This window comes from Grampus griseus (assembly GCF_964374135.1).
Source record: "Grampus griseus genome assembly, chromosome: 10".
Classification (NCBI taxonomy): domain Eukaryota; kingdom Metazoa; phylum Chordata; class Mammalia; order Artiodactyla; family Delphinidae; genus Grampus; species Grampus griseus.
Window position 1 is genome coordinate 93,136,809 of NC_139004.1, and position 144,179 is coordinate 93,280,987.

Below are 144,179 nucleotides of genomic sequence, written 5' to 3' on the forward strand. Positions count from 1 at the left end.
TTCAAAGTATTTACACCAATCAGAGGCTACTTCTAGTATATATATATTATGTAAATTATTTTATAAAAATACCTCTCATGTCAAAATGTATTTCCCCAAGTGCCTTTATCTTCTCTTACAAGCAACCAGTGCAATAACAATGAACCCTTTTTTAAAAAATCTGAAAGGTCGGTTCAAGTGTTTCTGTTCCACAGCATATTTTTGGCCCCAGAGCAGTATGTGGAACCCCATGTTATTAACAGAGTTTTCTTTGGATGCCCTGAGTCAGTCTTCCCTCAGCACATCCGCAGGGCAGACCACCTGCCTGGGTCTGGTCAACGCCGGGGGCGTTTTGGACGGACGTGTCTATCCTGAAAGCTTCCAGGCCGCCTTTGAACTTGTCTTGGCAGCCAATGAAAATCTCCCGGAGCATCCCTGACGATCCCGCTGCGCGTGGGAGCAGTGGTCCCTCCTCTCGCAGCCAGGAGGAGCCCTGCAGTGCGCCCGGCAGCCGCCAGCTGGAGCTCAAAGGCAGCGGCGCCTCTCCGAGACCGCGGGGAGCCTCGCAGCGGGGGGCGCGTCTGCTCCGCCCGCCCCTCTGCCTGTGTGCATCCCGCCTGCCCGAATCAGAGGCATCCTTTCCGAAGCTGGACGAAGTTCACCTCCATCTCCCTTTTCTACGCTTGTCTCTTTATTCCATTACCAAAGGTTGCTTTAGGACTTTAATAAAACCAAACTGAAACGTTGTCAGAGAAGAGGGATCTGAACGTGGAGAGGACTGGAAACTGGCGTTCATTCATTGGGAAACATTTACAGATCCCCCTACCAGGGGTCAGACCCGCAGCTGGAGGCTTGGGACGCCAAGTTGAGTAAGACAATCCCTGCCTTCAGAGGGCCTCAGGCTTGTAAATAATAGTAGGGTAAAAGACGGTTTCAGGGAAACCATCTGGTTCTGCTTTTGACTGAAGCACCAAATAATAGATGTCACATGTCAAGGAGAGGCGTCAGGTCGCCGTGCAGGACGTGCAGAAAGGGATGGCTTGGAGGTGCTGGACTCCTCCCACTGAGGGTAGGAAAGGGACCCAGAGGGGGAAATTAAAGGAAAAAGTGTTTGGAGAGAGAACCCTGGATGAGTTGAGTCCTTTCGTTCTCATTAACTTAAACCTAGGGAAAGGGGCTTTAAAGGGACCCCTTGGAGAGGCCGCCTGGGAAATCTAAAACGTGTGGCACTGGGTTGACTAGCTGTTCCGACTGAAGAGAAAAAGGTGTTACCACACTGGGGGCAATCTTATCCCCACAGTTTGTGAAGGCAAATTTCAGTGAGTGTTCTCAGGGGACCAGATGTGGATCCCCTGTGGAGAGAACCGCAGTGGGGCTGTCTTAGGTCTTGTCTGTGGAGACCTCCTGGTGGAGTGAGGAGATCTCAGCAGAAAAAAGGCTCCTGGGTGCTCTGATTCTAAAAGAAGGCAGCCTTAAGCCACCTGCTGAAATAGAGATGCACTTGCCTGAATCCAGTGAACTGCAGGTGAGATATTTCCAGTGCTCCGTGAGGGAAACCGTCAGCCTGAAATATCTACCGCACCCAGAGAGCGCCAGCACCTACTATGGCCTTGTGTGTCAGGTCAACACTTTCCAGCCCCCCACACCCGGCTCCCTGCGTCCAGAGAGGCCTGGAACAGACTCTCCCTCACATCCCTCAGGAAGAACCAGCCCAGCTGACACCTTGATCTCAGACTTCCAGCCTCCAGGCTGTAAAACAAAACATTTCTGTTGTTTAAGCCACCCAGTCTGTGATCCTTTTTCACAGCAGCCCTGGGAAGCGAATACACCGGGAAACAGAAGCAGGCAATCTTGTCCTATATCCCTTCCCAAAGGTCCAGTCTGCAGCTGGCTCAAACTAGGCAGCAGGAGAAATTTTACCGGAAATAATTTTTTTGTCAGTTTCTTAAAACTGAATATATTTGTTACTGAACCTGAAGTGTGTGCAGCCATTTAAAGTGACAGCAGGTTGTTTTTTATGGTGTAAGAATAACGGGTGCAGGGGAAGAACCACTGCACAGAGCAATGGCCTAGCAAGGGGGCGGGATGCTGGGTGCCGCAATAAAGGGGTGCATTTCCTGGTGAGAAGATAAACCCGATAACAGACCAACAGTAATTTATTTGCTTTTTAGTACTGCTGTGCTGCGGTATTGAAAATGTCAGTGATAAAATACTCCTCCTACCTGGGGGGCCACTCCTGCCACTCCCACCATTGCCCCAGATTGGATTTGAAGGACAGGACAGTGAGAAATAGGAAAAAAACAAAAGAACTAATGTCGAATCTGGTGGTTTTTCAGCTGGGGGCAATCTTGTCCCTGAGGAATATCTGGCTGTGTCTGGAGCTGTTTTTGATTGTCATAATGGGGCGAGGGTGTGCTACCAGTGCCTAGTAGATGGAGTCCAGGGATGCCTTTAAAGATCCTACAGCACACAGAAAAGCTGCCCATGCACAGAATTACGAGGCCCCAAATGCCAGTAGTGCTGTGGTTGAGAAACCCCGGCTCCAACACTGAAACCACTGTATGTATCCTAAGTGCTCCTAAAGTGGCTGTGAGGATAGCCGAGAGAGAGGACCCCCAGGGCGTGTGGTTGTAGAATGGGAATGCTTAGGAGGGGACTGGGTCAGTCACTTACTGGGCGGCGTGCCTGTCACAGGAACACGCAAGAGGGAATTTCCACGTTAGGCTTCGGGATCCCAGATGTGAGAAGTAACGACAGTGGGATTAAAGGAGCACTTTCTGTGGGCAGAGCCCTGTGCTGAGGCGTCGTTGTGTTGTTTCATTTGACTCTCGTGACAGCCCTGAGAAGCAGGTATTATTTCCATCTAGGCTCAGAGAGGTGAAGTAATTTGCCAGGAGTCGGAAGGGAGAAAATTGGGATGCAAACCTGCTCCCGCTTGACTCCAAAGGGCAGGCTTTTGTTACCCCCAAACTGGACTCACCTCTTGGTGGGTGTTGAGCCCCAAAGCACAACTAAGCCAAAGATGGGGAGAAGGAAGGATTTATCACTTGCAACAAGTAAGGAGGACACTGGGGATCTTTTCCCATAGCAGCGTCTCCCTAAACAGCAAAGGGGGACATTTGAAATTGAGTACATGCATATTCATGAAGGGGCTTGAGCAGAAGGGAATGCAGGATAGAATTGGGGCAGAGGTGGCCAGCATCCAGTCTTCGGTTGATTAAAGTCAGGAGGGTTGGAAAAGGTCAACATCATCATTCCTTGGGTTCTGACCAGTCTGGGATCTCAGCATGTTGTTACCCTCCTCCACCGCGGTGGGGCCTTAGTTTCTGCAAAACTTGGAGATCTGTGTCAGGTTGTTAGGTATATCCCTTGAGGAGGAACTAGGACTCTGTTTTGTTGCTGAACTATTGCTTTCTTGACTGCTTTTCTTTTGTTCCTGTCTTCCCTTGTTTTCTTCAGATCATTAGTTACTGAGACCTGCTCAAAGATCAACATTGTGGCCAGGCTTAGATCACGAAATGGCTTAGACCAAAAATGGCTTCTCTTATGTCAAGAAAGCCAGGCCTAGTTCTCTTTCTCCAGGACCGCCACCCCCTTCCCTATCTGCTTACAATTTTACCCCCGAAACCATAACACTGACCGGTAATCAAATCCACCAAAAAGCACAGATGACCTGGATGGAGAGATCTATTTGAAAAAAGTTAATGCTTCTATCCAGTACCTGTATTCTTTTCTTTTTCTATTGTTTCTTCTACTTTGTTGCATTTTATTTCATTTCTTTACCTCACTTGGTTCCTTTCAGAGACAGTTGAAACTAAAGCCCAGAGGAGGGAAGTGACTTGCCCAAGGTCACTGTTTAGGTTTTAAAGCCAGAATAAGAACTTTTTATTCAAGGTAAGGCTTTTCCTTGCCAGCAGAGTGCTCTTTGCATCACCCCGAGTGTCTGTTTAGTATCTGTTTTCCACCCTTGGAATTCTCAAATCATTGACTTTTCTTACAACGGGGTGGACGAGTTCAGTTTTAGAATAATGAGGAGTGTTCCTTCTAAAGAGAATTCCCTAACTGGTTCTTGCTTCCCTTTTCCTGAGGTTGATGCTCTTTTTAAAAGACAAAGCTGGCATTCTGCCCCTTGTCAATTTTGAAGGGCTCTCTCTATGACCTGGGCTGATGTCCATGGCTAAGGAAAGATTCTGGCTCTTTGACTGACTTGGCCAAGATGCGGCCATGTCCTGTGGAGAAGGCTCAGGTGCTGTCATTTTAAAATGCTGTGAAACTGATAATTAGGCCAGTGGGAACATATGGAATGTGTCACACCCGTCTTATTCCTTGTCCAAAACTATTATCTCATTAGACAAATATGAGGCTGACAAAACAGACAGCTAAGAGATGAGACCTTAACCACTCATTTTCTCAGAATGACTTTATTAGTTTAAGTAGAAATGGTGCCTGTTCTTAAGATTACAACTGAAAATCATGTCGCTAGCTGTGATATTTCCTCCTCCGTGCCTCAGTTTTCTTCTCTCTCTCTTTCTTTTTTTGAGATCGACACAGCACAAGCTTTATTCAGTGGCCAAAGAATGGAGGATCTGGAACTAAGTTCACAGATCAACTTCTCACCCACCTGCGGAGAGTTATTTATTTTATTGTATTTATTTATTTTCTAATTTTTTAAACTTTTTATTTTATATTAGAGTATAGTTGATTAACAATGTTGTGTTAGTTTCAAGTGTACAGCAAAGTGATTCAGCTATACATATACATGTATCTATTCTTTTTCAAATTCTTTTTCTGATAGCCAAAACTAGAATGGTCTTCAAGGATGCGTCCAGGTCTGATGCCATAGAGTTTTCCATTTCTTATACAACAGCCATGTAGCAAACAAATGGGTTATTCTGATCACTTGCCTTGTCCTCTTCATCCACATTCCCAGGACAATGGGATTCCTGACCTTTACGCATGACTTGGGAATATATCTGAGCACATGATCCTGCATTCCCATTTTTATTATTTATTTATTTACATATTTTTTAACATCTTTATTGGAGTATAATTGCCTTACATTGTTGTTTTAGTTTCTGCTGTATAACAAAGTGAATCAGCTGTACGTATACATATATCCCCATATCCCCTCCCTCTTGCATCTCCCTCCCACCCTCCCTATCCCACCCGTCTTAGGTGGTCACAAAGCACGGAGCTGATCTCCCTGTGCTATGTGGCTGCTTCCCACTAGCCATCTATTTTACATTTGGTAGTGTATATATGTCCATGCCACTCCCTCACTTCGTCCCAGCTTACCCTTCCCCCTCCCGGTGTCCTCAAGTCCATTCTCTACATCTGCGTCTTTATTCCTGTCCTGCCCCTAGGTTCTTCAGAACCTTTTTTTTTTCTCTTTTTAGATTCCGTATATATGTGTTAGCATACGGTATTTTTTTGTCTCTTTCTGACTTACTTCACTCTGTATGACAGATTCTGGGTCCATCCACCTCACTACAAATAACTCAACTTCGTTTCTTTTTATGGCTGAGTAATATTCCATTGTATATATGTGCCACATCTTTATCCATTCATCTGTCGATGGACACTTAGGTTGCTTCCATGTCCTGGGTATTGTGAATAAAGCTGCAATGAACATTGTGGTACGTGACTCTTTTTGAATTATGGTTTTCTCAGGGTATATGCCCAGTAGTGGGGTTGCTGGGCCATATGGTAGTTCTACTTTTAGTTTTTTAAGGAACCTCCATACTGTTCTCCATAGTGGCTGTATCAATTTGCATTCCCACCAACAGTGTAGAAGGGTTCTTTTTTCTCCACATCCTCTCCAGCATTTATTGTTTGTAGATTTTTTTGATGATGGCCATTCTGACTGGTGTGAAGTGATACCTCGTTGTAGTTTTGATTTGCATTTCTCTAATGATTAGTGATGTTGAGCATCCTTTGATGTGTCTGTTGGCAATCTGTATATCTTCTTTGGAGAAATGTCTATTTAGGTCTTCTGCCCATTTTTGGATTGGGTTGTTTGTTTTTTTGATATTGAGCTGCATGAGCTGCTTGTATATTTTGGAGATTAATCCTTTGTCAGTTGCTTCATTGGCAAATATTTTCTCCCATTCTGAGGGTTGTCTTTTCGTCTTGTGTATGGTTTGCTTTGCTTTGCAAAAGATTTTAAGTTTCATTAGGTCCCATTTGTTTATTTTTGTTTCCATTTCTCTAGGAGGTGGGTCGAAAAGGATCTTGCTGTGATTTATGTCTTAGAGTATTCTGCCTATGTTTTCCTCTAAGAGTTTTACAGTGTCTGACCTTACATTTAGGTCTTTAATCCATTTTGAGTTTATTTTTGTGTATGGTGTTAGGGAGTGTTCTAATTTCATTCTTTTAAATGCAGCTGTCCAGTTTTCCCAGCACCACTGATTGAAGAGGCTGTCTTTTCTCCACTCTATATTCTTGCCTCCTTTATCAAAGATAAGGTGACCATAGATGTGTGGGTTTATCTCTGGGCTTTCTATCCTGTTCCATTGATCTGTCTTTCTGTTTTTGTGCCAGTACCATACTGTCTTGATTACTGTAGCTTTGTAGTATAGTCTGAAGTCAGGGAGCCTGATTCCTCCAGCTGCGTTTCTCTTTCTCAAGATTGCTTTGGCTATTCGGGGTCCTTTGTGTTTCCATACAAATTGTGAAATTTTTTGTTCTAGTTCTGTGAAAAATGCCATTGGTAGTTTGATAAGGATTGCATTGAATCTGTAGATTGCTTTGGGTAGTATAGTCATTTTCACAATGTTGATTCTTCCAATCCAAGAACATGGTATATCTCTCCATCTGTTTGTATAATTTTAATTTCTTTCATCAGTGTCTTATAGTTTTCTGTGTACAGGTCTTTCTTCTCCTTAGGTATGTTTATTCCTAGGTATTTTATCCTTTTTGTTGCAGTGGTAAATGGGAGTGTTTCCTTAATTTCTCTTACAGATTTTTCAACTTTAATGTATAGGAAAAATTCCCATTTTTAAAACTTAACTCTAGATAAAGTTCAAAGGGAAGAGTACCCACAGGACTTTGTACATGATGGACTGACTCCAGAAGAAAATGCCTCTTCAGTTAAAATATCAAATAAGGGTCGTATCCTTACCCCTATTTTACAAATGAGAAACTGAGCGCCTGAATTGCTAACCAAATGTCCTGAGTCGCTATGTTCCAGAAATAATAACTAACATTTAGTGAATGTGAATGCTGCACCGGGTGCTATAATAAGAGTTTCATGTGAATTCATTTACTCTTCACAATAACCTTTTGAGGCTGATAGCAATATTACCTCCCTTTACAGTAATTAGAGGCACAGAGAGGTTAGACAGCTTGCACAGTTCACACAGCTGATAGGTAGAGGAGCTGTGATCAGAAGGTTCATTCTATACTATGAACACTATACACAAAAAGTGTATCATCTTGCCTTTCATTATCTTACTTAATATAATTTACTATTATTTTATTTAATTCTCACTTTAGTGCTATGAATTAGGTACTATCAGTAGTGTGCCAGTAAATGTCTAACAACTGGCTCTCCAGGGAAGGGTAAGTTGTAGCCTAAATTGTAGTGTTTGCCAATTTCCATGGTGCAAATACTCCCAGAGTGGTTAATTTCAAGCTACCAATGAGAATCGATGAACTCGGAGTTGGGAAGAAATGTTCTCCATTATATGGTATTTCCATCCTATGGATACACTACTTGTAAATAGCTTCAAGAATATAGCCAAGGGCTTCCCTGGTGGCACAGTGGTTAGGAATCTGCCTGCCAATGTAGGGAACACGGGTTCGAGCCCTGGTGTGGGAAGGTCCCACATGCCGCGGAGCGGCTACGCCCGTGAGCCACAACTACTGAGGCTGCGCGTCTGGAGCCTGTGCTCTGCAACGGGAGAGGCCGCGACAGTGAGAGGCCCGCGCACCACGATGAAGTGTGGCCCCCGCTCACCACAACTGGAGAAAGCCCTCGCACAGAAACGAAGACTCAACACAGCAAAATAAATAAATAAATAAATTTATTTTAAAAAGAAAAGAATATAGCTAATAGTAAACTGTATTAAAGTGATTAGGAAACGATGTTTTGAATATCTATTTGAATATTTATGCCTTTCTTTTTCATGAAATGTATTTAACTATAACTGAACAAAGGAAGCTCTAGAATAATACCTACAACATGTTCCCATTTTTGTGCATAAGAGAAAATTCTCTACCCCGTATATGTGTATAAATGTTTGTTTGATCAAAAAAGAGTAAACTCTTAAAATGGGTTACTTCAGAGATGGGGACTTGAGGATGCCAATAGACAGATTTCCTTTTTCTTATCATACGTCTCTACTAGTTGATGGTTTTACAACCATCATATTGTGCTTTTATGATAAAAAATAATTTATAAAGTTTTCTTTTCTTTTTTTCTTTTTTTTTGGCCCTGCTGCGTGGCTTGCGGAATCTCAGTTCCCCAACCAGGGATTGAACTCGATTGAACTTGGGCAGTGGAAGTGCTGAGTCCTCACCACTGGGAACAACTGATAAAAGGGGTTTTGTGTTTTTTTACTGTGAAACTAGAATCAGGAGATAAGAAGTGACTTTTCTATTAAATGGTTTTAGAGGTGAAGGAAATTATGATAATTGTAAAGGTTGAGGAATGTTCAACTTTTCATTTTGAAATTAGTTTGTTGACTTGTTCACTGTCTTTCTCTCTAGAACGGAAGGTCCGTGGCAGCCGACACCTAAGTGTGTCCAAAGTCTTGGGCCCAGCCACCAGCATCACTCCCTTACACTAGTATAAGAGCTTCTGAACCCATCTCACTGCTTCTGCTCTTTCCCTCTGTATTAATTTGCTAGGGCTGCCATACCAAAGGACCACAAACTGGGTGGCTCAAAACCACAGAAATGTATTGCCTCACAGTTCTGGAGGCCAGAAGTCCAAGATCAAGGTATTGGCAAGGTTGGGTCCTTCTGAGGCTGTGAGAGAGAATCTGTTCCAGTTCCTGGCGGTTTGCTGGCAATTCCTTGGTGTTCCCTGGCTTGCAGCTGCAACACTTCAGTCTCTGCTTCTGTTGTCCCATGGGTCTCTCCCCTCCTGTGTCTGTGTATCTTCTAGTCTTCTTGAGGAGAAGAAGTCATTTTGGATTAAGGGTCCACCATACTCCACTAAGACCATCTTAACTGATTACATTGGCAATGGCCCTGTTTCCAAAGAAGGCCATTATCTGAGGTACTGGGGGTTAGGACTCCAATGTATCTTTCGTGGGGACACACTTCAACCCATAATGCCTTCCTACAGTCAGTTCTGCATGGAGCTGCCAGAGAAAACTTTTAAAAATATAAACTGGTTCACTCTCTGAGTTCCCCATCATATCAAGACCTGAACTAGGGTGACCATACCCTACTTCCTCTGGTCCCTGCATCTTTCTCCATCCATATCTCTTAGTATTAGGATTCTGAGCTAACCACAATGACTGTCTTTCTATTCCTAGAGCATTCCATGTGCCTTTCCCCTTCAGAGTCTTTGCTGTTCCTTCTGTCTGAAACGTGCTTCCACCAGATGTGTGCCTGGCTCTCATTCTCATGTCCTCCAGGTCTTCCCATCCAGGGCCAACTCCTTTGAGAGGTCTACTCTGACCCTAACCCCTAGAACAGGGACCACTCCTGTGTCTTCTTGTTCAGTTTTCTTTATAATGCTCAGTACTACATGGCATTATGTCTTATATTTATTTGTTTATTATGTTACGTATCTCCCCCCTGGAATGTAAGCTCCTCAGGGGAAGGTATTTTTTAAAATTTGAAAACCTTGCAGATATTTTAGTGTACTTTTTAGTTAAATTAAACTTTTGAACAGGTGACTTATTTACATGGTTGAAAGTGAAAATGATATAAAAAGATATCCAGAGAAGGCTCGTTCCCATTTCTGGGAACTATCCAGTTTCTGACTATCCAGTTTCCCTGACCCCCATAGAAAACCATTTTTACTAGTCTCCCAGTATCTCTTTATGCAACTACAATACGTATTTGTATATATGTACATATATATTCTTGTTTTCCCATCTTATACTGAAGATGTCATTTAATACATAGTTGGCCTCTTGCATTTATGTTCCTTCAAAATATTTCCTGGACATCATTCCATATCAGTTTATATAGAACTTTCTCATTCTTTTTTAAACAGCTCTATAATATTCCCTTTCGGGAACATACTGGAGTTATCACTTCTCTACTGATAAATACATGTGGCTTCCATCTTTTATTATATACGACAGGGATTTCCATGCTGTATTCCCAGAGTTTTGAAGTCTTTCTGCACAGAGCGGACTGTCAATAAACAATTGTAAAGAGGATGAAAGATGAATGAACCAATGTGAATAAGCCAAGGAGGGTAGTAGGAAAGGAGCCCAAGGGCGGCTCGCAGGTACGCGGTGCTGCACGGAGGCCCCAACAGGTGGCGCTGTAGGCGGCGGGCGCGCCTGGCCGGGGGGGTGGGGGTGGGGGCCCGCCGCTCTTGCCGTGGGCGCAGACGGCAGCGCGGGGACAAGCGTGCGGGGTAGGGCAAGTCATATGACCCGTTCGGCTTCCTGGCTTCGGCCGCTGCCGCCGCCAGCCCGTGCCCGCCAGCGTCGAGCCGGGGTCCCGAGGAACCGTTGGGGGGTTCGGGCCGAGGCCCACTTGTGTGGAGGTTGTCGTCACCGCTGCCTGCCCGCTCGCCCGTCCGTCCTTCCTCCCGGCCGCCATCATGCTGGCTCTCATCTCCCGCCTGCTGGACTGGTTCCGCTCGCTCTTCTGGAAGGAGGAGATGGAGCTGACGCTCGTAGGGCTGCAGTACTCGGGCAAGACCACCTTCGTCAATGTCATCGCGGTGAGTGCCCTCCCGCTCACCCGCCCGGGGCGCCGCAGCCCGCGCGTCCGGCGCGGGGTCCGCGGGCAGGCCTGGCTTGGGGGTCCCCTCTGCGCGGCGGGGCTCTTGGGAGTGTGTGTGTGTTGGGGGAGGGAGTAGCCGTGCTTGTCACCTCCCCTAGGGTCAGGACTCGGAGCTTCGCGTGTGTTGGTGGCTGAAGTGTAGCGCTGAGATCGGCAGCTGAAGGGTTAATTCCATTTAGTTGTTTTCTTCCAAGCGCCGTGTTCTTAACGCGGCCGGGGTTTGGAAAGGGTGGAATTGGGCTTATCACATTTTTAAGGCGCTTGGGGGATTGGGGTTTCCTTCGGGTTTGGACTGTGAGGGCAGCGGAAGGGTTAACTCCAGCTTGTCACTTTCCTGAAGGGTGGGATTTGGCGACTCCGTGTGTCCCGTGAGAAAGCATAAAAATTGAGATCCTCTCAACTAACCACTCGGGACGAAGAGCCCCGATGTAGGAAAGCAGGGGACCGGTGGGGACTCATTCCTGAATTCTGTGGGCAGCTTCTCCGCTGTAATTCAGTTACTGGTTTTCACCCGTTCCCCGAGGGGCCAAGATCAAGTTGATTGTGCTGCGCTCACCGGTAAAGCTGGGGAGGGACATTTCCAGCCAGTCCAGAGTAGTGCACAGCTTTTATTTTACTTTATTCTGTACTTTACATATCTAATTGAAGTATAATTGACTTATAAATGCACAGCTTTTATTAAGCCGAGCAATTAGGGGATCTTTGCATTTCTAGAGCTAAATGTCCTCATCTGGGGGTAAGATTTGCAGCCAGCGTAAAGTTAACTACGTTGAAAAAGCGGGGGTGGTCTTGTGATGGTGCTTCTTAAATGAAGGGAGGGGAAGGGTCTGGGCAGGAACGTAGCTTATTCCGCGCCCAGGGAATGGGTGTCTGGGAGGGAAATTGCCCTGGGAACCTATATATAATGTGGTGTTTATTCAGCAGTGATTGAGGGGAAGGAGGATGATTCAATATTGCTTGTTTGGTTGGCTGGGGAAGAAATAAGAGCGAAAGATTCTCGTCAATCTTTATTTACAGCCCAGGAGTTGCTGTGCCTCAGTCTTAGCTGATAGGGGCTTGTGCTTGCCCAGCTACTCCAAAGAGAGGTGGCAGCAGTTCCTCCACCGTTTAGATGATGGGTGAAAAAATAGGCGACTAGCTGTCCAACTGGTTGGGTTACTGGAATTATTCAAACACGACTTCCTTGTTAGGGAACACAACTTGTGTAACTCGTGACTCTCAGTCCTTGCAGTTATAGAGCAACAGGAATGAGTAAGACTTGGAGAAATAGAGATCAGCAGAACTCCAAACTTCCTTTGAGGAATGTTGCATGGCCTACTTTTTGGGCTCTTTTTGTATAATATGATTGGGGGGGTGCTTGAGGTGACTTTTTTCAACAGTCATAGAAAAGTGGCATGTGTGTCTAGTACCACTAAAATTAGTAAGGAAAGACTTTGCGCTAAGTATCCATATTCGAACTTTTGTGTGATGTGGAAAAGCTCAGCCTGAGTGCAGCTGAGCTCATTTAACTGTACATTTTCTGATATTCCTTTCAGATAAGAATTGGTGTCTCCTCCTAAATTCTATCTTTTTGACAAGACTGAATTATTTTATAGGGTATATAGGTATATTACTACAGTCAGTCTTGTTTGTTGCAGAGAAGTAGTTATTCTTGGGAAACCTAAAAAAAGTTTAGTAAATCTTTGAGGAACTTCTAAAAATACAAGCTCTATTTTCATGCTTATGTTTCCAGTAGACAGTGTAGTTTAATACAATGAGCATGAACTTTGAAGTCAAGCATCCCTGGGTTTGCAGTCTGGCTCTGCCACTTAGCAGCCTTGTATCCTCTTTCAGTCCTTGATTTCCCATCTATTAAGAGGAGATAATAATGGGTTTCTTACAGAGTTGCTGTGAGTACATGAATTGACAGATGTTAAGTGACTCGCGTCATGCCTGCCTATAGAAGGGGTTAGATAAATGGTAACTGATGTTATTATTTGTAGTGGGTATACTCGTTTAATGCAGAAACGATATTTTGAAAAATATTCAGAAAGGAATTAGCTGGGGTCATTTCCGTCTTTGAATTTGTGTATGTATCCAAATGTGGACTGCTGTAGTGGATTCCTAGATTGTGGCAAGTAATCACATCATGTCCTCTCTGTTCCCCCCTTTTTTGCATTAGATTATTTTAACATCTGGAAAGCTGTTGAACTCAAAGTGAGCTATTATTTTAATGTTAGACTCTTCATTGCGTTTTGTTTTGGCTGCGCGGTGCGAGTTGGGGAATCTTAGTTCCCCGACCAGGGATTGAACCTGGATCTATGGCAGTGAGAGCTCTGAGTCCTAACCCCTGGACCGCCAGGGAATTCCCTATACCATTCTTTTTGAATGATATGATGTGGGTAGGTTCTGTTAAGAAAAAATCGTGACGGTAATTGCCCGTGGCCTTTAAGATGCTGGAAAAAAAGAGACCTCAGTAAATTTCATGCCTTTTTTTAAACCTCAGACTTTAATCTAATCTGTGGTTCCTATAGAATATATTGAGGGTGAGGAAAAAGTTAGTAATTAAAAGTGAATTTACAGAGTTTTAGATAGAAACAGTGTGTCCAAAATAGTAAATTTAGCTTTATCTTAAAAAAAATCAACTGCATTATTCTTTGTATAAAGTGTTTGATTTATAGACTCAGAAATTCAGACGCGTTGACTCCTACGTGTTACTTTAGAAAGCTGGCCGTTTATTTCTCAAATTCAACAAGTAACTTTCCAGGTAGGAAAAGCTTCAGGTGAAGCCAATTTTCTTAGGTAGACATCAACTTTTTGTAAACGTCAAATTAAAATGTGTCTTTATTTTCTGCCTTAAAAGTTAAGAAAACTTTGAGTGATGTCATTTAACTTACTCAAAAGGTTTGTGAAGCTGAATTACTTATATGCAGGGTTTGGTCCATTCTGAAATTAGGCAGTTTGCTTACAGAGAGTTTCAGTCCTCAAATTCATATTCTTATGGTTTCAAACCCCAAATGATACTCCATGTTATCTAATGTTTTATGTAGAGACACTTAATATACGTAGTGTTCTCTTTGTTTTGAATATTAAAAAACAGAAAAGAAACACATCTAGTCTTTAATTTTTTTGATTAGTGTTAGGAAATGAAATACTGCCCATTGCTAAGTATTATGGCAGTTATGACGTAATAAAGCATGTGTCTTGTATGTGTAATGTATGTTGAGTAATCTTTATTTTTAACTGAGACCCTTAGATGGGTTATAGGATACTTATGAAGAAATGTTTAATAGGATTTACCAAAATGTTATGGGATAAGTTTTATAGACATTGTGTATTTTTGAAATTAGTAGTATTATAAAAATTTGTCTACATTTTTGTGAAGTATCGAGAGCTCAAAGGTTAATCCAAGGAAAAGTTTATTACTGCTGAGAATTAGAAAAAGGAGATATTTGGAAAAATGGTAGAAATCTGCACCTAGAATAATTTTTTTAAGAGTTTGTAAAAACCTTAATTAAGTGGTCTAATTTTACCCTCGTTTTATAGTTGTAGGTAGGAGATCCAGAAAGGTTAAGTGAAATTCCTAAGGCTAATTAGTAGCAGAGATAAAATTAGAACCCATGGCCAGTGCACTTTCTGCGTCTGTAGATTTACCTGAGGTTAGAACCATAGAGCTGTGAATTGGGAGCTCTTAATCCTTTAAACATCTTTTTTGAATATAAATATACTCCTCTTGCAAATCTGGGTAGCTTTCTAGATCCAACCTTCTTAAGCATATTGACTAACATTTGAGGAATATACACACACACAGACGCACACACAGTGTTTGTGTATTTGAGGACATCAATTAGAGGAAAGAATGATAATCTATGGAAAGTAGCAATAGTGGAATATTATACTACTGTGTTTGGACATTTAAATAACTGGCTAACAGGCATTGTTGGGTTATTGAACTATGTTTAATATCTTTTAAGAGCAGAAATAGTTCTGTGATCACAGTGCTTCTTATTGAATTACTTTGGGGTAAGAAGGGCAAAAATAGTTTTTAAAGAAAACATGCTCACCTGTAAAGTTTAGCAAATCTGAAACTTGACTGTAGGAGCTGGCCTTCCAGTGAGGTCATCTTCAGATACAGATTCAGAGTTGTGGAACAGGAGGCATCCTGCCAAGGAGCATTTCTTCAAAGTTCTTTACCCCCTTCCCCTTTCCCATTGTGTTTTCCATGCAGGCTTAGAATCTCAAAACAAAATGTTCTCCTTAAGAAGCTGTTAAGAGTGCATTAAGGCACTTTAAATTACTAACTTAGAGGATATTTCACAACTTAAAGCACTGTGTTTCTCAGAGATAAAGTGGAATGTCAGTGAACATGGATACAAAATGCATTGCACCTATTAAAGAATAGTTATTTACATATTATTTTTAGAAGATCTTTTTTTCCCCTAATTATCAAAATAGCACAGGGTCATTAGTAGAAATTTGAAAAGAATACTATAAAATAGAAGAAACCGCTTGTTATCTCCACCATCCAAAGTTAACTACTCTCAGCATACCAGAGTATTTCCTTTTCATCTTTTTTTTTTTTTAAAAAGTATATATCTAAACGGCTAAAAAAGTCTTGAGATAACGTTTATAATGTTTGTATCCTGGTTTGTTTTCTTTTAATTACGGTGTACACATTTTTCTGTATCTAAAACCATCTTTAATTCCTTCATAATTTATCCTGTTATAGCATATCTTGTGGATATACCACGTATATTTGATCATTTCCTCATTATTGGACAGTTGAGTGGTTTGCAGGGTTTTGCTGTTGTACATCAGTTTGATCTGCATTTCCTGAGGATGGGTTCCAGAGTTGGCGTCACTGGGTCAAGGGTGTGAACATATTTCATGTCAAATGGCCAAATTGCTTTCCAGAAAGTATGCACTCCTACTGAGAAGGTCTTCTGAACAAAACTTGGACTTCATTTTAGCACTTTGTCCTGTGGTATTTTTAGGGCATACTTAGTTTTGTTGGTAAGGTAAAGTTAACCAGCAGTATTTTAAAACTATCCTATCAGATAATTGCTCTGTTTCTTTGTTTAATGTTTTAAGAAGTACCTATTTATGCTTCAGCAACCGCTAAGACTGAGACTATAGAGAACATAATTCCTTTTTCAATTTTCTTTTTTACTAAACTTTGCAGGCAAGCCATATAAATACAGCTCATCCCCTTTAGCTATCACAGCCTAATTTGTTTTAAACTTCCTGGTGGATTGTCTGAGGGGTTTGTATTCCAGAATTATGGCATGTTTCCGTGCAGTCCTTACCTAGTCTTGCCTATTATAGTGGGATGCTGCTCACTTTTTTTGCGGGGGGTGTATTAAAAGCAGTTTTTCCTAAACCAGAGTCTAAGAAAGTTTGCCAGGTAGACCACTTTTTGAAGCTATAGCATATGAAATTTTTAAGTTTATAACTTGAGTATCATTTATACTTGTAAAAGTTGATTTATGTCTTTTGAACTCTTGTACGAAAAAAACAAAGGAAAGAAATATTAACCTGTCTGCTGAATAGGTCAAAATCAAACGATAATTTAAGGCATTTAGTTTTTCTGAGACAGGACAAACCAAAATTGAAATCTGTAATGGAGTGATTTGAGTTAATTTCTTTCTTCAAAGTAAAAACCACAAGTCTTACATTCTATTGTGCTATTTTTTTTAAAGGTTACATTGTTTTTTGTTTTTAATAAATTTATTTATTTTATTTATTTATTTTTGATTGTGTTGGGTCTTCGTTGCTGCGTACAGGCTTTCTCTAGTTGTGGTGAGCAGGGGCTACTCTTCATTGCAGTGCAGGGGCTTCGCAGTGCAGGGGCTTCTCATTGCGGTGCTTCTCTTGTTGCGGAGCGCAGGCTCTTGGCGTGCGGGCTTCAGTAGTTGTGGCTCGCAGGCTCTAGAGCACAGGCTCAGTAGTTGTGGCGCACGGACTCAGTTACTCTGTGGCATGTGGGATCTTGCCAGACCAGGGCTCGAACCTGTGTCCCTTGCATTGGCAGGCGGATTCTTAAGCACTCTCCCACCAGGGAAGTCCCGTTATATTGTTTCCTAAATTAGATATTGGATCTTGTATTTGGATCTGATTTCATAGTTTTCCCAGTTTTATATAATAGAATAAGATTCTTATTTCATATCCGGACAAACTTTTTTAAAAAATTAAAATATTAATAAAGCTTTAGGGTTCATTTAGAAATTATCTCTAAGAATACTGTATTTTTAAAAAATTATAATACTGGCAAAATAATTTTAGGATTCAGGTACCTAAGTAGTGACACTTTTCTTGAAAATTGAGGCCTTTCCTCTTAAACTGGGCTAGAAAAGTAATCATTTGTTGTTAAAAAAAAATTGTATGATGATTGGGAAAATGCTTCTAAAAATGTCTTTTGTATCAATTTACGTGATGACAGTTACTTAAGCATCTACCAAAATAGTGTTACTATAAGAATATATTTTGAGCCTAAATTTGTTGGTATATGAATGTGGTATGGTTGAGTTTATTTGGAATATGTATAAGTGGCTACATGAATTAGAATGCATGGAGGTTGGGAGTTGAAAGCCAGATTATTTAGGTCCAGATCCTGACTCTTAACACCTGTACTATTTTTGGCAAGTTATTTAACCGCTCAGTATCTGCTTCCTTACTTGTAAAATAGGAATAATAGTAGTTTCTACCTCATGGAGTTATTACGGGTTTATACTTCTAAAACACTGAACAGTGATCAAAATAAGGCATGTGTTAGCTGCTAGGTTACTATATGATCTCCTGGAGAGCAGGGAATTCTCTCTTTTTTGTTCACTGATGTGTTCCAAGTGTCTTAAACAGTTTCTGGCATACACTGGGTGCTAACATGTATTTTGCAATGGACAAATATTACATTTAAAATATAAAATTAAGAACAAGTGTCTTTATGAACCCATATTCATATTTCAGTATGCAAAGTGTAGCATAATGTTAGGAATGAGAGTTTTGGAATCTGATAGATTTGGATTTGAATATTGACTTGGCTATATATCACTTGTATTAGCATCTGTGTGTTTCATTTTTTCCTCCTCTGTAAAATGTAGATGGTCAAAGAACTGCCTCCTGGAGTGGTTTTCAGAATTAAATGAATGTATGTAAAGTGCTTAGCACTGTGCCTGGCACATAGCGCTCTAAATGGTAACTGTTATGTGTCAGGGGTAACATTTGATGTAATCATCAGCCTTTATGCTCAATTATTTTTTAGATTTCTCTTAATTATATTTAAATATTTGTAGCTTTTGTTTAGGAAGTAAGGTTTGGTTTTGTTTAATTCTTGGAAAAGTTTTGAGCACGTTATATTTTATCATGTTGAATTTTTTTGATAGCTGAGATGGGCTGGTAGAAAAAATGTTTTAGCCTCCTGGATAGGCTAGTTATTTTTGATGGACCTACTCATATAATTCTTCCTTTTAGAAAATGAGGTTAATAGATCTATATACTTCTCCTTGGACTGTGTGTGTGTGTCTGTGTGTCTGTGTGTGTGTATATATAATTGTATTATTTGTTATGGAAAGAATTTACAGGGAATTGGAAATATGAATTGTTCTTTTGTTTGTCCCACCACTGACTAATGGCAGGACTGTGGACAAGTCATTTAACTTCTCTGTTCTTCGGTTTTGATGCTTGTGAAGAGTGAATAAGCACTGACAACCTTATTGTTTGAGAATTTAGTGGTGCTTTCCTATATCTGGAATTGGAACTCTTACCCACAGATCAGAGAATAAAATAAAAGTGTAAAGGCTCCAATATAAAATGCTGGTTATAAGATCCCAGCCTCTTGCCAGAAGAAAAACTGAGATGGTTTGCTGCTTTATTTAAGGGGTGGAAAGGTAGACGGATCCCAACAGGAAGAAAAGAGTGAACCTTTTGAGTAGTACCTGCCCTCTAGAATTCAGGTGTCCTGTACAAATATATGCTTAGATGAACTTTTTAAATTTGTATTAAACCATAGTAGTGCTTTTTGTGTATGTTTGTTGTAATTTTTAAACCAGGATTTAAGATCCAAGTGGATTTTAGTCACTGTTGACAGCTGTAAATTTGCAAGCCCCAGCAGGCAGTGTGCTGTGTCTGTGTTGGCCTGTTCCCCTAGATGAGAACTGGGCTCTGCAGACTGCATGCAGGCTGGGCCAGAAAGGGCTTTTGGCAGAGTTTCCTTTCTTAAGGTGGCTTAAGGTCTGGTTTAGACACACATCACTAGGCTACCTTTTCTTTACTTTTTTCTTGAAAGCTCATTTTGTCTGGAGAATGGTTTAACACAAATATATAGATTTGATCATTCTGAATAGTTTCTTTCAGAGGAAAAACTGGGAAATGGAGGAAATTCACTTTTTTCTCCCTCTATAATCTACCTGTTTCTCTCCACTAGCTGTTGGTTTCCTTATTTTGATCTTATTATTTCTTCATTCAGTGGCTGAATTAAAAAACTTAAAACGTTTAAAAAAATACACAAAATCCATATTGTTTAAAAAAGTAGTGTGGATATACAGATTGGAAAAAATAATCTTTAATACCATTAAGATTTAATCACTATTAACATTAAGCTGTATATCCTTCAGATTTTTTCTTCTCCCTTTATATATACAAATATCAGCTTTTAAAAAATTGATGTATTTGACATGTAATATATTAATTTTAGTTGTATAATGTAACGATTCTATGTTTGTATATACTGTGAAATAATCACTACAGTAAGTCCAGTTAACATCACTACCATACATAGTTAGAATTTTTTTTCTTGTGATGATTACTCTCGTAGTAACTGCAAGTATACAATACGGTATTCTTAACTATAGTCACTTTTCTGTACATTACATCTCATGACTTCTGTATGTATTTTGTAACTGGAAGTTTGTACCTTTTGATCTCCTTTCACCTATTCCAGCCCCAATCTGTTCTCCGTCTATGAGTTGGGATATTTTGTGTTTTGTTTTAGATTCCATATATGTGTCTTTCTCTGTCTCAGTTATTTCACTTAGCATAATGCCCAGTATATGCTTTCTTGACAACATTGATGGGATCATGCTGTACATGCTGAGTGGTCTCGAGTAGTCTACTTGATTTACCTACTTTGACGGCTAATAGGCAACTCACATTCAGTCAGTTCAAGACGGAATTCCTGATCCCTTCCTCTCTCAATCCAAGGAACCAACATCTACCCTTATCTTAAAAATATTTTTTTAAAAAAGAAAAAAAGGATGTTACAGGCTTTAAATAACCCTTATGTGTACATTTTGGTTACAGGCATGATTTTCCACTGTTGAGTGATTGAAATGTTGGCGCCTAAAACTTTCATTTTGTAGTTTTCTTTGGAGTTCCAGGAAGTGGGCCAAATGATTTGACCAGCTTTAACCTTTACATTTTCCTGTCATCCTGTGTATGGCAGGTATCTTCCCCAGTCAGGATTGATCATGTCACCTCCATTGTAATTTTCACCACACTTACCACCATCAGAGATTATCTTGCTTATTGTCTTCATCTGTCTTCTGAATATAAATTCCATAGGGGCAGGGCTTTTTCCTTTTTTCATTGGTGCATCCCAGTGCAAAGAACAGTGCCTGGCACATAGTAAGCTCTCTAAATGTTGAGTGAATGAATGAATATAACAGCAAAGTAGTGTATCTATTCTTTTATACTCAAACTGTGTGCAAGGCATCATGGTAGGAGATGATTCATAAATGTATCAGGCCGGGTTATTTGTGGTAGAGTATTTGCCTCATAATAGCCATGTATAGGATAGAAATATTAAGTGCCTTAAAATTGGCACATAATGTTATGGGAATCTCCCCACCCTCACGGAAGACATAAGGGGAGTTTTAGAAAGGCAGTTTGCTGGCTTTGGGTGGGACTGTGTTGAGAATGGCCATGGAGCTGAGCTTTGAGTAGGGTGGTTTTCATTCATTCAGTGGATAGTTGAATCAGTGTTCTAGGCAACATATGCATAATGAAGAACAAAAGAGATATGGTTCCTTCTGTTGTGGAGCTTCCAGTGCCACGAAGGAACAGTAGGAGAAGCAAAGACACAATTGAGGGCAAGAACTTTTGTCAGATTGAGTGTAACCTGCATGAAGGGAAAAAAACCCAAAAGCCTAGAAAAATGGGTTGAATCAGTTAACACAAAGCCTTGAGTAAATTTGAATCTGTAGGCATGGGGAGCCATTGAAGATTTTGTTCATGGGAATGAAGACCTGTGTTTCCAAAGGATTAATTTAGTAGCAATATAGAGAGCATCAAGAAGGAAATTGGTTGCAAGATTATTACAGAAGTCTAGTTGAGAGATAATTAAGTGGGGTGGGGAGTAAGAGAAAGTAGTGAGCTTTATTATGGAAGTGGAGTGGGTACAGTTGAGCAGTTGAATCAGATGAACAGGGCAAAGGGGAATTTGTAGTCAAAGACCTTTTTAAGGATTTAAGTGGAAGATGGTGGAAGAGTGAGACGCGGAGATCACCTTCCTCCCCACAGATACACCAGAAATACATCTACATGTGGAACAACTCCTACAGAACACCTACTGAACGCTGGCAGAAGACCTCAGACCTCCCAAAAGGCAAGAAACTCACCACGTACCTGGGTAGGGTGAAAGAAAAAAGAATAAACAGACAAAAGAATAGGGACGGGACTTTCACTAGTGGGAGGGAGCTGTGAGGGAGGAAAGGTTTCCACACACTAGGAAGCCCCTTCGCGGGCGGAGACTGCGGGTGGCGGAGGGGGAAGCTTCGGAGCCAGAACCGCGGAGGAGAGCGCAGCAACAGGGGTGTGGAGGGCAAAGCAGAGAGATTCCAGCACAGAGGATCGGTGCCAATTGGCACTCACCAGCCCGAGAGGCTTGTCTGCTCACCCGCCGGGGCGGGCGGGGCTGGGAGCTGAGGCTCGGGCTTCGGTAGATCGCAGGGAGAGGGCTGGGGTTGGCGGCGTGAGCACAGCCTGCAGGGGGTTAGTGCACCACGGCTAGCCGGGAGGGAGTCCAGGGAAAAGTCTGGAGCTGCCGAAGAGGCAAGAGACTTTTTCTACCCTCTTTGTTTCCTGGTGCGCGAGGAGAGGGGATAAGAGTGCTGCTTAAAGGAGCTCCAGAAACGGGCAAGAGCTGCGGCTAAAAGCGCGGACCCCAGAGACGGGCATGAGATGCTAAGGCTGCTGCTGCCGCCACTAAGAAGCCTGTGTGCGAGCACAGGTCACTATCCATACCCCCTTTCTGGAGAGCCTGTGCAGCCCCCCACTGCCAGGGTATCGGGATCTAGGGACAACTTCCCCGGGAGAACACAAGGCGCACCTGAGGCTGCTGCAATGTCCCACTGGCCTCTGCCACCGCAGGCTCACCCCGCACTCTGTGCCCCTCCCTCCCCCCAGCCTGAGTGAGCCAGAGCCCCCGAATCAGCGGCTCTTTTAACCCCGTCCTGTCTGAGCGAAGAACAGATGCCCTCCGGCGACCTACACGCAGAGGCGGGGCCAAATCCAAAGCAGAGCCACGGGAGCTGTGAGAACAAAGAAGAGAAAGGGAAATCTCTCCCAGCAGCCTCAGAAGCACTGGATTAAAGCTCCACAATCAACTTGATGTACCCTGCATCTGTGGAATACCTGAATAGACAACGAGTCATCCCAAATTGAGGAGGTGGACTTTGGAGAGCAAGATTTATTATTTTTTCCCCTTTTCCTCTTTTTGTAAGTATGTGTATGCTTCTGTGTCAGATTTTGTCTGTATAGCTTTGCTTCCACCATTTGTCCTAGGGTTCTATCCTTCCTTTTTTTTTTAAAATCTTTTTCTTAATAATTATTTTTTATTTTAATTTAATTTTATTTTATCTTTATTTTATTTTATCTTCTTTCTTTCTTTCCTTCCTTCCCACCCTCCCTCCCTCCCTCGCTCCTTTCTTTCTTTTTCTTTCTTTCTCCTTCCTTCCTTTCTTCCTTCCTCCCTTCCTCCCTTCCTCTCTCCCTTCCTCCCTCCCTCCCTCCCTCCCTTCCATTCCTTCCTTCCTTCCTTCTCTCCCTTTTATTCTGAGCTGTGTGGATGAAAGGCACTTGGTGCTTCAGCCAGGAGTCAGTGCTGTGCCTCTGAGGTGGGAGAGCCAACTTCATGACACTGGTCCACAAGAGACCTCCCAGCTCCACACAATATCAAATGGCAAAAATCTCCCAGAGATCTCCATCTCTACACCAGCACCCAGCTTCACTCAACAACCAGCAAGCTACAGTGCTGGACACCCTATGCCAAACAACTAGCAAGACAGGAACAGAACCCCACCCATTAGCAGAGAAGCTGCCTAAAATCATAAGTCCACAGACACCCCAAAACACACCACCAGATGTGGACCTGCCCACCAGAAAGACAAGATCCAGCCTCATCCACCAGAACACAGGCACTAGTCCCCTCCACCAGGAAGCCTACACAACCCACTGAACCAACCTTAGCCACTGGGGACAGACACCAAAAACAATGGGAACTACGAACCTGCAGCCTGCAAAAAGGAGACCCCAAATACAGTAAGATAAGCAAAATGAGAAGACAGAGAAACACACAGCAGATGTAGGAGCAAGATAAAAACCCACCAGACCTAACAAATGAAGAGGAAATAGGCAGTCTACCTGAAAAAGAATTCAGAATAATGATAGTAAAGATGATCCAAAATCTTGGAAACAGAATAGACAAAATTCAAGAAACATTTAACAAGGACCTAGAAGAACTAAAGATGAAACAAGCAGCAATGAACAACACAATAAATGAAATTAAAAATACTCTAGATGGGATCCATAGCAGAATAACTGAGGCAGAAGAATGGATAAGTGACCTGTAAGATAAAATAGTGGAAATAACTACTGCAGAGCAGAATAAAGAAAAAAGAATGAAAAGAACTAAGGACAGCCTCAGAGGCCTCTGGGACAACATTAAATGCACCAACATTAGAATTATAGGGGTTCCAGAAGAAGAAGACAAAAATAAAGGGACTGGGAAAATATTTAAAGAGATTATAGTTGAAAACTTCCCTAATATGGGAAAGGAAATAGTTAATCAAGTCCAGGAAGCACAGAGAGTCCCATACAGGATAAATCCAAGGAGAAACATGCCAAGACACATATTAATCAAACTGTCAAAAATTAAATACAAAGAAACCATATTAAAAGCAGCAAGGGAAAAACAACAAATAACACACAAGGGAATCCACATAAGGTTAACAGCTGATCTTTCAGCAGAAACTCTGCAAGCCAGAAGGGACTGGCAGGACATATTTAAAGTGATGGAGGAGAAAAACCTGCAACCAAGATTACTCTACCCAGCAAGGATCTCATTCAGATTTGATGGAGAAATTAAAACCTTTACAGACAAGCAAAAGCTGACAGAGTTCAGCACCACCAAACCAGCTTTACAACAAATGCTAAAGGAACTTCTCTAGGCAAGAAACACAGAGAAGGAAAAGACCTACAATAACGAACCCAAAACAGTTAAGCAAATGGGAATAGGAACATATATATCGATAATTACCTTAAATGTAAATGGACTAAATGATTCCACCAAAAGACACAGATTGACTGAATGGATACAAAAACAAGACCCATATATATGCTGTCTATAAGAGACCCACTTCAAACCTAGAGACACATACAGACTAAAAGTAAGGGGATGGAAAAAGATATTCCATGGAAATGGAAACCAAAAGAAAGCTGGAGTAGCAATTCTCATATCAGACAAAATAGACTTTAAAATAAAGACTATTAGAAGAGACAAAGAAGGACACTACATAATGATCAAGGGATCGATCCAAGAAGAAGATATAACAATTGTAAATATTTATGCACCCAACATAGGAGCACCTCAATACATAAGGCAAATACTAACAGCCATAAAAGGGGAAGTTGACAGTAACACATTCATAGTAGGGGACTTTAACACCCCACTTTCACCAACGGACAGATCATCCAAAATGAAAATAAATAAACACAAGCTTTAAATGATACATTAAACAAGATGGACTTAATTGATATTTATAGGACATTCCATCCAAAAACAGAATACACATTCTTCTCAAGTGCTCATGGAACATTCTCCAGGATAGATCATATCTTGGGTCACAAATCAAGCCTTGGTAAATTTAAGAAAATTGAAATCGTATCAAGTATCTTTTCTGACCACAACTCTGTGAGACTAGATATCAATTACATGAAAAGATCTGTAAAAAATACAAACATATGGAGACTAAACAATACTTAATAACGAAGTGATCATGGAAGAAATCAAAGAGGAAATAAAAAAATACCTAGAAACAAATGACAATGGAGACACGATGACCCAAAACCTATGGGATGCAGCAAAAGCAGTTCTAAGAGGGAAGTTTATAGCAATACAATCCTACGTTAAGAAACAGGAAACATCTCAAATACATGACCTAACCTTACACCTAAAGCAATTAGAGAAAGAAGAACAAATAAACCCCAAAGTTAGCAGAAGGAAAGAAATCATAAAAATCAGATCAGAAATAAATGAAAAAGAAATGAAGGAAATGATAGCAAAGATCAATAAAACTAAAAGCTGGTTCTTTGAGAAGATAAACAAAATTGATAAACCATTAGCCAGACTCATCAAGAAAAAAAGGGAGAAGACTCAAATCAATAGAATTAGAAATGAAAAAGGAGAGGTAACAACTGACACTGCAGAAATACAAAAGATCATGAGAGATTACTACAAGCAACTCTATGCCAATAAAATGGACAACCTGGAAGAAATGGACAAATTCTTAGAAATGCACAACCTACCAAGACTGAATAAGGAAGAAATGGAAAATATGAACAGACCAATCACAAGCACTGAAATTGAAACTGTGATTAAAAATCTTACAACAAACAAAAGCCCAGGACCAGATGGCTTCACAGGCGAATTCTATCAAACATTTAGAGAAGAGCTAACACCTATCCTTCTCAGACTCTTCCAAAATACAGCAGAGGGAGGAACACTCCCAAGCTCATTCTGTGAGGCCACCATCACCCTGATACCAAAACCAGAAAATGATGTCACAAAGAAAGAAAATTACAGGCCAATATCACTGATGAACATAGATGCAAAAATCCTCAACAAAATACTAGCAAACAGAATCCAACAGCACATTAAAAGGATCATACACCATGATCAAGTGGAGTTTATTCCAGGAATGCAAGGATTCTTCAATATATGCAAATTAATCAATGTGATACACCATATTAACAAATTGAAGGAGAAAAACCATATGATCATCTCAATAGATGCAGAGAAAGCTTTTGACAAAATTCAACACCCATTTATGATAAAAACCGTGCAGAAAGTAGGCAAAGAGGGAACTTTCCTCAACATAATAAAGGCCATATATGACAAACCCACAGCCAACTTCATCCTCAATGGTGAAAACTGAAAGCATTTCCACTAAGATCAGGAACAAGACAAGGTTGCCCACTCTCACCACTCTTATTCAACATAGTTTTGGAAGTTTTAGCCACAGCAATCAGAGAAGGAAAGGAAATAAAAGGAATCCAAATCGAAAAAGAAGTAAAGTTTTCACTGTTTGCAAATGACATGATACTGTACATAGAGAATCTTAAAGATGCTACCAGAAAACTACTAGAGCTAATCAATGAATTTGGTAAAGTAGCAGGATACAAAATTAATGCACAGAAATCTCTTGCATTTCTATACACTAATGATGAAGACTCTGAAATTGAAATCAAGAAAACACTCCCATTTACATTGCAACAAAAAGAATAAAATATCTAGGAATAAACCTACCTAAGGAGACAAAAGACCTGTATGCAGAAAGTTATAAGACACTGATGAAAGAAATTAAAGATGATACAAATGGATGGAGAGATATACCATGTTCTTGGATTGGAAGAATCAACACTGTGAAAATGACTATACTACCCAAAGCAATCTACAGATTCAATGCAATCCCTATCAAACTACCACTGGCATTTTTCACAGAACTAGAAGAAAAAATTTCACAATTTGTATGGAAACACAGAAGACCCTGAATAGTCATAGCAATCTTGAGAAAGAGAAATGGAGCTGGCGGAATCAGGCTCCCTGACTTCAGACTATATTACAAAGCTACAGTAATCAAGACAGTGTGGTACTGGCACAAAAACAGAAAGATCAATGGAACAGGACAGAAAGTCCAGACATAAACCCACACACCTATGGTCACCTTATCTTTGATAAAGGAGGCAAGAATATACAATGGAGAAAAGACAGCCTCTTCAATAAGTGGTGCTGGGAAAACTGGACAGCTACATGTAAAAGAATGAAATTAGAACACTCCCTAACACCATACACAAAAATAAACTCAAAATGGATTAAAGACCTAAATGTAAGGCCAGGCACTGTAAAACTCTTAGAGGAAAACATAGGCAGAACACTCTGACATAAATCACAGCAAGATCCTTTTTGACCCACCTCCTAGGGAAATGGAAATAGAAACAAAAATAAACAAATGGGACCTAATGAAACTTAAAAGCTTTTGCAGTGCAAAGAAAACCATAAACAAGATGAAAAGACAGCCCTCAGAATGGGAGAAAATATTTGCAAATGAAGCAACTGACAAAGGATTAATCTCCAAAATTTGTAAGCATCTCATTCAGCTTAATGTGAAAAAAACAAACAACCCAATCCAAAAATGGGCAGAAGACCTAAATAGACATTTCTCCAAAGAAGACATACAGATTGCCAACAAACACATGAAAGAATGCTCAACATCATTAATCATTAGAGAAATGCAAATCAAAACTACAATGAGATATTATCTCATATCAGTCAGAATTTCCATCATCAAAAAATCTAGAAACAATAAATGCTGGAGACTGTGGAGAAAAGGGAACACTTTTGCACTGCTGGTGGGACTATGAATTGGTACAGCCACTATGGAGAACAGTATGGAGGTTCCTTAAAGAACTACAAATAGAACTACCATATGACCCAGCAACCCCACTACTGGGCATATACCCTGAGAAAACCATAATTCAAAAAGAGTCATGTACCAAAATGTTCATTGCAGCTCTATTTACAATAGCCAGGAAATGGAAACAACATAAGTGTCCATCATTGGATGAATGGATAAATAAGATGTGGCACATATACACAATGGAATATTACTCAGCCATAAAAAGAAACGAAATTGAGCTATTTGTAATGAGGTGGATAGACCTAGAGTCTGTCATACAGCGTGAAGTAAGTCAGAAAGAGACAAAAAAATACCGTATGCTAACACATATATATGGATTTAAGGGAAAAAAAATGTCATGAAGAACCTAGGGATAAGACAGGAATAAAGACACAGACCTACTGGAGAATGGACTTGAGGATATGGGGAGGGGGAAGGGTACGCTTTGACAAAGCCAGAGAGTGGCGTGGACATATATACACTACCAAATGTAAAATAGATAACTAGTGGGAAGCAGCCACATAGCACAGGGAGATCAGCTCGGTGCTTTGTGACCACCTAGAGGGGTGGGATAGGGAGGGTGGGAGGCAAGGAGACCTAAGAGGGAAGAGATATGGGAACATATGTATATGTATAACTGATTCACTTTGTTATAAAGCAGAAACTGACACCCCATTGTAAAGCAGTTACACTCCAATAAAGATGTAAAAAACGTTTTTTTAAAAAGGATTTAAGTGAATCGTGGGAAATGTGATTGTGTGATCAACAAGTAGCACATATTGGGGTAGAGAAGGTGGAATGGGTGAAGAGAAGGGGATAAGTTGAGTACAGAATGTATTATATAATTAATGATATAAAGGGAATGCTGTTTGGGAAGGGAATTAGTACTATATTTACGTACAGTGGCACTAAAACTGAGAATTGAAATTTCCTCCAAAATCTTGCCAGTGTTTAGTATGCAAGGACCAAGCAGAATATCTCCACTTCTTCAGAATTGCAGTTGGACTATCTTTTTTTTTTTTTTAATAAATTTATTTATTTTAGTTTTGGCTGAGTTGGGTCTTCGTTGCTGCACGTGGGCTTTCTCTACTTATGGCGAGTGGGGGCCACTCTTCGTTGTGGTGTGTGGGCTTCTCATTGCGGTGGCTTCTCTTTGTTGTGGAGCACAGGCTTTAGGCATGCGGGCTCGGTAGTTGTGGCTCACGGGCTCTAGAGCGCAGGCTCAGTAGTTGTGATGCATGGGCTTAGTTGCTCCGCGGCATTTGGGATCTTCCTGGACCAAGGATCAAACCTGTGTTCCCTGCATTGGCAGGCGGATTCTTAACCACTATGCCACCAGGGAAGCCCCAGTTGGACTATCTTGATTTATTTTTGGTGCTTAGGTGCATTAATCTGTGCCCAGAATGCAGGCCTTCCATAACAGGTCCTTTCCGCTGCTGAATGAAGGCTGTGTGTTCAGAGTGACTCATACTCTTTTATAGTCTTGGAAGCCCTTGCTACTTTGAAGAGGAATGTTTCCATCCCTGGAACATGTCTGGTTTAGTGTCTTTCTACTGAAGAGAAAAGTTGTTATGTGTCATTTATTTTCTTTAAACATAAAGAGTATCCGATTTGTTGGGATTTTTTTCTTAGGTGCTGGGTAAGCTTGTAGATAGTATTAGGTTCAGAATATCATTTTTTCTTTCTTGTCAGGTTACATTACTGATTATTTTACTGTGTGGTTGTGAAAACAAAGTGTGATCCTCAGTTCTCATGTCAGGCAGTTTGATGTCTGCTTAGAGCCTCACTTAGTGCAGTCTGTCGTGGATTTATAGTGCTCAAAGTGCTCAAAGACATCAGTTCATCTTCGAATGTGGACATTACCATAAAACAAGACAGGAAGTGGCTGTGCCACCTACACTATGTCGTTCTCAAGGGTGATTAACACAAAGAATGTTCCTAGACCTCCTATTTCTTTTAATTTCTTTTATTTATTTATTTTTGGCTGCATTGGGTCTTCATTGCTGTGCGTGGGCTTTCTCTAGTTGCGGCGAGCGGGGGCCACTCTTCGTTGCGGTGGGCGGGCTTCTCATTGCGGTGGCTTCTCTTGTGGCAGAGCACGGGCTCTAGGCGCACGGGCTTCAGTAGTTGTGGCACGTGGGCTCGGTAGTTGTGGCTCGCAGGCTCTAGAGTGCAGGCTCAGTAGATGTGGTGCACGGGCTTAGTTGCTCCAAGGCATGTGGGATCTTCCTGGACCAGGGCTCAAACCTGTGTCCCCTGAATTGGCAGGTGGATTCTTAACCACTCTGCCACCAGAGAAGCCCCATCCTACTATTTCTTAATCCTCCTTTTCCTTTATTTCCATCACACAGGGCATTCAAGAAAAATCTTTTCATTCATTTAGTTAATGAAACAGTTGACTGTTTTATGAAGTGCTTTCGCACACAATGCATTGTATGATTTTTTGTGGCTCCTTTGTTAAGTGGATATTCATTATATAGGGTAAAGAAAGGTTTAAGTGACACAGTTTTTAGATAGATCTGGAATTCAACTCCAGTGCTCAGCCTGAATGTTGTATTCCATAAAGAAGGCGAACTATGATGAATCCATGGTGACCGACAAATCCTTTAGGGTTGTACTTTGCCACCTGATAAGTACAGTTCTTCCAAGTCCTGTTACAGACTAGTTTGGAAATTGGACATGACCTTGTGTTGTTCCATATGCGATTTTAGCTTTCTTTGGCTGTTTGTTGCCAAATACTTTGTCTCCTTTACTGGTTGTTTAAATAGCCTCTATTTTATCGTTTCTAGGAGCATTTCTAAATCTTAGTGTTTTGTTGTGTTTTTGTGAGACTTAGGAGGGGGTCTTAAATTTGCCAGTGTGGGTGTGGGGAGAAGGATAGAGGAAGCAGGCCTTTGGAATCCATGTTAGACTGTGGTAATGAAGGAGAATGAGACACCCAAGATATCAACACCCACCCCCCCCCCCCCCCGCTTTTATTTTGGCCTACAATACAGTTTTTATCTCCCGGTGTTCCTTTTCCCTTAGATGACACTGTCTTACACATTGTTTAGGTCCCAGATCTGTGAAACCTTGCCCCAGCTCTTCTCCCAGGCAAAGTTAATTGTCCCTTGCTCTGTTGTCATAATACTTTGTTCAGAATTGTATTTGAGCCAGTTATCTGTTCATCTGTCCCTACTTCCAGACTGTAAACTTACTTATTATTATTTATGCCCCCTAAGTGTAGCTCTGGGCCTGACTCAGTAGGTGCTTCGTAATTATTGACTTAATAGAGTGAAGCAGAGTCAGGTCATGTTTAAGTATGTTGGGTCAGACAGGCCTAAATTTGAATTCTAGATCTGTCAAAGCTCTGTGATGCCCTCAGAATTTTAGTTTGCTCATTGGTGATATGGGAGTGAGACTAGGTACCCCAGGGACGCATGGTATGAGGTAAGGTAATCAGCACAATCCCTGGCATATAGTGAATTCTCCATAGTTAGTAATTATCATTGTGGTTGATGTGATGTTTGGGAATTAGGGCAGGGGCATGTGCTCCATTCAGATGGTAGGTGAAATGGAAACCCCTCACTCCTCAAGTGAGCACTGAGTAGGGATTCAGTTTCAGCGGGGGATAAAAGGCTCCTGAGAGTCAGGGTAGAGGTGTAATGGGTGCTAGGGACCAATTTCTGATTCTTGGTGAAGGTTTTCCATTATTGTGAGAGAGAAACTAAAATAACAGACTGTCCTTTGCCATAATCCACTGTAGATGTGCTAGGATGTTTAGAGCAACCGTTTGAAAACTTTGCTGGTTTATTTGGTTTGTCTTCCTGTTTGTACATTTAGTTGTGGTTACTGGTTTTGGCTTGGTGGGAGAGATTCTGATTGCTCTAAGTTGGTATTTTACTGCACATGCTACTAGAATACTAGCATAGTATCTATTTACAGCCTCTCAATTGACCATTGAGTGTGTATTTTGTTGTTGTTGCTTTTGAGCATCCTAACGTTGCCTTCAAGCTTCTGGACAGATGATGACCCTTGCTTATTTATCAACAAATAACCCTCAAATGCCTGAAGTAGTATATTCAAGTAGTGAATAACATTAGGGCTTTGAAGTTTAGACTTGGATTCAAATCCCGGTTTTGCCACTATTTATAGCTGAGTGTGTGACCTTGACACCTTGACCTCTAACTTCCATTTCTGTAAAGTGAGGCCAGTAAATCAAATGGTGTTGTGCTGCTGTTGTTATTTTTATTGTTATTAATAGGGTAAGCCAGCAACATGTACCCTAGCTAATAACTAATGTGTTCTTGATGCAGTAATCACATAAAACTGGAAAATATTCTTGTTACTTCAGCCTCTTTCTGCACTTTCAGTTCCCTGCCAAGCTCCCCACCCGGATGGTAGTAAGTGGGGTTGTAGACAGCTACTGAATTAATAATGATGTTAGCATCTTAGAAGGCTCTGCAGTTTGGAACCTGAGCAGTGTACAGTGACTCAGTGTTTCATGACTGTCCATCATTTAAGAGCTGAGTTTCAGTATGAAGCAATTCTGATAACACTGACTGGGCTAATGGAGTAACTTTACAGTGTTTAATGTTTCTTTGGGGACACCCAGAGAGCCAGAGGGTGAAAAATAGCCATTGAGAGAGAACGTATTCAGATCATTTTGTGCAGCCATGCCACTGTACTGCCAAACTGATAAACATTGAATAAGAGATGCCTCCGCTGATACACAAATAAATAGATAGCTAAAAGAATTGATGTGTTTTAGTTTAATATGTTTTTAGGGAATTATTAACTTTAATATTTAAAAAAGTAAACAGCGCTACTAAACATTTTACAGTGGGGAAGACGAAGCAACCCACATGATGTTATTAGTGGAGGAGATAAGTTTGTAAATCCACAAGGCCAGAAAATGTTACAAGTAGGCAGTAAAGGACTAATAAATTAAAATCCATGTTTTAATGTATCCTAATGATAGGTCCCACAGTTTGCTTTCTCCAGAGTCTGACATCAGAATTGTGTGTATAAACATTTTCTTGCCTCCACTAGTTCTGTCAAGAATGCCTAGGCTAGGGCTTCCCTGCTGGCGCATTGGTTAAGGATCCGCCTGCCAATGCAGGGGACGTGGGTTCAAGCCCTGGTCCGGGAAGATCCCACATGCTGCGGAGCAACTAAACCCTTGCACCACAACTACTGAGCCTGCACTCTAGAGCCCATGAGCCACAACTGCTGAGCCCGTGTGCCACAGCTACTGAGCCTGTGCTCTAGAGCCCGTGCTCCGCAACAAGAGAAACACTGCAATGAGAAGCCCGCGCACTGCAACAAAAAGTAGCCCCTGCTCTCCGCAACTAGAGAAAGCACATGTACAGCAACGAAGACCCAATGCAGCCAAAAATAAATAAATAAAATAAGTTAAAAAAAAAAAAAAGAATGCCTAGGCTAGTCTTTAAAAGATAAGGGAGGATTGCCTATCGGTTTTATGAAATAATTGTGGAGCATGGTTTTAGTAGCTTCATTTATCTTCCAGATGGAAACAAGAACTGATAAGAGATCACGCATATACTGTCATCAGGCAAGATATGGTGTAATCCTAGGTTACATTTAGAGGATTTTTCATTCTAACATTTAAGGGTTTCAAGTAGCAATAGTAGTCATGGATTCAGTTCTAAACTAGGAGATGGTTTCTTGGTACCTTCTAAGTAATGTCTTTGACATTTGTTTGATTGCAGATCTAAAAAGCCACTAATGGATATTACAGTTTCAGTGAGCAGTGAAATTTGTTTGCCTGGAAATAGATTGAGGCATACTCAGACAATTGTGTAAAACGTTGCCAACAGTTAGATTTCTTCATGGCCTAGAAAAACTCCTGTATAACTTCCCTTAAAGAAGTGGAGCTGGGCTTCCCTGGTGGCGCAGTGGTTGAGAGTCCGCTTGCCGATGCAAGGGACACGGGTTCGTGCCCCGGTCTGGGAGGATCCCACATGCCGCGGAGTGGCTGGGCCCGTGAGCCATGGCCGCTGAGCCTGCGCGTCCAGAGCCTGTGCTCCACAATGGGAGAGGCCACAACAGTGAGAGGCCAGCATACCGCAAAAAAAAAAAAAAGAAAAAAAAAGAAATGGAGCTGAACAGGAAGCAAAAGTAGTTAATGGATGATATTGGACCTGGGAGTTCTGAATGTATCAGTTCAGTTCCTACAGGGTGTCCTGTCTAAGAGAAGTTAGGGGAATATGCGATACAGAGCTTGCGGGGCTCCTAGTGACCTTCTTACTCATACTCTTTCAGAGGTGGCAATGGTCATGGCATCATCTTCCTATACAGGATGTGATAGCTTGTTTTCTTCACTTTGGGGACCATGTGTGGCAGTTTTAAATTTGATGCTCTTTTGGTGCCTCAGGAACTAAGCTTCATGGATAAATTCCAACACAGATTAATCTTGTCTTTATTTCTCTATTTAGAGAATATTGGAGCAGGTTTTCACACTGCTTAAAACTGAAATGTGGGTACAGTCAGAAGAGAAAAGACACCCTCGGGGAAGCAGCTGTATGTGTGGAACTGATTTGTTGTATTCTGAAAATTAGAATAAATGGTTCCTGGGATACCAGGAACCATCGAGGAGTTATCACCAGTAACCTCCTGGCAGGGGAGCTTGGCATGCTCCCACTCCGCTACCCTTCCCCACCAATCTCTGTCTGGGCCTAGAGATTTCTATTTAAGAAGATTTAAAATTACTTATTCCATTTCTTTAATAAATAGAGGACTGTTAAAGTTTTTCTTCCTTGGTAAGTTTTGATAGATTGTAACTTTTAAGGAATTGGTCCATTGCACTGGAGTTGTTGAATTTGTGTGCATAGAGTTCATAGTATTTCCTTATTATCCCTTTAATGTCTGTAGGGTTTAGTGATATCTCTTCCTTCATTGTTGGTATCCATAATTTTTGTCTCCTCTTTTTTCATTTGTTAGTTTATCAGTTTTATCTATCTTTAGAGAACCAGCTCTTGGTTCCATTGATTTACTTCTATGGATTTTCTGTTCAGTGTTATTAATTACTGCTCTTACTATTTTCTTCTGCTTATTTTGGATGTATTTTGCTCTCCCTCCCCCCCTCCCCAGTTTTATTGAGATATAATTGACATAAGCACTGGGTAAGTTTAAAGTATACAGCATAATGATTTGACTTTCATATATTGTGATGAAATGATTGTCACAAGTTTAGTTAATACTCATCACCTCTAGATACAAAAAAAGAGGAAAAATTTTTTTTTCTTGTGGTGATAACTCTTCGTATTTTCCTCTCTTAACAACCTGCAAATATACCGTACAGTAGTGTTAACTATAGTCATCATGTTGTACATATCTTTTCTTTTTCTAATTTAAGTTGTTAATTTGATACCGTTCTTCTTTAATATAAACATTTGAGTCTTTGAATTTCCTTCTAAGCATTGCTTTAGCTGCATCCCACAAATTTGGATGTGTTTTTGATTTAGTTCCTTGAGACTTCCTCCTTGCCCCATAGATTATATATAATCAAGTATTTGGTTATTTGCAGATACTTTTGTAGTAATTATTTCTAGTTTAATTCCATTGCAATCAGAGAACATATTTTGTATGACTTGAACCTTTTAAAATTGCTTAAGTGTTGTTTGATGGCCAGCATATGGTTTATCTTGAATGTTTCATGTTTACTTGAAAATAGTGTATATTCTGCCCTTTTTGAGTGGAGTGTTCTATAAATGTCAATTAGACCTAGTTGATTGTTGGTGATGTTAACTTCTGCACCCTTGCTTGTTTTCTTGCTATTTGTTCTGTCAATTAAGAGAGGAATCCTGAAGTCTCTATAATTGTGGGTTTATTTCTCTTTTTAGTTCCATCAGTTTTAAATTTATTTTGAAGCTTTGTTGTTAGGTGCATACATGTTTAGGATGTTATATGCTCTTGGTGAATTGATTTATCATTATTTAGGGTCCCTCTTTATCCTTGGTAATTTTTCTTGCTCTGAAGTCTGTTTTGATATTAATATAGCTACTCCAGCTTTCTTTTGGTTAGTCGTTGCATGGTGATACTCTTTCTAGCTTTTTCCTTTTAACCTACCTCTGTCATTATATTTGAAGTGGATTTCTTTTTTTTTTTTTTTTTTTTTTTTGCATTACGCAAGCCTCTCACTGTTGTGGCCTCTCCCGTTGCGGAGCACAGGCTCTGGACGTGCAGGCTCAGCGGCCATGGCTCACGGGCCCAGTCGCTCCGCGGCATGTGGGATCTTCCCAGACCGGGGCACGAACCCGTGTCCCCTGCATCGGCAGGCGGACTCTCAACCACAGTGCCACCAGGGAAGCCCTGGATTTCTTGAAGATAGCATATAGTTGGTTCTTTTTAAAAATATGTATATTCCAACAGTCTGTCTTTTAGTTGGTGTGTTTAGACTGCTTACTTTTACTGTAATTATTGGTATGTTTAGATTTAGTTCTACCATTTTGTTTTGTTTGTCTCCTTTGATTTTTGTTCCCTTTTTCCTCTTCTGTTTTCTATTCATTCTTCAGTATTTTAGTTTATTGAGGTTTTGACTGTTACCTTTGTATGGCTCCTTTAGTGGTTATTCTTGGGATTAAAATATACATACTTTACCTAGTTTATCTGAAATTAGTACATTATCACTTCATGTGGAATGTAGAAACCTTACCACCATATAGGTTCGTTTACCTTTTTCCCTTTATGTTGTGCTTGTCATATCATATCTACATACATTGAAAACCATACCAGACAATGTTGTAATTTTTACTTTCAACCATCAAACATTTTATAGTAAAGAGAAAGTAAATACTTTATTACATTTACCCAGATATTATCATTTCTTTTGCTTTCCTTTAATTACTGAAGCTCTAGGTTAGTTTCTTTTATGGCTGAAGAATTTCATTTAGTATTTCTTTTAGAGCATATCTGCCAGTTGCAAATTCTTTTAGTCTTCTTTCCTTTGAGGATGTCTTTATTATCTTCATTCCTAAAGGATGTTTTCCCTGGATATAGTGTTCTAGGTTGACAGTCCTTTTTTTTCACCCAGCACTTTTGAATAAGCATTTATTATTTATGATGAGAAATTCATAATCATTCAAATTGTTATTCTCATGTCATATATCATTTCTCTCTGGCTACTTTCAAGATGTTTTTCTTTGTCTTTGGTCTCAGCAGTTCAATTATGATGTATCTGGGTGTGGATTTCTCTGCGCTTACCCCGCTTTGGGTTTGTTGCATTTCTTGAATCTGTAAGTTTGTCTTTCGGCAAATTTTGAACATTTTCAGCCATTTTTTCTCTTTTTCTTTATTGTATAATTGACATCGAACATTATGTTAGTTTCAGGTGTGAAGTAAAATGATTCAATATTTGTATACATTGCAAAATGATTACCACAATAAGTGTAGTTAACCTCTGTCACCTTACATAGTTGCCAAGGAACTTTTTTTCTTGTGATGAGAACTTGAAAGGTTTACTCTTAGCAACTTTCAGATATTTAATACAGTATTGTTAACTTTTGTCACCATGCTGTACATTATATCCCCATGACTTACTTATTTTATAACTGGAAGTTTGTAACTTTTGACCCTTTCACTCATTTCTCTTACCCCCCATCACGCATTTCTGGCAACCAGCTGTTTGTTCTCTATCTATAAGCTTAGTTTTTTTGCTGTTTTGTTTTGTTTTTAGATTCCACATATAAGTGAGAGCTTTTAATATTTGTCTTTCTTTGTCTGACTTTTTTCACTTAGCATAATACCCTTGAGGTCCATCTGTGTTGTTCCAAACGGCAAGATCTCATTCTTTTTAAAGACTGAATAATGTTCCATTGTGTGTGTGTTTGTATGGGTGTGCACATGTGTATATGTCTATTAATCTGTCACATTTAAAAAATCTTTTCATTCGACACTGGACACTTAGGTTGTTTCCATATTTTGGCTGTTGTAAATAATGTTGCACTGAACATAAGGATGCATATATCTTCTTGGGTTAGAGTCTTCATTTGCTTCAGATAAATACCCAGAAGTGGAATTACTCGATCATATGGTAGTTCTGTTTTTAATTTTTTGAGGAACCTCCAGACTATTTTCCAAAGTGGCCAAAAGTGCCAATTTACATTACCACCAAGAATGCACAGGGGTTTCCTTTTCTCCACATGCTTGCCAAAACTTGTTATTTCTTGTCTTTTTGATAATAGCCATTCTAACAGGTGTGAGGTGATATTTTCTTGTAGTTTTAATTTGCATTTCCGTGATGATTAGTGATGCTGAGCACTGTTTCATGTACCTGTTGGCTATCTGTATGTCTTCTTCGGAAAAATGTGTTTTCAGATCTTCTGACCAGATTTTAACCAATTGCTTGTTTTGCTAGCTTTTGAGTTGTATGAGTTCTTACATTTTGGATATGGGCCCTTTATCAGATACATGATTTACACATATTTTTCCTATTTGGTAAGTTGCTTTTTCATTTTGTTGATGGTTTCCTTTGCTGTGTAGAAGCTTTTTAGTTTGATGTAGTTTCACTTGTTTATTTTTGCTTTTGTTGCTTTTGGTGTTAGATTAAAAAAATTGTCACCAAGACCTGTGGCAAGGAGCTTAGTGCCTATGTCTTCTTCCAGGAGCGTTATGGTTTGAGGTCTTTTATGTTCAAGTCCTTAATTCATTTTGAGTTAATTTTTTTAATATGGTGTAAGATAGTGAGTGGTACAGTTTCATTCTTTGGTCAGTGAACCTGGACCACTATCCAGTTTTTTGGTTGTCCAGTTTTCCCAATGCCATTGATTGGAGTGATGTCTTTTCCTTATTGTATATTCTTAGCTCCTTTGTCATAAATCAGTTTATTTCTGAGTTCTCTATTCTGTTCCATTGATCTTTGTGGTTTTTTTAGGCTCATACAATACTGTTTTGATTGCTGCAGCTTTGTAATAGAGTATGAAATCAGGTAGCATGGTGCCTCTAAATTTGTTCTTTATTCTCAAGATTGTTTTGACTCTTTGAAGTCTTTTGTGGTATCATTCTTTTTCTCTTAATTTTGGATTTCAATGACATGAATGTTAGACGTTTTTATAGTCTTATGGATCCTTGAGGCTCTGTTCATTTTTTCCCCCAGTCTTTTTTTCTGTTTCTTTCAGCTTGGAATAATTTCTCTTGATCTGTCTTCAACTTCATTGAGTTTTTTTCTGTCACCTCCATTCTTCTGTTAGCCCATCCATTGAGGTGGTTTTTGTTTTGTTTTTGTTTGTTTTAGATTTTGGTTACTGTATTTTTCAGTTCTAAGATTTCCACTTGGTTCTATTTTATGGCTTTTATTTACCCTCTGAAACTTTCTTTCCATTCATTTCAACAGTGTTTGCCCTTCTTGGAGTATGGTTATGATAGCTAGTCTTTGATATTTCCGTTATTTGTGTTATCTTGATGTTGGCATCTGTTCAGTGTCTTTTTGCCTTGCTACTTGAAATTTTCTTAATTCTTCACATATTCAGTTATTTTGGACAGTTTGAATATTATGAGACTCTGGGTTTTGTTTAAATTCTTTGGAGAATGTTGATTTGTTGTTTTGTTTTAGCAGGCATTTGGCCCAGTTAGGTTCAGGCCACAAGCTCCAATCAACCTTCTTTGGTCTTTGGTCTTTGGTTCTTATGTCAGTCCAGTTTGCAGTAGTACTGTTTGGATCATTCCTGCCTGTACACTACTGAGAGGATTAACCAGAAATCTGGCTAGTGGTCTACCTCATAGTTTAGTTCTCAAGGCCTTTGTTTAGGGTCAGACCCACATATCACAGTTTGAGGATGAGCCCAGGAGTTCAGGTACAACTTATGGGGTTCATTTCCCTAGTCCCTTTCTTTATGAATCTCCCTGATACTGACTCATAGGGCTCTCCCCCTCCCCGCTTCCTGATCCTCTGGCTATAAAGTTGTGGGTGGTTGGATGGAGTCAGTCTCCTTGCTTTGCTGTGCCCTTCCCTCAACTGAATCTCTCAGGAGCTAAGTGGTAGGAGAGAGAATAAAGACCAAAAAAAAGAAAAAACAAATCAACAGGGATTTCTCCCTCTACCACCCCCAGTGCTCTTCTCATCCACCCCACCCCCAAGTACTTTCCACAGTTGCTATGGTTAGAGAAGATTCCTCCTCTCAAGGTACTTGCTTGGCCATAGGTGCTGTTAGGTGCTCACAGCTTCAAGACTTGGTTTGTCTGGGGGCTATGGCAGGAGAAAGGATAAAACCCAGGGCATTTCTCCCACTTTCTCTGTCCTATTACCCACCTCCCTGCCCGCCCCCCCCCCCCACAAACACCCATACACAGTCCTCCTACCAAAAAGAGAAGACTCCTCTCTAAGCTTTTTCTGTTCATGCTTGGTATACATTTCTGGCAATTGGGCTGCCTTTTATCCAGGCTCTGGGAGATTGAGAGGGAAGGAAAAAAAGCAAAGAAGCAACTAGGAAATAGCATCAGATTGCTTATGTTGTGTTGTTTTTTTTTTTTTTGAGGATATATTTATTAAAAAAAATTTTTTAAATAGATCTTTATTGGAGTATAATTGCTTCACAATACTGTGTTTCTGTTGCACAACAAAGCGAATCAGCCATATGCATACACATGTCCCCATATCCCCTCCCTCTTGAGCCTCCCTCCCATCCTCCCTATCCCACCCCTCTAGGTCATCCCAAAGCACAGAGCTGATCTCCCTGTGCTATGTGGCTGCTTCCCACCAGCCAACTATTTTACATTCGGTAGTGTGTATATGTCGATGCTACCCCAGCTTCGCCCTCCCACCCCACGGCCTCAAGTCCATTCTCTGTGTCTACCTCTTTATTCCTGCCCTACAACTAGGTTCATCAGTACTTTTTTTTTTTTTTTTAGATTTTATATATATGCCTTCGCATACGGTATTTGTTTTTCTCTTTCTGACTTCACTCTGTATGACAGACTCTGGGTCCATCCACCTCACTACAAATAACTCAGTTTCATTTCTTTTTATGGCTGGGTAATATTCCATTGTATATATGTGCCACATTTTCTTTATCTATTCATCTGTCCACAGACACTTAAGTTGCTTCCATGTCCTGGCTATTGTAAATAGTGCTGCATTGAACACGGTGGTACATGACTCTTTTTGAATTATGGTTTTCTTAGGGTATATGCCCAGAAGTGGGATTGCTGTGTCGTATGACAGTTCTATTTTTACTTTTTTAAAGAACCTCCATGCTGTTCTCCATAGTGGTTGTATCAATTTACATTTCCACCAACAGTGCAGGAGGGTTCCCTTTTCACCACATCCTTTCCAGCATTTATTGTTTCTAGATTTTTTGATGATGGCCATTCTGACCAGCGTGAGGTGATACCTCATTGTAGTTTTGATTTGCATTTCTCTAATAATTAGTGATTTTGAGCATCTTTTCATGTGCTTCTTGGCCATCTGTTTGTCTTCCTTGGTGAAATGTCTATTTAGGTCTTCTGCCCATTTTTTAACTGGATTGTTTGTTTTTTTGATATTGAGCTCCATGAGCTGTTTGTATATTTTGGAGATTAATCCTTTGTCTGTTGTTTCATTTGTAAATATTTTCTCCCATTCTGAGGGTTGTCTTTTTGTCTTGTTTATGGTTTCCTTTGCTGTGCAAAAACCTTTAAGTTTAATTAAGTCCAGTTTATTTGTGTTTTTATTTCTCTTAACTCTAGGAGGTGGGTTAAAAAAGATCTTGCTGTGATTTATGTCAAAGAGTGTTCTTCCTATGTTTTCCTCTAAGAGATTTATAGAGTCCAGTCTTAACATTTAGGTGTTTAATCCATTTTGAGTTTATTTTTGTATATGGTGTTAGGGAGTGTTCTAATTTCATTCTTTTACATGTAGCTATCCAGTTTTCCCAGCACCACTTATTGAAGAGGCTGTTTTTTTTTCCATTGTATGTTCTTGCCTCCTTTGTCGTAAATTAAGAGATTGCTTGTGTTTTGAGTTCTGATTTCATTGTCTAATCTATCTGCTACACTTACTTTCAGAGTTCTCAGTTAGCTGCTGCATGCATTCTGTCCATGGTGTTTAGTTACATTCAGTGGAAGGGACAGGGTGGAGTGTGTTTACCTAATCTTAACCAGAACACTGTGAACTACTTTTTAACATCACATTTCATGGACTCTATGTGATGATGATGATAGCAAATATTCAATGCTTCCCCTGTACCTGTAACCAGTGCCCAAAACAGGCATTGTTCTAAATGGTGTATGTATTTTAAATCATTTAACTTGAGGTAGAGACTTGGTTATCTTCATTTTACATTTGGAGAAAGTGAGTTTCAATAAAGACTAGGCTTTTGGTTTTTTTTTGGCTGCATTGGGTCTTCGTTGCTGCGCACGGGCTTTCTCTAGTTGCGGCGAGCAGGGGCTACTCTTTGTTGCGGTGCACGGGCTTCTCATGCTGGTGGCTTCTCTTGTTGCGGAGCATGGGCTCTAGGCGCACAGGCTTCAGTAGTTGTGGCACACGGGCTTAGCTGCTCTGTGGCATGTGGGATCTTCCCGGACCAGGGCTCAAATCTGTGTCCCCTGCAATGGCAGGGGGATTCTTAACCACTGTGCCACCAGGGAAGTCCCCTCTTATTTTGTTTTAAAAGAGTTCAAGATTCATTTTACCATTTGTAGGTTACAAGTTGTGATTTCCATCACAGTGTTTTTCTTAAGACTGAAGGGCTTTTGTTATGTATGTAACTCATTGATGTGTACCATTTGGTTGGCTTTAGGAATCCCCTTTTTAAATTTAATAATAGAAGTCTATTTTAGGATTTGAAGGAAAGTTTTTCTTTTTATAATCTTTTTTTTTTGAACAAGCTGTACATGCACACACAGAAGAGCATACAGTGAAAAATAAGTCTCTTTCTCATTTTAGTTCCATCAATACCCAGTTCTTCCCAGAAAGAGGGAAAGAAACTTTTAAATATAGAAAATCACTTATTTTGTTCAGTATAACTGACATATAGCACTGTATAAACTTAAGGTGTACTGCATAATGATTTGACATATGTACATCATGAGATGATTACCATAATAAATTTAGTGACATCTATCTCATATAAAATTAAAAGGAAAAAAATTCCCTTAGAACGCTTAGGATTTACTCTTTTAATAGTTTTCATATGTAACATTCAGCATTATAATTAATTATATTAATCATGTTGTACATTACATCTCTAGTACTTATTTATCTCATAACTGGAAGTTTGTACCTTTTGACCACCTTTATCCAATTCCCCCTTCCCCCACCCCTCACCTCTGGTAGCCACAAATCTGACCTCTAAAAAGAGTGTTTGTTTTTGAAGTATAATTGACCTGTAATACTATGTTAGTTCCTGATGCACAGTATAGTGACTTGATATTTCAGTACGTTACAGAATGATCATACTGTAAGTCATCATCTGTTACCATATATAGTTATTACATTATTATTAACTGTATTCCCCCACTCTTGTACATTTCATCTCCATGAGTCATTTATTTTGTAACTGGAAGATTGTACCTCTTAATTTTCCTCAGCTGTTTCACTCATCCCCTCCACCCTCCTCCTTTCTGTTTTCTCTGTATCTGTGGCTCTGTTTCTGTTTTGCTACGTTTGTTCATTTGTTTTGTTTTTTAGGTTCCACATATAAGTGAAATCATACTGTATTTGTCTTTCTCTGTCTGACTTATTTTGCTTAGCATGATATCCTCTAGGTCCATCCATGTTGTCACAAATGGCAAGATTTCATTCTTTTTTATACCTAGTATTCCATTGAATGTATATATATCTATACACATGCACGCACATATCACACCCCACATCTTTTTTATCCATTCATCTATTGGTGGGCACTTAAGGTTGCTTCCTTATCTTGGCTATTGTCAATAATGCTGCAGTGAACATGGGGTGCATATATCTTTTCGAATTGGTGTTTTTGTTTTCTTTGGAAAAAACCCAGAAATGGAATTGCTGGATTGTATGGTAATTCAATTTTTGATTTTTTAAGGAACCTCCATACTATTCCATAGTGGCTATATCAATTTATATTCTCACTGACAGCACACAACAAGGGTTCCTTTTTCTCCACATCCTTGCCAGCACTTGTTATTTGATGTTTTTTGATAATAGCCATTTTGACAGGTGTGAGGTGATATCCTATTGTGGTTTTGATTTGCATTTCCCTGATGGTTAGTGATGTTGAGCATCCTTTCATGTGTGTGTTGGTCATCTGTATGTGTTCTTTGAAAAAATGTTTATTCATGTTCTCTGCCCATTTTTTTAAAAAATATTTATCTCTGCTGTTGAGGTCTTAAGATTAGCGTCTTTCAACATTTTTATTTATTTGTTTATTTTTACATTTATTTTTGGCTGTGTTGGGTCTTCATTTCTGTGCGAGGGCTTTCTCTAGTTGCGGCAAGCGGGGGCCACACTTCATCGTGGTGTGCGGGCCTCTCACTATCGCGGCCTCTTATGTTGTGTAACACAGGCTTCAGACGCGCAGGCTCAGTAGTTGTGGCTCACGGGCTTAGTTGCTCCGTGGCATGTGGGATCTTCCCAGACCAGGGCTTGAACCCATGTCCCCTGCAGTGACAGGCAGTTTCTCAACCACGGCGCCACCAGGGAAGCCCTGCCCATTTTTAATTGGATTGTTTTTTGATGTTGAGTTTTAAGAGTTCTTTGTATATTTTGGATATTAAATCCATATCATGTTATCTTCTCCCATTCAATAGGCAGCGTGTTTGTTTTGTTGATAGTTTCCTTTGCTGTGCAAAAGCTTTTTAGTTTGACGTAGTCACATTTGTTCAGTTTTGCTTTTGTTTCCTTTCCCTGAGGAGACATACCCAAAAAAATACTGCTAAAGATTGATGTCAGGGGACTTCCCTGGTGGTCCAGTGGTTAAGACTCAACTCTCCCAATGCAGGGCGCCCAGGTTTGATCCCTGATTGGGGAACTAGATCCCATATGCCCCAACTAAAAGAGTCCTCATGCCGCAACTAAAGATCCTGCATGCCTCGACGAAGATCCCGCGTGCTGCAACTAAGACCCAGCACAGCCAAATAGAAAAATAAATATTAAAAAAAAAAAGACTAATGTGAAAGAGCATATGGCCTATGTTTTCTTGTAGGTGTTTTATGACTTTAGTTTTTACACTTAATGTAGCTGTACAGTTTTCCCATCACAATTTATTGAAGAGGCTATCTTTTTCCCATCATGTATTCTTGCCTCCTTTGTCATAGATTAATTAATTTAGTGTGAAATCCAGCAAAGGGCATGTGTGCCCATGGCGCCGAAAGCCAAACTCTGATAGTGGTAGTTTGCAGCAAAGTAAGGATATGTTGCAGGACGCCAGCAAGGGAGTAGGAGGCAAGCCTCAGATCCACTCCAACTTGGTCTTTGAGTTAGTTTTTTGTTTTTGTTTTTTTAAAGGGGGGAGAACAAAGAGGCTGGGATTAATCATTGTCATGGGACATTTCTTACTTGAAGTTTTGGGAGTCTGGTTTATGAGTATCTGCCAAGTGGTCCATGGGTTGGGGGTCTGTTAGCTCATCTTGCCCTGGAGGACAACCTGAGTTTGTACGTTAATGTTGATATGATAATATCTATGATAGCAGTTTTAGTACATTATCGATGGCATCGACAACAGCAGTTTCAGTCATCCAACTGGTTGATTAGTATTAAGTTAGCACAGCATTGAGGTCAGAGGAGACAAGAAAGGGAATAAAGTATAGGACAGAGAGATTAATGATAAACTTGGTAAGGGAACTTAGTTTTAGGGAGACTCAGTTTCAAGTGTGGGTTCATTTCTGGGCTCTCTGTTCTGTCCATTGATCTATGTGTCTGTTTTTCTGCCAGCACCATACTGTTTTGGTTATTGTAGCTCTGTAGAATAGCTTGAAATCAGGTAGTGTGATATCTTCAGCTTTGTTCTTCAAGATTGTTTTGGTTATTCAGAGTCTTTTGTGTTCTTATACAAATTTTAGAATTATTTGTTCTACTTCTGTGAAAAGTGCCATTGGTATTTTCATAGGAATTGCATTGAATCTGTAGATTATCTTGGGTAATATGGTTATTTTAACAATATTTATTCTTCCAATACATGACCATGGTATATTATCTTACATCTTGTGTCATCTTCCATTTATTTAATCAGTGTCTTACAGTTTTCTGAGTACAGGTCTTTTACCTCCTTAGGTAGGTTTATTCCTAGATATTTTATTCTTTTTGATGCAGTTGTAAATGGGATTTTTTTTCTTGCTTTCTCTTTCTGATAGTTTACTGTTGGTGTGTACAGACACAATAGATTTCTATATATTAACTTTGTATTCTGCAATTTTACTGAATTCATTGAAGTTTTTTTTTTTTTTTTTTTTTGGCGGTACGTGGGCCTCTCACTGTTGTGGCCTCTCCCGTTGCGGAGCACAGGCTCCGGATGCGCAGGCTCAGCGGCCATGGCTCACGGGCCCAGCCGCTCCGCGGCACGTGGGATCTTCCCAGACCGGGGCACGAACCCGTGTCCCCTGCATCGGCAGGCGGACTCTCAACCACTGCACCACCAGGGAAGCCTGATGAATTTTTTTGATGGTGTCTAGAATTTTTTATATGTACTATCGTATTATCTGCCAACAATGGCAGTTTTACTTTCTTTCCAGTTTGGATTCCTTTAATTTCTTTTTCTTGTCACTTTCTTTATGAAAAGGTATTTTTTACAAAGGAAAGTAAAATTAAAAAAAGTAGTAGAATTGTCTAGAGACCAATCAGTAGTAATAGTATCAATGCCTGAAAATGTGACTTGTATGCTAATTCCCCTGACCCTCATGCTTCGGACTTCAGAACATGCTTCATCCTACATGTGAAGATTAGTAGACTTTTTTCATATAAAGATACAAGTATTTATTACAGATTTATAGTGGGCTCTTGATGTTCATGGGAAATACATCCAGACATATTAATGACTTGACAAGTTAGCAAATACTGTATTTGCTAAAGCTCTCCAGCGCTGATTTCTTTTGGGGCCCTTTTTTACATTGTTATTGCATCATCAGAATTTCTGACTGAGTGAAGATGCTGCACTGTGGTGTGGTTGCCCAGTGATTGACTAGGGATGCTTACTAGCAAATTGTTCTATAGACTAGCAAATTAATTTTCTTCAGCAGTTCTTTGGATGTAGATTTAGTAAAACCGTTACTAATGTGCTGTTAGTGAAAGTCGTAGTGAACGTAGGAAATAGTCATTAGAGACCTTTTGAAGTGAATTTTCTTCAGGAATAGAGGTTAGCAGGAATGAGAGTTTTCAGGCTCCTAATTGAAATTGTGGGTTTGAGAACATTTTAATCCTCAAGATTTGTCTTTGTAAAGGAGATTGCTGCATAGTAGCTCTATTGGTATTAGCAGGCAGTAGGGATTAATTAGTTGTTTGAAATGAGTTGAATTACAGTGACAGGCATTTAATTAGTTCCCTATGTCATTATGCTTAGTAAAAAGTTTTTTTTTTTAAATTCAGCTGTGATTTTCAGTTAATTTATTTTATTTATTTTTGGCTGTGTTGGGTCTTCGTTTCTGTGTGAGGGCTTTCTCCAGTTGCGGCAAGCGGGGGTCACTCTTCATCGCGGTGCGTGGGCCTCTCACTATCATGGCCTCTCTTGCAGAGCTCAGGCTCCAGACGCGCAGGCTCAGTAGTTGTGGCTCACGGGCCTAGTTGCTCCGCGGCATGTGGGATCTTCCCAGACCAGGGATTGAACCCGTGTCCCCTGCATTGGCAGGCAGATTCTCAACCACGGTGCCACCAGGGAAGCCCGCTTAGTAAAAAGTTTTTATCTAAAGAATTCTCATCTGTTATATTCAGATTTCATAGTTTCATATCAAAGAAAACATAGTGTCTTTCACCTAGTTTTAATGTTGCTACCTAAAAATAACTTTTAATTCATGTTGCTACTATTTGGGGTGTATAGATAAAACCTAACCAATAGTTAACTTTAAAAATAAACTATTCACCTGAAGTCCCTCCCAAGGCAAAACTGATTGCTTGCCAAATTACCATAAATTTACCATCAAAAAAGAACAAAACAAAAAAACCTGGCAATTTCAATCCTAAAACCTGGAGACTTGCCTAACTGGACCCTTTAAAGGAGTGGTCTTCAGTCCACAAGTATATCAAGAGTGCCTCTGACAGCAGAGAGACAATTCTTGAGTGGTTTATGAGGATCAGTATAGCAGTTAAGGGTTAAATATTACATATTATGCATCCGAGTGGGTCTGGAGCCTTAAATATCACTCCTTCAGAGAGGCTTTCCTTGGGTACCCAGTCATCCTGTATTATCTCCTCTGTAGGATATATTTGTTGTGTGATGTTTTTATATTTGTTTCCTGGTTACTTTTCTTTTCCTTTTCTCTGTTGTTGAATAAGTGAGTGAATAAATGAATGAATAAAGGCAGAGGCACAGTAGCTTTGTGGGTTGATAAAACCATAAAGGAGGGGGTGAACAATAATAGTTGTTTGTGAATCATTACAATACAGATTCATTGTCTGTGTCTGCTGTTGATGATTGGATCATCTGCAAAGCAGGCTTTTATAATTGGCCTGCCGACATTAGAACATCTAGACCAGAGTTTGTAAATGCCTAGCATGAGAGCCACAAGCACTTCTCCCTCATCTGTGTGGATAACACAGATGAAAGAAGAGCACAGCACTCACTGTGCCCAGGTGGAAGCCGCTGCCAGTCAGTTTGAGTTGGCAGACCAGATGGAAAACATTGGCATCTAGACCACAGTCTACACGGGGGCCTGTCCATGCCAGAATCTAGGGATGCCTTTATCTTTTTGGCTAGTGTTTTTTGAAGAGTTAGAAGTTTTTTTTGAGTCAGTATTGTTGCAAATTACGCCACTTTTTGAAGGGTAATCCTGGAACTTTATGATTCTGCAGAAAGTTTTTATTACTTAATTTGCTTCAGAAAAATAGCTCTTCAGTTTGGTTTATTTGGAATGATGGCCCATTTTCAGAATCTGGGCCATTTGGAGATGAGAGGCCTTAATTGATTATGCCCCTAAGAAACCTAACATATAAAAATTTTGCATGCTACTTAATTTTTTCTGGTAAGGACTGAAGAGAATCCCTCCCTCTCAGAACAAACAAAAAACACAAACAAACCCACTGGGATTTTGAGAGACATTATCCCTTGGTTACTAATATTTAAATCTCAAATGAATCTTAACATGTGCTTTTAAACTGACATCCTGTGGGAAGCAATTTTGTCTGTAGTTGGAAGTAACTCTGGCACATAAAACTGAGAACAAATTACTGTCTTTTGGGAAATTATTTAAGGAAATGTCCAAAATGTTCTAAAATAGAAAATGAACATTGTATGATCCTTGAAATACTGCTGTAGTGAATGGTCTTTTCTAGCCCCTTAAAAAGAGGTTGTAGGGAGATATCCTTAGATACGATGTATGTGTTCACAGTGGTAACTACTGTATGAAATGTTCAGAAAGAAAAGAAGAATATGTGTTAAGTGGGACAGTTTTCCCCAAAACTAAGAGGAATTTAGACTTGGAAGAGCACACTATGTTTAATTCATTTCCCAGCTTATAAATAAATATTAAAACATTGGAGTAGATTTTAAAATGCCAATTTTAAAGCCCAGAGGCATTTTCCTTACACTGAAACTATAAAACATGGATTTTTCTATTAGAAGACATTTGTAAGTTAGTATTCTTTTAGAATATTAAAGGACAAAACAAGATTAGCAATGACTTGTTCCTGAACTAGTTGTCATAATTCCTTGTGATTGAATGTATTCATGAATTTCACTACTATTGTAGTAGGTAATTTATCTTCTAATTCTAGTTGTGTCCTAGATATGATATACAAGAAGATGGTATTTGATTATTCCATTTAAGAAATCTTTTATTTGGAAACAATTTCAAATTTACAGAAATTTTGCGGGAATAAAAGCATTCCAAAAAACATTTATATACCCTTTACTGAGGTCAAACATTTTACCTCATTTGCTTTATCGTTCATGCACTGCGTGTGTCACCTTAGGTAAGTAAGGTCTATGTACCATGGCCCTTATTCCTAAATACTTAAGTTTGGGTTTTCTAAGCTTAGGAATATTCCCTTGCATAACTAATTTAGTTGCCAACTTCATTATGTTAGAAAATGATACCTCACATTTTATCTCTTCCTGTTTTGTCACTTGACCCGATAATGTTGTTTATAGTGTTTTTGTTCTCCAGTTCAGGATCCAGTCTAGGGTCAGCCACTGCATTTAGTTGTTGTGTCGTTTTAGTCCCCTCTATCTAGTCTGAAACATTTTTACAGCCTTGATCTTTTATGACATTGACATCTTTGAAAAATTACCCTCCCTCCCCCGCCTTTTTAAGAGAATGTTCCTCTGTTTTGGATGTTTCTTCATGATTAGATTATGAAGAAAATATGTTAGAAAATGATAACCTCACATTTTACCTCTTCCTATTTTGTCACTTGACCCGATAATGTTGTTCATAGTGTTTTTGTTCTCCAGTGCAGGATCCAGTCTAGGGTCAGGTACTGCATTTAGTTGTCATGTCTTTTTAGTCCCCTCTATCTAGTCTGAAACATTTTTACAGCCTTGATCTTTTATGACATTGACGTCTTTGAAAAATTACCCTCCCTCCCCCGCCTTTTTAAGAGAATGTTCCTCTGTTTTGGATCTTTCTTCATGATTAGATTTAGTTCATGCATTCTCAGCTGAAATACTATATGGGGGATATTGTGTCCTCGTAGTAATACTTCTGTAGGCACATGAAGTCCATCTGAGAAGCCCATGTGAAGTCAAGATGTTGTCTGATTTCTCCATTGTAGAATTGCTTGTTTTTCCCTCTGCAACTGATGCGTAGTTTGTGGGGTACACTTTTAAGATCATGGAAATACCCTACTCCTCATCAAAAGTTCCCCTAGATCTACCTTTCATTTTAAACAACTTCAGTAAAAAATAGGTTGCCATTTTTTTTAACTTTTGTAAATTGAAATAAAAGCAATATTATCAGTAATTCTACTTATTAGTGAAATATAAGAAGCGTAATAATGCTACAAACTAGGAAAATGGGTATTGATAATAACGGTTTTCCATTTGAATTAAAAGTTCTTGGAAAGAAAAATGACTAACTTGTGTATTTATTGGCCATATCTTCTCACTTGTCAAGTGTGTAAATTTTGGCGATTAAACAATTGAGTCATAGTGTGAGATGACCACTCTGCTTAACATGCGAAAGTAGTTTCTTTGGCTGAAAGGAGAAATTTAGTATGAGTATTTTGTTGTGCTCTTTATTTCATTCTTTAGCTTGATAACTAAAGCCTTAAAAAATAAAAAGATTCTTAGAGAAAGAGACTGTGAGACATTTGTCGAAGCAGGTATTTTTCCACTTGTGTTTAAAGTTTGTTGAATTGGATTGGACTGCTACTACAGAGGAACAGATTAAGCAAAGAGAAACTTCTACTACCATGTTGTTAATAGCTTGATTTCTGCATTTGTTCATTTAAAAGAGCAATGGTAAAGTCTAATCTGTTCCATTTGGAGTCTCTACTTTAAAGCCCTGAAATGTATGAGTATTTCACTGTGTTCTCACTAGTGTCAGATATCATGTATATAAGCAGCCAGTGCTGCATGGTACATCTCTGTACATTAACCTGTTTACAAAGAATAGACCCCTCCCCCATTCTTATTGTCTTAGAGTACACTCAATGAAGTGTCCTTTCACTAATACAGGTCCACTGCCTCCTGTTTTCTGCCTTCGTGGTGTTAACTTTTGCCTTGGTTGTTCTCTTTCCTTCCCCTTTTCTATTTGCCTCATTCCTACGATCTGCAGTAATAAATTTAGGTCAGCTCTGTTTGCTGAAGTTGACACTAACAAAACTTTATGGGACAAGGTCTGCTTTTAGCCTTTGGTATACTAATGAATTTTTGGAAAAAAAAAAAAAAGAGCCACATTTTTCCTACTGCTGTAGGCATTCATTTCTTAACTATATTTTAAATGAGAGGCCTATGAATAAAACATAAAACCATAAATGTTAGAGCTCGAAGTGATTTTGGAAATACTCTTCCAAGTACCTTTTTCTCTAGTAAGAAAGCTTAATCCTGAGGGTAAGATGACTTGCATGTGGTTAGTAAGTAGTGTAATTGGTGATAAGATTCCTGGACCTTGAGATAGTCTTTTTTTTTACCGTTTTATTTTGCTTCAATTTTATCTTGTCCGAAGCCAGATTCCAAAGATACTACCTTGTGACTTTGGGTACACATTGATAACTGCAGTTCTGTCCACTGTCACAAAATCACAGTGAGTGTCACTTGTGGTCTTGAATTTGTGTTATTAAGAGAAGGTCAGTTTATGTTTCATATCCTATTTAGGAAGACAGGTATGAAAGCATATTTTTACTTCTCTTCACAGATCTTAAAAATGATGGGACTTTGAGCAAATGACTTAACCTATCTTTGCCTTGGTTTTCTCATCTGAAAAATGGGGATAATGCTACTTACTTCATAGGGTTGTTAAAAGGATTAAGTAAGTTAATACTGATTAATATTTACTAAGTACTTAAAACAGTGCTTCACATTATTTAAGTGTTTGTTAAAATAAATAGCATGATACACAATTAAGTAGTACTTTTAAAGCATCTACTTGTTTCCTGAATTGCTAGTCTCAGCCTAGTGGCATTTTGACAGCATAGAAATAAATTTTGTTATTTAGAGCACAACTGCCAGCTTAGTGGTTTAGTCATTCAGCACAAACTTTGAAAAGTGACGATTAAGATTTGATACGAAGAAAGAAGTTGAAAATGCTTCCAAGTCTGTAAAGTTGTTATACCACAGAATCCATTCATAAAAGCTAATGAATGATTTTTGAACATTTTGCTGTACTCAAGACATTTGGGGATTAAAAACCCGAAGATTTGATTACCTAATTTTCAGCCATTGCAGATTAGCAGTGCCAGGTGAATTAGGGAAAGTTATTGTTAACATCTGCCAGCAGTGAGAAGTAATGGTGAAGAGAGAGATGAACATTTATGAAAGTTCAGGGGCAGCCGTGTATACTACAGCCCCCTACATCATTTCATCATGGGCTGGTACTATAATTGATGGTCGTAATCATAAAATTTTACTACCAGAAGGGCCCTTAAAGGTTATCAAATTTAGTTTTCTTGTTTTTTTAAAAAAAAATATTTTAAGTATTTCCACTTTTTTTTTTGGGCCACACTGCATGGCATGTGGGATCTTAGTTCCCCAACCAGGGATAGAACCTGAGCCCCCTGCAATGGAAGCACAGATTCTTTTTTTTTTTTTTTTTTTTAACATCTTTATTGGAGTATAATTGCTTTACATTGTTGTTTTAGTTTCTGCTTTATAACAAAGTGAATCAGCTATACATATACATATATCCCCATATCCCCTCTCTCTTGTGTCTCCCTCCCCCCATCCCTATCCACCTCCTCTAGGTGGTCACAAAGCACCGAGCTGATCTCCCTGTGCTATGTGGCTGCTTCCCACTAGCTATCTGTTTTACATTTGGTAGTGTATATATGTCAGTGCTACTCTCTCACTTCGTCCCAGCTTACCCTTCCCCGCTCCCCTTGTCCTCATATCCATTCTCTACGTCTGCGTCTTTATTCCTGTCCTTCCTCTAGGTTCTTCAGAACCTTTTTTTTTTTTTTTAGATTCCATATATATGTGTTAACATACGGTATTTGTTTTTCTCTTTCTGACTTACTTCACTTTGTATGACAGACTCAAGGTCCATCTACCTCACTACAAATAACTCGATTTCCTTTCTTTTTATGGCTGAGTAATATTCCATTGTATATATGTGCCACATCTTCTTTATCCATTCATCTGTCGATGGACACTTAGGTTGCTTCCATGTCCTGGCTGTTGTAAATAGTGCTGCAGTGAACATTGTGGTACGTGACTCTTTTTGAATTATGGTTTTCTCAGGGTATATGCCCAGTAGTGGGATTGCTGGGTCGTATGGTACTTCTATTTTTAGTTTTTTAAGGAACCTCCACACTGTTCTCCATAGTGGCTGTACAAATTACATTCCCACCAACAGTGTAGGAGCGTTCCCTTTTCTCCACACCCTCTCCAGCATTTATTGTTTGTAGATTTTTGGATGATGGCCAATCTGACTGGTGTGAGGTGATACCTTATTGTAGTTTTGATTTGCATTTCTCTGGTGATTAGTGATGTTGAGCATCCTTTCATGTGTTTGTTGGCAATCTGTATATCTTTGGAGAAATGTCTATTTAGGTATTCTGTCCATTTTTGGATTGGGTTGTTTGTTTTTTTGATATTGAGCTGCTTGTATATTTTGGAGATTAATCCTTTGTCAGTGGCTTTGTTTTCAAATATTTTCTCCCAATTTGAGGGTTGTCTTTTCATCTTGTTTATGGTTTCCTTTGCTGTGCAAAAGCTTTGAAGTTTCATTAGGTCCCATTTGTTTATTTTTGTTTTTATTTCCATTTCTCTAGGAGGGGGGTCAAAAAGAATCTTGCTGTGATTTATGTCTTAGAGTGTTCTGCCTATGTTTTCCTCTAAGAGTTTTACAGTGTCTGGCCTTACATTTAGGTCTTTAATCCATTTTGAGTTTATTTTTGTGTATGGTGTTAGGGAGTGTTCTAATTTCATTCTTTTAAATGCAGCTGTCCAGTTTTCCCACCACCACTGATTGAAGAGGCTGTCTTTTCTCCACTCTATATTCTTGCTTCCTTTATCAAAGATAAGGTGACCATATGTGCATGGGTTTATGTCTGGGCTTTTTATCCTGTTCCATTGATCTATATTTCTGTTTTTGTGCCAGTACCACACGTCTCGATTACTGTAGCTTTGTAGTATAGTCTGAAGTCAGAGAGTCTGTTTCCTCCAGCTCTGTTTTTCTTTCTCAAGATTGCTTTGACTATTCGGGGTCTTTTGTGTTTCCATACAAATTGTGAAATTGTTTGTCCTAGTTCTGTGAAAAATGCCATTGGTAGTTTGATAGGGATTGCATTGAATCTGTAGATTATTTTGGATAGTATAGTCATTTTTCAATGTTGATTCTTCCAATCCAAGAACATAGTATATCTCTCCATCTGTTTGTATCATCTTTAATTTCTTTCATCAGTGTCTTAGAATTTTCTGCATATAGGTCTTTTGTCTCCTTAGGTAGGTTTATTCCTAGGTATTTTATTCTTTTTGTTGCAGTGGTAAATGGGAGTGTTTTCTTAATTTCTCTTTCAGATTTTTCATCATTAGTGTATAGGAATGCAAGAGATTTCTGGGAAGCGCAGATTCTTAACCACGGGACCGCCAGGAAAGTCCCTAGTTTTCTCTTTTTACAATTTATAAAATAACCCTGAAACACCAAGAACACATTAAATCATGTTCCATAGACTGTGAGAAGTTAACCAAGTATGTATTTCATTTTAGAAAGCTTTCTGTGCAAGCTTTTTTAAAAGTTTTGTTATCTAGAAACTTTAGCTACAATTTCTGGCTGCTTTATTATGTATAGCACCTTTTCCTAATATACCAAATAAATGAAGCATTATCTCATACACACCTCTCCTCAGATATTAATTAAAGCCTATTACAGTTCACAGTGGCGATCTGTAAGACATGTAATCAGCAACTATTGAGCTATGTGACCTTGGGAATTTCTTTCTTGTTCTGTAAAGTAGTAGGGATAATTGCCTCCCTTTACATCATACATTTCTAAAAAATGTAAAACACACAAAACGTTAAAATTACCATCTTAACTATTTTTGGGTGTACAGTGCTATTAAATACATTCACATTTTTGTGTAACCATCACTGCTGTCCATCTATAGGACCTTTGATCTTCCCAACCTGAAATTCTGTACTCAGTAAGCATTAACTCCTTGTTTCCCCCTTCTCTAGCCTTTGGCAACTACCATTCTATTTTCTGTCTTAATGAATTTAACTACTCTAGGCTCCTTATTTAAATAGAATCATGAAGTATTTGTCTTTTTTGGGACTGCCTTACCCTTAGCATAATGTCTTCAAGGTTCATCCACTGTGTAGCATGAATAAGGTTGGGTTTTTTAATGTCTTTATTGGAGTATAATTGTTTTACATTGTTGTGTTAGTTTCTGCTGTATAACAAAGTGAATCAGCAGTACGTATACATATATCTCCATATCCTCTCCCTCTTATGCCTCCCTCCCACCCTCCCTATCCCACTCCTCTAGGTGGTCACAGAGCACCGAGCTGATCTCCCTGTGCTATGCGGCTGCTTTCCCCTAGCTGTCTGTTTTACATTTGGTAGTGTATATGTGTCAGTGCCACTCTTCCACTTTGTCCCAGCTTACCCTTCCCCCTCCCCGTGTGCTCAAGTCCATGAATAAGGTTTTTAAGGCTGAAAAATACTGCATCGTAGGACTAGACCACACTTTATCTGCTCATCTGCAGGTGGACACTCAGGTTGCTTCCACTTTGTGGCTATTATGAATAATTCAGCTGTGAACGTGGTTATACAAATATTTCTTCAAGTTCCTGCTTTCATTTGGGTATATACCCAAATGAACTGGAATTGCTGGATCATGTGGTAATTCTATTTTTAATTTTTTGAGGAACTGCCATATTGTTTTTCATTCTCCAGCCCCTGACAACCACTGATATTTTTACTGTTTTCATAGTTTTGACTTTTTCATAATGTGATATTGTTGGAATCATACAGCATGTAGTCTTTCCACATTGGGTCTTCCATTAAATATGCATTTGAGGCTTCTCCATGTCTTTTGTCGCTTAATAGCTAATTTCTTTTAGTACTGAATAATACTGCATTGTCTGGATATACCAGTCTATCCATTCACTTATTGAAGGACATCTTGGTTGCTTTCAGGTTTTAACAATTATAAATAACGATGCTGTAAGCATTTAATGTGTGAGTTTTTGTGTGGACTTAACTTTGCAAGTTCTTTGGGTAAATACCAAGGAGTGTCATTGTTGGATTGTATGGTAAGAGTATGTTTGGTTTTGTAAGAAACTGTCAAAGTGTCTTCCAAAGTGGCTGTACCATTTTGCAAACCTATCAGCAATGACTGAGACTTCCTCTTGCTCTACATCCTCATCAGCATTTGGTGTTACCAAAGAATACCAGATTTGGGCCACTCTTATTGCTTTGTGGTGGTATCTCATTGTTTTAATTTGCATTTCTGTGGTGACACATGATGTGGTGCATCTTTTCATATGCTTATTTGCCATCTGTATATCTTCGTTGATGAGATGTCTGTTAAGATCTTTGGCTCATACTTTAATTGGATTGTTTGTTTTTGTACTGCTGAGTTTTAAAAGTTCTTTGTATATTTCCCATAACAGTCCTTTATAGAGTATCTTTTGCACATATTTTTCTCTTACTCTGTGGCTTGTTTTCCGAGTCTCTTGGCATTGTCTTTTGCAGAGCAGAAGTTTTTAATGAAGTTATCTTACTATTTCTTTCATAGATTATGCCTTTGGTTTTGCCTTTGCCCATTTTCAGGTTATATTTTTTGTTCTTGTGTTATGGCTAGTTATGATATATGTAGTTTTGATATCATGACTAGATCTTCACACATATAAATCGTATATGTGAAAGTTTTGAAAATTATAATGTCTGTATGTATAAATAAAGTAGTGATTATGGTTGTGTTAACTTTCTTCCTTTCTCTCTCCCTCTTTCTTTCTCTTTCTTCTTTCTGTCCTTTCTTTTCTTTTTCTTTTTCTTTCTTTCTTTCTTTCTTTCTTTCTTTCTTTCTTTCTTTCTTTCTTTCTTTCTTTCTTTCTTTCTTTCTTTTTCTTTCTTTTCTTCCTTCCTTCCTTCCTTCCTTCCTTTCTTTCTCTCTCTCTCTGTCTCTCTCTCTCTGTCTCTCTCCTTCTGTCTCTCTCTCTCTCTTTCTCCTCTCTCTCTCTCTCTTTCACATTTTTTTGAGATTAGCCCAAACTCCACTGAACAGGAGGGGAAAAAATTTTAAAGTAGAACACTTTTGGGGTTATGTAGAAGAAATTAATTTGTAAAATTGGAACTCATTGTGCTTGGTACAATTGGTACTTGTAGACAGTTTTGGAATGAATGTGTGGCAAACAATTGGCCAGTGTTAGGGCCTTGAAAATAGTTCCATTTGTTTAATTACTCCCACGTTGATACATTTCATAATCCCGAGCTGTACCTAATAAATAAGAGACCACTTGAGAAATAAACATTTGGCAAATAAAATATATGAATATGTAAATATATAAAATCTGTGTCAGTTGTGACTCATTAGGTGTACTTCATAATTGCAGTCAAAATAAAGAATATGACAAGAAAGATGGAAGACCTGTTAGAGAATTATGATACTTCACTGAACGATATAAGGGATTTGAATGTTTGAGTGGACAAACCATGTGCCTAGGTGGAGAGACTTGGTTAAGTATCAAGAGTTGATAAAGGGAAGTTAGTATTTTAACAGAATTATTAATTTTTAAAGTTTATTTCAAATGCGAGAGATGAAACACATTCCTGAACATTCCAACTTCTTGATCTGCTATATAGAATAATATGTAGGATAAGCTACAGTAATTCGTGTAGTCCTAATTTATTTCCAATTAGAAATAAACAGACTAATGGAAAAGAATGGAAGACTCAGATATAGAATTGTCTCTATATGGAATTTGGCATATCACATCAATCTAGTTAGGAAAGTGTGGATTTTTAAATTAGGAGTGAGGGCATCCCTGATGGCGTAGTGGTTAGGAATCCGCCTGCCACTGCAGGGGACACGGGTTGGACCCCTGGTCCAGGAAGACCCAACATGCTGCGGAGCAACTGGGTCTGTGCACCACAACTACTGAGCCTGCGCTCTAGAGCCCCCAAGCCACAACTACTGAGCCCACGTGCCACAACTACTGAAGCCCACGCACCTAGAGCCTGTTATCCGCAGCAAGAGAAGCCACTGCAATGAGAAGCCCGTGCACCACAACGAAGAGTAGCCCCAACTCGCCGCAACTAGAGAAAGCCTGTGCACAGCAAAGAGGACCCAGCACAGCCAAAAATAAATACTAAGTAAATACATAAATATTAAATGAGGAGTGAGGTGATTATAGGTTATACATTTGTAAAAAGGGCCTTTCTTGCATTGTATAATCAAATCCTAGATGGGTGAACATTTTAAATTTAAAAATATAAATACTCTTAGAAGATATTTAATTTTAGTCCTCTGACAGGAAAGTCAGAAACCAAAAAGGGAATATAATTGATTACATAAGGGAGGATCATGTTCATGAAGAAAACATTTTATAAGCCTTGTTAAAAGACTGACTCAGAAAAGCAACAGTGAATTTTAACAGTATTGTCAAAATAATTTCAATCCTAAAAATAGAAAACTTTGAACTTTTACTTCCGATTTACTTGTACCTTGTATGCAAAAATTCACGTATAGGTGCAAGAATTAATAAATGTTCATATGTAGTTGTACAGTATTTCTTAAACTTAAAAATATGTAAAAAATTATAGTAGTTTCAGAAGTATCTTTAATGGAAGACTATGTCTTTGAATGAAAAAAATAATGCACCTCTTCAAGATTTATGGCTATTAGGAGTGTTTTCTTAAGGTATATTGTTATCGTCACTAAAAAATTAGTTATTTGCTAAGATGGGTACAGAGTAATGTTGATGTGAAAGGTTTGCAGTGTTACATGTTTTAATAAACAACGATTAGTCTAAAAATGTTTTCTTTCAGTCAGGTCAATTCAGTGAAGATATGATACCTACAGTGGGCTTCAACATGAGGAAAGTAACTAAAGGTAACGTCACAATAAAGGTACGTCAGCTTCTTGCCATACTTGATTTACGTTGTTAGCAGATACAAACTAGGAATTTTTCTGTTTGTTTCTTTGCGTTTTACATGAGTATTGGCAGTTCTTAATTAATGAGTGGGCATATTCGAAAAAAGTGTGTAAATCAAGTCTTTTTCTTTCTTGCTCTAATAGATCAAAATGTGTGTGTTGAAATGTTGTTAAGTGCCCATAAAAAACTTAGCATATGGGTTGGCAGAAGTATTATTTGGGATTTAGGTGTTCCTAGGAAAGAAAAATCCCATCTTCAGAGTATTTGGAATGTGATATTATTACATTATTTCATGAATGATATTTTATATTGAAAGATAATAATTGTTTATAATGTTGGTAATTTAGTATTATATTTGTGGTAGCAAATATGGTAAACTAGTTTTCCCTTTCTTTGCTAATAAGCCCTAAAATTAAAACTATAAAACAGTAAAAAGTTAACTAGTTTAACATAATTTTGTTTCTAGAATAAGTTTCATAGGTTTGAATAATGGACTGTTGGACTGTTTTTTAATTTATTAGTAGTATTATTTTTGGCTTCCCTGTTCATGGGGGGAGTTTACTTCTATAGCCTGAACTTTATGGCCATTTTACCCAGTTCTTGTGGTTCACAGAAGCTGTTTACTAAATTCGTTCCATAGCTTATCTAATGAAGCTGCTAATTTTTCGTGTGTCTTCATGCATGTTTCCAGTGTCTATGGCTAAATTGGAAGCCTCCTAAAGATAAATATCATGACTTCAGACCTTTACATAGCCCTACAGAGTAGCCATAATAGTGAAATTACTGTGGGTAGTAGCTTTCATATGGGTAAAATAATTTTATATAAGAAAAGCACCTAGGTAGGAATGTTTTCTGTTATGTACAGAATAACTAAAAACGATTAGATGTTAATATATACCCAATCAGACAACTAAAATAGATTCTGAATGAACTGTTTTTTTCTGTCTTGGACTCCAAATATGGATGACGGCTGATTATGCAGATTCTAAGAGTGCTATTTCAAAAAATACGTATTTTCAATATTGGAAATTTATTGGTTAACAGGCAAAGAAAGTATTGCACAGGAAACTAAATGTTTGCTCAAGCACCACCTATTAGGTCTAATGTAAACATATTAAGTATGAGCTTCAAGTTTAGAAGTGGCCCCAAGAACTTCCAGATTAAGAGCTTGTTTGACCTCAAGTTTTTCAAAAGCAGTTTGGCTCTAATACTGTGGAAATGAGCATATCTGCTTGATCTTTGTCCCCTCCTTCTGCTGCTTTTTTCTTCAATGTGTTATTTGAAATATCTTTATTAAGAACTGTCTATCTTGATTTGAAGATTTGGGACATAGGAGGACAACCCCGCTTCCGGAGCATGTGGGAACGGTACTGCAGAGGGGTCAACGCTATTGTGTAAGCTGCTTCCACGCCCCTCCCCCCCCCGCCCCGTCTCCCCCCTTGCAGTCAGTTTAGGTTTCAAGGGAAAAACGCTGGTTTTCATACTTTTAAAGGCTCAATTTTTACTTCGGGCAATAACAGTCTTTCTTAGATATTTTCTTAGTGTAATCCCATTAGCATCAGACTTTAAAAATAGAATGAGAGTTTTATTTGCTTTTTATGTAGCTAAGAGCTAATGGATATAAATGTTTTACTATCATGTATTAGCCCCCTAAGAACAGTCTACCTATCTACTTATTTTATTGAAGTATAGTTGATTTTCAGTATTGTGTTGGTTTCAGGTATACAGCATAGTGATTCAGTAGTTTTAATTATATTCCATTATAGGTTATTACAAGATAATGGGTATAATTCGCTGTGCTATACAGTATATCCTTGTTGCTTATCTAATTTTATATATAGTAGTTTGTAGAACAGTCTATTAGAAAGTATTTTTGGGTGCCAGCCTTTTAAAATCGAGGACTTTATTTTAATGAACAGTTACAGTAGTATAAATTAAGAAAATTAAAACATCTATTAATTGCGATCATCAAAGAATATGGTGGAGACATATTGAGATCACTTTATGTTTCTGTAAAGCTACATGATAGATGCTGCAGATCGTGAAAAGATAGAAGCCTCTCGAAATGAACTACATAATCTTCTAGATAAGCCACAATTACAAGGAATTCCAGTGAGTATGGAGTACTGGTTAATTTTACATTATATAATTATAATATTTATAATTATTATTACAAGTATAATTACACATTTTTATTTATTGTGTTTGAAATCAGTAAAATGTCTTTTGTTTTAAAGCGTGGAAGGCTTACATTTACTGAGTATCTGCCACATACTGTGCAGTGTGCTGTTTATTCATTTCTTAACCAGCTGTTTATTGCACTGTATGTAGTAGGAGCAGTGCTTAGTCCTGGGGAAATAGTAGTGAGCAGAAGTGAAAAGAAACATGCTGCCTACAATCATGGAGCTTATGGTTTAGTAGGAAGCTAGGTAGATGATATGAAATCATTTGAATAATATGGCTGTGATCAGTGCTACAAGGGAGAGGTACAAGGGGCTATTGAGTTGTAAGTTAGAGGGGAGATTTAATGTAGTTTGAGGGAAGAAGGAAGAATTCCCTGAGGAAGTGCTGCTTGAGCTGAGATGTGAGGGATATGTAGGCATGTGAGGGATGTGACAGCTGGAGGAAAAGGGAGTTGCAGGCAGAGGCTCTTTGGTAGGAGGAGGTGGGGCACTGGGAGGAAGCCAGTGTTTCCTGAGCACAGAGCAGAGTGAGGAGGGTGGGGTAGAGTGTGGCGAGCTTGCGGCGGCCCGGACACTAGAAGAGGCTGAGTGGGGCGGGACTGTTTGTTTCTCTTTATTTATTTATTTTAACATCTTTATTGGAGTATAATTGCTTTACAATGATGTGTTTCTGCTGTATAACAAAGTGAATCAGCTATACATATATCCCCATATCCCCTCCATCTTGGGTCTCCCTCTCACCCTCCCTATCCCACCCCTCTAGGTGGACACAAAGCACCAAGCTGATCTCCCTGTGCTGTGCACCTGCTTCCCTCTAGCTATCTATTTTACGTTTGGTACTGTATGTATGTCCATGCCACTGTCTCACTTTGTCCCAGCTTACCCTTCCCCCTCCCCATATCCTCAAGTCCATTCTCTAGTAGGTCTGCATCTTTATTCCTGTCTTGCCCCTAGGTTCTTCTGATCATTTCTTTTTCTTTTTTTAGATTCCAAGTATATATGTGTTAGCATTGGTATTTGTTTTTCTCTTTCTGATTTACTTCACTCTGTATGACAGTCTCTAGGTCCATCCACCTCACTACAAATAACTCAATTTCGTTCCTTTTTATGGTTGAGTAATATTCCATTGTGTATATGTGCCACATCTTCTTTATCCATTCAGCCGATGATGGACACTTAGGTTGCTTCCACCTCCTGGCTATTGTAACAAGAGCTGCAATGAACATTTTGGTACATGACTCTTTTTGAATTATCGTTTTCTCAGCGTATATGCCCAGTAGTGGGATTGCTGGGTCGGATGGTAGTTCTGTTTTTAGTTTTTTAAAGAACCTCCATACTGTTCTCCATAGTGGCTGTACCAATTTACATTCCCACCAACAGTGCAAGAGGGTTTCCTTTTTTCCACACCCTGTCCAGCATTTATTGTTTCTAGATTTTTTGATGAGGGACATTCTGACCGGTGTGAGATGATAGCTCATTGTAGTTTTGATTTGCATTTCTCTCATGATTAACGATGTTGAGCATTCTGTCATGTGTTTGTTGGCAATCTGTATATCTTTGGAGAAATGTCTATTTAGGTATTCTGCCCATTTTTGGATTGGGTTGTTTGTTTTTTTGATATTGAGCTGCATGAGTTGCTTGTATGTTTTGGAGATTAATCCTTTGTCAGGTGCTTCATTTGCAAATATTTTCTCCCATTCTGAGGGTTGTCTTTTCGTCTTGTTTATGGTTTCCTTTGCTGTGCAAAAGCTTTTAAGTTTTCATTAGGTCCCATTTGTTTATTTTTGGTTTTATTTCCATTTCTCTAGGAGGTGGGTCAAAAAGGATCTTGCTGTGATTTATGTCACAGAGTGTTCTGCCTATGTTTTCCTCTAAGAGTTTTACAGTGTCTGGCCTTACATTTAGGTCTTTAATCCATTTTGAGTTTATTTTTGTGTATGGTGTTAGGGAGTGTTCTAATTTCATTCTTTTACATGTAGCTGTCCAGTTTTCCCAGCACCACTGATTGAAGAGGCTGTCTTTTCTCCACTCTATATTCTTGTCTCCTTTATCAAAGATAAGGTGACCATAGGTGTGTGGGTTTATGTCTGGGCTTTCTATCCTGTTCCATTGATCTATATTTCTGTTTTTGTGCCAGTACCACACTGTCTTGATTACTGTAGCTTTGCAGTATAGTCTGAAGTCAGGGAGCCTGATTCCTCCAGCTCTGTTTTTCTTTCTCAAGATTGCTTTGGCTATTCAGGGTCTTTTGTGTTTCCATACAAATTGTGAATTTTTTTGTTCTAGTTCTGTGAAAAATGCCATTGGTAGTTTGATAGGGATTGCATTGAATCTGTAGATTATTTTGGGTAGTATAGTCATTTTCACAGTGTTGTTTCTTCCAATCCAAGAACATGGTATATCTCTCCATCTATTTGTATCATCATTAATTTCTTTCATCAGTGTCTTAGAATTTTCTGCATATAGGTCTTTTGTCTCCTTAGGTAGGTATTCCTAGGTATTTTATTCTTTTTGTTGCAGTGGTAAATGGGAGAGTTTTCTTAATTTCCCTTTCAGATTTTTCATCATTAGTGTATAGGAATGCAAGAGATTTCTGTGCATTAATTTTGTATCCTGCTACTTTACCAAATTCATTGATTAGCTCTAGTAGTTTTCTGGTAGCATCTTTAGGATTCTCTATGTATAGTGTCATGTCATCTGCAAACAGTGACAGCTTTACTTCTTCTTTTCCGATTTGGATTCCTTTTATTTCTTCTCTGATTGCTGTGGCTAAAACTTCCAAACCTATGTTAATAATAGTGGTGAGAGTGGGCAACCTTGTCTTGTTCCTGATCTTAGTGGAAATGCTTTCAGTTTTCACCATTGAGGATGAAGTTGGCTGTGGGTTTGTCATACATGGTCTTTATTATGTTGTGGAAAGTTCCCTCTATGCCTACTTTCTGCAGGGTTTTTATCATAAATGGGTGTTGAATTTTGTCAAAAGCTTTCTCTGCATCGATTGAGATGATCATATGGTTTTTCTCCTTCAGTTTGTTAATGTGGTGTATCACATTGATTGATTTGCGAATATTGAAGAGTCCTTGTATTCCTGGGATAAACCCCACTTGATCATGCTGTATGATCCTTTTAATGTGCTGTTGGATTCTGTTTGCTAGTATTTTGTTGAGGATTTTTGCATCTATGTTCATCAGTGATATTGGCCTGTAGTTTTCTTTCTTTGTGACATCTTTGTCTGGTTTTGGTATCAGGGTGATTGTGGCCTTGTAGAATGAGTTTGGGAGTGTTCCTCCCTCTGCTATATTTTGGAAGAGTTTGAGAAGGATAGGTGTTAGCTCCTCTCTAAATGTTTGATAGAATTCACCTGTGAAGCTATCTGGTCCTGGGCTTTTGTTTGTTGTAAGATTTTTAAGCACAGTTTCAACTTCAGTGCTGTGATTGGTCTGTTCATATTTTCTTTTTCTTCCTGGTTCAGTCTCGGAAGGTTGTGCATTTCTAAGAATTTGTCCATTTCTTCCAGGTTGTCCATTTTATTGGCATATTGTTGCTTGTAGTAATCTCTCATGATCCTTTGTATTTCTGCAGTGTCAGTTGTTACTTCTCCTTCTTCATTTCTAATTCTATTGATTTGAGTGTTCTCCCTTTTTTTCTTGATAAGTCTGGCTAATGGTTTATCAATTTTGTTTATCTTCTCAAAGAACCAGCTTTTAGTTTTATTGATCTTTGCTATCATTTCCTTCATTTCTTTTTCATTTATTTCTGATCTGATCTTTATGATTTCTTTCCTTCTGCTAACTTTGGGGGGTTTTTTGTTCTTCTTTCTCTAATTGCTTTAGGTGTAAGGTTAGGTTGTTTGTTTGAGATGTTGTTTGTTTCTTAAGGTAGGCTTGTATAGCTATAAACTTCCCTCTTAGAACTGCTTTTGCTGCATTCCATAGGTTTTGGGTCGTCGTGTTTTCATTGTCATTTGTTTCTAGCTATTTTTTGATTTCCTCTTTGATTTCTTCAGTGATCTCTTGGTTATGAAGTAGTGTGTTGTGTAGCCTCCATATGTTTGTATTTCTTACAGATTTTTCCCTGTAATTGATATCTAGTCTCATAGCGTTGTGGTCGGAAAAGATACTTGATATGATTTCAATTTTCTTAAATTTACCAAGGCTTGATTTGTGACCCAAGATATGATCTATCCTGGAGAATGTTCCATGAGCAGTTGAGAAGAATGTGTCTTCTGTTGTTTTTGGATGGAATGTCCTATAAATATCAATTAAGTCCATCTTGTTTAATGTATCATTTAAAGCTTGTGTTTCCTTATTTATTTTCATTTTGGATGATCTGTCCGTTGGTGAAAGTGGGGTGTTAAAGTCCCCTACTATGAATGTGTTACTGTCGATATCCCGTTTTATGGCTGTTAGTGTTTGCCTTGTGTATTTAGGTGCTACTATGTTGGGTGCATAAATATTTAGAATTGTTATATCTTCTTCTTGGATTGATCCCTTGATAGTTATGTAGTGTCCTTCTTTGTCTCTTGTAATAGTCTGTGTTTTAAAGTCTGTTTTGTCTGATATGAGAATTGCTGCTCCAGCTTTCTTTTGATTTCCATTTGCATGGAATATCTTTTTCCATCCCCTCACTTTCAGTCTGTATGTGTCCCTAGGTGTGAAGTGGGTCTCTTGTAGACAGTATATATGCGGGTCTTGTTTTTGTAAGCATTCAGCCAGTCTGTGTCTTTTGGTTGGAGCATTTAACCATTTACACTTAAGGTAATTATCAATATGTATGCTCCTGTTACCATTTTCTTAAGTGTTCTGGCTTTATTATTGTATGTCTTTTCCTTGTCTTTTTTTTCCTGCCTAGGGAAGTTTCTTTAACATTTGTTGTAAAGCTGGTTTGGTGGTGCTGAATTCTCTTAGCTTTTGCTTGTCTGTAAACCTTTAATTTCTCTGTCAAATCTGAATGAGATCCTTGTTGGGTAGAGTAATCTTGTTTGTAGATTTTTCTCTTTCATCACTGTAAATATGTCCTGCCACTCCCTTCTGGCTTACAGAGTTTCTGCTGAAAGATCAGCTTATGTTAACTTTATGGGGATTCCCTTATGTGTTACTTGTATTTTTTCCCTTGCTGCTTTTAATATTTGTCCTTTGTATTTAATTTTTGACAGTTTGAATAATATGTGTCTTGGCATGTTTCTCCCTGGATTTATTATGTCTGGGACTCTCTGTGCTTCCTGGACTTGATTAACTATTTCCTTTCCCATATTAGGGAAGTTTTCAACTATAATCTTTTCAAATATTTTCTCAGTCCCTTTCTTTTTCTCTTCTTCTTCTGGGACCCCTATAATTCCAATGTTGGTGCGTTTAATGTTGTCCCAGAGGTCTCTGAGACTGTCCTCAATTCTTTTCATTCTTTTTTCTTTATTCTGCTCTGCAGTAGTTATTTCCACTATTTTATCTTCCAGGTCACTTATCCGTTCTTCTGCCTCAGTTATTCTGCTATTGATCCCTTCCAGAGAATTTTTAATTTCATTTATTGTGTTGTTCATCTCTGTTTGCTCTTTAGTTCTTCTAGGTCCTTGTTAAACGTTTCTTGTATTTTCTCCATGCTATTTCCAAGATTTTGGATCATCTTTACTATCATTATTCTGAATTCTTTCTCAGGTAGACTGCCTATTTCCCCTTCATTTGTTAGGTCTGGTGGGGTTTTGCCTGGCTCCTAAATCTGCTGTGTGTTTTCCTGTCTTCTCATTTTGCTTATCTTACTGTATTTGGGGTCTCCTTTTTGCAGGTTTCATGTTCGTAGTTCCCGTTGTTTTTGGTGTCTGTCCCCAGTGGCTAAGGCTGGTTCAGTGGGTTGTGTAGGCTTCCTGGTGGAGGGGACTGGTGCCTGAGTTCTGGTGGATGAGGATCTTGTTTTTCTGGTGGGCAGGTCCATGTCTGGTGGTGTGTTTTGGGGTATCTGTGGCCTTATTATGATTTTAGGCAGCCTCTCTGCTAATGGATGGGGTTGTGTTCCTGTCTTGCTAGTTGTTTGGCATAGGGTGTCCAGCACTGTAGCTTGCTGGTTGTTGAGTGAAGCTGGGTCTTGGTGTTGAGATGGAGATCTCTGGGAGATATTCACCATTTGATATTGTGTGGAGCTGGGAGGTCTCTTGTGGACCAGTGTCCTGAACTTGGCTCTCCCACCTCAGAGGCACAGCCCTGACACCTGGCTGGAGCACCAAGAGCCTGTCCTCCACACAGCTCAGAAAAAAGGGAGAAAAAAAAGAAAGAAAGAAAGAAAGAAGATAAAATAAAATAAAATAGTCATTAAAATAAAAAATAATTAAGAAAAAAATGTTTTAAGTAAAAAAAAATGGACAGACAGAACCGTAGGACAAATGGTAAAAGCAAAGCTATACAGAGAAAGTCACACGCAGTAGCATATACATACACACTCAGAAAAAGAGATAAAGGGAAAAAATATATATATAGCATTGCTCCCAAAGTCCACCTCCTCAATTTGGGATGATTCGTTGTCTATTCATGTATTCCACAGATGCAGGGTACATCAAGTTGTTTGTGGAGATTTAATCTGCTGCTCCTGAGGCTGCTGGGAGAGATTTCCCTTTCTCTCTTTGTTCGCACAGCTCTGAGAGTTCAGTTTTGGATTTGGCCCCGCCTCTGTGTGTAGGTCGCCTGAGGGCGTCTGTTCTTCTCTCAGAGAGGATGGGGTAAAAGGAGCAGCTGATTCGGGGGCTCTGGCTCACTCATGCCGGTGGGAGGGAGGGGTACGGATGCGGGGCAAGCCTGCAACGGCAGAGGCCTGCGTGACGTTGTACCAGCCTGAGGCGCGCCGTGCGTTCTCCCGGGGAAGTTGTCCCTGGATGCCGGGACCCTGGCGGTGGCGGGCTGCACAGGCTCCCGTGAGGTGAGGTGTGGAGAGTGACCTGTGCTCGCACACAGGCTTCTTGGTGGCGGCAGCAGCAGCCTTAGCATCTCATGCCTGTCTCTGGGGTCCGCGCTGTTAGCCGCGGCTCGCGCCCGTCTCTGGAGCTCATTTAGGTGGTGCTCTGAATCCCCTCTCCTCGCGCACCAGGAAACAATGGTCTCTTGCCTCTTAGGCAGTTCCAGACTTTTTCCCGGACTCCCTCCCGGCTAGCCGTGGTGCACTAACCCCCTTCAGGCTGTGTTCACGCAGCCAACCCCAGTCTTCTCCCTGTGCTCCGACCTTGAGCCTCAGCTCCCAGCCCCGCCCGCCCCGGCGGGTGAGCAGACAAGCCTCTCGTGCTGGTGAGTGCCGGTCGGCACCGATCCTCTGTGCGGGAATCTCTCTTCTTTGCCCTCCGCACCCCTGTTCCTGCGCTCTCCTCCATGGCTCTGAAGCTCCCCCCCCGTGCCACCCGCAGCTTCTGCCCACGAAGGGGCTTCCTAGTGTGTGGAAACCTTTACTCCTTCACAGCTCCCTCCCACTGGTGCAGGTTCATCCCGGTTCTTTGTCTCTGCTTATTCTTTTTTCTTTCACCCTACCCAGGTACGTGGGGAGTTTCTTGCCTTTTGGGAGGTCTGAGGTCTTCTGCCAGCGTTCAGTCAGTGTTCTGTAGGAGCAGTTCCACGTGTAGATGTATTTCTAATGTATCTGTGGGGAGGAAGGTGATCTCTGCGCCTGACTCTTTCGCCATCTTGAAGCTCCCTGGGTGTTTTGTTGTTGTTGTTGTTTTTTGCGGTACGCGGGCCTCTCGCTGTTGTGGCCTCTCCCGTTGCGGAGCACAGGCTCAGCGGCCATGGCTCACGGGCCCAGCAGCTCTGCGGCATGTGGGATCTTCCCGGACCGGGGCACGAACCCACATCCCCTGCATCGGCAGGCGGATTCTCAACCACTGCGCCACCAGGGAAGCCCTCCCTGGATGTTTTTAAATGATGAGATTTATCATCTAAATCATTCTGATGTCACTTTAAGAATGGATTGAAGCGTGACTGTAAGGACGACAGTTTTAGGAAGCTATTGAAGTTGTCTTGGCAAAATAGAGTACCATGGATTAGGGTGGTCGTAGACAAGGTCGTGAGAAGGAAATAGACTGGAAGGATCTTTAGGAAGAGTGGCCACCAGACTTGGTAGTTTTACATGGGAAGATATAAAGGATAGTTCCTAGTTCCTGGCTCTTTTAGTCAGGTGGAAGGTGGTGCCATTTGTTGAGCTAAGGGATGCTGGAAAGGACTAGGCTTTACCCTCATGACCAGTTCACGAGTGTCAGATCCTCGCGGTATGTTGTCTCAGTTAATCCTCACAAGGTATTGAGGTCGATGGTGTGATCCCTCCTTTGTAATAATTGTTATTCACTCAAGATCACACGGTCATTAGCATTTTGGCACAGCTAGGTTTTGACTCCATGTCTTTCTGACTTCAAAGTCTATTCTTCTTCTTCTATGTTAACAACTAGTTTTACATACCATAAGTAAGAGAATCAGTCTTATCTTGGTCACCGTAAGAGTTCTTAGTTGCAAGCAATAGAAAAGAAAGCTGATTTAAGTAGAAAGGAATTTACTGAAAGGATATTGGGTATCTCACCGAGTCTGGGAGAAGGCTGCCCATAACCATCTTCAGAAAATAGGCTGGAACAAGGGAGGCTCAGCAGCTGCTAGGACCACATCCAGACTTACACCATCGAGTAAGTCTGGTGACTTCATGCAGTTTCTGAACACCAGACACAGTTGCTCCGATTGGAAGGTCATTTAGTTGATGCCCCTTCCCTAGCAGAATGGATTCTCTATCCCCACTTTCTTGCAGTACTGACTCTGCATTTGTAGTTCTGGTTGATCCTAGATTATGTGTCCATTCTCCAGCAGAAAGGAAGGTTGGAAAAGAAGTTGTTTACAGAAGCAAGAAGCTTTATTGGGAGGCAGGTTCATAAGGTGGAAGATTTCTTAAATGTAGGAAGAGGGCTAAGATGTCAGGCAACCCCAAACTGACAACTGATCACAAATGACCATGATGCAGTTTTTAAAACTCACACAGGTCCAGGTTGAGAACGTGGGGTGACTTAAATAAGAGTGTAGAGAGGGGTAAGAGTTGGGGGGGGGAGGACGGGCTGACCGCAGGCGCTGAGATTTGGCTTTTGGCTCTCCGACCCCTGTGATTTAGCGTTCCCCGGGGAGCTCCTGGTGACCCTGGCTGTCTGTCTCTGTCCTTGGCTCTTTCTCCTTCGTGAGAACTAAGCGTCTAGGGCCTAGAAATAGAATCAGTCGCCGTGTTTGGAGTTAGGGGTGGGGGTAGGGGCATGTATTAAGTGAAAGAAATAGGTTTGACCAGTGTTTAACAAGATGACAAGGTAGACATGGCGTGTACTTTCTCAGGATTGGTCAAAGATACAGTTTCTTAGAGAACGTTGACTCAGTAAGGATGTTATCAAGTACGTTATATGTACTCATAGGTTTTGCTTTTCATAAGGTAGAATGGATGTACCTGGGGAAGATAGAGTGATGATTGGGACGCCCCTCTCCACTTCCCTTGTTTTTCAAAGCACATCTACCAATCAGATGGTGATATTTATTCTCAGAGTTTATGGCTACTGCATTTATTCTGAACCCCAGTCTTATCCATTATCTTAGAATATTTATACATTATATTTTATAGGATGGGTGTAGAATTTTAAAGCCTTATTTACATGTTTACTGTTAGATTAATGACTAACAGATAAAAATAGTTTAAACTCATTCCTCCACCCTTGGTTGTTAAGATCATATTCACTTCTTGGTAAAGATTTATTAAGAAATAGCAGAATGTATACCGTAGACTTAGAATATTTCAAATAGAAGTTGGCAGCCACATATTGAATTAAGGACATGTGCATGGTAGGAGTTAGAATAAATTCTAATTTGAATGATTAAATGAATGAGATAGGCCACCAGTCACATAAATATACTTTAATTATGGCATGATGTAACATCCTGATTTTAATGTCTACAGATATGCATATGGTATGCTTCTGTGACATTTTCTTAGGTAAAATTTACTCAGTATCTTTTCTTTTTAAAGGTGCTAGTACTTGGAAACAAGAGAGATCTTCCTAATGCCTTGGATGAGAAACAGCTAATTGAAAAAATGTATGTCTTAAGAATGAATGATGGTTTTTTAAAAATAATTTGGTTCTAAATTATACTGTTTTGCTCACTGCTTTGTTTAGCATTGCTGTATTATTCAGTAATGATCATAGTCACGTTTTGGAGTACATAATCTTGACATACTAGAAAAGTGAACCCGTAAATTTTTTTTTCCCCTTAAACATTGTTTTTTTAATGAATGAATTAATTAAATTTTGGCTGCATTGGTTCTTTGTTGTGGTGCACAGGCTTCTCATTGCAGTGGCTTCTCTTGTTGTGGAGCACGGGCTCTAGGCGTGTGGGCTTCAGTAGTTGTGGCACATGGGTTCAGTAGTTGTGGCACACGGGCTTAGTTGCTCCGTGGCATGTGGGATCTTCCCAGAACAGGGCTTGAACCCTTGTCCCCTGCATTGGCAGGTGGATTCTTAATCCCTGCGCCACCTGGGAAGTCCCCGTAAAATTTTAGTATCAGTAAAATAATTTCTTCTGTATAGTAATTCAAAAAACAAGCAAAATTGAGCAGTGAGTGAAAAGATGACAGTTGTTTTAAGCACAGACTTATTTTCTTAATTCTGCTTTTTATAGGAATCTGTCTGCTATTCAGGATAGAGAAATTTGCTGCTATTCAATTTCTTGCAAAGAAAAGGATAATATAGGTAAGAAATGACTTGTGTTTGTGGAAGAAGTGGGTATCATTAGAAGGGATGTCTCATGCTTTTTACTGTTTATTATCTCCATTTCTGTTTAAGTGATTTCCCTTACAAAGTACTATTGCTTTTGCCTCAGGAAAAAGAGTACACATTATACCTTTTGACAACAAATATAAAATCCTGAATCTGCTCCACGCTATTTAAAGAAGTAAATGCAAAAGAGACACGAAGTTAAGCATTATGTGATATCAATTTATTGTATTAACTTTTGCAGAGCTAGTGTCCAGCTGTGCATTATAACAGGATGATGTTTTTGAAATAAGACTTTACAAAAATTGGTCTATAGGCATTATTATGATTTTGCATGTGTCAAAATCAAAATATATTACTGCAGTATGTTAGCTCTCTAAAGGATAAGCCCAGAATACCCTTTATCTACTTAATGTCTGTATTAATTTCCTAGGACTGCCATAGCAAAGTACCAGTCCTGCTTAGCTGCCTTGTCCTGTCAGTCTAAGTGCCTTTCCTGGCTATTCTCGGCCACTGTAGCTTCAGTTGCCACCTCTACGATGCTGTCTTGCCAGTCTCCATCTCTTCCTCAGATCTGTACAGATGAAACAACCTGCTGGACATCTCCATGTGCTACCTTCTCCATCTCAAACTTGGTGTGCCTGCTGCCGAATTCTTAGTCTTTTTTTCTCAAGCCTGTTCTTCCTTTAGCTACTGTTAGTCAGCAGCTCCATGACACACACACTTATTCAGGCCAGAAGATTCTTTCTCACCCCCTGCATTTGCTCAGTCCTGTTAGGTTCTATATTTTGAACATGCTCCTCATTTTATTCCTCTCCATTCCTACAGCACTTGATTTGCTTCAGGCCTTCGGCCCTTTCCTGTTCCTGTTGTGATAGTCTCTATACTGGCAGCCTTCCAGGTTGCCCTCCTCGGTTGCCATTGTTGAATTTACTACAATAAACTTAACAGTTTACAATAAACAGTATGGTTTCCCTGCTTAACATTCTCCAATGACTTCCTGTTGACTTGAGAATAAAATCCAAACTTCTGAGCATCTTAGAATGGCACACAAGGTTATCTGGCTCCCGCTAGGCCTGTGGTTCTCAACTGAGAACAGCTGAGCTCCACAGGGGCCATTTGGAGATAATCTGGAGCCATTACTTGTCACAGCTGAGGATGGGGGGTGGTGATAATGGCATCTTGTGGTCAAGGTTACAGATGTTGCAGAATATTGTACTGTGCACAGCAAAGAATTATCCAGCCCCAAATGTGGAAAGGGTGAGCTTGAGAACCCCTGCTCTAGCCGTAGCAATGAGTGGCACCCCCCTCACCCATCCCTGTGCTTCAGCCACATCTTATCACTTGTCATCCAGCCAGAGCTCCACACAGTTTCATGCCTCTGCTTATCCTATGCGTTTTGCTCTTTCTTTTACCTGGAATTCTGTGGAGGCTGTCCTCCAAACCCAGACGACTACCTGCATGTTTTCCAGCATACTGAAAGCTCCTCGAGGGCAGAGAGTGGTTTTCCCGTCTCTTTGCATCCTGGAGCTTCACACACAATACCTGATCTTACAGGCAATCAGTAAACTTTTGAATGAATAAAGGAAGGCACAAGCTGTTCTGTACACAATTTAGCTTTTAAATTGGAGACTCTTCAGTCTCTCATGTTTCCAGATTAACCTCTTGAAGGTCAGGGAATGAAGAATAGTGGGATAGATACAGATATCTATATAAGTATAGTAGTATAGAGGCAGAAAAGAAGAGGGCAGGCCCAGGATATGCTTTGAAATAGCTGCGTTTTAAATGTTCTCTGATATTTAGTTTCTTAACTGTGGTACCGTAACATCCTCACTCTTTTCCCCTCCATCTTTAGATATCACACTTCAGTGGCTTATTCAACATTCAAAATCTAGAAGAAGCTGAAGCATCTCCTGAAGTCTTCCAGTCCTTCCTGGCTACAATCCCAGAATTATTGTCCGTTCCTCTGAAGTACTTCCCAGAATATGGTCCTTCCTAAACCCAAGAAATTGCCTTTTTCAGAGTTTATTTCTCATGTGCACTGCTGAAGATGTGTATCCTTAACCCTTCATAAAGAATCAGCTAGAGTTGTCATGATAAAGTCAGCACACAAAAAGGCTTCTTATACATACTTGTCTTAAACAGTGTGTAGAGCTTTTTTAAAAAAAACCCACACTTTTGACCATCTTAAATCAAGAAAAATTGCATATTTCTGTTCTGGTCTTTCTGGGCCAGGTTTTTATATTGGTTTTCAGTAAATGTCTGTCTATGATATTTCATTATAGAGTCCAGTAGCTTAATACTGATACTGACTTGATACAGCATGAAGTTTCTAGTGCCACACACAGTATTTAGAAAACCTTTAGCCTGACTCATGTGGGATAGAAACAAAATGTTTACATATCTCACAAATGCATGTGAAATGTATAATTACACCTTAGGAATTTAAAAAACGGTCTGCAAAGAGTGAATAGAGGCACCAGATCAATGTTGTTGTTCCTTCTTTACACTGGCAAGATCTTGGGCGATGAATTTTAAACACATTCTGCTTTCTGAGAGTTCTTCTCCAGATAGCAGTCGGGGGTACGGGAGGAACTGAGGCATGCTGTTTTGTATCTGTCCAGATCATTACTTCTATATTTTTTCTTTTCTTTTTCCTGGTTCAACACACTTTTTTAAGGGGTTGGGAATTGAAGATTTTCTCAAAAGCTTTCATGAATTTAGAGCATTCTAGCCAATATAATAAACGTGTTAAGAATGTCAGACTGTTGAAACACCTGTCTGTTCTTTCTCTCTCCAGTCACTAAAGCAGTGCTGCTGCATGACACTCTAACTCTTGACTTTTTATATTCCGTCATAAAGTTGACTTTCAGCACAATAGATACTTAGAAACAAATAAAAATTCTTATTTTTCTCTCTTATCGATGTAAGGTTTGGCACTCTTTTGTCTGGTGCCATTAGACATCTTGTTTATTGTGACAACTCTAGACCTGCCTGCTTTATCTGATGTAATCATGCACAACGGCTGCAGGCTGTTGAATAATCACACAGAGGTGAGGAAGTGATGCTGTCTGTTGTTTGCTTCTATGATACAGAGATGTATGAAAACTTACCTGAACGTGTTTTGTAGTTTAGTGATCTCCATGCACATAAAGGGACATATTAAAACTGGAGCACTTGTAAATTGTTACGTAGCCCACTGTAGTAGATAAAACTCTGTGGTACACTTGCGTAGTGTGTTGCCTCACACTATGTGTGATTTTGTTTCTTTTGTTAAGCAGCACTCATGTAGACAGTGCATTTCCAGACATGTTGAGCACTCGAAGTGCAGTCAACAGTAAGTTCTTTTAATGATATCAGTTTTAATTTATAGACTGCCATGGCCTTAATGATATTCTGTACAAAATACTGCACCGTGTTGCACAGACACTATTTGCTTTTCTCCATTCACATTTTTATGAGTAGAATCTTGGCTTTTAAAATTCTGTTCTTATTCTTTGAAGCATGTTGCATACTCCCCTGATGGGATGGATGGTTCTGTAAATGAAGGGATATTTAAACTTGCTACTGTACTTCAACACCATTAATGGTCACTGTGAACCATTACAAAGAATGTGGCAATTTGCTTGTGCCTAAAAGGAGGAATCAGAACAAGAATGTGTGACTCTGTGGGGACCGCATAGGTTCATTAATTGACCTACAGCTAAACCGTAATGTGTTTGTGTGTCTGTTCATTGCTTCCAGGGTTTCAAGACATCCAGATACTACTACCAACATTTTCCTGTGCATTAACCTCTGCATGTGGAACCTAACAGTTACTGAACTTTGTAAATATGTGAATTTTTTTATTTAGGTGGATGCGTTTTTTGTCTGTTTTACTGCTCTTCTCAGCTTTATTCAATAAACTTGCATTTTGAGGGTTGTATTGACGGTTTTAACTTAAAATGTCCATCATGCTGGAAGGTGCTGACTTTTTTGGAAGGGGGTGGAAAGAAGGTTACCATGAGCAGGGTCTGTAGACCATGTGCTAGAAAGAAATCAGCTCAGCTCTTAAAGAATTGGGTCTGTGAGCTAGTTAAAATAGAAACAAACTTTTAAATATCCACAGAATTGACCTTGCGATGGGGCGGGGGGTGGGGTGGAGGAAATGCTACTACTTGTAAACTGTCATAATACACCAAATTTAGGACTTTTTAAAAATAAGTATTGAGTTAAGCATTTTGTAATCTGGTTTTAAAAATCATAACAAAACTATTAATAAACTGAAATTACAAGATATGTCTACTTGCTGACTTCAGTTCCAGAATGAAAAGATTTAAAGTATCAAACCTGGTAGTTTTTCCCAAAGAGGCACACTTTTAAAGTAAAACATTTGACCTGTTTTGTATAGTATGTTATCTTTTGCACTATAGAAGTGAACGTTTATCCCATCAAAGCTCTTGGGGAAACGATTTTATGTATTTTTACTCAGAGAAGTTCAACTCGGCTCTTCCTCCGTGTGCACGCCGTCCTTCTGTGCAGCCAAATTGTGTTGTCAGTTGGATGTGTGATCTTGCACTTCTAGGACAGAAGTACGTGGGTATCAGGTTTAAATTCTTTTATTGAATCAGTGGAGCCATTTAGTCAAGCTATCAGTTTGCTTGTTTTCTCAACAGCTTCCTATAAAGCGATTTTTGAAAGAGGAGTGTGTTGAGGGCATGGCTGGGGAGAGGATATACGTTTAGCTTGCTTCACCCTGCTTCTGAGTCTATGTTTGCTTTCAAAAATTGAGACTTCTAAAATTAGTTCCTTTGGGGACTTCCCTGGTGGTCCAGTGATTAAGACTTCGCCTTCCAATGCAGGGGGTGAGGTTCGATCCCTGGTCGGGGAGCTAAGGTCCCATATGCCTCGCTGCCAAAAAACCAAAACATAAAACAGAAGCAATGTTGTAACAAATTCAATAAAGACTTTAAAAATGGTCCACATCAGGGCTTCCCTGGTAGCGCAGTGGTTAAGAATCCGCCTGCCAATGCAGGGGACACGGGTTCGAGCCCTGGTCCGGGAATCTCACGTGTCGCGGAGCAACTAAGCCCGTGCACCACAACCACTGAGCCTGCGCTCTGGAGCCCGTGAGCCACAACTACTGAAGCCCACGTGCCACAACTGTCGAGGCCCGCGCACCTAGAGCCCGTGCTCCGCAATGGAGAGGCCACTGTAATGAGAAGCCCGCACACCACAATGAAGAGTAGCCCCTGCTCGCCGCAACTAGAGAAAGCCTGCGCGCAGCAATGAAGACCCAACGCAGCCATAAATTAAAAAAATAAAAAGTTCCATGTCAAAAAAAAAAAAATCTTAATAAAGTAAAATTAGTCCCTTCGATTCTGTCAAGTAAATTGGGTGTATTGGACTGTGTCTGCTTTTGTGTTTATTGTTTTTGACTGAGGAAGTAATTGCCTTGTGTATTCTATTCATGCAGTTACCCTGAAATCTGGTTGCTTTGGTAATTCCAACCTCTTCAGGGGCTGGCGGATTGAGAACTGGAGCGGCTAATTTACTGTAGCCAGAACCATATCTGTAATATCCAATTGGCTGAATTCTGTTCTCTAAAAATGTGCCATTGGGGGAACCACCATGTTCAGTACGTGAAATATTTTCATTTTGTTAGCAACTTTAAAGGTTGTACCCTCAGCAGGATGTGTATCAGTGAAGATACTTGAATAGGAAGACATTTAAAGCAAACACTAGGCTTGCCCGTCTTCCCTTCAGTTTGCAGTTCTACAAATGTACAACCCACGGCAGGTGCTTCCTGTTGATTAGTAAATATCCTCCACACAATTTCTGTTTAAAATTCAGCTATTAATAAAAGTGGGTACTTTTGTAATTGCCGCCTCTTGAATGTTCTTAGGGAAACAGAAGCAAGTCATTGACATGCTAGACAGACTCAGTGGAAAGTTCCTTAATCTGAGCAACAGCAGTAGTCATTCATTCTTCCATCTCATTAACAAGAGCTCTCTGTGTGAGGTAATTCTATTTTAAAATCCCAAGGTAGCTGGTGATTTAGGTAATGCACATTTCCTGGCAGGAATCAGGAGGGGGAGGGGACCTTAGCCTCATTTTACTGGGGCTTGCAGGTCTTGCATTCATAAAAGGGTTGTGGTAGGGAAAGAATTGTCAGCTTAAAATGCTCACTTGGTTCTGTCAGGAGTGCTGGATCGGCATTTAAGAGAATGAATTCTTTGCTGTTAACTGATTGTGTGACCGTGGTGAGTTGCTAAACCCCCTCTGGCTCTGTAGTTTTCCATTCTGCAAAATGAAGAGTAGAGGATTTCTAATATTATTTCTCCTACTCACAGGCTGTGGTTCTAACAGCCTAGAGATTTGGCTGGTGGTGAAACAGAAAGCAGGGAAGAGAGATGAAAAAGCCCGCTGCTCCTAGTGTCTGTCCTAGTGATTGTGTTAGTGTTGCGTGTGTTCCTTCTGCTTGAAAATAATCCTGAAACCACAGAAATGTTTACATGTTGTAACTTTTAACATAGTTAAGGACTGGAGATCACAGACATTTTACAGAATGATGTAATAACTTACATTTTGTTCGAAGGAAATGCTGTAACCACACGGGCTTATACTTTGAAAGCCATTTAAAAATTTTAAAGCATTTCTCCCAGACTGCAGAAAAACGTGTATTCTGGTATACAATGTGGAAAAATATAAACCACAGATATACTACCAATTTGGGGGCAAATGTTTATAGAGTGAGTGTTTTAACACTTTATAACTGCTGTGTTGCTAAGTTCTGCTAAAATTTATTTAGAGCTTGGAGAAACGGGGGGCAGTTAGAAAATAGTCCTTTAAAATAGCAAGTGGGGGGAATCCCCCAACAAAATCAATGTGTTCCCTTTTGAACATGGGAAATAGAACATCAACAGATTGCTAATTATAGTATGTCTCCAACCAGCTCTTATATAATCCACAGCTTTGGCCTACCCTCAGTTTTGTACAATTTGTATCACATAATGTACAGTCTTGTTTCTACATTTTCAGAGTCCATCTTTTGTTTGTTTGTTTTCAGTACGCGGGCCTCTCCCTGTTGTGGCCTCTCCCGTTGCGGAGCACAGGCTCCGGACGCGCAGGCTCAGCGGCCATGGCTCACGGGCCCAGCCACTCCATGGCATGTGGGATCTTGTCGGACCGGGTCACGAACCCGCGTCCCCTGCATTGGCAGGCGGATTCCCAAGCACTGCGCCACCAGGGAAGCCCCAGAGTCCATCGTTTTTATCTACTGTTACCCAATACATGAATTAGATGACTCCTTTTTCTATTTGTATCATCCCCTAAGGAAAAAGAAATTGTCATACCATGAGCCAATTTATGAAATTGCTAGCTCTCCTCTCCCTTCAAAGAAGGGTTAGGAACTTATTCCTACTCTTTCTGGACGCGTCAGTAACTTAAGGGCTGGGGCATGGCACGTGAATGGTGATGAAAATCAGTTCTCGTTGGAAAGTTGCAGTGTTTGATTTAGTGGTATAGTAGTTGGAACACGTGGGCAAGGGACTTCCCTGGTGGTGCAGTGGTTATGAATCTGCCTGCCAATGCAGGGAACATGGGTTCGATCCCTGGTCCTGGAAGATCCCATATGCCGCGGAGCAACTAAGCCCATGTGCCACAACTACTGAGCCTGTGCTCCAGAGCCTGCGAGCCACAACTACTGAAGCCAGTGCACCTAGGGCCTGTGCTCTGCGACAAAGAGAAGCCACCGCAATGAGAAGGCCGTGCATCGCAATGAAGAGTAGCCCCCGCTTGCCGAACTAGAGAAAGGCCGCGCACAACAACGAAGACCCGGCACATCCAAAACTAAATAAATAACTTTATTTAAAAAAATAAAAGTGTGGGCCAGAAAGCTCATCATTTTTTCTCCAAGTTCCATTTGTTTTTTGAATAAGTTGATTTTTCATATGTATGTTACATGTTTCAAAAATTGAAAATACATAAAAAGACGTAGGAACTCTTGATCCCACCCATGACTGAGTAACCACTCTTCCACTACCACCTGGTCTTATAGGTCACCCTAATATCAATTTCTTATTTATCTTTCTAGTGTTTTATACAAAATACAGGAAACAAATAGAAATATATACTTTTTAAAAAGTCTCTTGTATAGGAGGTATTTGAACATAACTTTTTTCCATTTGCTATGTACGAGTGATATTTCCACAGCCCTATGTAGAGAATTCCTCATTTTCTTTGACAGTAGTATGGTTCCCATTTCACTGTGTGTGGTTTTCACTGTGTCGGGTTTCCGTAATTTATTTAACTGGTCCTTATTGATAGACATTTGGGTTGTTTATATAACCTTTTGCTTTTTTCTTCCTTTTAAATTTATTTATTTATTTATGGCTGCGTTGGGTCTTCGTTGCTGCGCGCAGGCTTTCTCTAGTTGGGGCGAGCGGGGGCTACTCTTCATTGTGGTGCGCGGCCTTCTCATGGCGGTGGCTTATCTTGTTGCGGAGCACGGGCTCTAGGCGCGCGGGCTTTAGCAGTTGTGGCTCGCGGGCTCTAGAGCGCAGGCTCAGTAGTTGTGGTGCACGGGCTTAGTTGCTCCGCGGCATGTGGGATCTCTCCAGACTAGGGCTCGAACCCATGTCCCCTGCATTGGCAGGCGGATTCCCAACCACTGTGCCACTAGGGAAGCCCACATAACTTTTTAGAGTAGAAAAATCCCTCCTTTTTATAGACTAGTCCTGATATTTAATATAGGAAGCTCTGGGACTACCCTTTAGGGTCATCAAAGGGCCAGAGCGGGCTTACCTGGTGGCGCAGTGGTTGAGAGTCTGCCTGCCGATGCAGGGGACACGGGTTCGTGCCCCGCTCCGGGAAGATCCCGCGTGCCGTGGAGCGGCTGGGCCCATGAGCCATGGCCGCTGAGCCTGCGCGTCCGGAGCCTGTGCTCCGCGACGGGAGAGGCCACAGCGGTGAGAGGCCCACGTACCTACCAAAAAAAAAAAAAAGAAAGGGCCAGAGCTTTTTTTCAGGGTTTGCAGTTTTAGGAAACTAGTGCGTTGATTCACCCCCTCAGCCTCACAAAACTGATCCCCAGAACTGTAATGTCTATTGATTTACAGTGGAGGATATCTTTAAAGGCACAGAAATAGAAGTAAGCAGTCATCTCCTTCAACTGTCAAAGTAAGAGGGTGATTGAATGAGGATGACCTTTTGGGACGTAACCCAAATCACACAGATTTAGGACCTTGATATGTGGAAGCTGGAACAGGTTAAGTTAAATAGAACTGGAATTAGACGAGGATTCAAAGCTTTTTCAACTGTTCTTAGACTGTGGTAACTTTTAGCCCTTGTCCTACTTTATGCTCGGTTGAGTTAGACACATTTTTCTCCTAAAATAGTGCTTTGAAAATTGTAGGGGCTTAGTTATTTAATTCATCCAACAGACCTCAGCCTTATATGTTCCAGGTACTTTTACTAGTTGCTGGTCTTAACACAGAGTAGATGAGTAGTAATAATAGGCCTCACCATGTATGTGGCACTGTTGTAGGTATACTATATACAATAAAGAATGTAACTCTCACAACCGTATGTGGTAAGTACTGTTTTTATCACCCTCATTTTACAGATGAGAAAACAGGTCCTGAAAAGTAACTTCCCAAGGTTACTCAGAGGGCAGCGCTAAGATATGAACACCTGGCAGCTGGACTTCTGAGTCTGGGTTCGTAGCTGTTATCTCTTTGGCGTCACCCATTTTTACCACGGCGCATTTCAGTGTTCTTTTTAATCAGTCCCCTGTTGCTTTTGTGAGCTTATGTGTGGAAGAACCTATCACAAAACAGTCTCTTAAGGAGTTGATTTTTAAGGTTGGGTTTTCTAGTTAGATACGGGTGTTGTTCCAGTCTTAGCCACATTTACCTTCAGGGGAGTCTAGTCTAATCTAAAGGGCTAGCACAAGATTTTCGTTGTTGAGTTTAATTCGAGAAGGAGGTATTTTCTGAACCTGGCCCTTAAATCCTAGGCTGTGCCTTGCAGGACACTAGTGTCAGCATTGTTGCTTTGGGAAGAATAGAGAAGGACCAGTCTTTCTTTGCTTTGAGGGCCAGCTAGTTACAGTAAATTTCTGGGACTAAAGTGTGAGAAAGCAGGGCAGTAGTGCTTTTTCTGCCTAGAGCCAACTAACTTGGAGGACTTGAGACCCCCAACCTGACTTCTTCCCTTATGGTTTATGGAACAGAGCATATAAGGTTTTCTGCGAAGGTTAAATGAGTACACGTGAAAGTAGTTTGAAACTCGCCAGACATATACAGTTGGCAGGTATTGTCAGTTTGACCATGAAAAGCATCTTTCAAAAGTTAGATGGTTTTCTCTGGTTACGAAAAAAGATTTTTTATTAGACCTTGTCTCTAATGTGAAAACAGGAGCTATTATCAATGTGGTCTGTAGTTGACTGTGGTGAGTTAAGATTTGCAGTAAAATAACTTAGGGAGGAAACATACAACGCGGTCCTTAATATTCACATTCAGTTTGCAAGTTCCAAGAAGGCGGATCTGAAAGTTGAGGATCAAGCGCTGGTGTTGGACTTTCAGCAGGGTCCCTAGGTGCCTTTCACAGGGGAAAAGAATCTGTATAGGCAAAAGACCCACGCTCCAACTCTTTACACTCTTTTCAATGCTTGGGCAGGCCTATCTCAGGATTTTGGACAGGAATACGGCTCAGCCAACAAAAAGGGCCTTACTATGTGCCTGCTACCTTGTGTTAGAATCAAATGTTTCTTTGGATTCCTTCTCAGTCCCCATTATACCTCCTCTGTGTTGCTAAAAGTCCTCTGACTCTGAGAATGTGAAGAGTGTGCCACGTGACAACTTTATCATCCTTATCACTCCCTTGGTCACTCAGCCAATCTCTGATTTGAGCCACCCATCAGGCCGTGCTTCCCAAGCTTTTCGGGAACCTCGGTATGTAAGAGGCACATGGTCTAAGCTTATGGAGGGCAAACCTTAGCAGACATTTTCAAGTGCAGCAAGCAAAAGAAAACAAACCCCCTCAACTGCTGAGTCGTCACATGAAAGCAGTAGACCTTCAGAGCTGACATTTGCCACCTTATTAATTATGGAAAGCAGATACAGAGGTGTAAAGTGACCAGGAATCTATCCCACACCTCAAAGGATAGGTCACTGCTGCACTGTACAGGAGAGATGGTGGCAGTGGGAGGGGCAGGAGGGGACATGATTAAATAGATCTAGTAAAAATACTTCGGTGGTGGCAGCGGCAGCCTTCACTCCTACCGCTGTATCTGTTTTTAAAAAGATCCTATTTCCGAGACAAAGGCAATGTAACCTAACTCAATATTTCCTGAGATTGCCGGATGCTAAGAATTGCTCAAGAACACTTGTTATACACACATTCTCGGGACACTCCACTGGAGTTCGATAGGTCTAGGACAGGACCTGGGAACAATCACCGTGAGCAATTCTTCCAAGTTAGGGTGTTTCAATAAAAAAAGTGTTAAAAGACTACAAATTAGGATGTTTTAACATAAAGAATTCAGGATACCGTTTTGTGCAGTCTTAAGCTTAAGGATAGTATCATCCCTACCACATAACATCCCCTACCACATAACATCCTCTACCACAAAACATCCTCTACCACATAACAGACAAATTAAAAACCCTGTCCTACAGAAATGTCCTTTTTCCTCCTCGTTCCTTACGTCTTTTACCTGTCACCATCCTTAATATAGAGCTGGAGTAGTTTTCCTCCTTCCTAGCTCTGGGAGAAACAGGCTCTACGCGGAACCGGTTGGGCCCGGGGCCACGTCCTTGTCCCGCGGCCGTCCGCTCCCGTGCCGCGCTCCCATTGGCTGAAAGTTCCCTCGTCCGGAGCCCGAGCGGTCCCTACTCGCCACGCCAGCCCATCCGAATCCTCCCGCCCAGGGGGCGGGGCCCGGAGGGCGGGGCGGAAGGAGGGGCGGGGCCTCGCGGCGCTGGAGACGTACGGGTGGCCTATGGCGCGGGAGGGAGTCCGCTGCCGCGCCCCGCGAGGCCGGGCCGGGGCCGGGCCAATCCGGGCGACTGGGCGGGCGAACGTGGGGCCTGGCCGGCCGGGCCCGAGGTGCTGGGGGTGTGGAGATAATGGGCCAGTTCCTGGTGCGTCACGAGGGAGTTCCTTAAAGGGGAAGTGAGCGGAGCTACTGGGTGGACGTGGGGTGCGGTGGTCGGCGGGGAAGGCCCCCCGCGTTTGTAAATAATGCCCGCGGCGCCCGCGCGACCATGCAATGGCGAGCGCTCGTCCTGGGGCTGGTGCTCCTCCGGCTTGGCCTCCACGGAGTGCTATGGCTCGTCTTCGGGCTGGGGCCCAGCATGGGCTTCTACCAGCGCTTCCCGCTCAGCTTCGGCTTCCAGCGCCTGAGGGGCCCCGACGGCCCCGAGTCTCCTGCCTCGGGGCCCGCGGGCCGGCCCGGGACGCCCGGGGGGCCGTCGGGGCCATCGTGGCTGCAGCCGCAGGTCCCTGGGGCGGCGGCGGGGCGGCGGCGGGCTCCGCGGCGGCCCGGGCCGGACGTCTGCGGCCCAGGCCACTGGGGCTACGTGCTGGGCGGCCGGGGCCGCGGCCGGGACGAGTATGAGAAGCGCTACAGCGGCGCCTTCCCGCCGCAGCTGCGCGCCCAGATGCGCGACCTGGCGCGGGGCATGTTCGTGTTCGGCTACGACAACTACATGGCGCACGCCTTCCCCGAGGACGAGCTCAACCCCATCCACTGCCGCGGCCGAGGACCCGACCGCGGGGACCCGTGAGTAGCCCGCGCCGGCCCGACGCCCAGGACCGCGCGCCGCACGCGCTTCCTTCCGTTCTCCCGGCGGGTGCAGCCTTCATTCCTCCGGGTCCCCCCATTGGTGCCCGGGCGTTTAGGGTCCTGGGGGCAGCGCCCACCCGTCCGGCGCCTCGGCTGACCGACCCCCTTTGAGGTCGGCCTGGGCTGGGGGTTGCGTGGACGGCCCGGTGGCTGTCCTGCTCTTGCTTCTCCTGGAATCTCTGTTACTGGACAGCTGTCAGCGCAGTCTCTTTTACAGATGGGGAAACTGAGGCCCAGAGACCGGAAGGGACAGTGGCAGTACCGAGGGGTGGCTTGGGGGGCCTTAGACTTCCGTCTGCAATCCTTTCTCCAAGTGAAAGTCAAATCAAAATGAAATCCCTTGTAAGCGCAGCTTCGAAACGGCACTTATCTCCCTCCACCTAGCCAACTCCAACTTTACTGTATAAAAATATAAAAATTCAAGAGTTGATCCTGAGAAGGGACTTTCTAAAGCCATCTAGTGAGTTTGAGGCAGAGCAGGGCTACAGCCTTTCTCCTTTATCACAGGGGTGGCTCCTTAGGCTGAGATGGTTAGATGGAAGGGAGAGAGAGAGGCTGCGTGGCCCAGATTTGGGGTCCTGATGCTCAAGATGACATTCCTTGCTCTGTAGGGTCTGTTCCATAAATTCCCCCACCCTGGTGGCAGGGCTGTCAGGGAAGATCTACCAGTCTTCCCCTTCCATCAGCCGTGTTTGCAGAGGCTGAGCTTCAAGGGTTACTGCTGATGACATCAGAGTCCAAGAGGACAGCACACCCAGCTAAGGACCTCCTAGCTGGAGGGAACCGGTGTGCCTTGACACTGACCCTGTCAGGCTGGATATGGCTGCCTTTCTCTCGGCCGCTCCCCTCATTTGGCAGTGGAGGAGTTGAGCTGCTTGGTCCCTGTGGACATTTGAGGCCTGTGTTTTCCTTCACCTGATGAAAAGCAGCAGAGTCCAGTCCTTAGGTCCTAAAAAGGAAGCCCATACACTAAAGGGACTTAAAGAGTTTTAAAAATGGTTGGATTATCTACAGATTCTTGTCTTAAATTGCATTTGGAGAGCATGATTTTTAGTGAAGCCAGGGGGACATCCCAGGTTAACTTAAAAAAGACTTGGCCTTTTTAAAGTTGTAGGAAACTGATGAGTTATATTTTTCATGTTTCACTGTGTCAGGCTTTATACATAGAAATGTATTTTCTATCTCAATTTTTTTTTTTTGAGAAAAATTTTAAGTAAGTTTTTTTTTAAAAAATTACTAGGCTTTTCCAGATTTTAGGAAATTGAGTTGTTTTGCTTAACTAGTTCTCTTTGCTTGGGGATGACATCTGCTGATGAGTGGTTTGGTTTGACTGTTCAGTGACAGTCTGGATAAGTTGAGGTCAGGTTGCTTTGAGACAGATATATTGCTTTTGGAAAGATGGAGTTAGAGATATTGAGGGGATGCCATGTGGGAAGGGTTGTGCCCTTTCGGTTGGTCAGCCTTGGTGTCTTTGAGAAGGTGAAAGAGCTCTGGGGTTATGGTAGCCTTGAGTAGACCCTCACGCTGGCCGCTCGTAAAGAGTGGAAAGTTAAGTTTTCTTAGTCCTTTTCCTTTCACTTAACTCCTCTCAGACTTTAGTCTTTGCAGGAAAAGAGCAGGCCACATTTACATCCCTGAAATAAATAACTGGTAATAAAAAGTCTTTCAGATATTTATTTTAAGCAAATGTATTCTAATGATTACTGTCAAGTGAATTCTAATGACTCACTTAAAAAAGAGAGTAACTTAGCCATTAGAATATTATGTACAAAGTACAGAAACAAAGTATGAGTGCTAAATGTGCCTGTCTTCTCTTTTTAGTCACGTTTACTTGAGGCTTATCTTACGTGTCTTGTTTGACTGGAGGTAGGATGAAGAGTATTGACACGAAGTAAATAAAACCGGAACACTTTTTTAAAAATAGCAAACGTGTCTGTCCAGCTACAAATCACTATGTAAACTCAGTTCCTCTCACATCCCCGATTTGGGTTGGAGGATCCAAATTCAAAAGTTTCTTCAAGTAAGTCTGGATATTGAAACTTTGCAGTCTCATGAATAATAACGTTAGTTCAGACCTTGGGTGCATGACCCTTCTTTGTTTCTCCCCAACCATATTGCTGTTCAAACAAAAAAGCAAATCAAACCAAACCGATGCTGGCCCCTAAACCGACTCGTTCCTAGGCACCCCTAGTTTAAGATGGCCTGCTCTGCATTCCCCTTTCTTCCTAAAATCTTGGCTTCCCTCAGAGTCAGGCTCAAGTCTTTTTCCATGACACCATTGAACTGTTTGAAGATGACTGTCCTTGATCTACTCAGTTCTCCTTTCGGTTCCTTTCCTTTGAGCTGCTTTTCCACCTTTTAATATCGTGTGAGACTTGAGTACTGTTGTGTGTTCACCTTCCTTTCCCTTTGTCTTGTCTCCCCAGATTGTCAATCCCTGGGACACAGGGACTGTTTCTTATATTACCTCTGTGCCTACACAGCACCAGGTAGATTTCTGAACAGCTGTTACAGGTTAAGTATATGTGGAATTTTTTTTTTCTTTTTTACACATGCGTTTAATTTTGAACATGCTATGTTAGCATTATGTTAGCTGCGTCGCCAGAAATTTTCTGTGAAAGGCCATAGTTTTCTCCATCTTCTCTGTTTGGGGGTAATAAGAACCTTAAAAATGCAGCGTGGGGTGAATGTCACGAACAAGCACACAGGGTATCTTAAGTGGAGAGCCGTCGTGGTTCGGCAGCTGGTTATGTGGAAAGATGGGCACTTTTGAACCCAGCCTTGTACCTGAAGTTTGAGTTCTTGGTCAGGTTTGCACAGGACAGACGGATCGCCGTCTCGCCTGCACGGTGGGCTGGCCTCAATGGATGCCCGGTAATCTGGTGCCGTTAGGCCAACAGGCTTCTGTGGAGTCTCCTGTTTCCTTCCTGCCCTCCCCATTTTTCTTTTTTCTAGTTTGGCACATTTTGAAAGAGTGTGTAACAATCTGGTAGAAAAGAATTTGGAAGTGTTTTCATGAACGCCTTGGATCTTTGAGTGGATTTGCCTGAGTGGAGAGAAGGAACCAACAGTTACTACAAACACGTTTTTTCTTGTGCCAACTCTTATAATTGTTCTCTGTCGTGGCTGCTTGGGCGTTCTATTGAGAAGTATTTTAAAACTGGGTCCGGTGTAGTTATAGCCTGAAAGGAAAAGCACAGTAAACCATGGGAAGGAGTGCACTGCTCCAGATTAGTCCTCCCTTCCAGGGCCGGTGCAGGTGGAAAGGGTGATACGCCTCAGGGGAGGGTGGTCCCATGGGGTTCACCCAGCATCCAGCCTGGAGGCTAGGTGATGAGCGACCCGTGTTGGGATGAGGTGGGTTGTTGGAGGCAGCTCCTGGTTTCTGAGCAGCAGACCAGTGGAGGTAGATATTTCAGCTCAGTAGAATGTTCTTGAGTGGGCAGCACTGAGGATCTCCCTGTCTCCTTTGGCCTTCCCCTCCAGCTTTTGACACTTCCTATATCCTCTCTGGCTGGCACTGCCCTTGAAGGGCTGAGCTTAACCCACAGCTCTCGTCTTCAGAGGACCTTCTGCAATCATATTCATGTATTCAGAAAGAATCGACAGCTAGAAGCAGCAGGTGCGGTTCTTCAGCAGGTGTGGTGTGCTGGCCTCGTGGCTTGGGAGAGACATGTGAGAGCCCTGGTTCCTAGATCGCCCCTTCTAGATAGTTTGTTTCAAAAAAAAAAAGGAGGTACAATTTTGCCCTACATTCTTTGTCCTAGATTAAGTGACGTAATCAGCCTAAAACAAAGGCTCAGGTAAAATCGGATGTGAGGTGTGTTTCACGTGGGGCCCACTTCGCCCCAGCTGAGGCACATAGGAGGCCTCTCAGAGAGCAGGGCGAGCAACAGGAACACGGAGATGCTGCCCGTAGGGAAGTGAGACAGGACCCATCAGAGAGAGCCACGGAGCAGGTGACGTGGTCTGGGGTTTGATGGAAGACGTCATAATGACGGTGAATCAGTTGCTGAAGATAAAACTAGGGTGTTTTCACTGTGGTTTTTCATAAACGTAATCTTGAAACAGTCATCCTCTTTCTCTCCTGACTTACATCTTTTTCATCTTTTTCGTTTCTCTCCTTACTTTCAAATCTTTTCAAGCTTCTGCAGTTGCTTTCTAGGGTTTGTGGGAACGGGACAGGAATAGCTGAACTCCCTAGAATTTGTCAAGCTGACTTTATGACTTGCACTATTTCTCCGTCCCCACCTTTCCCAGATGTATTAGTATTATCTTTGTCGTTTTTAGTGCTGTAAAGAACTGTCAGTTACCCTCGTTGCAGCCCTGAAGTTGGTGTCTTAAGATTGTTTCACAGTGGGCGACTGGTGTTGATCATGGGGCAGGAGGTGTGTGGTAGAATCATTAATGCAGCTGCAGTTACGAGAAGCCCTGGCTTGGTTCATGGTAAAACAACAGCTCCTCACAATTGATGGAGCTGGTGGGGATTCTTTGGGTGGTATGTTAGGGAAAAAATGATACAAAGCAGTTAATTTATTCCCCCACCCCAAGGACAGATGAGTGATACTGAGCCTGTAACGGAGGTATTTATTTGCTGCTTTGTGTGTGTAATCTGCGCCAGTGTCTGATTTCTGTATTAAAGTTTTATTTGCAGGTCATGTGACAGGGCCTCTCCTTTTTCATTCCTAATGATTTCGAAATCAGAGCTTTTTGAAGCTGGACAGAAAGGTCATTTGTGCTGTTAAAACTGTATCTTGGAGAGGGCAATGACTCTTGTTTCCCATTTCCTTACTTCCCGTTTTGTGTTCTTTCCACTATAGTATAAGTGTGTGTGTCTCTGCTATTCTGTGCCACTATAGAGACTGTCCCTTGTGAGGCAGAAGGACCATTGCCGTACTGATCCACCCACAGTAGTCCCTGAATAAATAAGTTTCCAGCCATTTTAGTTTCTGATGAGTGTTTAGTTTTGTTGCCTCTTTTATCTTTTAAAAGTACCTTTGTTTAATTTTAATTTTCTTTCTTTTTCAGTTCAAATCTGAACATCAATGATGTCCTAGGGAATTATTCACTGACTCTTGTTGATGCGTTGGATACACTTGCAGTAAGTGTTCAGCTTTATTATTATTTTCAAAAATTAATTAAGATATTTTGGAGTTAATTACCCTTACTTTCCCCCAGGGATGAGAATTCCAGGAAACGTGATTCTCAACATGTATTCATAGCTCTGATAGCTATTGTTTATTTTAATGAGCTTAATGCTGAGAGCAAGAAGAACATTGAAGGTTAGATGAGGGGAAATGTGATTCTCCTAAAAAAGCAGAGGAGAAAGTGTGATCGTTGGGCTTCCCTTGTGGTGCACTGGTTAAGAATCCACCTGCCAATGCAGGAGTCACGGTTTCGAGCCCTGGTCCGGGAAGATCCCACATGCCGTGGAGCAACTAAGCCCGTGTGCCACAAGTCCTGAGCCTGCTGCGCTCTAGAGCCCGTAAGCCACAACTACTGAGCCCATGTGCCACAACTACTGAAGCCCGTGCTCCTAGAGCCCGTGCTCCGCAACAAGAGAGGCCGCTGCAATGAGAAGCCCGCACACCGCAACTGGAGAAAGCCCATGGGCAGCAACAGAGACCCAGCGCAGCCAAAAATAAATAAATTAATAAATGAATAAATTTTTAAAAAATGTTTTTTAAAAAAAAAAGAAAATGTGATTGTTTTGGGGGAAACCTATTTTTCTGCAGGGTCCCCACTATCTTATTCCTTAAAGGAACCAGTATACAGTTACTGTAGTTAAGACTTCAGAAGTAAAAGACAGGATCTCAGGATTTCAAGATCTCCAGGGGACAAGATCCCCTGAAATGTGCCCCAGCTACTGGCTCCCCAAAATCAAGTCTGAGCCCTGGTTCCAGCCCCTGCGCAGAGACCCTCTGTATAAACACTCTTGTTTTGTTTGCTGTCCGTGTTTTGTGGACACTACCCCCTCCAGACTTGGGCTGCCAGCTCAGGAGCAGCCTTTACATGCTCAGCCCTGGTTTCCCTCAAGGCAGCTGGAGGCCTCTAGACAGATGAGCCAAAGCACGTGGAAGGCAGTCAGGCACCAGGCATGGTTCTTGCTACCAGGCTGCCGTGTGTGCTTGGTGTGCCTCACGACCCTTTGCTGTAGAATACAGCAAGGGACTATATCCCAGCGTAGCGCTGAAAAATTTCCTTAGTAACCACGATTCTACTGCCTCTTTGCTCTCCTCCGTTGTCCGGCACACCTTTACCATAAGAAAATTTGTACTGTAGTCGATTCCAAATCCCGCATTTTAACTTTCCTTAAACAGAGTTTGAAGCTGTCGGGAGTTAGAATTGGGTAACGCTAGCTAAGTTTGCATTACAGCTGTCCCAGATCTTGCTAGTAGTAGAATTACCGGAACTTGGGAAGAGCTGGAGCGGTCCTTCTCAATTCCCCTAGGCTCATGGTCTAACAGAGAGCCCGGGGTTTCATTCTGCCAGGCTGTAGTTGCACAGCAGTTTAGTTTCCCAATCTCTCCTTCTGAAGTGATTGCTACTCCCTGTCAGTCATCCACCATCACTGATCAAAATGTGCCCGGACGGGTGTGTTCACCCTGATTAGAGTTAACTTGTTGAGGGGACCAGAGGCTGACTCAGGCTACAAGTGTTGCTTTAAAAAAAGTCCCAAGACTCATATATAGCTTATGAAAGCACACCTTTTCCCCCTGACCCTCTCTCTTTTTGCCCCATTGTGTCTTTTTATCCGTCTGCCATGCTCTTGAAGTACAGGGACCTTGTCCCTGTTACAGTCACTGCACTCTGTCCACACCGCATGGTGTCTGATACATGATAGGAGGGCAAATACGTGTTAAGAAAATGAATTTCTAGTAACCTGGCACTTCCCAACACAGATTCCAAGGGTGTCCTCCCTCAAAGAAGAGTTCTGCTCCCAAATGAACTTGAGAAATTCTACCAGTCTGTCCCACTACTGGAGAGCCACCATGCACACCAGCAGTTTAAAGGCTCTGAGAAGTAAAGAAACGCAGTCCAGCTTTTCTTGAGCCTGAATGAACGATTTCAGAGCCTCGTTACTCTGTTCCGTAGCTGTCTAAAATGGCAAATTACAATATATCATTGAAAGCTGTTGGCTTCCTTTGCCGTCCTCCACGTGATCTGAGATCATATCAGCGCCTGCAGCTGCTGTAACAGAGTTTGCTGCTGGTGAACATCTGTAGGGAAACAGACCCATCTCTGTGGTTTTCATTGTAGAACATCCGGTCTTTAAGGTACACTTCAGGCTTATTTTTCAGGTGTTACTTCTGTTGACATTTCCCTTTTCTTTTGCTGACATTTTAAACAAACTTTAACAGGTGTGCTTTGGAAACACTTGGATGATAGCAGTCCCTTGACTGTTCGCTGCAACTTGCAGCATGATCGCATAATCTTTTAAAAAGAAAGAACCGAAAGCCAGAAAAGAAACGTCTGTACTTGCTCTGCAGGTAACAGCAAAATAACAATGAGGGGGAGAAAAAGAAAAAAAGCTGCACTAGATCAATAAACACTAGGAAATAAGACATACTTGAAATAAGTAGTGTCTGAATGAAATTGTTTTTTCTTGTTTTGTTTTTTTTTGGTGTCTTTATGATGTCGTTATAGTGCCAGGATTGTCATAAAATTTTGAACGGCATGAAAGCATTTCTATTCAGGTTATTTTTATCAAATTTTATGTCCAATTTGCAGTTCATATAAGAGAGAGAAGCTTGGAATGATACCATATCCACACACCCAAAATAGGAATCCTAATTCTAGAACATTTCTTACAAAGGACGTAGAGCTGGTTATTTGTATGTTTTGTTTGTTTTGAATGTCATTGGTCTTATGCTATGCTCCAAAAGATAATACCACTATTTCCCAAAGTGTTCAGACATCTGGGTAACAAGCAAGGAGTCAGTTTTCCAGATGTTTCGGTCTCCTGGGAGCTAACCGCCCAAGCTGTCGCATTATCTGAGGAGCAGAGGGAAAGCCATGTTTTTCGTTTCTTCAGTTTTTGGATTTATTGTTACTCATTTCAGGAATTTCTGGAAGTGTAATGCCTTGCATGCTAAACAAGATCAGACAGAAGGTGAGGGAGAATGGGGCAGGACGAGGAGGGCTGCTAATGATTTTATGAGGAGTTACTGACACAGTTTTGCCATTTGGAGATAGGATGCTTGAATTTGGTGGAAATGGGCTTGCCATCTATCCCAGAATGTGTTCTAAGAGATAACTGTGCTCTTCTGCCTTTTGTGTTTCTTCTCCCATGAGTGGCAAAACCACACGTACAGACATTCAGATGAAGTGGCCCAGCTCCTGCGATCATGCAGCCTCAGTGTCGTTTCAGGCCGTTGTAATGGTTTGTGTTCCTCTTTTTAAAGATAATGGGAAATTCATCCGAGTTCCAGAAAGCAGTCAAGTTAGTGATCAACACAGTGTCATTTGACAAAGATTCCACCGTCCAAGTCTTTGAGGCCACGATAAGGTAAAATAGTACATCAAACGGATTGAAGGCTGCTTTTGGGTGTGTAAGGAGAAAACTCCTGGAGGGTCCACCAGCCCCGGGGTCCAGGTAGGGAGTCCGTGCAGACCTTGTGGGCACTGTGTCCCTTTTTCACCTGCTTTGCATTGATCAAAACTGAAACAGTTGCCATTTCATTAATTATATTTGGGGCCAAATAGAAAGACACATTGTAATGCAGGTTTAAGATAGATGTCCCTTTAAAGGAGTTTTTCATTATTTCACTTTATGTCTGGTCTCATTTCCTCCACTGTGTCCTAGGAAAACCCCTGTGTATTTCTGAAGGAATCATAGTTTCTCCTGTCACCCACCGCCTGCAGAAAACCACTGCTGACCATTTGGGTCTCCCTCCCTCTCCCTCCCTCTAATGTACTGGGCTCATGTTTTATATCTTGCCTTTTTAGTTTGATAGATTGCGACTGCCTTCCTACTCCATTTAAACTTTGAAAGTTGTATCACTGCATAACATTCCAGATGTAGTGTTTATTTAAAAGTAAAGTTATGAAAACATTTGTTCTGAAAAATGTCACAATCTGCTTCACCTCATTGGAGGGGGACCTGAACTCGTGGCTGCTGAGGGGTGAGATCTAAGCTGGGGGCGCCTGCCTCTCAGTCGGGTCATTCTCTCCTTCTCCTTCTCTTCCCCACCTTGCCTGTTTAGCAGAAGCTGGAGAATTGGACGTTGCTTGGCAGCCAGAACTACAAAAGTTACTTAGTGTTTGTTGTCTTGCTCTTTTCTGTTTTTTATTTTGCTAAGTTTTTTCCCCATGTGAGAGAAACCAAGAGTAGTTTACTAATACTAAAAGGTGTTATTTATTCTGGGAATGATTAGGACACTCCCTTCTGATGAGATGATGAAAATGACTAAACATTGTTACTACTTCAAGTGGGATTATTCTCAGTAGCCTCAGAAGATGGTTCGCTTTCTCCCTTTCCATAATGCTGTTAGCTAACAATGATCGTTTACTATCACGGCTGGAAAGAACTTCAGGGGGTCATTAGGTCCAGTCCCTCTGATTTCAGGCAGTGCTAAGTCCATAGGGGATTCAAGCCTGCTTCTGTCATTCTGAGCTGCATTGTACACAGTTACAACCAACGTGATTTTATTCTTCTTTTGTTTTTCCTGTCATTAGGGTCCTGGGAAGCCTTCTTTCTGCCCACAGAATAATAACTGACTCCAAGCAGCCCTTTGGTGACATGACGATTAAGGATTATGATAATGAGTTGTTGCATATGGCTCACGACCTGGCCGTGCGGCTCCTCCCTGCCTTTGAAAACACCAGGACAGGGATCCCCTACCCTCGGGTAGGTAGACGGCGTCAACAACTCACCACCTTCCCGAATTAAAACTCTTTGTTGATGAATTTATTTGCGGGAAGGAGTGGGGATGATGCGGAAGAGGAAAGCCATGTCCTTGAGAGAATTTGGCCCTAAATATGATAGAAATGGTTTTTAATTCATTCAGCATTTACTGGACACCTGTTGTGTGCTGGGCATACAGTGAAAATTTTTTTTTTTTTTTTTTTTCGGTACTTGGGCCTCTCACTGTTGTGGCCTCTCCTGTTGCGGAGCACAGCCTCCAGACGCACAGGCTCAGCGGCCATGGCTCACGGGCCCAGCCGCTCCGCGGCATGTGGGATCTTCCCGGAGCGGGGCACGAACCCGTGTCCCCTGCATCGGCAGGCGGACTCTCAACCACTGCGCCACCAGGGAAGCCCACAGTGACATATTTGACTTAATCCTTTCCCTTAAGGAAGTTATGTTCCTGTGCTCTGTATTCTTAATCCTTTTTGCAGGTGGGATTTATATCCTCTGCTGCAAAACAGTGGGGGCAGTTTGTCTTCATTTCTGACTTGGGTCCATTTCCCCACATGTACGCTATAGGAGCTCAGCAAATGTTCTTTTGGACACTTCATGTGGATCTTTCAAATAAAACCTGTACAGACCAGTAAGTTAGCTGCTGATTTAAATGCAAGGTCTGGAATGAGACTCTGTCTTTGCGGCATCTGATTTACTGAGTCCAGAACCCCTCTGAGAATTGAGTCAGCCTTTGGGTCAGCAACCAGTGGAGAATTGCCAGACCACTGAGCCTCAGTGATCAAACAGGCTGTCACTTGCTCGCTGGGTTCATTTCTCTCCCAGTCCAAGATTTGTTAATGTTTGCTGAGCAGGAGTGAGTTCATAGCAGCTCACTTAAAATTTCTACGTGGTTCCACAGCTTGCCTTTGTCGCCAGTGCCAAAGCCTGGTGCTGCGTCCCCATGAAGAGAACCTGCTGGGAAGAGGCAGATTAGTGAATAGCGTTACAGTGATTCCCCCAAGACTTGCTCTTATTAATAACACAGGGCTCTGGTGTTCGTACTGTCTTGTTTGTGTCTTAAACTTGCTCCCATTTTCCTTTTGAATGTAAAGTGGGAGGCAGCGGGCTGACTCCCCCTGTGGTGAGCTTGGTTCATGAGTGGAGTGTGGTCGCTGTAACCTGGTCTTCTAGCCCTGTGGGTTCCTTGACTTCTGCCACAAATCCTTTGTCTCTTCCTGTCCCCAGGTGAATCTAAAGACAGGCGTTCCTCCTGACAGTAATAATGAGACGTGCACGGCCGGCGCTGGTTCCCTGCTGGTGGAATTTGGGATTCTGAGTCGACTGCTGGGGGATTCCACGTTTGAGTGGGTGGCCAGGCGAGCCGTGAAAGCCCTTTGGAACCTGCGGAGCAACGATACGGGATTGTTAGGTGTGGGGCACCTGTGAGGCCCTTGGCACTGTGCACATCGCCCCCTTTCCTTTCCTCTTCTCTGGGGCCCTCCCTCCTTTCCACTCCTTCTTCCTTGTACCACTGAACCTGAAAATTGACAGCTCAGAGAGAAGGGCCCTCCCTCAGTGTCTGCCACATCTGATTTCTCCCTGTGACTTTTCACTTAGAGGGTGGGTGGAAGGTTTGATGGGACAGAGTAATGCTCTTCCTATTTGAGGGCTCCCTTCTGATCTGAATCCCTTGGCATATTCCACTTGAAGATGATTGTTAAAAGCTATAAAAAGAACTGCCTTGGAGGCAGATTATATTGCTTCAGTATAAGGTTCCAAAGATAGGAAGTTAGAGTTAACTGGTAGAGTGACTTCCTCCTTTTAAAAACTCACGGCATGTGGTAGTAGGTTAAAAGCCCAGATTAAACCTGTATTAGATTTTATTTTTTTCCCTTGAGAATTTTGATCAAGATGTTATTAAAAAATTATTATGGAAAATTTCAAACATAACGAAGTAGGAAAAAGTATAATGAATAATGAACCCCTATGTACTCATTATTTATCTTCAATGATTATCAGTATTTTACTAGCTTGAGATGTTATTTTAAAATAGGTTGTTTGCCTCTTGTAACTGTTTGTCTTATTTTGAGAAATATTTTCTTTTTGTCATCGGGAAGGAACTGGATTGGTGGTCCTGGAGCCTAGAGTGTCATTGCAAAAGCACTGCTTTTTAGAAGTGATCTTCGATTACTGTTCCTTAAGTTCTTCAATTTATTTACAGAATTTTTGTATTTAACAATAACAGTAGAAACAAAACAGTTGCCCCGTCACCCCATTACCAGTGTCACCCCAAACTGTCAACTTTAAAATTTTCCATAGGTCCTTGCAGCCTGTCATGTGCAACTTTTTTTTTTTTTTTTTTTTTTGCGGTACGCGGGCCTCTCACTGTTGTGGCCTCTTCCGTTGCGGAGCACAGGCTCCGGACACGCAGGCTCAGCAGCCATGGCTCACGGGCCCAGCCGCTCCGCGGCATGCGGGATCCTCCCGGACCGGGGCATGAACCTGCGTCCCCTGCATCGGCAGGTGGACTCTCAACCACTGAGCCACCAGGGAAGCCCCATGTGCAACTTTTGTATACTTTCAAATTATAATATAGATATTTTTATTCTGCCTTTCATTTGGCAAATCATGCAGGTGGTTTCAAGTTGTTATCTTGCTTTCACAGTTATTGTCTTTAAAGTCTATATGACAGTCCATTGACTCTTCTGATGTTGGACATTTGGATTATTTCCGTTTTTCTTTTTTTTTTTTCCATTTTACAGATAATGTAAATTATATAATTCATCATTCTCTGATGAACAACACCCTTTAGGCTTTTGAAATGCATTGTCAACCTGGAAAAGCAACACGACAAGCCTAGTTTTCTTGTGCATTAAATGTTTTCCCCATTTTTGTGTCAGTGTTGAAACACTGTATGTTCAGGAAGCTCTGGCCACCCATGCTGCTGATAGGACCGATAAAGACGAGAGGGCCACGCGTTCATCCCTCCTCTTTCCTGTGAGGGACGAAAGTGCTGAGGAGCAGTGGGGCTGAAGTAGGAGGCCCCCCTGCCCCCCACCCGGGGGCCCTGACGAGCTTGCTTGTTTTCACAGGCAATGTTGTGAACATTCAGACGGGCCATTGGGTCGGAAAGCAGAGTGGCTTGGGTGCCGGACTGGACTCCTTCTATGAATACCTCTTGAAATCTTACATTCTCTTTGGAGAAAAAGAAGACCTAGAAATGTTTAATGCTGTATATAAGAGTATTCAGAACTACTTAAGAAGAGGGTATGTCTCCTCACCATCTCTCTTACTGTCCCGTCAAGCAAATAGAATGTATTGTGAAATGTTCGTATTTTTCTCAACATAGATTCACAGGGTCTTTTGGTCTCTGCCCTCATTTTACTGCCTCCTAGTTGTTTGTTAGTCATTTGAGGGGGTGGTGAAGAGGTGTATTAGCTATTTACTGCTGCGTAACAAATTACCCTGAAACCTAGTGGCTTAAAACAGCAAACATTATCTCACCCATTTTCTGAGGGTCAGGAAGCCAGGAGTAGCTGGGCTGATCCAGGGGCTCTCACGAGGTCATCCACAAGCTATTGGTGAGGGCTGCAGCCTTGTCACGGCTCACTCAGGGCTGGAGGGTCCCCTCCTAGGCTTCAGTTCTTCACGTGCTGTGGCTGGAAGTGTCAGTTCCTTGCCATGTGGGCCTCTTTGTAGGCAGCTCATGGCAGCTGGCTTCCTCAGAATGAGCGATCTGAGAGAGATGGAAAGAGCGCCACCAGAATGGATGTCATATGCTTTCATGCCCTAATCTCAGAATGACAACCAGCACTTCTGCCGGACACTGTTGGTCACACAGACCAGGGCTGATGTAGTCTGTGAGGGTACTGCACAAGGGTGTGACAGCCAGGAGGCGGGGGTCACTGGGGGCCGCCCGGAGACTGGCTGCCACAAGAGTGACACATCCCTCTGTTTCGCTGGTTTTAATTGCACATAGCGCTGTAATGCGGCACAGCTGTGTTGGTTCTTTCACTTTCTAAAGAAGTTAGGATTGATCTTTATACTTGATGAGAGGAAGGACAGCTGCCACCTTCTTTTCCCTCTGTTTTTGTTTAAAACAGCTTTGCTTGCCGCTTGTCAGTTGTGCATTCAGGACGGCAGAAGAGAAGTACCATTGGAAGCTGCAGCGGCCTCGACCCTGGTGCCGCCTCTGCCTTCCCTGGGTCTTCCCTTGTGCACGTGTGTGTGTTAAGTGGCCAGTGCAAGTGATAGCTACTAGTTGCCTGCCCATTTCTACCCTAGCTGTTGTAGGATCATTCAAGTGATGTGTTTTAGTAAGAGGCTGTTTGGCCAGAGTTCAATCCTTTTCGATTTTTAAAGCCCCTAAATTTACTAAATTAGTAGTAATCACTGAGCTTCTTGCTCTGAGGTGTTCCTCCAGGCCCGTGGTGTAGGATTTTATTAGAGAAGAGACTCTTTTTTTTTGTGCAGAAATAACCAGACTTCCCCACTCAGGTCAAAACTGACCCATGCTATATACCAAATTACGTGGAAGTATTTCTCAAACCTGATTGTCAAAGTGCTTTCTGCAAAATGCAGTGAAATCCCAGTGTGTTACCATGGCTGGGTTTAGAGCTTTTATCCTTTGGTAAGTGTCATCTTATGCTAGAGTCTTGTATTGAGAGGTGGAGGCAGCCTGTCTCCAAAGGTTTAAAGAATGAGTGAGGAGAAAAGGTTAATGTTGATTCCATCTAAGTGAAGCTGCCAGGGGCTGCTGGGGGGACAGAGCCTGAGCTGTTTCTCTTTCCTCCCCTTTGGCCGCTCTGCGTGGCTCCTCAGTCGGGAAGCCTGTAACGAGGGGGAAGGGGACCCGCCCCTCTACGTCAACGTGAACATGTTCAGCGGGCAGCTGATGAACACGTGGATTGACTCTCTGCAGGCCTTCTTCCCAGGACTGCAGGTATTTCGCAATCCTGTTTGCTAAGGAATAGCAGTCATTGGGAAAGGGCTTTTTTTCCCCCCTCTGTTTTCTTTTTATGGTACCAGAACATTCTCTGGCTCCTTCAGATCTGGGAAGTGAATAGCACAGTACGTCCCCATTATTCTCTTTGGGCACTACTCCACACTAAATCAGTGCAAAGCCATGCCAGAAAAGTAACGGCGTGTGACTTTTGGGTGATTCATGTCTCAGCTGTCCGTTCTCCATTCACGAGTACAGCTAGCCTCTTGTCCTGTGCAGTTCTCAGGGCTTTGGCATTGATGGCCAGATGGGGGGTGGGGGGTCTGTCTGGGATGCTCCTTTTGGGTTGGTTTTGTCTCCAGCTACATTTGTAGGTCAGGTGACCGGTAGGGGGAGGGGGAAGCCCAGGGCCTGTGTCACGTCTTGCCGCTCTGAGAACAGTGTCTTAGCCTGGTGACCTGCGCCTTCCCTGTAGGTTCTGATAGGAGACGTGGAAGACGCCATCTGCCTGCACGCCTTCTACTACGCCATATGGAAGCGCTACGGGGCCCTCCCCGAGAGGTACAACTGGCAGCTGCAGGCCCCCGACGTGCTCTTCTACCCACTGAGACCTGAGCTGGTGGAGTCTACGTATCTCCTCTACCAGGTACGAGAGCTTGTTGAACAGTAGTTTGTGTTGAAATGCTGGGAAGACCTGTAGCAGTTGGTTCGTAGGGAACACTTGCTGACAGGTGGGGAATAGTGTTATTTCACAGCGACCGTTAGAGTGACCACCGGCCCAGAGCCTTGTTAGCGCTCAGTGTCTGTCCTGGTCGCACGGGACAGGGAAGACGTCTGCAGTCATGTACGCGTTTGCCCGACATTCTGCAAAGCTGAGTCGTATCTTTACTGCAGGGCTTGTTTCTCACATCCTTCAATCAAGAGGAAGATTTGGTACTCTCTGTTTTCCAAATTTATTTGACCAAACTCTTGTTGGGGGATGCATTTCTGTCCTCATATACTGTGGAACCCTGGTCTGTGTAAAGTATTCAGACAAAAAAATTATTTTTCTTAGTTGGAAAGGGAACCATCTGGGATTGTCTGAGTGCCTACTTTTGTTTAATCGTTCAAAAACACATACAGTGTTCCTCTTTTGTGGAATTACTTGAATGCCAGAGGAAATGTCACTTTAACTGTGAAGGATCTTCTCCCCGACGGTTTAAGGCCGATATTTATACCTCTGGGCGTGCCGTACATATATACACATCGAGAGTTGTCAGCCATTCGCAAATTCAGCAGCACGAGCTGCTCACTTTCCAAGAAGCTGGCCCTCCGTGCGTTCGGCAGACGCGTGTAGTGGGCAGGCCCTCGCAAGGAGATCTCATGAGCTCTGGTAGTAGGATTAGTAGTTTAGATTTATTCCATAGTTTTTTTTAGCACCGAATCCTTGCCATTTGCTTCTGAAAAAGGGAGAAATCCTATGCAACTGGTAAGTGACTTCAGGTGTAGAGAGACCTTGTGAGTTGTATGTAAGCTCTCAGGGGTGGAGAGGTAGCCTCTGGTTTTGCCTCCTGGATCCCAGATCCCAGGGTAGAGTCCGGCCACTCGCGCTGCGAGGGTGACACACTCGGGTGCTGGCTGCGTTCTCCTCTTAAGCTTAGGTCTGTTGCCTTTGGGTTGATGCCTCTTTGTTTTGTCACTGCTTCTTTCTTCTTGCAGCTTCTTCCTCATGTTGACTACTTTCTTAGAATCCAGAGAAATCTGTGGCTTTCTGCCCTGCCTTCAGAAGCTGCTCCGTGTGCCCTCCTAATCCAGACACAGCTGACCCTGTGCTCGTTTGCTTTTGGTGCTGCACAGTTGGCACTGGGCACGAATTATAGGTGATCCCCAACTTTCAAACTAGTTTTGGGATAAAAGTCTCATCTTCCCAGAGAATTTTTTTTTTCCCCTAACGAAACCATCTATGAGCATGTGACAGAAGAGGAAGCAACAACCCGGGGACTGAGTTCCTAGGGTGATTAGAGAGCACAGCACGTGGAGGCCTCTGTAGGTACTTGAGAGTCTTCTTGTCCCCCAGCCCTTCTCACGGTGCTGTGGGTGGAACGGGGGCCACGTCCTGTTCCCCTGTGCTCGCAGCTTAAGTGTCGAGGGAGTTCTGAGGCAACACAGAAACTGGATTTGTTCTCAGATATGGGGCTGTCAGTGAGGCGTTGTTTCATTTCTGATCATGATGGGGATCACGAGAGCCAAAGGCAGGGAGTTGATCTGCTCTGGGGCAGATCTTCTCGCCCCCCCCCCCACCCCGTTCAAGTTAAGCAGATTGGAGGTGCGCTTTGATGTGAACCAACAGAACACCTTAATCCTGTAACATTCGCGACCCTTCAGGATAAAGTGAACTGGCCCGTGCCTACCTTTGGACAGTGATTCGTCTCCTCGGGACCATCCTGCAATCACCGCGATGTGTGTTGACGGCGTGTCTTCCAGGCCCCCGCTGGATCACATTCTCTCGTGTTCTCTCTAGGCAACCAAGAATCCCTTCTACCTCCATGTAGGAATGGACATCCTGCAGAGTCTGGAAAAGTACACAAAAGTCAAGTTAGTTTTCTAAGTTCCATCCTTTTTCTGTTGGCCACTTTTGATTTCATTTGAGTTGTGCTGAGGTAATATTATTCTATTTTGCATTTTACTTTTTAGAACAGGTCGTTAATGTTAATTTTGTAGGGAAATTGCTTACTTTTTGTGTAGTAGAACCTGCCCATTATAGTGGGAATTAAAATTTATTTTTCACCTTTATTCCTGTAGGGTTCCAGCAGACTATATGAGCTCTTTTTAAGTAACTTATTTCCCTTGTTATACAAATAATATATATACTAAAAAGTTCATGGAATATAGAAAATATAGAGGTAGAATATTATCACTGTAATCTCCACCTGCAGAGATAACTGCCATCAGCATTGAAGTACGTAGTTTTATACTCTTTTATATATTTATATATAAATCTATAATGTGTGTATATATGTATAAAAACTCTATTTCAGTTTTTTGAGATGTGCTTTTTTTACCTAGCTATAATATCGTGAGTATTTTCTTACAAAATATTGTCTTAGACTATCAAGTGATTAGTCAGTCTATGCAAGTATTGGGACACGAAATTTAAATCAGTCCTTTTGAATTTGCTGCGAGTCATTTTCTTGGTGTCCTGTTATGCTTTTGGCAAATACTGTCCTCCACCCCCACCCCCCTTCTGCTGCCATTAACCTGATGATTCGGCAGCCAGACCACTTTTTAATGAAGTTTGCAGACAATCTAGGCTGGAAAAGGACAGCCCTTAAACCTACCTTAATTTGTTTCTCACGGGGTGTTTGATGCCTTGGTGGCTCTGTGAATAGGCTACTTCTGCCTCTTCAGTTAATAAGCAGGTGGGAAGGAGCAGAGGTGGGCCTCACTGGGTGATTGTTCTGTAGGTGTGGCTACGCTACGCTGCATCATGTCATCGACAAATCCAAAGAGGACCGGATGGAGAGCTTCTTCCTCAGCGAGACCTGTAAATACTTGTATCTGGTAGGTGTGTTGTCAGATTAACCCCGGAAGTGCTCCATTCTGCTGACAGGAAGCACTCCTCCGCCTTCCATCTAACATACGCCACCAGGCGCTGCTCCAGGCTGGACATTTCGCCGGCCCAGGGGCGCAGTACTGTCGGAGCAAAGGCACGTTGCTGTCTGCTCCGTGGTTCCTGACCTCGTATGGGAGGCACTGCCGAGTACACACATAGACACTCTTTGGGTTACACGTTGTGTGAAGTGCAGGTAACGGTTCCTGGGGGACCGCCTGCTGGCCACGTGGTCCTGCCACCAGGTCCTGTGGGCACCGAGGTCTCCCACACTGCACAGTGCGGCCAGTCCGGTCAGTTGCCGAGAGCCTGGCGGGCATCCCGTCCGGCAGCCGTGGGGTCCGGGGTATTCACGGGGCAAGTTCTGGAGCGAATGAATGGAGGAGACCCCCAAGGTGTTCCTGGAGAAAGAACTCAGGGCTGCGGGGGGTGGCCGAGGGGGAGGACCCAGGCCGACCCTGTTCTCATCCTGGGAGCCGTGTGAACACGGAGCAGCTGTGCCGAGTGTTCTTCCTCGTTTGTAAAATACCTGAGGTGCCTGTGAGGTTTCCTCCGTCTCTAAGAGTTCTGCGTTCTTCCTCATGCGTCGTTTACCGCACGCCTGGGTTAGGGGTCCTTTCTAGATGCCCCCGCTGCACCCTCCTCCACCCCCCACGCCCGCTGCTGAAGGAAGGACTGCCTGGGGTGCCCTGTGCCCTCAGAGCCCACACAGGAGTGCGCCACGCGGTGGCACGTGTGTCAGGCCCTGGGGACCTGGTGAAGGATGAACCACCGACCTCCTTCTCTCCAGGCTTTTCCAGTTTCAGGCCTAGGTGCGTGTGAGCTGGGGGTGGTTCCAGGATTCCAGCGCTGGGACTCTCCGGAGAGCGTGGGGGCATCATCTAGGGCTTTTGCAGATTAGTGGCGCTTGGGTCGTAGGCCCGGGCTTTCTAATCTCTAGGTCTGGGCGGGATCGGGGAAGTCCAGGTGTCTGAGTTTCAACACAACTGGGGATTCCGCCAGTTGTCCTGAGAGCCAAGCAGGTTCTTGTCCCTAAGTAGTCTTAACTCAGCCGCCCTATGAATTGGTTCCAAACCTGCTACAATTGTATGTTTTCTTTTCTTTTTTCTACTAGCTCTTTGATGAGGAGAATCCAGTACACAAATCTGGAACCAGATACATGTTTACAACTGAGGGACACATTGTATCTGTGGACGCACATCTCCGGGAGTCACCCTGGAAAGAGTTCTTTTCTGAAGAGGGAGGGCGGGACCCAGTGGGAAAGTCGGGGCACAGGCCGAGACCTCATGAGCTAAAAGTCATCAACTCCAGCTCCAATGTAAGTTGCTTTCTCCAGGAGTGGTTTGCAATTGGAGGAAGAGAAAACACTACTCATCACATTATCATCCAGAGTGTCTGACAGAATATTCATGGCACACTCGGGTTGGGTAATTTGAGAAGAGTCTCAGAAAGAGGCCATTTCTGTAGCTATAGATAAGACCCTGAAATTTATATTAGGCCATGGAGTGTAGATTAAGCGAACAAAGCGTGATTGAGAGGAAGGGGTAAAACGAAGGAGAGAGAATATCGTAGCCAACGTTTATTTACAGAGCTTACCACATGCTAAGCACTGTGCTAAATGCTTAAGTATGCTAACTTCTCATAGCAGCCCTGTGAGGGGTGGGTACGTAATATCCCTGCTTCACAGACAGAAGAAGGGAGGTACAGAGAGGGTCAGGTCACACGGTGGAGCCGCGTGGTGGAGCCCGGATTTATACTGAAGGAGACACTTGTCTGATAGACCCGATTCCATTGTGCCGGGCACCAGGGATGCGGGCCGGTCAGAGGGGTCCTGGTGCTGGATGGGCCCAGGGCCCAGTGTAGAGACCGGTTCCCCCCGGGTGCTTGTCAGTAGGAGGCTGTGTGAAGCGCTGTTGAAACACCGAAGAGGGAGGAATTATTCTGCCAGGAAAACAAGGCGGGCTTCACTCAGGAGGTTGCCTCTCAGTAGCTCCTGGAATGATGAGGGGGGGCTTCCCAGGAGGGACGCTCTGGCAGAAGGCAGAGCACCTACAAAAAGCACGAGTGGGGGGCGTTGGGTTTAGCTGTGGATGAGAAGAGCAACAGACTCAGACAAACAACAGTGTTTTCAAGTAGCTGAAACATATTTTGCGATTCTGGGTGGATTGAGGACCCAAGGGGTGCAGGTTTTAGTCCCGGCCCCTCTTCACTTGGGTGCATGTGTTTTAGCCTCCCTGGGTTTCCATTTCTTCACCTGTGAAGTGAGGAAATTAAATTACATCAGTGGTCCTCAACTGGAGGTGACTTTGCTCCTCAAGGGACATTGAGCAATGTCTGGAGACAATCTTGGTTGTCACAGCTGGGGCTTAGGGGCAGGGGGCATATAGCGGGAGAGCCCAGGGATGCTGTTGACCATCCCACAGTGCACGGGACAGGCCCCAAGTGTTGACAGTGCCAGGATGAGAAACCCCAGGGGAGGTCATGCAGTCACATCTGAGGAATTAACACATGGCGTCTTAACTCAAAATTCGAATTGTCCCTCATTTACTTTCTTTCTAGTGCAATCGTGTTCCTGACGAGAGGCGATATTCCCTGCCCTTAAAGAGCGTCTACATGCGACAGATTGACCAGATGGTTGGCTTGATTTGATCTGCTCTCCCCTGTGTGGCCTCATCTGAAACTGGACCTAAAACAGCTGAACCCAGGCCAGGCTGAGACCCAGTCCGAAGAGGAGGCTAGGCGTCTGGCTGTCCACGATGGTGTAGGAATCTCTGTCCAGCTCCCCAGCCGCATCTGGTAGATTCTTGGATACTTTAGCGTTTCTCTTCTGTTCAATAAAATGCCCTGTTTGTCTTAAGGATGTACTTTGAAGTGAGAAGGTACGTAGGAGTTGGCTTCTTACGACGTGCGGATGTTACTGTGCACCGTGGGTGGGCCTCTTTGGCTGGATCTCCAGACCTTCCTACTGTGGAATCCGTCGAGTCTTCTCTGCCGGCGCTTGTGTGACCGCTGCCTGGCCGCCTCTCTGCCAGAGGAGTGTGAATGAATTTCTGTGCAGCAGGGCCTGCGGTTTCCCTGACATCCCTATTTACTGCATTCTGTCATCCTCTCTCTCTTATTGGATAATTGGGCTGTGTCCCAGGTCTCCACCCACGGTTGTCGGTCACATGGGGAAAAATCATCCAGTTATGCATTTGCGCCCCATGCAGTTCGTCACGGTGTTGACAGATTATTTGCTCACGAATTTATCCGAATTCTAACAGGCAGTCTCTTAAGTTGTCGCCTCACAGTTTAAGAGCTTAACAGGTAGATCTTTTGGATGGTGTTCTACATTTATTGTGAACTCACCTGAGGATCGCCCATAGTTTCAGAACCAGGTGCCTTTCAAGGGAGAGAAAAATACCTATGATCGTCTGAGCTTTCATCTGTCTTATATTTACTAACCAAGGATTATCAGTTCCGACCACGTTTGGGTTGGAATTGTTTCCTTTTTGTTTCCTGTGTCTAGTGCCAATCAGCTAAGTCAGGGAGAAAGAAATGATCAGATGACTTTCTGGCATCCTTGAGCCATTTCTCTGTGCAATGCAGGCTTTTGATGGGTGCCTTATACTCTTTTGGTTTGGGCCACTGGATGTCACAGCTGCTGCTATGATTTTAACCGCCTTGTTTTGTATTGCTACATGGTGTGACCACAGCGAAAGGGGCATGGGATGGATATCAGGCAGGTTCTGGAAACTTCTTGGCCAGTCCTTGCCTTTCAGCCTGATATTTTAAGCAAGCATACATAAAGAGGAAGTTGTGCTAAAACGCCTCTTTTCTTTGTTGGTATTATTTCTTTAGTGAGCACGGAACTGTGTCTCTTTGAACTGTGCAGAGGGCTCAGAGAAAGCAGAACCCTGAGCTTTGGCTTCCCTGTAACGTCAGAGGTTGAAATGAACCTCAATAGAAGGGTAGGAAGTCTCTTAGAAACCTCCAGTTTCACCTGTCGTGTGGCTCACCCGTCACCGCTAGGATACTTCAAATGATTTTATTTTCGTCTTTTTAAAGCTAGAAAGGAATGCTGTGTAAGCCATTGCATTTTCAGTCAAAAGGGAGGAATTTTATTCTTGAAAATTTAAGTGTTGCTGGTTTTAAAATAGATATCTAATTCAGTTCTTTGAGGTTTTTAGAAGAGGAGTTTTCAGTAATAAACGTCACCTCTGTCTTTTAAACATTTACTGTGCAAATGTTCTAAAGAAAAAAAATCAAATGCTTCTGTTTTACATTTTTTCTTCATTTCAGAAGCATTCTGTTTGTCAACATTGTCTCATCTACTGAACAGAAAAGTTTCTTTGAGAATACTCTATATATTTAAAATATTTTCATTGCCTCAGTAAACCCAAAATATCCCCTTTTAAAGACACACACCTGCATGAGCATCCCTGCACCTGTTCTCCAGGTAAACCAAGGTGGGACTATAAATGAGCTGTTTGGGAGAATGGGGCACCTCAGGGAAGAAAGTGGGCCCTTTGTGATCACACTGTTAGGTTATCGCACCCCAATGTTCCCCCTCCTCTGGGCTCAGGTATCCCATCTCCCTCCCGCTCTGGAACAGGGACCTGGGCCTGAGTGCCACAGAGGCACCTCACGGCTACAGGCTGGCATGAGACATGTTTTGTATTAAGTCTCAGACCCCCTTGGCTTCCAGGCACTGGACTTGTACCAGTCGTGAGTCCGAGGGTGAGCGACCCATTCTCACCCCGGTTGCTGAGCTTCCAGACTGCCCAGTCTGAAGTTGGATGCCATGTAGTCAGTGACTAGATGCCAGAATGCCCGTCTCGTGGCTAGTTACGGAGAAGGTCCTTTGAGCCACGTTCAAAACTTGCTTTCTCTTTAAAGGTCAGAGTGTCAACAACTGTGATATGTCCTTCAGGGTCTTTGCTGTTTCTTCTGGATCGTGGGAGATCAGGAAGGCGAGGGCTGAGGAGGGGAGTGTCAGGGAAATTCCCTTGTGATTTGCCCTAGGAGCACCCTGATTCCAAACATTCCATGCTTTGGAACAGCTGACAGCTTGCACCATCCTTGCAATCCTGTGTGTAGCTAATGTCTAGACTCTGCTTTGGTTCACACAATGAAAGTGGTTTCGCCAAACCTTTGTGGGAAGCTACCTTATAGCTACCTTTGTGGGTGGAGTCTAAATGTCCCACCACAGAGTTCTAAATTGTTCCAGGGCAGGCTTCGCTGGCTGAGGTGCTGTGACTGAGGAACTCCGTTTCCTGGAGGAGGAGGTGACGAAGGAAGTGTTTGCTAGCTCTCCAATTGTCCTGGCCTTGGTGGAAATCCAGCTTCCACGTTCAAATCTTCCCTTCAGAACTTGGAAATCTTGCGTCAGAACTTGCTCTGTGTGACTGCTCTGTGCGACTGAATCCCCAGGTTCTGAGGCTGTCCTGGATCACGGGGCGTGTGCACATCAGTCCAATAGTTTTGTGTGTGTTTATGCACCAGGATGGTGTCTGTGCAGATGGAAATTAGCTCCCTGGCTGGATACATGCAATCTGAGGGTCTCAGCTTGATTCCTCTCTCGCCTCCCTGCTGTGTCCTCCACCAAAGAAAAACATCCCTCTCAGCTATTTTCTTAGCTCAGTTAATGAATGATTACAAACTGTAATCCTTCACTTTGGGTTTTGTAGACAAAATATCAGAAGTTCTTTTTTTCTAGAGGTCTTTCTTTCTTTTTGCCGACCGCAAATTTAATGCTGGTGACCAGGTCGGGCCGGATGATTGCCCCAGCCCTAGAGTGGCTGAGCAGGGACTTTAGAAAAAAAAAGTCTTGATCTTTCTTTCCGTTTCCATTCCCAGACATCCAGCTCCTTCTCTAGTGCCTGTTCCTGCAGGGCAGGGACTCTTGTGAAAGTGAGAAGGCGAGTCGGATGGGCTGTGTGTCCCCAGGTTTTGCAGGGCTCAGGGTTACGTTCCCACTTGAATTTACATGTGAATCTGGCGAGAATGTTAAGTACCTGTGGACCTTCCTGATTTGTTTGTTACCCCCCTTCCCTCTTACTGAGAGGCAGAGAAATAATATTTTTAAAGGTATTTTGTTTTAGTTTTAAATAGCAAAACACAGGCTGCATTTTTATTTATTATGCACAAGAAAGGTAAATATGTTTTTACACACACAAAAAAATCTAGAGTTGGAAACTCTGGGAAAAACCTATTGAAATATACAAATGCTTCTCTCTGTAACGTGCAATATGCTTTGCAACTATAGATGATATTTTATGTTTAATCTGTAAATAAGAAATGTATTTAAATTAAAAGGGAGCTTTTTGTAAAAGGACCAAATGTTCTTTATAAATGTACTAAGAAATATCTTGCTCTTTGAAATTTATTAGGATTTTTATGAGTAATTTTTATTAAAAGATTCTTTTTTTTTTGAGTTGTCATTTTGTTTCTCCTTTATATACTCACACATACACATTATATAGAGGATAAAGAGGGGAGCAGAGTCTGTAAAACAGGATGAATAAAAACTTTATTTTGTTTCCTTACAGCTAAGCCCTGCGTAATACCACTTCAGGCTTGTCTGTCATACCTTCATTTAACCGTCCTTCACTCAGAGCCACTTTTAATGACCTTTGTCCTATCCCTAACCTCTTCACCTTAGCCTCCTTTCTCCCAGGCCTGACTCACTCTCAATTCTTGCTGCCATTTACCTGAGTCTCTCTAGAACCTGGAAGGAATTCTTGGTGTTACCTTAAGCAAGGCAATTCTTTTCTCCTATCTTTTTACAGGCTAAGATGGGATTAATGGTCCAGGGGAAGCACGACCTAGGAGGGTTGCAGAGGGATGGCCTCCATGCCTACTGCTGCCTGAACCTTGATGGGGTCTTGAAGCGATTGCTGATTCTGCCCCTGTGACATCCTGGTGTCCCAGCTCTGTGCCATTGCAATTTTGATGGGGCTTTATAAAAATCCTGAATTGCAACAGGGTGAAGGGCAGTCCCGAGTTTGGAAGCACCTGCTGATCTCAGAACACATGCCACTGTAAGGCAGGGTGAGTGTGTGTATGAAGTCCCATGGGTTTGTAATCCTCTTGACTTCAAGTCCAAGCAGGCCCAGTATGCCAGTGGACAGCTGAAGGGCCATAGATCACGCCTCAGCCCCGCCTTCCCTCTCCAAGATGCAGAGCCCTGGTAGCTGGAGCCCTCGGTCAGCTGTGGAGCGAGTGGACTGGAGCATCCTGTGTGGACAGCGCTGGAGGGTGTCGGGGTGAGGGTAGGGACTCCGGATCCACGGTCTTTGGGGTAAGTCCTAGCTCTGCCACTGACGAGCTTTGTGCCAAGTTACACAGTTATTCCATCCATTTTCAGTTTTCCCATCCATTACATGGGATGGTGATAACAGTCCACATGCACAGAGTGGACTGAGTGGATCATTATGTGTAAAGTGCTTAACATGGCACCTGGCACACGGCAGCCTCTGTGTGTGTGTTCCTTTAATCATGGCCAAATTGGATTTGATACCCAGGACAAGCCCTATGGTCTTTTTTTTTTAATTAAGTTATTTTTTGACTGCGTAGGGTCTTCGTTACTGCGCGCAGGCTTTCTCTAGTTGTGGCGACCAGGGACTACCCTTCGTTTTGGTGCACGGGCTTCTCATTGCGGTGGCTTCTCTTGTTGCAGAGCACAGGCTCTAGGTGCGTGGGCTTCAGTAGTTGCAGCATGTGGGTTCAGTAGCTGCGGCATGCGGGCCCTAGAGCACGTGGGCTTCAGTAGTTGCGGCGTGTGGGCTCAGTAGTTGTAGTGTGTGGGCTCTAGGGCATGCAGGCTCAGTAGTTGTGGCTCACAGGCTCTAGAGCACAGGCTCAGTAGTTGTGGCTTGCAGGCTTCAGTAGTTGTGGCACGTGGGCTTCAGTGGCTGTGGCTCATGGGCTCTAGAGCGCAGGCTCAATAGTTGTGGCACAGGGGCTTAGTTGCTCCGTGGCATGTGGGATCTTCCCAGACAAGGGATCGAACCCGTGTCCCCTGCATTGGCAGGCGGATTCTTAATCACTGCGCCACCGGGGAAGTCCAGCCCTACAGTCTTTAAACAGGGACCCCAGGGAGGGATAAGAACTGGGACTGGCTCGGAGAGGCCCGGGCCAGAGGCTTTCCCCACAGCTCAGAATAATCTCCATGCCTGTGTGGGGATGTGGGAAGGAGGCAGGGAGGCCAGTTGGGGGTCCACATGGCCTCCACACAACAGAAATGCCCTCTTTGAAGAGCTTGGTCCTCCTCAAATATCCACCTTTCCAAGGCGGGGATTTCTGGCATCATGGGGTACATTGAGGAAGCTCTACTCTGAAGGGAGCAGGGTGAAGGGCATCTTCAGTGGCAGGCTGATCAAATTCTTGGAGAAAACTGCCCTGTTATTTGAAAAGCTTGACACCTTCTTAGCAAGAAAACCAGAAGGGAGCCAAGAGCCGGCTTCCATTGCTGGAAAACCCATCTGGGCCACCCTAAACTGATTTTGTGGGTAAATAAGGACATTTTAAAATGAAACTGAAAGTTACTCTCTTAAATATATTTGTTTAAATCTAAAAACCATTGCAATTTGTTACCTACCATCATCTATTTAAAAGCACTTTCAAACAAGTTCTTCTTCATTCCTTTTTCACCGCAGAATTTTCTACTGATTTAATATGTTTCAGTCCTTTAAAGTTTTGCTGCCACCCACTCAAACTGTGCCGCAGAAACATACATAGTTTGACAAATAGAAGGTCTAACAGATTTTCTGTGATCATAAAACTCCAAGTATTAAAAAATTTCTTCAGGATTGAACTAACATTACAATTACTATATACATAGCGTAAATATGTATTTTGCTAATTTTTAAAAAGGTAAAATTCTTTTGGAAAAATTTCCTTTTATTAAGTAACTTGTTTTTTTTCTCTCTCTAATTGAATTGTATGTCTCTGGATGAACACTACTTATTGCCAGAATGAGACGGGTTTTAGAATCAATTATCCTATTTTTCATTTTTATAGATGTAACCTCATTCACATAAATAAGTGGATAGAAGTACAGAGTTTTTATAGCTATTATATATAAATATCTATAGCTATAGATATCTTAATTCTTTGAACTGAGCAATATGCCCAAAATTACCCAGTAGTTTATGATCAGAACTTAAGTTTTAGAATCCATTTGCTGACAAATAAATTGGGCTCTCTTTCAATTTTGTTGCAAGCAAAGAATTGGAAACCACTGACTTGCAAAAAGATTTGTTATTCAGTTATTAGAGCCATTCACTTTTGCACTTTCTGGTATGTATTCCAGAAAGGCCTTCCAAGATTTGTCAAATGATTATTTTTTGTACCTGTTATTTTTCAATTTAGAGGCACCCTGTGTAACCTGAAATACTCAAAAGTGCTGGGAAATTTTAAAATATTATTAAATGCAATATTATCTCTGATAATACATTAAAAAATATAAGTGCCTTTATCTTATGACCTCCCTTAAATATGTTTGCATCAAAACCTTGAAGCTGTAGACTTACTCAATTTAGAAAAATGTATCCATCATTTAACATAATTGGCTAAGCGGATCCTTGTTTTCAAGTTAATTGGCCCTATCAGGCTTATTTGCTCACCGGAAATGTCTGATTTCATTTTTCAGTCCTAATAGTTGTGGTAATGCATGTCCAGTAATAGCCATCTCCCTTCCGAGTTCTAGGATGGAGAGATGCTGCCAGGAAGTCGCGCTGTAGTTTGCTGCAGGAATGGAACATATGGAGACAACCTCTGGAGCAAGGCACTGTTTGCCAACAAGGAGGGAAGGGAAAAGGCAGGTTATTACATGAAAAATATTTCACATGGACCCTTTGGTGCCCCAGAATAGAAGCTCGCTACGGCTGTGCAACCAGAGTGGTGAGATTCTGGGTTTGCGAGAGGCGTGCCCTCTGGTAAAGTAGAAGAGGGGATTGTGGGTGCTGAGAACTGGTAGATCCTAGGTCAGGTCTCAAGCTGATCGATTTTAGGTGAAAGAATCAATACAAATGCATATTTTTACCCTGAGGATCTGGAAATGGATTCCCTGAGAGCCAGTGGTGTGCAGAGTTCAGAGTGCCTCCAGTACACCTGGAGTGTCTGTGAAAACACAGATTGCTGGGCCATACCCCACAGTTTATGACTCAGTAGGCCTGGGGTGAGACCTGAGAATCTGCATTGCTCACAAGTTTCCAGGTGAGGCTGATGCTGCCAATCTGGGGACCACAGTTTGAGAGCCCTGCTTAGAGCTTTCCCTGCAGCCATGCCCCTTGGAGAATCTTGCAGTAGGAAGGACACTGTCGACTTTTCTATGTCTTGCAGGGGTTGATCCAAGTCTTAGAGGGATCCCTTTAAGAAAAACAATATAACGTTTTGAAAGTGAATGTAAAAGTGAATATGTATGTAAGATGAGAAGTCTAGCAAATCACAACTATTAAAACGCTAACAAATAATAACATAAAAATCCATAAAAATTACAATGTTTTAATTAAAATTACCTGATTCCGCTCTTTTGTTCCTACATTTTTTGGTTACATACCCTTTGCCTACTCTCTGTACTTACATTCACATTAATATATAAATTAATGTATGTATGTAATTTTGTGGCTCACATTTGTATGCCCCTCTCCTAACACACACCCTCAACCCTCTGGTTACGGAACCTCAGCTTCCTGGCAGCCAGAGCAAAGAGGGAAAGTAGTTGGGTTCTTGGCCTCTTGTTACCTAACCAAGCGGAGCCTACTTCTTCAACAGGAGACATGTGGTTCTGAGGCAGACGAGTTTATGTGGATTTACATAGGGGATATTCCACTATGCTCCTGATTGCATTTTATAAAAACTACTAAGATAGCAGCAGCCAGTATTTACTGCTTGCATTTTCTGCCTCAAACATAGCAAGCTTTTCCCATGCATTATCTCAGTGAACACTTAGACTAAGCCAATGGGAGAGGGTCCATCATTACTCCCATTCTGCACACGAGGAAACAGATTCAGAGAAGTGGAGGATCTCAGCCCAAGGTCACGCAGCCAGTAGGTGGCTTCCGCATCCAGATCTTAAACGCTAGCTGTATCATTCCAGTTGGCTTTCTGGATCCGTAGATACAGAGGGACAACTTCCCTGTGATGCTTTATATAAGGCACTGGAGCGTCATCAGGTTTTGGCATCCTTGGGGGTCCTGTAACCAATCCCCCACAGATACCGAGGGATGACTGTATATTCATGGGGGCCGTTGCTTGGATTGGCTTCCTGTAAGTTGACTAATACTGAACGGTGGTCTATAGTTTTTTTAATGAGTTGAAAAAAATCCTCAGATAAAAATTATATAGTGATTGAATTTATAAAACAGATGACCCCACATACAGACAAACAACGCAGAACTCGTAGCTCTGGTGAAGTAGGGGTGGTAACAGGGACTCTCCCCACTTGGCACGTACACCCTAACTTCCCTGCTTCCCCAGCCAGGCCAGTTTTACAAGATCCAGGGTTCCCTGGAAACCACTGAGACAGCTGCTTGCTCTGCCTTCTTCGCTAGTAAGGTGGTTTTATTTTTCAGGGTTTTAATATGTTCTGTGGTCTGTATCCCGACCCCCCAACCCCCAAATGGCCTCCGCCTCAACCACCACTCTCGGTTGCCTGTCTCTCCTCAGTAGGAGGGCTTCAGAGTTCTAAGACTTGATTTGGATTATCAACATCATGGCCTCCACAATGTGTCAGCCTGGTTCTGGGGCGAGAGGGAGATACAGAAGCACAGGCTTCTGCCACTCAGGTGCCCAAGGGAAAACAACTTATCTTCAGTTTACACAAGAGTAGGGCTGCTGTCAGAAATGCATGAAGTCAGGACTCAGCTACTTACTAGCGAAATGCAAAGCCAAACTACTGCACACCCTTGAGTTCTGCGAAACTTAATAATGCCAAGGATGGTAAGGATGTGAGTGAAGAGGGCATCTTCACACCGCTGTGGGGAATGCGAACACACCGCGGGGGGAATGCAAACTTGCAGAACCACTCTGGGGAAGCGTTTGGCCTCACCCAGCAGAGTCGGATGTGGCCTTGGCTCAGCACGCTGGGCTGCGGCTTCTGGCTGCAGTAGGCTGTGCAGTGCACACTCGGGTTGCCATGGGATTGTGCAGTGGGGTGGACCCAGCAGTTGCACTCCTCAGCAGGCCATCTTTAGCAGGAGTCCGCAGACTATGGGACCATAGCCCGAATCTGGCCTGCCATCTGCTTTGGTTTTCTTTCGTTAAAATTTCGTTGCAGCACGGTTGTATTATCTGTTGTGTTCTGTTGACATCTGGTCCCGGTTGTTTTCCTGATACAATGGCAGAGTTGGATAGCTGCGAGAGACAGAGACTGACTGGCTTGTAAAGTCCCAAATATCTACTGTATGTCCGTTTACGGAAAACGTGTTCCCACTTCCAGCCTGGAGGATTCCCTTGCATGTGGGAATCAGGTGACACATGAGACTGTTCATAGCAGCATTGTTTGCCAATGTGAAAAACTGGAAAAGACCCAAACGTTCATCAAAAGGAGTTGATTTGGGGCTTCCCTCGTGGCAGAGTGGTTGGGGGTCCGCCTGCCGATGCAGGGGACACGGGTTCGTGCCCCGGTCCGGGAAGATCCCACATGCCGCGGAGCGGCTGGGCCTGTGAGCCATGGCCGCTGAGCCTGCGCGTCTGGAGCCTGTGCTCCACAATGGGAGAGGCCACAACAGTGAGGGGCCCGCGTACCGCAAAAAAAAAAAAAAAAAAAAAAGGAAGTTGATTTGTATCAATACAATGGATTATTATAGAGCAGAGACAGAGCAGAGAAGCTCCGTTTATGTGCAGTTCAAAAGCAACTCGAACTAAATGTATGCTTAGAAATACAAACACTTGTGGGAAGCTGTAAAGAAAAACAAGGGAATGATTATCATAAAAGTTAGCCTAGGGGTCATCCCTGGAGAGGATGTGCTTGGAGAGGCACACCGGGGTCCTGGCAATGCTCATTCTTAGTTGCATGAATGCTCACCTTATTTTTATTCTTTATGCGGTGCACATATTTTAGGTGTTCTCAGTGTTTATGTCAAATTTCATAATAAATTTGTTGTATGTGAAATAGGTTTCCCAAATCTTGAAATACAAGTCATAATTCAGTTCTGGTGCAGCATAAAAAAATGGCAAAATGTTCATCAAAAGAGGGGAAAATAAAAGAATGTGCATCATTTGGTGGAGAAATCTACCAAGTATTTTGGTCCTCCTCCAGGCCTTTGAGTTCTGCTACACCTACGCCAGCATTAGTCTTTCCTTGCCTTTCATGGTCACAAACAAAGACAGTGGTTTGTGGTCAATGGGTTGCACCCCAGTTTTTTTTTTCTTCTTTTTAACTTTTTATTTTATATTGGAGTATAGTTGATTAACAATGTTGAGTTAGTTTCAGGTGTACAGCAAAGTGATTCAGTTATACATATACATGTATCCGTTCTTTTTCAATCTTTTTTTCCCATTTAGGTTGTTACATAATACTGAGCAGAGTTCCCTGTGCTATACAGTAGGTCCTTGTTGGTTATCCATTTTAAATATAGCAGTGTGTACATGTCAATCCCAAACTCCCTAACTATTCCTCCCCCCCACCATTCCCCCGGTAACCGTAAGTTCCTTCTCTAAGTCTGTGAGTCTGTTTCTGTTTTGCAAATAAGTTCATTTGTATCATTTTTTAAAACTTCCGCATGTAAGTGATATTATACGATATTTCACTTTCTCTGTCTGCTTTACTTCACTCAGTATGACAATCTCTAGGTCCATTCATGTTGTGCAGCCCAGTTTTGAATGGACGTCCAGGAGGGAAAGCCTTTAAGTAGCGTGGCCCCGTTTTGACAGTGATATTTGAAGAAAATGCACTTGTATGCCCAGCACAAAGCCACTGAAACTCAATGCAACGCTGAATCTCAGAGTGTCTCTCCCGAACACCTGCTTCAGACCCACCTGGCTGATGGAGGGGGGCAGAGCGGGAAGGCTGGTGGTTGACAGGAGGAATCAAATTTTCATGGCCCTGAGGAAAGCCTCCCAAGTATAGCCTCAGGTTTTAGGCCTGAGCCTTCAAAAACCATCCACTCTGAAAAAGGGGCGTTTTTCTACCAATGGGCTTCAAAAAGATGCTGTGCGATTCACATTGTACAATATATAAATCGTTGTGTGTACTGTTTACTTCCACAAGAGACCACTATTGCTTCACTTTTCCTAATGGTGCTTTTAAAAAAGTATAGTTTTAGCCACCAGTGATATAGAAAAATACAGTGTTGGCATGTTTTAAACACAGCGTGGGAAAATGTCATTTCACGGTCCTTTGGAATCTTGTAGTGAATTCTTGGCAGGCTGCTCGTTGAAATATGAGTGATGGTGAAAATGACAATGAGGACACTGGGCCTCTCTGTAGAGACTTCCTCCCAGGATCAAGCTCTTTCATATATATTATTCAGTTAAGACTCACAGTGCCGTGTGTCTTGGGGTTCCTGTTTTCCAGAGAGTACAGCTGGGGAAACACCATGAGTTGCATAGTCAGGTGATGATACTTCAGAACAATGGGAAGTAAGAACAGGGGAAACGTCGAAACTTCCAGACTCTTCTTTTGGAAGCACACCAGGCCTTCCTCAGTGTTCAGGTGGGTGATTTGATTTTCATCTCAACTTGCTTTCAGCTTGATATGAAATTGGGCACGTACATCATTCTAGAGAAAGCTTGGGAAGGGGGTCTCTCAGTGCCTTGGGAGTTTCCCAGATGACTGCTTCCTCGGACTGTCCTTCCTCACAGCCTCTCACAAGGAGCCTCAACTCTGGATATTAGAAGCTTCTGGGTCCCGTGGAACCTTACCTCCTAGAGCCTTCTGCTCCTCACTGCCCTGCCTTGTTTCCATTATCCCATTTGGCAGACAGAGGGCAGTATTTGCAGTCAAAACTGGGGGTTTGATTCTGGCTCCTTATTGCTGGGCGAGCTGGTAGTAAACCTCTCTGAGTCTCAGTTTCCTCATCTGTGAAATGGGGCTAATTATACTCATCTCATAGGGTTTGGCAGGGATTCAAGCAATTGTGTGTGTAAAGGGCCTGACACGCAGTGGCTGCATCTGCTTAGCAAATCCTTCTTCCGTTTCTTCCTCTCTTGCCCTTGATCAGCTGCTCCTGTAGTTATGGGCCCTGAGTCTAAGAGAACTCAGAGAATACTTGTTACTGACCTATTATGTTCAAGTACAACCCAGCAGTCCTTGGGGCAGTGGTTCTCACATTTAAATAAGAATCTCCTGTTCAGTTTGGAGATGCTCGGCCAGGCGGGTCTTTGTGGGGAGCTCCGTCAGGAGAGCATGTCTGGCCGTTGGCCCTCCTGCCACCTCCAGCCCCGGTACCTGGCTGGGTAATCCAGATCGCCCTCACCAATATGGGTGTCATCCAGTGCATGGCAGGCCTGATGAGAAGGGAAGGGAAAGTCACTCTCTGCTGAGTAAAGGCGTCCATCTTTCCCCTGCCCTGGGACTGCTGGCTCTCAGGTCTTTGTAAGTCATCTTCAGGGACTTAAACCACTGGCTCTCCTGGTTCTCAGGCCTTCAGACCTGGACTGGAACTACCCCTCCGGCTTCCTGGGCCTCCAGTTTGCGATCAGCAGATCTTGGGACGTCTCGGCCTCCATAACCAGGTGATGCCAATTCCTCACAAATCCCTTTCTATGTACCTTAAAAAAAAATCCCTTGGTATGATTGCTAAACAATTCCTGAGTCAGAAGCTGCTTTTCAACAGTCTCTCCAGGGGGGTTATGAGGTTGGTGGTCAGAGGATCACAGTTTGAGAACCACAACTCTGGGAGTTTGCTGGCGGGGAGCCGCACCCCGTCCTGTATCTCAAGGCTTCCCTTCAGGGACTGATGGATTAAAATTCGTGAATCTGGCTCTTTCAGGCAGCTCCCCGCTGTACCGTCCCGTAGACCCCGGGGCACGCGGTAGCTGCCGGCGACACTGGAAATACCATTAGGTACAGCTTGGTTCTCAAGCTGTGGTCCCAGAAGCAGCCCCAGCAGGCCCTGGAAGCTTAGTCAGAATGCAAACTCAGCCCCCGTCCCAGGGGCTGGGACCCCCGGCGGTGGGGCCTGCCGTCTGTGCGTTAAGGGGACTTAGGGGTTATGCAGTAAGTGGCAGGTCACCATCCCGGGAGGGCCAGTGAGGCTTCCTCCCAACCTGCTGGGACAGGCCCCCGCATCTCTCCAGTTCCTGCTGGAGGCCTGGGTGCTGGGGCTCGTTCTCCGCTCTCCCGAGTGCACAGGTGCTTAGCATTTGTTAAGCACCTACCGGGTGTGCTGGTCATTTACTCTCCCCTCCAACATGCCGCATCACCTGAACCCTTTATTACTTCTGGTTGAGAGGCAGGTTTGCTGTTTCTGATTCATTCTTTCTTTTATTGAACAAATAAACTATTCAACAGCTATAATGTGCCAGGCGCTCTTCGGGGTACCAGGGATATACTGATAAGATTGTGCCTTTGCAGAAATACGTAAATTTACGCTATGGTGTCAAAACGTGGTAGGAGCTTTGAGGGCAAAGTAGGGTAAGAGGATAGAATTTTGGGTGGGGGATGAAGTGGGAGAGGGGAGGAGAAGCTGTTCTTTTCTTGGAGGATATACAGGACCGTATTTTGCTGCCCTTTTAATCCTTGTTCTGGGAAGGGCACCCTGATCTTCATCCCTGCTCATTTAAAAAGATTCCTCTCTCCTCACCCATGGTTTGCGAGTGGGGGGAGGCACGTGACCAAAGTCTGGCCAGTCAGAGCGTTCATCTCCCTGCCCCCAACAGTGGATGCTTCAGCAGTGGGCTCCGAGCTACCCTAACGAGACTGAGCCCTGAGGCTTTTCCGAGAAACTAGCGCAGAGAGAAAGAAGTTTAAAACCCCCTTTTAGTAACTGCTGAGGTCATTGAGCTGTGAGGACTTTAGGCTCGGGGTTTTCAGAGGCTGCCATGCAGGACGAGCTTTCCTGAGAAACAAAGCCCACACAGAGAAAGTGGAGCTGAGATGAGGCGAGAGTCCTGATCATGTTGTTTGAGCTACTAGATCTAGCTGTGCTTGAAGCCTTTACTCCTGGGATTTTCAGTTGGATGAGCCAGTACTTTACTTTTTCGGCTAGAATCTCTTTCAGTCCCTTGAGTCATGATATCAAACTAAGGAAACATGGTTCAACTCCCAGTTCTGCCACTTTCAGGCTGATTGAGTCTTGACCTCTTCTGTTACGAGGGCTGGTGGAGAGAGAATTCAACAAGGGCAGAGAATTGGCCGGGCAGCTGCCACAGCCCTTGGCCCATAGTAGGAGTTCAGTAAGGGTTGGCTGCATTGCAGAGAATAAGTAGCTGTCACGCTAATTTCTTTTTACCTTAGCTTGTGTTCATACTTTGCGTTTCGGAAACACGTGACTGAATTCCCGATGGCGGGGTGAGCGGCTGTGCTATTTTTCATCTCTATTCTGACAGTCCAGATGGTACAGTGCAATCCTTCCCTCTTCGCACCCCACCAAAAACGCACAGGTTTGCCAAGGAGAGACATTTTTCTTTTTCTCAATGAAATACAATTACATAGAATTCATGGCATTGATGATATTCATTGTCTCAGATTACACTGTTTCCTGGTGCTGGGTTGAGAGCTATATACTAAAGTACTGATAAGGATATTCTCTTTCTAACCCAAACTGTATGCAGATAGGTGACACCTTCTAAGGGCAATAATTTCTCTTTTCTCAGAATTATGAGAAATCAGTCATTCTGAGGCTAATCTACATTGCATGTACTCTTCACACATCCATCAATTTCAAAATAGATTTCAATGAGCAAAATAAAATTCTCTCAGCCCACACAGCGAGGTGGTTTGATTTTAGTAATATGCAAAGCAGGGGTGAGGGAGGTGAGGGAGAAGAATTGCCAGGCTTGGCCCAGGGTAAATGTGCTGGTAACTGGAGGAGACGGGAAGCATTTCCTCGAGCTGAGAACAGTCTGGGAGGGGAGCCGCTGGGGGTTGGGGTGCTGGAAAAGCAGTCTGGACCGACCAGTCCTTAGACTGGGAATCCTCCCGAGTAACAGAAAGAGGCCATTTGGAGCCCTTGGGGCTCTGCCAACACCACTACCATAGTTAGCATCCATCTAGGGCAGCGTTTCTCAACTTTGTTTTTGCGTTATTGCCCCCGCCCCGCTAAGGAGCCTCTCAGACTTTTTCTTTCTGATCCTCTCCAGCTGCCCACAATGAAACTTTAGTACCGCTGGTAGGCTGGATACCTGTTTATGTGCTGTCTGTGTACCTGTGCTTTATGTATAAAAATAATACGATTTTGTTTGCCTCCAAGAGCCATTCCGCTGTCTTGGCGATTTTGTTCACATTAAGTATTCATGATCTAGGCTCGGTTCTGAGTGCCTCCCTATATTAGCTAATTTAATTCTGCTGCCACCTGAGGGCAATTCTCTGAAGAAGGGACAGCTGTGCATCTCTAGGGGCCAATGCTCTCGTTGGTGCTTTGCGGGTGCGGAGGGGGGTAGGAATGGGTGCCTCTCCCCGGAAGGGAGAGCTGGGTGGGGCTGCCACAGAGCCTCCTGCTATCACCTTGCTGAGTACCTGTTTGGTTTCTTTTCAGAAGTTTAAAAATGTCCCTCCTGGTCTTGGCTGAGGCCTGGTTCTGGGAATAACCTCCAGGTAGAGACCCGAGTCTCCTCTGGCTACTGAATCGGTACTTCCCTAATATTTGTCATCTTCAGTCTTGGTGTTTCCACAAGTGATCTTTCTCAATGTTTAATTCTCTCTTCACTGTCTGCATCTGCTTCTTCGTGTTCTCACTGGTGTCTGGCTCAGTGGAAACCATCAGGTCCTCAAAATCTGCTCTGTTCCCTTGGCATTGCTGAGGGTGAAGGGAAAGGGCGAGTGAGCTTCTGGCGGCAGACCTCTAGCTGTCAGAGGCGAAGCCGGCCACTTCCCTAGCGGCCCCTAGCGGTCCCTGTCTGCTGGTATTCACGACCCTGTGTAGTTCCCGCCCCGTGTGCCTGGGCTGGACGTAGGCGTCTCTCTGTAAGCTCACAGGGTTCCTTGGTGTAATCTGCTGGTGCAGCTCCTGAGCCCAGTGGGCGAATCACCAAGCACAGCAAGGAACTGTGACATTGCCTTCAAGGCCTTTTGCAGGGTGGGCACCTGTCAGCAGGTGCTTTGACTGGATGGAATATGGCAGAAATGGTGGCTGTCCCTTCCAAGTTTAGGTTATCAATGGCTGTGACTTCTGTCTTGCTCTCAGTCTTTCTTGCCTTCTCACTTGCTTGCTCCGGTGTGCACTGCCCTGTGTGATGAGAAACTGAAGAAGGCTACTGGCTAACAGCTCAGGAGGAGCTGGCTGCATCCTGCCAACAACCACCAGGGTGAGCTTGGAAGCTGGTTCTTCTCTAGCTGAGTCTTAAGTTGACTACAGCCTTGTGAGGGAACCAGGGCCAGAGAACCCCATTAAGCCTCTCCCAAATTCCTGACACACACAAACTGTAATATAATAAAAAGTTTTAAAGTGTTTTAAAGTGCTAAGTTTGTGGGTAAGTTGTTACACAGCAGTATCTAACTAATACAAAAGTCCTGGGAGGTGGAAAGTGAGGCAGAGCCTGTGTTGTGTTTCTGTGAAACGTAGTATTCTATGGTAATCATTTTCCCCAGCCATTAAAAACTAGTCATGAACATGGTTTTTCATAAATGCATCATAATTCCTTTAGCCATTCTCCTATTATTGGTTATTCTGACTGCCTTCATTATTTTCTATGGTGAATGATGCTACCAAGGGTTATATATAACCTTTGATCCACATCACTGTTCACTTCCTAGGATTTTTTTTCTAGAATTGGAATTATTAGGAAACAAACATGTTTATGATTTTGGGTATATATTGCTTGATTGGCCTCTGGAAGGCTTGTATCATTTTATAATCACACCAATAGAGTATGATCATACATCTATAAAGCTTATTCCAGACTGAAAATCTTTCTTTCTGTTTGATTAAGAAGACTTTGTATTTGTTTCTGGATATGCACACTCTAGCTTGGCACCTGACATGTAGTAAGGCCCATTTAGAGATTAATAAGTGATGAGAAAGCCTTCGTGAGTGCCGGATAATCCTTGTTTCATGATTCTTTGTTTCCAGGACTGTCAGCTCATTGGACATCTACTGCTCTTCAGTTTGTGGCTTTTTTTTTTTTTTTTTTAGTTAATTTATGTATTTTTGGCTGTGTTGGGTCCTCGTTGCTGTGCATGGGGTTTCTCTAGTTGCGGCGAGAGGGGGCTACTCTTTGTTGTGGTGCGTGGACTTCTCATCACGGTAGCTTCTCTTGTTGTGGAGCACGGGCTCTGGGCGTGCAGGCTTCAGTAGTTGTGGCATGCGGGCTCAGTAGTTATGGCTCGCGGGCTGTAGAGCACAGGCTCAGTAGTTGTGGCACACGGGCTTAGTTGCTCCACGACATGTGGGATCTTCCCGGACCAGGGCTCGAACCCGTGTCCCCTGCGTTGGCAGGCTGATTCTTAACCACTGTGCCACCAGGGAAGTCCCAGTTTGTGACTTCTGACCAAGTGGGTAGAAAAGTGCAGTGGATCAGAATGCATGCATCAGAATCACCTGGAAGGCTTGTTAAAACACAGATTGCTGGGCCCCACTCCTAGAGATTCTGAATGAGCACATCTGGGTTGGGCCTGGGAGCCTCTGATGAGCTCCTGGGTGATGCCTGGTCCCTGGACCACACTTGTAATAGAACTAGAGTAGTGGATGTGCCCTACAGTTTGGTCTGTTCCTCCTAACCCTCTTTGGGTACCACCTCCTCCCCATGCTCTGTGATTTAGGTGGGGCTGCCAACCAAGGGTGCCTGATCATCTCTGCACCAGGGTGGAAATGGGTCTCAGGTTGGTCTGAGAACCAGGGAGTGGTCCATGGCTTGATGTGTGACCTGGACGGGGCTATTCAGAGTGTTTTTGGAGGGATTTAGATGGATACTAGACGAGAGAGGAAATGTCCCTTCTCTTGAGGCTACAGAGGATCAAGTGAGCCCTGAGCTTGCCTGAGAATGAAGTCAGCAAAGGGAAAGCAGAGCCAGGGAGCTGGAGGAAAACATTCTCTTCAGGACAAACTTTGAGCCCCATATCTAGTCCTGCCATGGACTTCCTAGAAATGGGAACCAGTACACTCCTCCTTTGCTTAAGCTTGTTTGAGTTTGATTTCTGTCTTTTACAATTAGAAGAGAGTCCCGGTCCAGGACTCCTATAAGCTGGAATGTGGGAGGATGCTAATGTGTGGACGTAAGCACCAATCCCCTGCTCGTGGGCGTCTCTCTGTAAACTCACATGTAAAAGAAAACTTTTGCACTGGATGTTTGTTAAGAATGGCAAGGCAGAGTTTATTTGAGTTACTGCAACTGGGGGAGAGAGACTCCAGTATAGAAAGGAGCTAGGAATTCAGAGCCAATGAGCAGAGTGAGGGGGGTCAGTGGATGGAAAATAACTAAGAGAAAATTAATTAGTAGCAAGGGTGGGGAGATTCTTGCTAAATGGACATAGTATTCTTTGCTAAAACTGGGGTCAGCTGGCCAAGGATGTGGAAGGTCAAGGTCAAGGCCTAGTTGTTAAGAGGGCTCAGAGGACCCTGAGTAAAGGTTGATCAAGGAGGGAGTCCTCGTCACAGAGGAATCCTAAGTACGGTCTGGTAGCGCGGCTCCTAAGGGCGTGGGCACAGGAAGGAACCAGGACGCTGCCTGCAGGGATTCTCACAGGGTGGACCCTGTCAGCAGAGATCTCTGCAGATGGTCAGAAGTATTGTCAGCCCAGTTTTCTGTCTCAGGTTTGCCCAGGAAGTTGCCTGCACACAGAGTAGTTTCAGCGAAGGTTTGTGGAATGACCCTCTGCTTAGCTGAGGCTGAGGAAGAGGTGGCCTGAGTTCCCTTTAGGAGGGGACAAGTTTTTGATTCCACAAGAAACAAAACTGATGATGAAGAAGCTTCTGGAAGAAAGGCTCTATGAGTTTAATTTGCAGAGATTGATGGTGTGCAATTGATCTGAGTTTTTGATAGAGGAAGGGTTTGATGGGAAGAGGGCGCCCTAGGTTCCTGGGAAGCAAGAAAAAAGGACAGAGATAGTCAGTTATAGGTACTGAAGACAGACAGAACCACGCTGGGTCTTGAGGGGATCTCTGGAGCCAGAAACATGTTTGTTAATCAAGCGGCGTGATCTCCATTTTGTGCTGGTCTCATTCCCTCCAGATAACCACCTCTTCCTCCTCTTGGCACTTTTCTCTTAATATCCTCACCCCATGCAACATCTCACTGGTCCATTCCTTCCTTCTGTTTGTTTATTTATCTGTTAAACAAATATTTACTGCTAGACATTTGCAAGATTAAGTGTTAGGAACCAATGGTGCTTTGAGAAGCAGATGTAGTCCCTGTTCTCATGGGGTTGCGGTCGAGAGGGACAGAGAAACATTAATCAAATAAGTACCCAAATGCGTACTTAGAAATTCCCAAAGGAGCTGAGAAGCAGAGCCATGCACAGCACCCAGCTCAAGGTCTTCATTGACACAACTTTACTACTGACTGCCTGCGTTAATGGGACTTACCCAGTTCAGAAAGTTGCAGCTACAGATAGCTGTGCTGTTTGAGAAAATCTGTTTATCCAAATTGAGACCTCCCAGGAAGCTCCCACTAGGGCAAATGTCTCCTTCTCAGGGCAATAAGCTTCTTAACTAGACTCGTCTAATGACATTTCAAGACTGTGTCAAAACCCTTGCCTGGCTGTGTCTGCCAATCCTAAATGATTGTGATGAACTTTGCCCATGACCCATCAGACCTCGCATTAGCTAGTGGCAACCTGTGGTATAGCACTGGGAGCTCAGCTCGTTGCTCTGTGATGACCTAGATGGGTGGGATGTGGAAGGTCCAAGAGGGAGGGCATGTTGGTGTACATATAGCTGATTCACTTGATTGTACAGCAGAAACTAACACAACATTGTAAAACAGTTTTACTCCAATTAAAAAAAAGTGCTCACACACACCCACACCCCCACAAAAGAGCCGCCTTAAACCAGTTCCCCCAAGTTTCCTAAATATTCCAGCTGTGTCTCCCCACTCTGAGATGTTACTACAGTTTTGACAAGGCTGTGCTCTCCCTTGTTGTGAGAGCAATGAACTTGAAGTTGGAAAGATGATGATGGGGCTTCCCTGGTGGCGCAGTGATTGAGAGTCCGCCTGCCGATGCAGGGGACGCAGGTTCGTGCCCCGGTCCGGGAGGATCCCACATGCCGCGGAGCGGCTGGGCCTGTGAGCCATGGCCGCTGAGCCTGCGCGTCCGGAGCCTGTGCTCTGCAGCGGGAGAGGCCGCAACAGTGAGAGGCCCGCGTACCGCAAAAAAAAAAAAAAAAAAAAGGATAATGATGGGGCTCTGAAGGTGTGGACTACAATCCTAAAACACCTTAACAGCAAGGGATTGGGACCCAAACTGGAGGTTTCCTTGGAGAAGTAACGCTTGAGCTGAGTTCTAAAGGATGTACAAGAGCGAATATGGTAGGGAGAGAGAGGAGGATGAAGGAGGGCAAGGAATAGGAAAGGAAGAACATGCAAAGGCCCTGGGGCAGGAGGGAGCATAGAGCTTCAAGGGACAAGGACAGGTCAGATTGGCCAGAGCCCAGAGGGCAAGGGCCTCACAATGAGAGTTTAGGCTGGGAAAGTAGGAGGGAGCAAACCACACAGGGCCTTATCAGCTGACCAATTTTGTGATTGTGTCCTTCATCTGGAGAGCACTGAGAAGCCATTGACAGATGTTTTTAGTTCAACTTTTATTTTCACGAGTGCTCACCGTCTGCAATCAGCAAGGAGAATTAATTAGGAGGCCACAGTGTTTATCCTGGGTAGAAACAGCCAGAATAGCTCGCATTAGGGGATGAGAGGGCTAGCAGAGAAATGGCAAGAAGAAAGCGGATGGATTTGGGAGGTCTGTAAACTGAGGGCTGGAGAAATTAAGTCACTTGACCAAACTCACATAGAGGCTATTTAAACTTATATTAATACATTTTAATATATTAAAATATGTTTCTCAGTGGCAGCCGCATGATGAGAGCTCCTGAGACACACGGGGTACTTTATTGGACAGGCAGATTATAGATCATTTCCATCATCACAGAAAGGGTTGCTGGACAGTGCTCCCCTAGCATCCAGGTCTCTTGAAGTTCATTGCCTAAAGCATGGACAGCTTCCCTGCTCAGTATGGAGACTCAGTGCTCAGGGCCTGAGGTCAGCAACTCTAGGCTGGGCTTGACCCGCAGGTGTTCCCCAGGTGCTCCTAAAACAGAGCAGAGTCCAGGGCAGCTTTGTTATTCCTGCCGTATTCACTACAGGGTAGTGACTGAGGCGTCTTAGCAGCTGTGTCAAAGATGCTCATGTGAATCTCATCACAGAGCCACCGGGGCTGCATGGAGACCCAGAGGGAACAAGCACAGACCCTTCTTCATGCACAACCAGCACTCAGGGGTTTGCCCAGCTTCTGCATATATTGGCATGCAGCACACACATCTCACGGCTGGAATTGCCCATTCCTGAATTAGATAAAAGATGTCAGAAGAATAATAAAGTTACTTTTGGCGAGTACATATTATCTATAATGAAATAAAATGGAATTGTAGAAACTACAACTCCATCTTCCATCTCAGAGGTTTATTAACTCAAATCCCCCTAGAATCAGTAGCAGGATCTGGGAGTGTAATAAAATGGACTCATTTTTCACACTTTTTCTTCCTCGAGTGCTGGTGGTGTAAAAAGAACAATATTAAAAACAAACAAAAAACAAGCATTTGTTTACATTTCCCCTGCTGATTTAAGACTGATTTTTGTGGCGATTTTTGTAACAATCCTGTGGTTTTGGAATAGCGGCTTCCATCTCACTTTAGTTTAGAGCCAAGACTGCAAATCCATGGCATATGTCTTTGCTCCCCCATCCCTTGCAGACATCATTAATCTATCACAGAACCCTTTCCCTATGATTTCAGACATGGCCTTAGAGTCTTTCTCTCCTCAACAGTCCTAGGAGGGGAGAGAATGGGTCACAAACCTAGTTGCTATCCTTGGGTTAGGGACGGGTATTTTATCTGAAATGGAGGAAGATAAATATTCATTTCTCAGAATGGTGGTAGAAAATTGTTCAGAGCTGTTTACTTCTGTGAAAGAGGGGAACATTCTTGCTATTTTGGGGGTCATTGAAGAGGAATGGTTTATCCCAGTCAACCCGGCAGTGGCTAAATTGTTGTAGTAGCATCATGGAGAATAATGGGAACCCTCAACGTGATGGGGAACGTATTTCTCAGCAATTCCATAGGCTTTTTTTTTGTCCTGGAAAACTCATTTATTTAATATTTTACAGCCAGAGCCCTACTGATGAGACCTAGGGCTGTTCCTCACCCACATTTGGCAGAAAGCATGGGGTGTCTCACATCTGGCTCTGAGTCCATTGGCTTTCTTGCAGACCACCTGCCGGGCATCCCACTCAAACAATCAAACTGACTAAGGTAGAATGAAAGATTTCTGGAACCTGGGAGACTCATGAGTGAGTAAATAAATGAACATAGCCCAGTGTTCCCCAAAATGAGTTCCAGGGAAGCATTCTCCAAGTGTTAAGAGGAGTTATAGGTTAGAACAGTTTCATGGTCAACCATGTTTTGGACGTGCTGGGTTAACCAACGTGAAGTAAGCTTCTTTAAGGTAGGACTTCTCAGAGCTCTTAGGTATCAGTGCATCTTGTGATTCACCAACGGGGTGACCAACTTGCAGCGTGTTCCAAACATGTCTGATCACAGGATCCTTCCTATTTTTGTTTAAATATATGAAACATCTTGTAAGACTAGTATTCCAAGAAACACATTCTGGGAAGTACCACCCTGGTCCAAACTCCTCATTTTACAGATGGTGAGAAATGAGTCCCAAGGAGGTTAGCATGACTTTCTCAAGGTTTTGTAGGATGGTGGTTAGGCTGGGATTCAAACTTGTCTGAGGTCAGTGCTTGGGCCACTACATCATGTCACTTCTTGGAGAGTCGGAAGCACCTTGTATCTCATCCTTCTACAAGAGACCCTGGGTTAATGCTGCCCCTTCCAGGCAGACTATTAGTACATAATATAAGGAAAGTTGGCTGAAGCAGTCTCTGAAACATGCTACCAGGACCATCAGGTTCATGGTTTGTCACCAGCAGAGGCTCCAAGTTGGGGGGGGGGTCTTTGTTAACCTTGTTCATGTAATTATGAAAATTGAGTGCCATTATTTTTGTTCCTAACTAGCACTGCACAGTCTCATCAATTGATCCAAAGCCTTTTTGTGGAGTCTGGCTATTCTACTTGTTGGCAACAATGAGTGGCTTCAATTGTGAGTCCCATGAAGGTACAGAGGCGATTTGGGACATCCTCTTGGGCCTCATTATATCATGGCAGGTGCTTAATTAAACTGTACGTTAACGTCATGGGAGCCCCTCAGAAAAATCCCTTACCTAGGCCTTGAGACCCCTGAACTATGTAATGATGTCTTCATTTCATACGTGATCGATGGAATTGATGAACCGTAGCTACTTTCTAACAGTCTTTTGTTGGGGTCTCCTAAGCTTTCTGTGTCTTTTCCCAGAGATAGGCTGCATATCTATCTGCACAAAATAAGAGAATTCTTAATGTTTGCAAGCCCTCTACTGAGCACGCCTCGGTTTAAAAATCACACTTGCTCGTTATGCCTCCGCTTTGACGTGTTCCCATACATATTAGGGAGAAGCTTGTGCTTCATATCCCAAAAAAGGCCCGAGAGAGTAGAGATTGGATAGCACCACAGCCTCACCGTTTCTTCCCGGGGAAAAACACTACAAGCCATCAGATTACCCTTCTCCCTGGAGCCCAATTGTACCTGCAAGATTTTCTGTCCCGCCTCATTGCTGCGTGGGCTCTGCATGCCCTGGGGACCAGTGATATTCAGACTATCAAGGAAACCAAACTTTCCCAGAGGAGCAGGGAAAATCTGGATGTAGCGTAGCAGGGCTTCTGGCGGCAACGATGAGAGAGGAAAGCCATTTTGCCACTTGGTGATTCTTGATGTCCCACAGTTCCTGTCTTGGTGTGGTCAGATGGGCTTGAAGTACTGTTTAGACCAGAGGGAAGCAGCCCAGGTCTGGCAGTGTCAGGACAGTGCTCTTGGCCTGGCTTACAGCACTCTGTTCTCCAGACGTTGATAGAGTTTGTTGGCTCTCACCAGGTTCACAGGTCACCTGGCTTTCTGCTCTCTTGTTCTAGGCGCTACGACTGTGTACGAGTTGCTGTAACACATAGTGATTTATGCCCATCGATCCTGTGGGTCAGGAAAGCAGACAAGGTATAGTTCCTCCTAGGTGGTACATCGGTGTTCCAGGACGTCAGGGTCTCAGTTGGGAAGACTCAGAGTTTGGTGGTCATGCAACTGCAGGGGGCTGGTCTCTCCCAGAGGCTCATTCCTGCACATTTGTGGTATCTGGGTGAGGATGATTCAGGTTCTGGACCTGGCGCGGCCTCCTGACAGCGTAGCAACTTCGGGGTCGTTAGACCTGAGGCTGAAGCTGCCTCACCTGCTGTGACCCAGCCTCCAAATCCATCAGCAGCAACTCTGTTCTACTCTGTTGGTTGAAGCGCCTGCGATCCGGCCTGGTTTCCAGGCTGGAGAGTCACAGTGCGGGCCATCTTTGGCAAATGCAATTCTTCACCTCTCTTAGGAGTCCGACGGGAAGGGGCCAGGCTAAAGAAGGGGTGACAGCTTCCAATGTATGAACTGGAGAAGTGCCCATGTTACCCACTGGTGCTCGGAATTTCCTGGAGTCCTCTTCCTTCTGTAACAGGGAGATCTCCACAGGGAGTCATGAATCTTAAGCCAATTAGCGCACTAGCTAACACGTAACAGTTTTTCCTAAGTGCCGACTCATGGGAGGCAGTTGTTAGCCTTTATGTGTAGCCTTTATATACTTTAGAAAAAGATGCCCTCTGGATATTTGGAGGGGCAAGCAGAGCCCCTTTTGCAGTGTACTTACTGCACAACCGCATGTAGCAGTCCTCGTAACTACTACTGATGTAATTGGTTTTACCATTAAAAAAGCAGTCAAAGCTTTTAGCAGTCTCCATGCCTCCCGGTTGCCTTCCCCAGTGTCCACTCCTAGCTGCCCTTTTCACTGGACCCACGTTCCTCCCCTTCCCAAAGCTCTCCCCTTTCCCAGAGACATGGCTCTCTCTGTAGCAGTTCACCCACTTGGTGAGGAGAGGGCAACTGTGCAGGAAGGCTGATGGCTTAATGGAATGAAATACGTGTTTTACATACTTCTGAACAATTTTTAGATTTTTAACTTCAAATGTAATAAATATGTCTTCTAAAAATTCAAGGAAACAGTATAGAAAGGTAAAAAAATAGTAACTCAGAACTCTCTTTACTTGTGGGGATTTCCAGCAATATAGTAGACCTCTGTGGAAGTAGGGTAGAGGGTATGTGTGGGTATGTGTGTGAGAGAGAGATTGAGAGAGAGAGACAGAGAGATGTGAAGAATTGCCAAGTAAAATATAGGACCCTCAGTTAAATTAGAATTCCAGATGAATAATGAATTTCTTTTTCATATATCTCAAATATGTTAATCTAAAATTTTAATTTAACTGGCATCTTGTATTTTATTTGTTAAATCTAGCAACCCTATTTCTGTGATGTGCGAGTGGGGAGTATATGCTGTGTGCGTGTACATGGTGTGTGTGTGTGTACCTGGGGTGTGTGTACATGGTATGTGTGTGTACGTGGGTGTGTGTATGTACACGGCGTGTGTGTGTATTATATGTGTGGGGTGTGCGTTCGGGTGGGGGATTGGGAGGGTTGGTCAGAAGAGAGAGGAGATATAGGAAACCTGAAGGTGGTTTTGTAAAGTCCCCACATCAGCCTTGTAACGTACAGATTTTTGTTTTCGTACTTTTAATACTGTGTTGTAACCTACTGGTTTACATGTCCAGATCCGCCCGGACAGAGAGAGTCAAGAGCTGAGTCTTGTTTGTCTGTAGTCCCTGCACGTGGCATAGAGTGCACATTTAGGATAGATCTGGGTGCTCTCAGACGCTAGAACAGTTAGCATCTTTTGGGGCTGCTGTCACAGCTGGGTGGCATATAAACAATGGAAACTTATTTCTCACAGTCCTGGAGGAAGTCCAAGATCAAGGTGTCAGCATGGTTGGGTTCCGGTGGGAGCCCTCTTACTGGTTCATAGGTGGTGCCTTCTCACTGTGTCCTCACATGGTGGAAGAGGTGAGGGAGCTCTCTGTGGTCTCTTTTATAAGGGCACTAATCTCATTCATGAGGGCTCAACCCTCGTGTCCTAACCAATGCCCGAAGACCCCCCCATCTAATACCATCACCTTGGGGGTTAGGATTTCAACATATGAATTTTGGTAGGTTACAGACATTCAGACGACAGCAGTCTGGGATTTAATTCTGGTGCGTCGCCCTCCCTGAATATCAGCCGTGAAGCCATCCACTGCTGGCTTTGAATATCTCGTCTTTAGTATGTGGCAGAGGAGCCTTTGTTTCCCAATGTTGGGCCATCAGAGTCACCTGGAAAGTTTGTTTAAAACACAGGTTTGTGGACTCCACCCCTCCAAGAGGTGCAGGAAGCCTTGAGTGAGAGGGAATGACGTATAGGAATTGAAGGAACAATAAGTGTTCATGTTTAATTATCTCCTCTTATAAAAGGAAAAAAATAACAGAATCAGACCTATGAGCTATTCTATGAATGAATGAATGTGTGTGTGTATGCAAATCACACACACACACAGGCAACACAGTGTGAAAAGTGAACCTTGGTTCATTGATATTTCATAAAGATTTTTCTGAATCCATGTTGGTGCTACCGCTAGTGAGTCACTTGCCTTGAGCAAATGTGAAGTCATAAAGGTCAGCCTGCAGTGAGCTGGGCTCAAAAATGTCTGTAAGGAAAATTAAGGGAAACAAAGAGTTTATCTTCCAGTAGTAAAGCCCAACTAGGCTTTTCAGAGCAAAGATGTAGCTTCAATCCGATAAAAGTACCTCTGTACTGACTTTAGACATACAGGGCTTCCACTGATGGAATGAGCTCTTCTAAAAGTAATACTAAAAATTTACAAAGAAAGAAGCCATGAGGTGGGAGAAAAGTAGCATTTGATTCTTTGAGTTCAAAGTTCACGAGGTTAAAAATTCTTTTAGATTTTTCTTTAGTGTTCTCTCCAAAAAGACCAATTCAAAAACAACAGGCTTACTCAAAAGAGGTTACTCAAAAAAAAAAAAAATCAACTCTGTGAATACAGTAAAAACCATTGAATCATATACTTTAAATGGATGAATTGTGTGGTACGTGAATTAAATACTAATAAAGCTTTTATAAATAAATTTTTAAAAATCAGGAGAACCAAATTCCATAAGCACTAAGCTCTCTGTAAGAATCAGGTCATTTTCACTGGAAATTAACAGTCTGATGATAAATCTTCTGGCAGTTTATCTTCTAAGTATGACGTTGTTGAAGGATTAGGGCTTCCCTGGTGGCGCAGTGGTTGAGAGTCCGCCTGCCGATGCAGGGGACACGGGTTCGTGCCCCGGTCCGGGAAGATCCCACATGCCGCAGAGTGGCTGGGCCCATGAGCCATGGCCGCTGGGCCTGCGCGTCCGGAGCCTGTGCGTCCGGAGCGGAGCCTGTGCTCCGCAACGGGAGAGGCCACAACAGTGAGAGGCCCGCGTAACGCAAAAAAAAAAAAAAAAAAATTGATGTAAATGGTAAAATTTTTAAAAATGCTCTGAGATGGATGGTACTCTTGAAAATACTAAGAGAGTAGAGTTTTAGAAAACATTAATGGCAAAGAGATGTCAAATTATTCATTATCATTTTTCTTTTGTTTCTCCATTTAATTTATTACCTGCTGTCTGCTTGGGCGTAGTGGAGGGGGGAAGGGTAGCTAGACGTGAGAAATACTGACTAGTGGGCTGCTGCTAATTTTTCATAAGTCTCATTTACTGAAATCTGTAAGTTGAACATGGGTGCTCTTTGAAATGCCCTGGTCCCTCAGAGGTCAATCAATTTCTTAATCATGTAACAACAGCGGAAGCCACTGAAAAAGAGACACGGGCTACAGAGAACTACATGTGCTCCCTTTCACAGGGTACAAAATATGGAATTCGATGTCTTCTTCGCAAACCTCATCTAATAACACTGCACATCTGAGGGCCTTGGGGGAGGGAAATGAAACGTATTTTTTTTTTTGCGGTACGCGGGCCTCTCACTGTCGTGGCCTCTCCCGTTGTGGAGCACAGGCTCCAGACGCGCAGGCCCAGCAACCATGACTCACGGGCCCAGCCGCTTTGCGGCGTGTGGGATCTTCCCGGACCGAGGCACGAACCCGTGTCCCCTGTATCGGCAGGCGGACTCTCAACCACTGCGCCACCAGGGAAGCCCAATGAAACGTATTTTTAAGCGAGAAAAAAGGAAGTCCTAAATGATCATTGTTAGATGAACAACAGAAAAAAATCAAGATCTCAACAGCACCTGATGAAAGGCAAATTATACTGTTCACATTGATTGCTTTTCCTCCCTTTTTTCAAGTGATGTATTATCCTTTGACATTACAGTCAGTTGGCTGGCTTGCTGCAGCATAAATATTTGATCTTGGCGTAATGTTTTTCACAACTGCTTTTTGCTATAGCCAGGCATCTTTGCTTTTTGCCTCCATCTTTCCTTGATGAAAACGAGGAGGTAAACGTTAGGTGTGTGAAGAGAAAGGAAATCGTTGACCTGTAAAGTATCCAAGCGAGGGAAAGCCCCAAGGATTAAAACATAGCAGCAGGGAGGAGCTCCAGATCTGTATTTCCCAGGTGCTATATTTGGTTTGTCCTTTTTCAGTTTTTGTGTCTAGTTGCTGGAGAGAATCAGGGTAGCGTGGCGATTATTTTGTCTCTAAATTGCAGTCTTTTTGTACTTTAGTTCTGATTAAAGCGAGCTCTGCAAGGAGGGGACTGGATTTTCGACAGTCATTGTGCGTGTCAAAATTCAGGTCCAATAGAGTGGCTGGGACAGTGCATACATTCAGCTGCTCTGTGGGACCATCCGTGGTGCAAATTCTCCCCAAAAGGGTGCCACTGTGAGAACCTGGCCGCCGACACTCCTAGCAGCCTGGGTTTGAGAGGATGGGTCTGGCACGAGGGAGCTGGGTGGGGCATTGGCAGCCTCCACTGCACCCAGTGACTTGAGTTCTGTGTTCTGAAGTCAACGAATCTAGTCCAGCTTCTAAGAGATAACCTTCCAAACACCAACGCAGAGTCTGATCCCCGCTCTCTGTTGCATTCTTCTTTTCTCCAGGTTAACTTGGTTTTAACCAATGCTCGTAAGACATGGTTTAAAGTCTCACAGTCTCCCTCATCACTCACTTCTGCCGTCACTATTCCAGGTTGAAATCTTGGCTTCTGCTTGGGTCCATGTGGGACGTGGTGGTGGGGGAGAAACGGGGGGCAGGGGAGGGGAAGTTACATCCCTTTACTCATCCACAAAGCAGGGAGTGTAGTGTTTCCTATCTTATGGGTGTTGGGAGGAGGCCATGAATGGTGCTTGAGGAGGGCTTAGCACAGTGCCTGACACAAGCCTATCATTCAGAGCATAATGGCTATTATACTTCTCTTTAAGAAAATTGTTTGAAATCACTCATGGTGGCTGCTGGCCTTCCCCCTGCCCCAGAAGCCTCGTCTTTCTGTTCTTACTGGTCTGGTCCATTGCCTTGCTCTGACCTTGGGTTTCCAAAACCAGGCTGTGCATCACAGCTAGATGCTGACGAGACTCAGTATTAGTGCTGCCACTTGCCTTGGGTGATGTCTCTGAGCTTCAGTTATTTCCTGGAAAAAAATGTACCTTCCTCACAGTGTTCTGGGGTCAAATGAGACGGCGTGTCCAGGGCTGGCGTATAGCAGCTTGTGACGCGGTAAACGATGACTACCATTTTCCCCATCTCAGATGCTCCTTCTGCCTCACTCCCTTCTGTTGGCTTGCTTTATAAATTCTCATTTGCCTCAAGTCTCAGTTCGCATGTTGCTTTCTCAAGAAAGCCTTCCTGGATCACCGTATCTGAAAGACATACCCGGCTGTTAGTCATGCCATCCTCTGGACTGTAACGACTTCTTTATGGTGGGTACCTATTTACTGTCTCCCCTACCGCTTTCTGCTGTGTCCCTAGCGCTTAGTACATAGGGCACACTCAATATATAGTCACTGAATGAAGACATCGTAATTGTTATCACTGTGACAGAGAAGGCTAAAGCAGGGCTCCAGTGAGTTTTCCATCCCTAGAATTTTCAAACACAGAACGCTCACCCTCATACGGCTCTAAGTAAAGTCCCAAGCGCCAGAGTCTGTGTTTCTGTGACTGCAGGGCTGAATCCATGGTCACTGCACAGGGCCTTCTGCATGGAAGTAGGAATCTGAAATTCTATCCCCATTCTATTCTCTGTCTCTGAGTTCCATCCTGATCTGTTTCTCACCCATCCACCAGCTTTCCTGCTAAAAATGGTTCATGTTTGTTCAGCACGTATCATGTGCCAGCCACCTGCACATGCTGTATATGTGTTATCTTCCAAATCATCACAACCACCCTTTGTGATCGAATCACGAGTTTTCCTAGTTTACAGAATTCCTAGTTACAGTTGGTTCCAATAGCGCTGGGCTCTGACCACGGATCTTGAACAGAGAGAGAGAGCAGGAAGCCAGGAGAAAGCAACTATGGGCAAGGATGGAAATGCAGGATAAATTGGCAGTGGGGCTAAAACTGATCAGACATGAGTCAAGAAAGCATGTTGCCAATCCCAAATCCAGGAAGCTCAACCTGCTTCAGGAGCCCACGGTGCCCAGGAACCAGGATCAAGGACAAGTCGCCAGTCCTGACGGTGGACACACGAGGGCATCCTCCCCAAGCTCCATGTGACATGGAGATCTCGGTCATTTCCTGCTGGGGCAGCCTCCTGCAATTAGATCCCCATGGCACGTCCAACCCAAGGGTTGTGGTGAAATGGGGATGGGAAAATGGAGAAGGCAGGTAGAGGGAATGAAGACAGATTCTGCCCTGGGCTGGGGTGGGATGGGATGGGGTAGCATTCAGCGGCAAAGGCATCCACAGATACAAAGTATATTTTCAAAAGCATCTTCACCAGGGCTGTTCTTTGAAAATGGGACCGAAACCTCTCGAATGTCAAGAGGTGGGGTTTTTGCCAAGGCCACAGAATGCCGAGGACTGCAAGGAAAGATTGTTAGTACAGAAAGGTGCTAAATTCTGGGGTAGGGTTTAATTATACCTGAGGTGTTTCTGACATGGTGTGTGTGTGGGAAGCTCTGCCTGTTGCTGTTACCATCTTGCGGTCTACAGGTTAATTTTTCCCACCACAGGGCTCCTTAGTCATCTTTCCAATCCCCCAATTCCCTCTGGGATGCAGTCTCTGGCGAGGCACTCCACTGCTAATAAAGGTTGCCCCCTGAGTCCCTGACTATTAGTAATCAGATTCCTGGCCATAGCTAATTGTCAGGTTGAGGCTGAGTCTGTACAGCACAGATATGTTTGTGCTCTATAGAAACGCATCTACCGCAAGCGTTTCCCCCAGTGCGTGTGGGAGCTGAAGAAAGTGGGAAGCATGGTTGCGTTTCAGGCTGCCTCATGTGATCTCTCTTGATGGCTCTGCTCTTCTCAGCTGCCGGCATATCTTTAATGCTGTATTTGATATGGTCCATCTCCCAACCTCTCTGGCTGTTCTTCATTTGTTTTGCCGGCTTCTTCTGAATATTTTATAATCAAGTATTTACCAGTGCCTCTGGAGCTCATCGGGAACTCTATCGGTGGGGTTCTTTCTCTGGATATCAGTTCATCAAGCAGTGCTGAGCTCTCAAGACCAAGTAAAGTAAAGGCCATGTTTCCTCTGCTCAGACCCTCCAAGGGGTGTCCCATCTCATTCGTTGGAAATCCAGTGGTCTGACCAAGGCATACAAAGACATGCATTTTCTGGCCTCTGTCTGTCTCTCAGATAACATCTTCTCAACAGTCTCACTGGACTAACTCCACTCCTGCCCTATTGATCTTCTTGCTGTTTCTGTTGGATTTCTGTGGCTGCATAATAAATTACTATAATTGTAGCCGCTCAAAACATCCCACCCCCCCATACCCCATGTGTTATTATCTTAAAGTTTTGTAGGTCAGAACTGCAGGTGGGCTGAGCCACTTTTTCGGCTTAGGCTAAAATCAGCTTGTCTGCTGGGCTCTTTGTCTGGGGGCTCTGGGGAAAAGTTTACTCCAAAATTCATTCAGCTTATTGGCAGAGTTCATTTCCTTGTGGTTGGAGGACTGAGGTCCCCGCTTCCTTGCTGGCTGTCAGCTGAGAGCTACTCTTAGCTCCTGGAGGCCACCCAAATTCCTTGCCGTGCAGTTTTCTCCATCTCCAAGCCAGCAAGTGTGCCTCAGATCCTTGTCATGCTTTGAATCTCTCTGACTTCCTTTCCTGCATCCAGCCAGAGCAAACGCTCTGCTTTTAAAATACTCAGGTGATTAGGTTAGGTCCACCTGGATAATCTTCCTCAGTAAAGGTCAACAGATTAGTAATCTTAATTACACTGGCAGAATTCCTTTAACATACAGAGTCATGGGAGTCATGCAGGGGAGGGAGGGGAATTCTGCCTCCTAAATTATTCCTCAGACATGCCGCCATCAGTCTCACCTCAGGACATTTGCACTTGCTGTTCCCTCTGTCTGGAACTCCTGCCCAGAGAGTTAGTCCCATGGCTGGAACAACTGACATATTATGTATTTACTGTCTATTTGTTTGTTCTCTCTCTTCCCTCACGGGACTAGAGGCTCCCTGAAGATGAGGGCTTTGCCGGCTTTATTCAGGGCGGCATCCTCAACTCCTAAAATAACTCCTGGCACTTAGCAGATGCTCTACACGCATAAATAAATGAATGCCTAAATGATCTTCAGCTTTCTCAACTCCTCTTCTTCCTTTTCTCTCCAAGATGTCTCTGAATTTTAGAAGTCCCATAAAAATGCTCACTAGGAATGGTTTTTTCCTCTCTGAGTATAAGCGTGAGCAATGAAAGGAATTAGGAAGCTCTGCTTTTCCACTTGATCTACATAAGCACAGCGTTTAAAGAGGAAGACTCTCTTATCTCCGTTTACCAGACTTTCTTACCTTTTACACATTTGTCTCTTCTTTATCTGGCATGGTTCCCATGCAGTCCCATCTTTATGCCTCAGTTGGGGGTTGGAAAGGCCTTGAAGATGTTTGATGTAGCTTCCCATTCAATGAGAGACTCTCCTAACCTGGAATATTCTCCCTCTCCTTGCCAAGAACATCCCCACTTTTAAAGGTCCATCTCAGGTCTCACAGGTTTTGTGCATTCTTTGATTGGTACAGTTCATAGGGAGATATTTTTTCTTTTGAACTCATTTAATATCTGAGCCAAAGGCACTGGAGGCACAAGGGCAGGATTAGGTGCACTGGTCTATTTTCCGGTTTGTCATTTTAAAGAGCGTTTGAGCCTTCATTCAAAGGAGACGGCAGTCAAAAACCTAGAATTCTGATTTTTCTTAAAAATAGGCACCCAAACACTGTGCTCTCATTTCCATATGGCAGCAACCGGGGCTAGAGAGGAAGTCGCCCCTTAGCTGGGGTGTGTGTCCCTAGTTTGCTGCAGTCCCCAGCCCTCCCTACTGTTTCTCTCCAAATGAAGCCTGAGTCTTGTTGCAATTTACGATTATGGTTGTGCTGCTATTTTTTCAAGTGGAGAATTATTTTTCTGTATCTCTGTTTTATCAAAAGGGGAGAGTGAATGAGAGATCCACCCACACTACCTTATTGTTTTCCATCACCTGCCTGGGCCCTGTGGGACTTTCGAGTTTTGCAGTTTCTTCCCAGTCTCTAAGCTCTGTGAGGCTGGAAACAGGCCCGCCTTGTTCACTGCTGTGTTATCAGAGCCTGGAGCATAAGAGGTGATCAGTTGATATTTACAGAATAAATGAATGACTGGTATCTGAAAACTGGGCAACTCATGTAGCACCTCATAACACTGGACTTTACTGTTGTCTTTTTATGTGTGAATATCCTTCCACAAAATTCGCCTGTGTTGTCCCTCCAACTAATTTCTTTAAAGCCCGAAACCATATCTGTATTCGTTTCCTCTTGAGGTTGTAGCAAATCACCACAAACTTGGAGTCTTAAAACAACAGAGATTTGTTCTCTCACATTTTTGTAGGACAGAAGTCTGAAATCAAGGTGTTGGCAGGGCCACGTTCTCTCCAGAAAGTTCTAGGAGGGGATTCTTGCTGGCCTCGTCCGGCTTTTGATGGTTCCATGCGTCTCTGGTTTGTCACGGTATCGCTCCAGTCCCTGCCTATGTCTTCACGTTGGCCAGCACAGGGTTCCTCCTCTTCTACGTTTCTGTCTTCATTTCTGTCTCTTAGAAGAATATCCGTCATTGGATTAGGGCCCACGTGGTAGATCCAGGATGATCTTGCCTCGAGATCCTTAATTCGATCACATTTCCAAAGACCCTTTTGGCAAGTAAACACATTCACTGGTTCTGGGTGGGCAGTCCACTACAATATTCCATGGTAATTTCTATTCTTCATTTGAAAAATTTTGAGAGCTTGCTGTTTCTAAGGCTGTTTCTAAGGCTGTTCTAAGGCTCTGTGTTGGGCACTGAATGGGGAGAGATACTGATTAAGCATCTCTGGGAGGGAGAATGAGGAATATATGCAGGGAACTATTATATCATGACGTTCATGAAATGTACTCTCAGAGCATACAAAGCACTATGGGGTCTCAAAAGAGAAAGGGAATCAGGGAATCAGGGATGGTGTTTAAAGAGGCAGGATTTAGCTGTGCCGTGAAGGAGGGGTAGAATCTTGAAAGGTAGGAGAACATTTCTGTCTGGGTGAAAAGTATGAGAAGCCCAGAGGTGGAGAAACACCACATAGAACATTTACTTACTTTGATGAAACATCAACTATGCATCTCTGAATGTCCTTTGTCTATAGTAGTTGCTCAAGAAACACTTCGCTCTGGCTAGAAGCACTCATGAAACCCCCCATGCCATGTTGGGAACAATACCAAATGGATCCATTTATAGTTTTCTTGTGGTTCATGACAGTGAGATAGGAAATAGAAACAACCAGTAGATTAATGACATTGACATTATGCACTGGGAGGTAATATTTGCAGCCAAAGCCCAGGGTTGGGGGCGGGGGGGGGGGATGCTGCAGATTGTGTTGAATCTCACAAGGATGCAGCTCAGCCACAGGGCTCTCCAGTTCTCGCGTTCTAAAATCTGACACTGTGGGCTGCTAATTATCCACTCGGAACCCACAGTTTCTTCGTTGTTTCCAAATTTGATTAATGCTCCTGCCTTCATTCACCCTCCTGGTGGTGAGACATAGCCCCTCGAATTACACCCACCAGGGGGTTTCAGGACACAGGAAAAATTTCTTTTTCAACAATGAGGAGCTTGAAGGAAATTGCCTGAGAAAGCTACCTGATCACATCCCAAAGGCTGTGCCGCCCTGGAGTGGAGCAGGAAGGAGGAGATTACGGCTCCCAGCGCTGAAGCGAGACAGTGAGAGGCAGTGGGCACGCCAATTTCAACAGAACCAAGGAGCAGCCTATGCGGGGAAAAGTATTTGTAGTAGATGCTACTGCCTGTGTTGAAAGTAATGATTCCGACCTTTAGAGTGTTTGTTAATACAAATTTAACTTCATTTAAATCCTGGTTAAATGCGGCTTTGTTACATATTAGCAGACTTTCAAAATGTAGACATTCTAATTAGATTTTGGATTCAGTGACTTTATTGAGTACTGATGATGGGCTCGTTTCCTTGAATTCAGTGATGCCAGCCCTGCCTGAAGATGATTGCATGTAGAGTCTGAGAGTTTCCTGATGCCTTGGTGCCCAGTAGGGCATCTCATCCAACTAACATCAATGCCTGAATCCATCTCGCTCCTTGCCGGCATCATCGGGCCTGGCAGTTGACCAGGTTCTATTTGGACACCCTAGTGATGGGGCACCTTTTACCAGAGGAGGGAACAGTTCTGTAGGATGGCATTTGTTTTCCTTTTATTTGATCTCCAACAACATATATTTAAAATACTTAGAAATAGAGTCACAGATGCAGAAAACAAACTTTTAGTTACCGAAAGGGAAGGGGAGAGGAGGGCTAAATTGGGAGATTGGGATTGACACATACACACTACTATATAAAAAAGAGATGACTAATAAGGACCTCCTGTATAGCACAGGGAACTCTTCTCAATACTCCGTAATGACTTATATGGGAAAAGAATCTTAAGAAGAGTGGATATATGTATATGTATAATTGATTCACTTTGCTGTACACCTGAAACTAACACAACATTGTAAATGAACGATACTCCAATAAAAATTAATTAAAAAATACTTAACCCATTTTTTAAACAAAGAACTAATATACAGCACATTAACCTCTCAATATGAAGAGAGCATATTGTGAGACATTCTTTCTTTTGCCCCCTAGTCACCCTTTCCAGTGTATTTCGTGTATATTTCCAGAGGTATTCTTGCCTTGGCAAAGGTGTTTGTGAATGTGTGTGTCCCCAGTCTTATCAACTCCCACCTACTTTTTATTTTTTTAAGCACTAATGGGATCATACAATTCACAGGGCTCTGTACCTTGCTGTTTTTTTTCACGCTATATCTTGGAAATTGTCTTACATTAGCATATGTAGTTCTACTGCATTCATTGTTTTCCATCTGTAGAGTTTCCACTGTATAGCTATTTTATCGTTTATAACCATTTCTCTATTAAGGGCAATTTGGGGGTTGTTTAAAAAAAACCCCAGATAATTTTGACTACCTCTTCTTGTTTTCATATATATTCTTGGATCTTTCCCCAAATTGATCCCCAGTGCCACTCTTTGTAATGTGTATTCATCCTTCAACCAGTGTAAGCTCCTTGGAGAAGCCTTCCCAAATTCCTCTTCTTGCTTCCAAGGGCATTTTGCACACACCTCTGGGACAGCACTTGGCACAGTTTAGCTGTGGGTGTGTGCGTGGATCTGGGCTTCTATTAGGCCAGGCTGTGCCTCTTAACTCAAGGGTCTAGTACAGTCCTGGGTCTGGGTCACTTGAGGGCACAAGGGGCCACCCAGACCTCTCCTTTAAGCAGGGGATCTGGGGGGATAGAGGAAGATCGGTAGCATGGTCATGAAAAATGTCTATGGCCAGAGTCCTTTGCCATTTTAAGAAGAGAGTTCCTTAAACCTCTTTTAGATATGATAGTTAAGACAATTGTTTACATGCCTGGCTGTGCCTCAGAAGAACTTAGTGAAATGAGTTAAGATACAGAT

General features: G+C 42.7%; 2 protein-coding genes across 3 annotated transcripts; both read left to right on the plus strand.

The window, feature by feature from the left end:
• The first annotated feature begins 10,502 nt into the window (after nt 1–10,502).
• On the plus strand, nt 10,503–76,473 carry ARL8B (ARF like GTPase 8B). 2 transcript variants are annotated; one of them, XM_082663619.1, is made up of 7 exons: nt 10,503–10,837; nt 59,515–59,591; nt 60,938–61,011; nt 61,636–61,729; nt 71,806–71,873; nt 72,456–72,526; nt 74,406–76,473. In XM_082663619.1, exons 1-7 carry the CDS (start codon nt 10,540–10,542, stop codon nt 74,453–74,455), a joined length of 732 nt encoding a protein of 243 aa, XP_082519745.1. In that variant the 5' UTR covers nt 10,503–10,539; the 3' UTR covers nt 74,456–76,473. The 2 variants fall into 2 exon arrangements, with proteins under 2 accessions (XP_082519745.1, XP_082519746.1); XM_082663620.1 differs by having other exon boundaries at nt 10,582–10,837; nt 59,511–59,591.
• Nucleotides 76,474–84,689: 8,216 nt separating this feature from the next.
• On the plus strand, nt 84,690–110,091 carry EDEM1 (ER degradation enhancing alpha-mannosidase like protein 1). The gene is made up of 12 exons (XM_082663163.1): nt 84,690–85,316; nt 90,408–90,480; nt 93,785–93,888; nt 95,058–95,229; nt 96,469–96,652; nt 98,316–98,490; nt 100,045–100,165; nt 100,641–100,811; nt 102,666–102,739; nt 103,609–103,705; nt 104,869–105,072; nt 106,314–110,091. Exons 1-12 carry the CDS (start codon nt 84,799–84,801, stop codon nt 106,401–106,403), a joined length of 1,983 nt encoding a protein of 660 aa, XP_082519289.1. The 5' UTR covers nt 84,690–84,798; the 3' UTR covers nt 106,404–110,091.
• The last annotated feature ends 34,088 nt before the right edge of the window (nt 110,092–144,179 follow it).

What these genes read in the sequence shown, in the direction of transcription:
- ARL8B (XM_082663619.1), top strand. Translation starts at nt 10,540, where the DNA reads ATGACCCGTTCGGCTTCCTGGCTTCGGCCGCTGCCGCCGCCAGCCCGT. An exon ending in CCTTCGTCAATGTCATCGCG is followed by an intron (nt 10,838 to 59,514) that starts GTGAGTGCCCTC and finishes TCTTTCAGTCAG; the next exon opens with GTCAATTCAGTGAAGATATG. An exon ending in CACAATTACAAGGAATTCCA is followed by an intron (nt 61,730 to 71,805) that starts GTGAGTATGGAG and finishes TTCTTTTTAAAG; the next exon opens with GTGCTAGTACTTGGAAACAA.
- EDEM1 (XM_082663163.1), top strand. Translation starts at nt 84,799, where the DNA reads ATGCAATGGCGAGCGCTCGTCCTGGGGCTGGTGCTCCTCCGGCTTGGC. An exon ending in ATGCGTTGGATACACTTGCA is followed by an intron (nt 90,481 to 93,784) that starts GTAAGTGTTCAG and finishes CTCTTTTTAAAG; the next exon opens with ATAATGGGAAATTCATCCGA. An exon ending in TCATCAACTCCAGCTCCAAT is followed by an intron (nt 105,073 to 106,313) that starts GTAAGTTGCTTT and finishes CTTTCTTTCTAG; the next exon opens with TGCAATCGTGTTCCTGACGA.